Genomic DNA, 144179 nt, shown 5'->3' on the forward strand with positions numbered 1-144179 from the left:
CTTTCTCAGAGCAGCCTCACAGCTCTTCTATCTCTGCTGGCGAGCAAGCTCCTCCTTTAAGCCAAGTAGCCAGCCCTGCTGCATGCCTGATTCATCTCCTTGCTGTTTATTCAGCCTTCCAAGTGACTCCGTGTCCTCCACTCAGACCAATTAATTTAAGTCCAGCTCTGGCTACAACGGACAAACCTTTCATGACTTTCTGAAAACCCTCCTGTTTGGAAGGTTTGAATAATCTGAAAGAAAAAAGTAAGTTATTGCATTAAATTTCACATGAGTTCTTCATTAAAATTAACTCCTGTTGTAGCTCGTTGTCTAGAATATATTTGTAGAACTGCCTTTTGGCATTGAAATAATTTTATATCTGCTGGCTGGGTGACAATGAGTTTTTCAGGTTTTCACCCCTGTTGCTTGGGTATTCTGTTCTGCTGGAGGTAGACACAGGCTGCAGGCAGAAGGTCACAGATGTGGCTTCCACACCCTGCTGAACTATTCAGCTGAAAAACTGGCCACGTTGCAGAACCATTTTGGGTCAAATCCATGGGTGTGGAGACTTCATTTACAAATACCAAAGTCCTTCCCTGAAAGAACTCTAATCCTGATTTATCAGAGCCAAGCCTCCCTTTAGATAGCTATGGCTGCTAGTTTGAGTTTCTCAGAGCTGTGAACTGACATAGTGCTGAAATATCTCTGTAGCCATAGGCACTGAAATTTTGCAAGAAATGCTTTTTTGTGGTACCTGACTTCAATTTCTGCAGCTAATAGAGACATGTAAATGGGAAGGATATAACTTAGCTCCAGAGAAGCAGCTCACAGTCTTCTGTCAAACTAGACAGTCTGGCAGTAATTTAACCAATACTCCTTTGTGTTTAGAAAAATAAATCTGTAGATGTCTTTGCCTTACAACAAGTAAGACCAAGGTGTCACCCACTCCAGTAATAAAAGCCTGAAACAGAGCTGGCGTAACAGCTAGCGTAACAGGTTACAGATGCAACTATGTTTCCTCCTGACCACAGCAGAGGACAAAGAGAGCACATAAGCCAAGCAGGCTTGTAGCAGTGAATCCTGTCAATGCAACAACATCTGTCGGTGCTGTTTAAAGGAAATACACAATTATTTCCCTCCCACGCTCTGCCCCTCTTGCTGCTCTTCTCTCCATTCTGCCCTTACTGGTAACCAAGTCCTTCATCTTGCATATTCCAAGCATCAGCGTGCTGTCTTGTTGATAATAGCAAAAATCTGTTAAAACTGTCCATGGTGTCCCTAGCTGCTACACTTTGGCCAACAGGGTAGTGTTGAGGAATGCACTATTTTGAAGCACAGAACCTGGAATTTCTTTCAGACTAGTTATCGTTCCATCTGCTTCCTTGCCAAGCTTTTCTCAGGCCATAAATTGATCTGATATGGCCTTTGGTAACACAGCAAGCCTGGGTTGTTTTTACCAATCACAGGTTTTCCCAAAAAAAGTACAGACCAGCTAACACCAAAAATAATAATTGTTAATAATTGTTTTAGAAAATTGAATATACTTAAAAGCATGAGTACCACACTGCGGGGTCACCACTATGAATTCCTCTTTGCTTTCTCCAATACAATGCATGGATGAGTGTACAACAAAGGGAAGCCGTATTGCTCCATCAGGAATAAAAGCATGAGGCACAGATGAGAGAAATGGGATTTGTTCCTTAGTATGCATTCGTTTTGTGAAGCCTGCAATGCCTTAGAACTGATACTCAAAAAATTAGAAGATTTCAGCAAAAGATCTACATCTGTTTCTGGTATTTCAAGGCTCATATTCCTATTTGCTGTTTTTTTGCTCCATGTTTATGATGGTCTGTGTCAACATACCTTGAAAATATTTTCTTTCCACTCTTCAGTTACTATAAAGCATTAATAATAAACTGATATATTGAACTTTTAGGTAAGAAAACAGGAGACAAGTTGAGTAGCACCTGCTCCTAATATCTGGGAGAAAGTGAAAAATTCAAGGAATGGTGAAAAAAGTGTTGTTAGGAGCAAGCAGTTCCCAAAGCACAGAAACTTAAGAAGCCAAGTTTTTAATGGGTTTTTGTTGTCACAGATGACCAACTATTAAAAATGAATTATAGAAAAGCTGTGGTGTGAATTCCCTAGGATTAGACATGGAAATGGAGAATGAGTTCAACAACTGAGGATAAAAACCTTCAGCTGGAATTGATGTCTCTTCGTGTAAACCAGAGCATCTACTTTTTGTTTGGGACTAGGGGAGCTCATCTCCCACATGGATCCTCTGACATATCTGCAGAACTGAACTTACGTTGCATTATCTGCTCCCTCCTCCCCAGCTGTCTATCTGCAGTATGTGCAGGAATGTCATGGTTTTAATACCATATCCTCCCTACCATCTAACTCAAATTGGACAAAATCCAAAACGTATTGGGAGTACTGGCAGGACACATGCACTTGCACTTATGCACATATGGTGTGTGTGAAGCGTTCTTGATTCTTTACTAAGACAAGCTAACATCTACAGAAATTTCATGTGAATTAGCACATTATTACTATAATGTAGAGGAAAAAAAAAGCCCCAGCTTTCTGTATAGCTCAGTATAGCCGTGTTTGGTATCACACACTTCATCAGACCTGGAAAACTGCCTGCAGTTCTGGACAATGAACTAAAAGCTTGAATTATCTCTTGTTTTTATTGTACAATAAATTATCTGATAAATGTTCTGTTCTCTACTTATATAGTACAGAGGGAAAGTTGGTGGGTCGACTGAAATCTGTTGTTTAGTTAATTTATAGAGAAAATCCTGCCATGTCAGATTGATTGGACAGGAATTAGTGTAGATTCACGCTTAGAAGACTAGCAAAAATGATTTCCATAGTCTTGAGGAAACATCCTTTTATTGTAGAGAAGTCTGTATACACAGTTGTGATGTATTTACAACCAGTTTTTCTCAAACAGATGACTGTTTAAAATCCTTCACAAATCTGTCAAGTATGAAAGAAAATTAAACTCAGAAGCCCAGCCAACCAGCCCAAACCCCAAATTCAGATTAATTCCCAAAGATAACTGTAATGAAATAATAATACATTGAGTTGTTCTGAAGGAAGCAATAGGACTGTGACAGAGATCAATGTATGGACTTCAGTCAAAAGCATTGTTTAGTTTGATCTCAGAGTAGATGAATCCCAACATGGGGGACCTGCCTTTTCCCAGGGGTGTGGAAGGGACAGGCAGAAAGACCCTGGCCCTTCCTTCCTTGGCCTCTGCAAGGACAGGTCACAGTGGCAACCTCCATGAAAAGAAATTGTGGGTCCTGTGTTCCCCTGGAAAGCTCATTTCCAGAAATAAAGCAGGAAAACCTCTGCGCTTCTTTGGTCTGCGGAATGGAGTTAGTGCACTGAGGGTGAGAATGGGTGTCCCCCTTAGGAAGGGTGTGGACTACCATGGCACCCCAGTGACAGGACAGATGGTACCTTGGTTTCTTCTGGTGCCCCTCCAAACTGTGCCTCAGCTCTCACTGCTCTGTACCCGGGGTGGTGTGCAGTGGCATCAGTCTAGTGTCAACCTGTTCAACCACCGCAAATGCAGAGTAGACAACACAGGGGGCAATGATGAGAGGTAGAGACACACATGATATTCCCTTTTCCTTTTCTTTTTCAATTAAAAGTAGAACCTTCATCAGCAACAAAAGTTACATGTGCAGGAGGCACTTCTCTATGGAAGAAATAAATACCTCAAGCGTTCATGGATGAATGAGTCCCATGAGAAATATTCTCAGCACAACCAGTTCAGTCATAAAAGGAATCTAAAATCCCCACATTGATGTATATGAGAAACATGAAACCATACCTGCTAATGCTTGAGGAAGATACATGCATAGGTTTCCCATAGGGTGGGAACATATATCTTAGAATCTACATAATTTGATTCATACTTAGCAGAACATTGCGATATTTACAGGCACATTCCAATGGGAAAACATGTGCATACAGAGTGCAGAAGACACAGCTTTATCACCTAACCGTGGGATTTCATAAGCAGGGATTTTGTGACCTCAAAGTACTATTTGTGAAGCTAGTGGAGAGGAAAAAGGTCTGTAGGCAGGAGAAGAAAATCACCAGAAGTTGGTAAGAGCTCTTTTTTTGAGTATTAGAATGGTTGCAGGCTGGGACAAAGTAAGTTCACGTAGAACACAGGTTCTGACTTGTTACACATCACAGAGTGCTTTTCCTACTCTCTTTTCCCATACTTATTCTTTCCAATTAAATTTGTTCCCTGTTAGCCAGGCTGATGAGAATAGTGTGTAAGACTCATTCCTCTTCTTGCAAACATCATCTTTTATAGCATAATAACTTAATAAATTCTTGCAGAAAATGGATGAAGTGGAATGTCACTTTTTTGGACTTGGTCTGTATTCTGAGGGTGAAAGTGGGCATCTGAGAAACACATTTGTAATGCCTTGGAAGTTTTACAAATTAAAAAAAAAATAAATTAAAAAAAAAAGTTACACTCTGAACCTGATTGAGAATACGAAGCACTGTTCTCTAGCACTGCATGTCAGGCATGGTGGAAAAATCTATTTGGTGACTACCTTAAGCTTAGCACTACCCAGAATTGTTCTGAAACTAGTTCACTAGTTTCTGAAACACTACTGTAGTTGCAGCAAGTTATTAAAACTATCTACAGAATTTAAATCATACAATTTAGGTTTCAATATGTCAGCAAAACAGCAACGTATAACCCATAGAGGTTATATTCTGGAAGTGAAATTATCAAACTATTGCTCCATTGTTGGAAAAGTAAAACTATCCTCCCTAGGTACACAGCACTCTCTCACTTATGCTGACACATAAGGTGGTGGTGGGTCTTTAGCAGCTCCGTTCACGGGATCATCGTATGGTGGCAACAAGACCTGCAGAAAAGGAAAAAAAGGTTATATTTTTAAAAAATAAGCCAGCTGAAAATATTTACAAAAAAGAAAACCCTCAAGGTCTTGTCCTAAAGAATAATTTAAAAAAGAGTAAATTAGTGAGCAAGAGCAGAATTGTTAGGAAATGAAACAGTGTTAGCTTGAAGTTCCTCCATTTCAATTTGTGTGCCTGTTTTCATTATGATGGAAAATATGATTTCTTCCCACTTCTTATTGACTCCAATGACAGTTTGATTTCAGCCCAATATTATTCATTGCTGGTACCTGAATTTGTTCAATGTAGCTGTGGCAATAGCTGCTTATTCTGCAGCTCTCCTCAGTCAAGAGCACTGAAGCGATGCCTCCTGGAGGATTGCACAAACTGCTAAGCCAGAGTGAGAAAAGTCCCCAAAATCTCTCTTTCTGAGGTCCCCCTGGAAAGCTAATAATTATTTTGGTGTGGGGAGAAAGAAAGCAAATGGAGAACAAATTACTCTAGATCTAAATAAATCTTTGGTTTTGTGCTTCTGGGGCACTCAGCCATGAGAAGGAAGACCTACATTCCCATAAGCCTTTCAGTCAATACTTAAACATCTGATAGAAATTAGGACAGCTTTAATCATATATCATCCGCAGTCATAGGAGACTTGGAACCTTCCTAGGACATGGGAGACGCAGATTCAGACCACAGTGGGCAGAGGAGGGATTTGAACCCAAATTTCTACTGCTTTAAGCAAGCATGCTAGCTATCATGCAATTTTTTAATTGTGCCAGCACTGGCATTGCTTTGCTTGCATGTGAAAAGGCAAAGGAGCACTTGGTCTGTGAATCCCAGCAGGGAATGAGGATAAAATAGATGTCTGAATGAAGAACGAGGTACATGCCCTAAAAATCTCAATATTGTGTAAGAGTATCAGTTGTAGTGCACTGGCAGATATACTTTATGCAGCTGAAGATCAATTATACATGATGGAATTTCCAGATTTATCAACCTCACTTCTTGGTCATTAAAGGGCACAAAAAGCTGATTATCTAAACATACATAGGTAAAATCTTGATCTCAATAAAGTCAGTGGAAGTTTTTCCATGAGGGGATTTCACAGTTCTTAAAGAAGTTGATAACCTGCCTTCTGAAAAGAAACATCCATAATGATCCCTTTTGGAACTCATCCACAATGTAACAATATCAATGGGAATCTTTCTATAGTTTTAAATAGACTTTGGATCAGGCTTATGTGGGATAGCTCCAAGAGTGATTCATGTTATACTTATGTAAGTTTACAGACATGCATTGATCACCATATGTTCAAGTACATCTGTGCACATGTTTGTTAGATTACAGAATGGCTACCTTGGCATCTTCATCCCTTAATCAAGGAAGTTTCATTATTTAGAAAAGGAAATTGTCAGCGCCATCACTCTTTATTAATACCATATGTTTGAGTTTGTAAATGCAATATGCTATGCACACATTCACTACAAAATCTAAAAAGCCTTGTATTGAAAAGCATTTAATAAATTAAAGGGTGTAAACAGCTTATGGCAGACTGCTTACCTGGTGAAATTAGGACAACATATAGAACTTCAAATAAATACTGTCATAAAAATCATAAATATATTTTGCAATATAACTTCAGTAAGTCACATCACTAAAGCATGTAAACTGTGAAAAACACTACAGCTGAGATCCTCTCCCTAGCGTGGATCAATAGCTTAATAACAGGGTTTCTAGTAAAATCCTTGTGTTACTAAAAAAGGCACTTGTTTCTCAAAGGTATCAAAACATGTTCATTAATTGATGATGAAGCAATATAATTAAATCTGATCTACAGATGACTCTGAAAATGAATCAAGTTCACTTTGTGAAGATTTAGCCATCTTGCTGCACTCTAATACTGCTAAGCCACAAACTGTGGTCCATTCCTTTCAGGTTCAGAGTCCATTTCATCAGGCGTGATAAGAAAAGACAGCAGACTCAATCTGAAAAGCTGTCTATCTTCCAGGTCTACGAGCTTCTTAATAAAGGACAATACCTCTCCCTGTGCTCTGATCCTCTTTTAGATCAATGTGTCCTAATACTACTGTAGTTACATCGATATTATTACTTCATCATTAAGGTCATTGTCATTTGCAGTAGGTCTCCTGGAGGATTTACGGAGATGAGTGAGCTTCTTCATTCCCTTTACTCTTGTATGAAACCAAACATGCCTGTTCTTCTGAACAGCCTCCTGGTGAGGCTTTTTCCTCTTGAGAGGTGGACACCCTGCCTTGCTATATGGATTCAAACCTCATACATGGGTCAATGGACCCCAAGGACTCTCCGAAGACACTTTCTAACTTATCAACAGTTCAACAAGAAGTGAGGGGAGATAGGAGTATTTTAGAGAAGTCACTGGCTAAATCCTAAGACATATGGATTTCTATAGGAATATTCGAGGTATGTGGGGTATGAACTGGGGAGACCACTAAAAACGTTCAGAAGTTTCACAAGAAAATGTATACAGCGGAAAGCTGGAGGGTGTTTGGAAAATGTCTGTAGGTTTATGGTCACTTTATTGCTGGCAAAGGTTATTTGTCTGAACAGTTCTATCAGTGATGACTTTACAGTCTTACTCCCCACACATATTTGTGTTGAAATATTTACATATCCTGATCTTGCATTTCCCTGACATGAACAGAATAGTGATAAAAAATAATGCGTGCAGAATAAGCAGAATTCAAAGTTACTACCTTTGCCTAGTAGTGTTTGAGTGAGACAAAGAAAATACGGACAGGATCATAAACAAAGGTTAAGATGAATCAATGTGACAGGCAACACCTGGAAGAAAGCACTTGGAGTTAGTGGAATACATGGCACCGTCTGGGACCCTAAGCATCTCACATCGTTAGTGTAGTAAAAGTCCTTTAAACTAATGTAACTGTTTTACTTTCAGACAATGTGGTTTTGTTACTGTCACTTAATTTTCTGTCAACTGTAAGTCTAAATAATCATCCTTCAGCTTCCACAACGCTTTGAATAACTCTTCACTACTCTATAATTACAAATCTCGCAACTCTGCCTGTGTAAGACTACCTTTTAATTACTTTTTACAAGAAAAATTTCAGACCATTACTTTCTGTTTATAGTTTTTCCATCTTTTCTCAATTATGTCTGTTTTGGTGAAAGGGAAAAACATGATAAAACCTGGATTATCTTAGTTTTTAACTGTTTATTGTTGGAATGGTTAACAGTTTATAAAAACCTCAAGGAAGAGAGAATTCCATTAGAAATTTAATCACTAAATTTATACCAAACTAACTGAAATGAAAATCTGGATCAGGGTGGTTTTCCCTTGTCTTATGTTAATTTTAAATTCTAAAATGGTTTAATGGAAACAGGACATAAAACAGCAGAATTATTCAGGCACTATGTTGTGCTCTCCAGAGACATAAAATGGAAGACAATCACTGAGCCAAAGGGTGAATTCAGAAACTGGAAGAATAGACAGAAACTCACTATTCAGTCTTATCCGAGAACATAATTAGAATGGATGTAGTCTAAAATAATTCAGGAAGGGCAAAAATATATGCATACTTTAGGTCTGTGGTATCCCCAAGGCAGAATATCCACTAGGGCACAGATGTATTTTGCTTCCTAGACACTGCACTTGAGCATTTCCTTCCTTGTTTGTTGTGAATTGAGAAAAATGTATCTTAGTTCCCCTGGGTGCTCCAAAACTAATGTTTACAGAGTGTTTGAGATTGCCACTCACAAGTTACTATAAAAAGTAAGTACAAAGGACCCCCATTTTTTGGAACCCTCTCATCTTTGTGAGAAGACGTTTCGGTTTTTGATTGGTAGACCAGCAAGCAAGTCTGGGACATTAGAAGCTTGCAGGGTTCAGTTCTATAGGATGCCTAAAATCCAAAGGACAGAAGATCCTAGCTTCTTTTACAAGTCCTATAACTGTGTTGAAGAAGCATGTAGCATTTTAACATCATCCTTTAACATACGGCCGGAGGAGGAGGTGACATTTCTCACTGTATAGTTGTCTGGTGACAAAAACTTTGCACAGACACTCTGAGATCAGAGCTCTAGGGGCTCCCAAAACAAAAGGGATCAAACCCACAGTCCTACCCACCATATGAATGCTCCAGACACAATGTTTTCAGTTAGGTTGGAAGGACCATTTTCCACCCTCCTATTGCCACAGTGAAGCCAAGTGTGCAAGAATCCGGGGAAGGAAGGAAAATAGGAGGAAGTGTGGCTCTGTAGCCCCATGGTTGGGGTGCTTAAGGGGGACAGGGAGTCCTGGGTGCTTGCTTTGCTCCCAGTTCCATTTAAGCATTTTGTGATAAGCAGTCTTGTTATGTAATGCGCAGAAATAATCCAGAACTGACCCATAAGAAATCCTGGTCCTTACTTAGCTGGTGTCATCCAAGTGGTTCGGATAATTGTGTTACATAAGCATCTCTCTATTATAAAGCACATGATACAGGATGACCTTCTCTAGAAGAAATAATTACCATACAAGTTTGCCAATGGCTATAACATATTCAGTTAAATAAGCATATGTCATTTCTTATTTTTCACATTCTAGTTAATCTGGGTTTAGAGAAGAACTTTTTAAAGACATCATTTAGAAATATGCCTAAGAAGAAACACAGGCAAATATTTGTATATTCAGTTTGGAGTTAATCTTGGACCAAAAACATTTGGGGGGGGGGAGGGGGGATTACATAATTTCAATAATCCCTTAGTATTTTTGCAGCTGATTCCACATTTACATGAACTTCCAGTAGAAAATTTTCTTTCTTCAGCATACATACAAATTTTCTCATATTGCTGCAGTTACTCCTGTTTGAACTCAAGCTCTTAGGTCTGTTTGGTATTTAGTACATTTCTAGATGAGAAAATGTGTGTAGTCTGGTATGAGTAAACTTAAATATTTGATTAATTGATAATTTCTGCATTCTTAAGGGTCTCACCCTAAACTCACTGGACTCAACAGACAGCTTTTTGTGTCACCAGAGACCTTTGGATTGCTTTTTCCCACAGCCATTTGTGTTCTACACTGTGTGGAATGGTACCATTGTCACAGAAGAGTTTTGAGTTTGAACAACATCTTGTCTGGCAGCCATATGAAACTTTTATGAGTTCCCATGGCAAAATACCTTTGTTGATGTCTTGTTAGAAAAAAAATATTGTTAGAGATAGCTCTAAAATACTTTTCTCTAACGCTTCTAGAACAAAAATGCACTTGATGATGCCAAAAAAAATGTTAGAGGTTAAAAATTTCTATAAGTGCTGATGATTGTGGTGAGCATTCAGGATATTTTCTCATTCTTTACCTTCCAGATGCATCAGTTCATCAATCTCTTGTCTATAAATTCAGGTTTATTGTATAAGTAATGGGATACATTTGGGGAAAAAAACCTTCTATCTATCAATCAGATTAAATAAAAAATCATCACAAACACAAACTTACTGTCAAAGAATTAAAAATCTTATTTTTAATATATGAAATTAAGTGGACTGAGCTGCTGCTTAGTGCTGGAGAATTCTGCCTGCCACCATGAACAGGACTTATCTCTACTCGTGGTGACTGGTGTGTTCTGGCACTGGCCTTTCGAAATCTCTGCTCTTCAACAGCTGTGCTGGGAAGCACAGGGTAGCACTTGGAGAATTTGGGAGGAATACATGCTTGGGCCCTATCACTTCTTAAGCAATTGATCATCTTTGTACTCTTTATCACTTGGGGGAACATTTCTGTAGTGGATCAACTTCTGATTTTACTGTTAAAGAGTCCATGGAGCAAGGTGAAGGGAGTCACAGCAAACAACAACTAAGAGCTTTTTGATAAAAACTCCAGACCTTTACATTAAAAGACTTCCTATTGCATCAACACACAATGTCATTTTTGACAAGGACAGGTGACAATGAATAGTTGAGTGGAATTAGAGTCATCGCTACTGCAATTTAATCCTGGTCCTGTCACTGATCTTTTGAGTTTTGACAAATTGTTTGATTTTGTCTTAGGAAGATTTCCCATTTATAAACCAGGCATATTATTTGAAAGATCTTAAAAGGTGTTGGAAACCTTAAGATGGAGTTAAATCTCTTTTGGATGAAACTTGCATTTGACTGTATGAGACAGGGACTGAATTGTGGAAATATTTACAAACTAAATACATATTTGCAGAAATTCCAGCCTATCCCTGGAACCATTTGCCCCAACCTCTTCCCCGCAGCTTCATGTGCATTATGTTGCATTCATCTGCAGAAGTGACCTTTACATTTCAGACACCCTCGCCACTACCAGGAACCCTTATGGGAGGCCCATGTGAATACAGACCTCAAATGGAGGGAGGGCAAAAGGAGCTTTGTCTTTCACACAGCTCACATACAAACTGTCAGTGGCTTCAGGCCTATTCTCTGTTTACTTAGAAAGGGAGGGAGAGTAACCACAAAGTGAATAGTGTTAGCCAGATGGTGAGAGTATGCCAGAGCTAGTGCTGGACTGCTTCACAGGCAAGAGTGCCGAACCGCAGGAATTTCCTCATCCAGGAGCTTCTGTCCAATGTGCAACCCCGGGTCTGGTGATGGAACGAACACTGACACAGCTGCAGGCTGAAATTAAGAGTTCCTGCATGCCTTGCCTTTCCTAATTCAGGATTAAATTTCTCGTTGATGTAACACAGGGCTGATGTATCAGATTCAGGGACAATGGAATTGAAAGACGGCGTTTTAAGCAGCACATGCTTATTTGCACCAGTCCTCTAGTCTGGGTTCATTTCATCTCCATGGTTCCAGCCTGAGACCAACCACCTACTTCTACCTATCTGATACCATTGTGCAGTTTGGAGAGGGTTAAATGGTGTGCAGTCACATTTATTAATTTTGTGTTTACTTCCCTGCTCTCCTGTCATCCACCCAGCCAGGAGGAGTGGAATTTCCTCCCACAGCTGTGATGCTTTGAGGAGCCATTAGCTGCAACCTAAGCCATGCTCAGCTGCAGTGCAGCCAGCAGAGCTCACAAATAGCCCTAGGGGGAAGGCTGATGGCGTGACCACCTGTCCAGTTCAAGACAGTCCCACCAGCCCTCATGTACTGTTGGGTTCTTGACTACACAAATATTATGAAGATCACCTGGGGAAAACTGTAGATTTCTATGTGCATAAACAGCTATAACTGGCTGATTGTTTCACTCTGTATGCAGGAAAGGCTGAGAATAATTATCTCTTTGCAATGTTTTCCTGTCAAGTTTGACAATGTGCTTTTCTTCTGAGAAGTCTGAGATTACAGAGGAAAATGTAAAATTAAGATGGGGTAACAAGATGCCTTAGAGTGATTATTAGTATACCAAATAGAGTTAGCAGAAAATACAATTTTTGACATACAAAATATTTGGAAAGAAACTGTCTGAAATATTTGGTAAGAAACGCTATCAGTATTTTTTGCTTAAAATTTTCAGAAATCCAGATCTGCTCAGTAGAGCCCTGTTTTGGAGACTCAAGGCACCAGATGGCAAATATTTCCTTCAGTACTATGTATGAAAATGAGCACTGGACTATTTCTAAATGTCAAAAATTATATAATTCATTTTGTATTTTACTTAAAAGGAAATAAGCATATTAATGTAGCACATGTTTTATTTGCTGTACAAAATTCACTGTAAGTTACTGTATATACTGATTTTATTGAGGCAGACTCTTCAAAAGTTTCTAAAGTTTCTGTATGCAGGGTGGGAAGAAGCAGAGTTTCTCATGAGTTTCTGAAGGAATGTGTTTTTTTCTCCAATGGGTGCACAAGAGTTTTTAAGCTCCAGGCTTTTCAGGCATCTCAGAAGTGAGATTTGGTTCATACTGCAGGTGCAAACTGCATCTTTGGGTCATTTGATCTGGTCATGTCTGAGGTAACTTCAGAAAAGTAGGTAATATTTGGCCTTGAAGAACAGCAGATCATGCGCACTCATTATCAAGGGAGAGAGATTGACTGAAATACATAGAAAATATTAAAACTAAATCCATTGAGAATCCAGAGTTTCCTCTTTAACCCCTTCACTTGAAGACACACATTACACAGACTGCATGAAAAGACTGACAGCCTTCAGGAGAAGAGGGAGCTTTTTTCTAGTAGTAAAGAAACAGGAATAGTTAAAAATTCGGTGGTGAGAAGCAGTCAAATGTTGCGTACAAGATAAGCACTGGAGAAAGAAGTAGGGATAGCTTTCATCACACTGCAGCTACGCACATGCATGTAGGAACAGCTCTGCTGAGTAAGGTGAAAGGTCTATCTAAATCACAGCAATTACTGATGGATGATGAAGAAACTAGTGCAAGACAGCACAATAAAAAAGAAAGAACAGTGCAAATATATATATTCATGACTCACCCAGAATATTCTCCAAACTGACAGAAATTTGAATGTCAAGGACTTACTGAATTACTGGTCATGTTTTATAGAAATTTTTCTTCCACTGATTTTTCTAGTCTGCATTTGAACCCGTGTCGACTTTCAGCACCTGCAACGTCCTGTGGTAAGCAGTCACACAGCTAATCTAGGTGTTACCTAATTAGTTTTGCCATGAAACCTGCCACTAGCTATTTCACAAAATGTCCCTTAGTTCTTTTGCTAAGACAGTCAGCAGATTTTCCCCCTTTACCTCCTCTGCCATTCATGATTTTAAAAATCTCTATCAAGTTCTCTCTTGTTCTGTCCCTCTTTCATGCCACTAAGGATCCTTGCCCCCCTGCAGCACAGTCCACAGTTAATTTCTTCATACTAAGGAAATCACTTGACAGTTTTGGATGCAATCTGAGGGCTGCAAGTCCAGGCCTGTGGAGAAGCATTTTCAGCAGGAGGGCACTGACCTCTGTCTGGATGACGCTTTCTCCATGCTCAGGAGAGCAGCAGGCATTTTCACCCATCTGACCTATGTTACATATGTTCTTCCAGATGTAATCAAAGCAATGCTTATTCTCTGACACTTATAAATATCTGCTTCGGAGAGGGCTGATTACAATGTAAATGGCTGCTCTGGTCAAATGAGTCCAATCAAAGCAACTGTTTCTGAGGAGGTTAGAGAGCAATGTTTAAAAAAAAAAAAAAAAACCCTTTCATGTTTTTCTCCTTCCCTGTCCCTAGATGAAAATCCCCTGGTATAGTGCCAAAATTTCCTATCCAAGCCAAAGCATATTTGATATTGAATGAGAAATGTTGTACTTTGCTTTATTCAGAGACACATTTGCTCAAAAACTTTGTCTAAAAAGTCTTAGTTAATTACTATTTAAAGGTTTCGTGATATGTCGTCTATCAAATCCCCAAAACCTATCTCTCAACGTGGACAGGAAGTATTTTCATGTTTATTTGTATGTATTTCCATTAGAAACCACACTAGAATGGTTACAGATTGAGTAAGTGGAAGCAGAATAGCTCATGGATGATTTATAACCCTCATTCACTGAAGCAGGCCTCATGCCGCAAAATAATCTGTGCAAAGTTAGAGTTGGTACATTTTATTTTCCTTTGACAAAACTGCTTGTTTATTCCAAGCCACCAGCTCTCCAAGACACTATTTAAGAAACTTTACGTGAGTTTATGGGTTTCTGTAATGAAGCAGCACAATGTTTTCAGCAGCCCAGATAGATAGTGGAATAAATGTATATATTACTTGGACACAGCAATATTTAGGGACAGACTGTGATTGCCCTTGCATGGGGAGAAAATTGGATTCAGGAAGCTATTTCTATCATGTGCAATCTCATAAAAGTCATCCAGAATAATGGTGTAATTACCCTCTCCATTCTCAGACATGGAGGGATAGTCCACTCCAGGCCACAGAAGTCTTTCCTACATCGTGGCCAACCTTCCGCTGCTGCATCTCTAGTTGCGCATTATTATTCTGTGTAGGTAGATCATTGTTCATTTTTTCAATTTTTCTGTTATTTTTTTCAGAAGGATCATTTGCTGGATGACCACATGCTTTCTCAGAGAGTACTTGCCTGCATGTCATCAGTACTGAAAAACTGGAGAAGTATAATTTGGTAACAAATATTTATTGTGTTGTCCTGAGTGCAGTGACTGTGATAGAGCACTTCTTTTTAACTGCTAACTTTAATTACTCTTTCTACCCTTATCTCCTCTTACAATTACATTGTTAACAAGACAGGAACCTAGGAATAGCTCACATGGGGCAGCCAAATTGTTTAACAGGCCTGTTCATCTTCCTGAAGTGTGGTTATCACAGATGTGATTGCATTACAGTCACTGCTGGAAAGGCTGCTGTCTTCATCTCATCAGCTGGACCATTTTTCTCTAATCTATATACCTAGGGACATGGGATGACCCAATGTCAGTCTTTGGGCACCACAACAGAGAAATGGGCCAATTGTAAAGTCTGGAGGTAGATTTTGAAGTCTTGTTGTAACATTTGACAGCAGTAAGATCTGGGATTTTGAGATGACCAATCTCTAGTTTTGTCTTTCGTACATATTTTTATTTTTATACGAACACATTATTTCAGTATCACTATTAAAAAGTAAGGCACAATATATCCATATAAAATACAATTTTTCTTGCACAGTGCACTTAAGCATTTCCTAGTGAGTGCTGAAGGAAAACCTTTATTTATAACCAAGTTATTATAATACTGTGTTTAAACTACAAAGTACTAGTGTCATGAAAGGTGATGAACTGACAGCTTGAGGGAAAAATCTTGTGTTTATATAAAATCTGTTAATGTTGGTAAATCACATCTGTAAAACACCTGTCAACTAGAAACTCCCACAAACTTTTGCAGATCTTCTAAATTTGGTAAATGAAGGCCCACTTGGCCTTTTTCTCTCTGAAGGTAACAAGTGTTTGTCACAGAGTTCATGTAAAGCAGACCTCACTTTCTTCACTGCTCATAAGACAGAGGAGCAAAAGCACAAGTTCAGGACAGACCACAGCGCACAGTCTTGCGTCCATAAAGAGTCCTGAGGGAGGCTTGGGAAAAGCACAATTGCCCTATGGGATCCATTAGAGCAGGTTGAAATCAGATTGAAAGAATGGTCCAGAAATCACCAGAAGCCATTAATAACCACAGGAAGCCAGACCTCTCTATTGTTATCACACCCGCAACAAAACAATGGCAGTTGGGTGCTTGTCTCTGGTCTGGAGCTGAGCTTTGCTCTCCTGCAGTGTCTAAGAGGACAATGTCACCTGCTGAACCACCGGCTGCTGCTGCTTCCTCCCACCTAACCGATGGCTGATGTTCTCTCTGCATCTGCATGGTTTGTGCTATTGGTAAGTTTTGGCAGAGAGGTTTGGGGCTGGAGGAACTGGGACATACGATGAGTTCCTGCTCATCTTGGCAAAGGCCAGGCTTGTGCCGTGTGAGGGGATGAGATGCAAAGAGGAGCCCGTGTTGGAGCAGAAGGCAGGACGGCCTCTGGGAAGAGGAGTTCTGCAGAAGGGCAAGGCTTCTAGTGTGGGCAACTGTATGGTTATAAAACCACAGTGTGGCTCACTGCAGTTGGGACTTGGCCTCTGGCCCCCTGCTGCATTCCCCTGTTTGAACAATACCTATGCAGGTGAATTCAGGCCTTCCTCATCCTTCATTGAGCAGTATAACTGTGACTTGAACTTGACCTGGAAAATCAGCTTATAAACCCATATATCCTTGGAAACAGGGATTTAAATTGTCATTGGCTTTGGCCGCACTGATACATATCCTTGGAATTACACTGAATGCTGCAACTCATTTTTTGAAACCCACAAAACAGCAGCTGTCAGATGGTAACGTATCAACCCTGTTAGAAAAAAAGGGTCTGTAAAGCAATGCTGCAAATTTATAAACACTCTGTTTTTTCCTACATTGCAACACTCCCAGTTAGTGAATCTAAAAAGATTTGGAAGATTTAATTATACATCCCCATTTCACGTCTTATTTTTAATCTTATTATGAACACTGAGAACAGATTTGTCTATTTCTATTGCAAATCTCTTACAAATTGTCACGTATTAGAATAATTCCAGTATTTGAGCTGCAAGCATAACTACAGTTTTTGGTTTTAAAATGAAAATCTACTGGGGAAGATAGATCAACATGTATATTTTGATCTTGTAATTTAACATGTGAGTAAATGTAATTACTGTAATGATAAGTGAAAGTGTTCTGGAAGTCTTATTTTTAAACTTGAGGGTATTTGCCCCAAAAGACAGCACTAATAGCCTGTTCCAAACAACACAGCTGGCTTCTGACAGCAGCCACCTAGTAACAGGTGAAACCTGTAACAAGAAATGTGATTAGCAAATAGCACTGAGCAACAGAGCAAACAGGCAGCGCGAGGCAATTCAGACCACAGGGAATGCTGGATTTAAGGACAAAATCCTTGCATAAACAAGGAAGCAGTGGGAGAGAGAGCTGACTCTAGATGATAAGACAGGAAAGTTAAAAACATGGAAGAAAAAATAATCTCTTTACTAAGACTGGAACAACTGCCAAGGGATGGGACTTCACTGCAGGTAGAATATGAAATGCTGGAGCAGCTGAATAGCAGTTTGTTGGCAGACACAGACTGTCATGATACTTTTGTGCAACTTAAAATCTAACAGAAGAGGAGGAAGGGCACACATTGCACATGCACACTAGCAAGATGTGAATGCAGGTATCCATGTGAAACCTGAGCCATTTGAAGATTCTCTGATTAAAGACTTTGCTCTGAGAATGTTTATAAGCGCAATTCTGCAGAAAAACAGATCCAGCATTTAAGCCACACTTCCAGGTCTCGTGTAGACTATTACATGAGGTTACTAACTAGTCACCTTCTTACTTTAAGCACTGGATAGTTCTGCTTTTATCCTTTTTTTTTTTTAATTTTTCTTTGCCCCTGCTGCTTCTTCCTCTTTTCTGTCTCCCATTTTACCTGCTTTACCTCTTGTAGGTATTAATTTGTGGTGTTCGCTCACTTTAAAGAATGTTCATGGAAAAAGATGCCTCTGCTCTAGGGGCCCAGTAATAGTGTTATGCATACAAACTGCCACACAAGACCGGCCACGTGGTGAACGTTGCCAAGTTTGTAAGATTTTTATGTCACATTCTAGAAAATACCTTTAAAGCAGATTTTTTCTCTAAGTTGTCTTCTATTCTGACATGTACCACCCCAAAACTGGCTCAGTAGTTGGAAATCGCAAGTCCCAAAGCAGCTGTCAGAAACAAGAGCTCTTGTGCATGGTTCATCCGCCTCCAGGTTCCATCTCACACTTCAGCCTGTTTAACTGACATGAGTCTAAGGGTCCGTGTCTCCATCTATTGCCAAACTAATCACCTTTCATACATCTAGAATAACACAAAGAATGGCTCTTCCAATCTTACCAAAGAACATTCCTCCTCTGTTCAGAGGAATCATCCAGCAGGAACAAAAGACCTAACTCTGCATTTCTCGAACAGATCTCCTACCGCTTTGAGAAAGGGAGAGCAAACACAAGTGTGGACAGATTAATTACAGGCTACTTAGTTGATGTCATATCCACAGAAGGAATGCATCTGCACTGAAAAAACCAAATAACTTATTAACCGTTGTGGATAAATGTATGTCAGATAGGGTCCACTGGAGTGATTTGGTCAAGTACATAAGGATGTAAATCCCGCTTTGAAGATAGATTTACGGCTTTACATTTTATCCCCACTGGCAGCATGACCAGAGATGAAACTTCCATTGATTTACTTCAGTGAGAGTTAAAAATAAACAAAATTAAAATCCCTGGCTGTACAAGGGCACAAATGAGCTGTTCCTGCCCCAGAGAACAAAATGTCTAACTTCGGTTTATCTCCTACGCTCGTATGCTGGCAATTTTTCCAAATTGGACAAACATTTCCATGGTACTGCTATCACAGTTTAAATTAGTGTAAAAAATCATTCTTCATCCATGGTGTGCTTGAGCAGTTGGCAGGAAAAAACAATCCCAGGCTGGGAAAGTATCAAAAATAATCCTCAGGTTACTATGATTCACTGCGGTGGAGCCACCTTACTGCCATGTCAAAATGTCCTACAGCTACCTCCAAAAACTGAGGGGAGAGAGGTACTGCAAAAAAGTTCAGAGCAGGGAGATTATACCAGCTCCTAAGTGACTTTTCTGCAGCTGGATCCCCAGGTCCTGAAATTATCAGCCCCTGGAGCATAAGGGGGACATGTCTTCCCACCAGCTGGAGTCCAGGCCATTCCCCAGCCCAGCACCAGCTGGTTCCCCCACCTTATAATGCGACCTGATCACAGAGCCGACCCAGGTGCCTTCCTGTGGTGCCAAACTTCCATCAAGGGTGGCAGGAGGAGGACCTCTCGCCTAACAGGAGTGGTGGGAATATCCTCTTCACAGCCTGCAGTGGGGTGGATGTCTGTCCCAGATGGCACACTTGCAAAAAGGATGGCTTAAATCACTTACACTGAGTGACAAAAATCAGATTACCTGGAGCAAATAATATTGGGAGGGATACAGTTCAGATCTATGAGTATTATTTATAAGAACCAGTTTGAGCGGCAAGGACTAACTGGAAATTTCTGTGCTGGGAATTTCTGCCCCAGAGCAGTCCACACTTAAGCTGTTCTCATGTCTTTTAGCGGTATGAAAGTTGGACAGTTGGTAGGAAGGCAGACAGGCAGCTGAACATTTTTTAAAAGCGAAGTATTACTAAACTGGGAACTGGTAACAGAAAGCGGTCTATAGAGAGGGCCTCTCGAGGCATGTGAGAGAAGGTATGACAGATGCAAGATAGTGCCAGTGACCGGTGTTGGCAGAGCAGCCCTGTATGGGGACAGAAACACAAAAGCTCATCTCTTGGAAGGATGGACCAGTAGATTTCCACCATGTATCCAGCCAAGAAGATGTCAAATGAATACTGCTGTTGAGATCTGTACACTCTCAACATGTATTTACATGTATTTGCATGTATTTACATGTAGGAATAGTTACATTTAGACAGTCCTAAAATTACATTCTGCCCTTTGAAGGCAACCATGAGGCTGATGTGGGCCCCGGTGAAAAATGAGTTTGACACCCCTGCCTTAGGTTTTGGAAGTATTGGGATATATTTAAAACTTCCTATTGTAGCTATTATGCCCAGTCCCATATTTAAGCTTAGATTTTCACTTCCATTTGTATGGATTGGTATTTTTTCAGCTAACACTGATGAGAAGTATATTTTTAAAAAAATCCCTGAAGACAAAAATATGCCTTGCAGATATGACTTGTAGCTCTGTTGAAATTCAGGTAGCAGGTTTGATTCTAAAAATTACACATTTCTTTCAAAGCAGAGGGCAGAGATTAACCCATATCTTTTAAGAAACTTGTAATTTATAATTTAAAGGCATGTTGGAGTGAAGGAGCCTTGTCAAAAGAAGTTTCCCAGCATCAAAAACAATCAACCCATCATTTTAATACAAAAGTACACTTGAGTGTTAGGGGAATATTGTACAATTCAAGAGACAGCAGTGACCTATCACAGCATTTCAAAGTTTTATGAGGTTTCTTCAAGAGTCCTAAACCCTCGAAGGTCCTCAGCAATCAACTTTCAAAGCCCTATTCTTCCACATATCACTTTGAAACAATTTTTTTCCAGTCATGTTGAGCTTACATTTTAAAAATAATGTGCACGGGGATTTTTTATGACCTCCCTCAATGTAGGCATATGAAAAAATATGTTTTTCAGTCTGTGATTTGAGGGGAAAGTAAGAGCAGTCTTCTGATTCACAGTGGCGAATGACAAGGATTTAACTCTACAAACTGTTGTTCCTTGCTGAAGGTCAGCAATGAGCAGAAGAAAGGGGCTGCTCAGGAGCACATCAGCTCCCCCATCACATTGCTGAGTGCACTGCACTGGCATGTGTCCATGGAGCTTGTCAGGGAAGAATGTGCAGGAGATGTACACCAACTGTATCACCTAGGGAGGAAGGAGCTCATCCTGACTGGAGAGAAGCAGTCAGACAGGGGTTTGAATGAAGCTAGTCTCCATCCCAAGTGAATAATTAAAAAGCCAGGCTGTTAGTGACTCTCTCTCCTCCTGTCTCTGGCTGGACCTGTGAAACTCTTCCCCCAATGCATTGCTCCTGACCCTTTCTGTACTCCTGAAAAAGAATTTCTGGGTGAACTTTTCAGTCAGCTGTTAAATTCCTGAACAGATCTTTCTATAGAACCTGATCTAACATCATCTCATTGAACTTACTTAGAAAGAATGAACAAAAACAAACGTGTCATGCCTGAAAGCAAGAGATTCTGACCATAATCAAATTAAGGAGATGTAATTATTGAGGAAAGAAGAAGATTCCAATGGTCAGGGCATTAGCTAGGAATGCACAGCCTTTCTCAAAACCTGCCTCTGTCATAGCTGTCTTGTAAAATCAAGATAAGCAAAGGTATATTAAGCTATCAGTGCAAGAATTTCATCTGTAAATGGGATAAAAGGGTTTCATTTCTTCACAGAAACACAAGTGCTTTAAAGATGAGGCAGCTCAGAGCACTTTGGCAATTAGTAAATATAGAAGTATCGAGAGGAGTTTTGGTAACTAGGCATCTCCAAACACCAAAGTCTTCTGCTTTGGCAGCAGTGGAGCAGGTAGGTCTGATGCAGCTTTTAAAAAGACTGGGTAAATTTAGTTTCCCAGATAATCCAGCTGACATTCTCCCACCGCTGAGTCTGCCAGTTCTGTGGGTTGTGTAGCTGGCAATGTTTGAAGCTGAGTTACAACCACCTACAGGCTGAACAAAAGAGCTATCAAAATTATTTCACATAAACCTCCTGGTTTTACTCACAGCAGATTCCCATCAAGGAAGTAGTAATACTTCTTAGCTTCCAATAATCCCATATTTTTATATTCAAATGTCCTGGTTGCCAGCTCTGATCATAGTCTGTAAAACTTCTTATGCTTTTCTTAAAGCTCCAGATATTGGAAACAAACAACTATGCAAGATTTACAACTTTCTTGTAAAAACAGTAGTTTTCCAGCCCTTGTGGCTGCACAGGAATCCCTCCTCCCAGTGGTTTAAAGTTGATCATCTAATACCTCAGCATGCGGAGACCACCCATGCTTTTGGAAAACCTGAGGAAGGCAATCCTGAATTTTTACGCAGATGATCCGAAGGACCGAGTTCATGCCGCTCTCATTCTGTTATGCAGATCATGTAAAGACCCTTGTTACATAAAACAGTGGAGTCACCCCAGGGACAGATTTGGCAGAGTGCCCTCAGTGTGTGGTTTGGGCGGAACCAAGCAGCTCCTTGGAGATACCACTGCAAACAGAACTTTCCAGGGACGTTCTGCTTGTATTCCTCCAGTGCCTTCTGCAGCAAGCAAGATGGTGCTCAGCAGTTATACCCTGCTCATATGCATGTCAGCACTAAATTAATATAAAGTTAACTGGCACCTTCCATTCTTTGAGGTTAAAATCTGTTTATTCATTTATTTCGTGCCGACCTTTGTTTCATTCTGTCTCCTTACTATGCAAAACCCATCACGGACTGGGAAAGATGAATCACTGAACTTGTGTTGCCTTTTAGCTCCTCTCTGTGAGTGTGTAAAGCACTACACCAAATGCTGAGTGCCCTTAATCACAGTTTCTATTGCTAAATCCACATTTCACAGCAGGTGTAGACCACGGCAGCCCTGGGTCCTAATCAGTCCCAGCCACTATCCAGATCATCACACAGCTGGAGAGCTCAGAGCTGGGGCTCATTCCTGGAGCCACGAGGTAAGCTGTAGTGCTTATGTACATGCATAAAATAAAACCAGTATTTTAGTAATGGATGTGATTTGTAACCGTAGCACACCAGTCTGTTTAATCTCAAGTCTAAACGTAACAAGCAGATGAGGACTCTTGAAAGAATTAAGATGGTTAACTAAGGAGTCAGAAATTAATATAAAATAAAGCTATTAAATGCATAATATTAGACACGTTTGCTCTGTGATTTAACATCCTTACCGCAGTGTCATTGGTGGTAATGTACACCAACACATCCGAGTTGTTTCTCCCATTAATGTATCGGTAACAGTTCCACACGCAGCTTATCAAGTAACCCTGCAAGGGAAAGGGATTGTTATTCTATATCACATACATTTTTCTCTTAGAGCATTTCTATTCTTATGTAGCTAACAATATGAGCCTGATAGATGCAGGGGACAGTGGCTTTGCTGGCTGCAGTGACTGTAAGTATGTATAGGGGCTCTGTGAGTAAACTGACACTGTTCTTCATACAAGAGAGAGTTGGTGTTGTTCAGCCTGCAGAAGAGATGGCTCTGGGAAGACCTTATTGCGGCCTTTTAATACACAAAGGGGGCTTATAAGAAAGATGGAGAGAGACTTTTTAATCAAGGCTTGTAGTGACAGGACAAGGGGAAACGGTTTTAAACTGAAAGACGGTAGATTTAGACTGGACATAAGGAAGAAAATTTTTATGATGAGAGTGGGGAAACACTGAACCAGCTTGCCCAGAGCAGCTGTGGATACCCCATTATTGGCAGTATTCAAGGGCAGGTTAGATGGGGCTTTGAGCAACCTGACCTATTGAAAGATGTTCCTGTCCACGGGAGGGGGGTTAGACCAGATGTTCTTCAAAGGTCCCTTCCAACCCAAACCATTCTATAGTTACATGGTTCTGTGATTATGGAGACTTGTGTCACACTAAGAACTGCTTCATCTAGGGAAAGATACTGCAATCCAGACATAGCTGAATTAAGTTTATTATTCTGGTATTTGATATTACAGCAGTAAATGTAGACTTGTTTTGAAAAGAAACTGTTTCTTTGGGTCTGAATATAAGTAAAGTATATAAGCTCCATTTTACTTAAAAATGAGCAGGTTACATATGCTGTCTGTCTTTCTTATACCTCTCTAGAAATATGGTGAGATGTTAGTTCAGTCACACACCTCGTTACTGTGCAGAATGTCTCAGGGACAGTAAATAGACAGTAAATAGAAGCCAGTTTTAGATTCCTCCATGATAAGAATGTTTAAACATTGTCAGCTGGGTGTTAGTAGTATTAGCAAGCGGAGCACGAGCACACTGAGAACTGAAGAATCATAAAGCAAATTACGGGAAACCCTCCTTGTCTTGTGAGTGGAAGTCTGGCCAATGATTATGTGATGATTCTATATGTCATGCGTTTTTCAGTACTCTATTTCACTTAATCTGTCATTATAGCAATGTATTCCATTTGGTTGGAGTGGTTTGGGATCTTCCTGACTAGGGAAAACTGCCAGACTAGAAGCTTTACTTGAAATCTGAAATTATTTCTGACTTTTTAACTGTTATTATTACAAATACATAATTTTTTTTCAGTATAAAGCAAAAAAAAAAAAGTTATTGCAGAAATAATCCTACTGCAGGATCGTAAACTTAACTGTTTTGTTCTTGGAGCTCACTTGACTCTGGGAAGGGCTGCTGCCTGGTAAACAACTAGTTGCCTCCGCTTTTTTTTTTAGTTGATTGGACAAAGTGCTCACATCCATTATCTCCTTCACCAGCAGAAGAGATTCCAGTCTGGCCAGCAGAGATGAGCAAAAGGAAGATAGGAAGGAATAACACATGCAGAGGAGCAGGAGCCAGATCCTCAGAATGCCAGGGACCAGACAGTTCCCTCTGAATCTTTCTGTTTCCCACATAGTCACACACAACAGTGATGAGGAAAACATGTTTTGGTCGTGCCCAACTTATATTTTTACTTAGTAGTTTCTGCATAGCTGTTCTTCCACAAACCTAATGCGTGCAAATTACACTGCCACTGCTGTTGGATTTGCATGTGTGTCTCACTCCGAGTGAGTCATATTTTCGTGACTCACTTGCACTGATGACCTTCCAAAAGCCTCTGATCCTTTTGAGCTGCGCTGTGCTTCCTCCCTCTCCAGAACTGTCACACATGAGCTATGTTTTTCAGGATGCCACATGACTCACTTGCAGATCAGGAAGAGTTTTTTTCCACCAAGGCTGAGCTGGCTGAAATCCCATAAGTTTACTTCCTCTTATTTACAGCATCTTACAGACCCTGGATGACTTGGAGGTGTTGCAGATTTTGACCATCAAATGAGGAGAGCAAAAGGTTTCTGGAGTGAGCTGGGTCCCAAAGGGAAGGTTAGGCTGGCTCTAAAGCCTGAACTGTGGGCTATGCCAACCTGCACCACACTACTCAAACAAGTGGTGTAAAGCATATACATGGAGAACCACATCTTTTCCAGAAGTAAATAAAAACGCCACTGTTACTAACTGTAAATAGCAATAAGTAGTTCAGTAGCTTTCAATGCTCAGATACCATGTGCTGAGAAAGGCATAAGAGAGAGTACGGAACAGAGACTGAATACAGTACACTTCTGTGGGGACACAGCCCATATTTAAAATAAACCCTTTACATTAAGCCTACCTATCTGCCAATAAATTTCTACTCTTCTTCTGTTAAACTCCAAACTGGTGAAAGCCCTGTTTCAGGTAATACAGTCTTATCTGGGAGAAGCTAGTGGGAGATTTACTTTTGAATGCTCTTATTCCATTACATGTGGTGAATAAAACATATTTAACCCTACAAAGAAGCCCTACAGCTCTCCCAGCTCCAAGCCCCAGCTCTAACCAGCCCTGCTCCTGCATGCACGGGCTGTTTCTCAGTGGGTGACGTCTGTTCCAGCCCTTGAATTAAAGAGGTCATCAGCCAGCACACACCAGGTATTGGCCCCAATACACTGACCCACACATGGCTGAGAGCAGTGGCAGCTTGGGCCATGTCCTTGTCCAGGTGCTTTGGACATGTGCTGCTGGCCTGCGAGCTGTGAGTCATGGAAACTTGTTTTCCTCAATGTGTAGCTTCTTCTTTAATCTTGTTTCTAATCACTGATTTATACAGATGCTGCCGCATTGTTAAATGCGATTGGTACCGATTTTTTCCCTGAAAAACCTGGCTCAGGTTACAAATACTGCTTTAAAATGTGTGGCTGGACACACAGTACTTATTATAAATACACCAGTTTTTCTCTCAGGAGACCAATGTTCACATTTGGAATGGCCATATGTAAAAGGCATTAAATCACGTTAGCCTAATCCACCCCTGGTGGTATTCCCGTATACCACAGCACAGGCTGCTGACAGACGTGTTTGGGGGGGGCGGGCAGCCCTAATAGCCCCCATGTGAAAGGACAGGTGTAAAAGAGGAGCAGAGTGTGGAAACCATGCCTACTCCTACCAGCTTTCAGTCTTCCTATCTGAATGGTGGGAAATGACTTGAGCCCTTGAGGAACCGAAACCCACAAAACTTTATAACTCTGCCTTTCAATATTGCTATTGCATATGCACTCGTTAAGCTGCGTAACAACAGTAATGTACTGCATGACTTCTGCTCATCAGACACACGCCAGACCAGCTGATTGATGGGCATGTTTGTGGAAATTAGAAGTTGCTGTATCCTGCCATTTCTTGTAATGCAGCAAGGAAAAGTCTATGCCAATCTGGGTCACTTGCAGCAGACCTCTGGGCAGCTCCCTTGCTGGCAGCAAGTGCAGGGTGAACACTGCAGACCCAACAGAGTACCCACAGGAGCCATTTGCACTGTGTCCCATTTTATTCTCCAGCTGCTTTGAATTTTCTATTTACAGAGCTGGGCTGGTCTTCAATAACTGGTAAAAATTAGATAAAGATTTCTACACAAATTCAAATTTATATGAAGATTTCAGAAGGATGCTAATGTCAGACCAGTTAGCCATGTGTACCCTGCCACCAGCAAGTCCAATGCTGGGACCTGCCCCGGGCTTTGATGGAGCAGGTGGCAATGCTGTGGCTCTGTGCTGGCCATTCCTGGGACTGGGAGTCAGAGTGTGGCTGCTGGAGATGTGTTCATGGTCCTGACTGCAACTCCATCACCCCCGTGGGAAAGCAACAGACTCTGGGGTGATGCTCTGCAGGTCAGGGTTAGCCTTGCCAGGAAGCATTTCCATGGGCTGAGACACAAAATCTCTCAATGTGATAAAACTTCTCTCAGGTTCACAAAACTTCATTCTGCATAACCCTTTCCATCTGCTGAGGACACCAGCACATGCAGAGTGGTCTAATTCTCAAGCTCAACACCTCATACGTGGTGATTATGGGCATATTACTGAGATCAGGGTTGATATTCAGTTTGCTGAAGATCAGTCTGTCTCACTGAGCTGGAATAGCTTTCAACGGCCTCATTGGCAACTGTGTTACGTTCCTAACTACCTTCCAGAAAGAGAAAGGCCAAAAAAGAAGAGGAGGCCGTACTCTGCTCCTGCAGAGTGCTCAGGGCAGCTTGGGAGAAGGGTTTATTCTGGTTGTACTTGTGTTCACCTGAGCCTAGATCATTTGGGTCTTGGGGCTTTGAGCATGGCGGGGCATGAGCATGAAGTCTCAGTGGGGCCAGCCAGAGGAAACCGAGGCCTGTTCCCCAAACCAGCTGCAGAAGAGAGCACGATTCAAAAGCCACCATGTTGGCTGTATGCCATTTAAAGTCCTGTACAGGTGTATATAAATACATTTATGCTGCTAGATGTCCTTCCTTAGCTAGACAGGAAGCACCTACATTTCACGGTGTGTAACTCTGGCTCAGATTCTAGACAAACATAGTAAATGGAATAACACATTTTGGTCTATTCTCAAAAAGATTGTGTGAAAGAACCTGAAATATCCATTAGCTGCTTCACATCCAAGTAAATCCTAAGGACTAAAAAGACAAGTGCTTGTGTGTGGTTAGCTGGCTTGCTTTCTTACTATGCTCTCTTGTCCCCCCCTTCCCTTTCTCCAACCCCATGACTGTAAAAGAACAAAACCACCATTTAATGCTATTCTATCTTGATTTCTGCTCATCTGTGTTTTCCTTTGGATGTAGCTTCACCCAAAAAAACACTGTCATGATGCCAAATGGTTCTGAGGAATTATGTGATTCTGTTTCGTATTTCCCACCAGCTGAAGGCAGGTTTTCCTACTGCAGCTTTTCCTAGGTTGCCATGTTTGGTTTCTCTCCCTATTTCTAGTCGAACTCCAGAGGAAGAGGGAGCTCAAGTGTATTTTTATGCACAGTACATTTTCAGTTTCAGTATATAAATGTGATACCATCTGTTAAGTCTATCAGCGATAAAGTGTGATGCATCTGATAGTGTTCAGCTTTCTTCTCATGGAGCAGATTCCATAAATCTGCATAGCAGCTCTTCTGGAAACACAAGAAATGCAAATGAAAATGCTAACTAGAATTTAGTGTGTGTTTCTGTGTGAGTCATATTTTTGGTGACTCATTCGCACGATAATGTGTTGCTAGAATGAGCATTATATGAACCACATATACTCTTGAAAAAAACATGTGTTAGCTACTTTAAAATAGAACGACTCTTTTGCACTATTAATTTCTTCGTTTTCTTTTTTCTTTATTAAGTATTTTTGCCACTCCAATTTTAGTTGCATTTCTTTCATAAGCTGGAGACTTCCTTGCCATACTTAGTCAACGAAACACCAGACCCACCTGGGGTAAAAGCAAGTTAATATTTGCAACTGGTAATTTTAAAAAGCATATCTTTTGTGTTGCCTGACAGATCTATGTGTTTAATACATTCATACATATTTATTAAAGGTGCAAGTAAAATCAACTGTATGACTGTGAACATACATATAGACAAAGGTAGAAGGCTAAGTTGTATTTCTAAATCACAAAAGGAAAGTGATTATAACTTCCAACACCTTAAAATACTCTTCTATCTGGTTTTTGTTGTTGTTGTTGTGTTTGTTGGTTTTCTTTGGTTGTTTTTTCTTTTGTTTTGTTTTTAAATTTTGAAGTCGCTTCAATAATCTAATCCATCTCTTTTGTCACAGTAACTTTCTCTGTTCATGTTGCCAAGTGTGTATTCTGTAGCTCTTTGGGAGTTCTCTAGTCTAATGTGTAATTACTCTCCACAGAAAGAGCAAGAACTATTCCGAAACAAAACCCAACAAGAGAAATACAAGTATGGCAGCACTGTGCTGTGAGAAACTTGCAGAAGGGCACAAGAAAAGGGCAAACATACTTTCCAAGAGGTCTCAGGTGACTAGCTGAGCCACAGGTGGTTGTTTTTCACACATTGATTTGTCTGATCTTATTCTGAGCTGCTTTTGGACTTCTGCCCCACACCATAGGTGGGGACCAACCTCGCTGGACCATCAACCTGGGTGTGGTGGTTTCACATGAGCCCTTTCCAGCTGTGTTAGGGGATGCTACACCTCTACTTCATCTGGTACTTGCGACCTCCAGCCCTCCCACCCACAAGGTCTGCATAACAACAAATAAATAATCACTCCCTGTGCCCTTTTGCTGTCTGGTGTGACAATCCTTTACATTGTCTCCTCCAGGAGGGATTGTTTGGATCTATTTGCCTGTTCTACAACATCCTTTTTGAGATAGGTCAGCAGAATTGAATGCATGCTTCCAGAGGCAGTAGACATCAAAACTGACAAAGAAATCTTTAGATTTCTGTTTTTGTCTATTCCTTTCTTAATATTCTTAGCATTTAATTTACTTGTTTTGCCAGTACTGAGCAGTAAGCTAATATTTTCACAGGTTTATCTATCACAGCTACAAGATCTCTTTTTCAGGTAGTCACTCTTAGTTCAGAGTCCACCGCAGTGTCTGTGAAACAAGATTGTGCTTCCTCTGTGCCCACTATGTAGCATTTATCACCACTGACCTTCTCTGCTATTTCATTACTCAGTCACCCGGTACCATGAGATCTTTCTGCAAAGCTTTCTTCGCTGATTGTTTTCCCTATTTTGAATTACATTGCAAAAAATGTTGTTGTTAGATTTCCTTTCCCTTCCCAGATCTTTTATGACTGTACTGAACAGCACGGTTCTCACTGTTGTCAAGACTGATCATTTATCCTCATTCTGTATTTCCTAGCTGCAGTCTGTGAGATGACCTTTTCTCTTGTCCTTACACATCTTGGGGTGTTTTTCAAAGCCTTTGATAAGAGACTCTGCCAAACACCTTTAGGAGAACCAAGAAGTGTGTATCAACAGGCTCTTCCTTGTCCACTGGCTGACCTGCTCCTTCAAGGCATTTGTATCATGAGCTCCTCCCACAAGCATCTTGTTCCCTGTTGTGGCCCATATGTTGATGTGTTTGTCTATGAGATTTTCTGCTTTTTTCTTCCAGAATGCCTATCACTTTGTATAGCTGTCAGGCTGCCTGGTCTGTAGTTCTCTAGATCTCTCCTGAAGTTAGTCCTCCCAGCAAGGGACTTTCCACCCATGACCAGAAGCAGACTTAATACACAGTAATGCACTTACCTTAAATGCCAAAATGATACTTAGGAAAAGGAGGATAATCACAACCAGACACGTAGGGTTCACAGACATAATCTCTTCCTTGTAGGGAAAATTGCTGGGCTGTATAAGCAAAAATAAGCAAAACACTGTAAGTTAATCTCCTGAGTCATTTAAGAGCCATTCAATTACTGCACTCTATAATTAACAGCTTACAAAACTTGCTGTGATCTACTAAATCGGGAGCAGTCTGCACCAGTAACCAATTTTCCGAAAGCTTGGCTGGAACTGGCACTGCAAAGACTCAGCTGCCAAAACTTCACTGGACAGCGGAGGGGCTTGAGTTTTGCTTTGTGTGTGGTGTGGGCTCTTTTCTTCTGTGCACATGGGTTTTGTATCTGGCACAATCTGGCAAAGGACACCTCTCTGGGAGCTTTGCAGCAGGAAATCTGCCATGTTGGGCAAAGGGAGACAAGTCCTCTACTTATCAACTTATCCTTACCTTGTACTGGTATTGGTTGCCAAAGACCAGTGGCAGCTCCTTCCAGAAAGTTTAAGTAGGAAAAGGTCCTTTAACTTAAATATTTGATCAAAAGATATTTGGTCTCTTCTTCTCTATCTTATTTTGGCTAAACTAGGACTACTTCTCCAGGAGCACTTGTTAGTACTGTTGAGTGCATGCCCCGTGGAGGCATGGGTGCTACAGGGGGGCAATGTCATGATTCCAAATTGAAATATGCTCCAGGTCCCTCTGTTGTCTCACATATGAAATGGAGGTGACAAAATTAATCTTCCTACTTTGTGTAGGCTCTCATGATTTACAGCTGTGAAACACTAGGATCACTGGCTGAAAAACAACCTCTAGAAGTGTTTTGTTGTATTTGTTATTGCTTAAAGAAAGCACACCCTTTAAAAAGATTGTTCAAATTTGTTTTGAAATATTGCAAGGCACAATTTCCTGTTTCAGTTAGAATGAACCATTGTTCACAGACAGAACTGTTCTCCACAAAAGATAGCACTGCTGCAACAGTAGCTCATTATAGCTGAATGCATTATCTCCTTCCACACACAACCCCCTTTTCCCTTACAGGTCTAATTACTTAACCAGGCCAGCTCTGCACTCTTGTCGGGACAATTAACTAGACCGAGCTATAACTGTGTTCTTGTCAATGATGGTGTAAATCCAGAGTAACCCCTTAATACCCCTCATAACAGCACTCAGCCCAGTGTATCAGGAAACTTTTTTTCTTTTTCTTTTTTTTTTTTTGGACAGCTGCTAGTGAGAATAGCTCTTTATTTAGCGCTTCCATGAACTGTTCAGACTGGTTAACATCAACAGCAGCTGTAACCATTTGCAGATAAATGTTACATAAGCACATTTTCCGCTTCTTGACAGCAATGTTTCTGTTCCTGTACTGAATTTCATGGCTGAAGTTTTTATCATGCTATCTTCTTTGTCAAGGTCCAGCTTTTGTAGGAAACTAGCTTGCTATAATTCAATGAGTTCCTTCTTTCTTTTTTTTTTTCTTTTTCCACACAAAGTTATTGCTAAATATAGTGGAGGCAGTCACCCGGAGACCAAGCAAGCCAAAGTGTGTGCCAATAAAAGATGCACTAAAAAATAAACACAAACCTTATATGTAGAAAATTTAAGTATTAATGCCACAGTCTGCCCTCCTGCAAGCAGGAGAAAGGCCATGCGTGTGGTTATAAAGTCCAGTCGGGTAAGGACAGTTACAGTAAAACTGCCCCAGAACAATTTTTTAGTACTGACCTACCATTAAAAACTAGTCAAACTAGTTTGTGAATGTAATAAAAAACTCCTAGTGAGGTTTTGGTCGTCCCACAGTCTGGTGTTTGGGGCACAGTCACTGATCAAAGATTGGATGACTGCTTGCTGGGGTCTGGCCACAATCTAATGGCCTGTTCCCAGACATCAACCTAACTGGGATTTGCACAAGGGCAAGAGGAGGGTGGGAAAATGATCAAGGAAGGTCCCACTACCTTGAAAAACAGGAACATCTGCCAGAGCCATGAGCACCATGCAAGTCTGGGAGCAGCTCAGCTTTCTGGGTCTGTGTCCTGAAGAAATGTGAGGGGTAAGCAAGCCCTAGCAGGGCAGCAGGTGCTGCACCCATGTCATGGCTGCATCACCAACAGATGCCCAGGAGATCCTAGTGTGGGGAGTGAAAACTGAAGCCAGCCCCTCCTGGGGCTTCCCAGCTTGCTGTGTGGGAGAGAAAGCTTTCAGGGCTGCCAGGAATAGCATGGAAGAAGCTCCCTTTGTTTGCTGACTGGTGGCACCTGCTGACCAGAAGACGTTTAACGCTGGCTTGCCCAGGCTGGCCTACAAGTCAAGTCTGACCTTGACTCACAACTACAAATCCCTTCAGCGCAGTAGGAAAAGAAAGTTATAAAACCTGCAGCTCTTGGCAAAGAAGCAGGAAAGCTGGTGGGAAGCATGTTGGCTGACTCCAGGCTCACCTGGTACAGGCACCATCATGGAGCTGGTGCCATCAGGAGGCTCTTGGGATCCTCCCATGGCTGCAACCACTCCCCAAATCTTTCATTTCTATGGAAAACAGGTACCAACAGTGGTTCAGGTGAATCAAAGACCCATTGCCTTCCGCTGACTGCAGTGATAAGCTTAAACACTGATGGGAGTGTTTGAGGTGGGAAGAGAAATGCTGCTTCTGTGCTGGGGGTTTGCTCTATGGTGGGGAGACCAGCAGTTGTAATCCTGCTGCTGGGAAGGTCCTGGGCACCAGGCTCAGTGCTGCAACTTCTGGGAAAAGCTCAGTGTCAAATGTTGTGTGAGTTTTGGTGAAGCTGAGACTGAAATATTGCTGGGTGGGAAAAATCAAGCCTGTCACTGGAAATACAGGAGTGATTTTGCAGCAGGACATGATGAAATCTTCTATACAAAAAGAGGTAGTTGTAGTGGTGTGGCACAGGCATGCTAAAGCCGTAATTAAAGTGCTATTTATAACCTTGTCATGGACATAAGGAAGGCAACATGCATACTAATATACCTGGTAAATTTTCAATGAAAAAAAAATACTGCTTATACATAGCAATGCTCTATCAAACACTTTAAAATAATCTAAAACTTGTATGGAAAGTATATTTCTACTGTATGAATATTGCACAAAGAATAAAAAGTCCAGGGCTGAAGCTCTTTCTCATTCCCTCAGCCTGCTTGCATAACCTTTCATGTTTTCTTTGCCCTTAGACCACAAAAAATCCAATTTAAAAGGTGGTGCAGATTCTCATTCAACAGTTGCCATCTTTTGAGTATCAGAATCTTACAAAATTGAAAGCAAACAGTAATGCGTCTGTAGAATTTTTAAAGCTCTGCTATGAAGTTAGTAGTAGTACTTTGGAATTACATGTAAAATGGCATCAAAGGTGTCAAAAGGTTATTCGGTTTTAAAGCTTTAGTTTATAGCAAGTATTTCTTTAGATTTATTTTATTTTATGTTCTCCAGATGTTTCCCCTAGGATTTAAAGGCATGACTGATACCACGTGAGTTGTTAGACAGCAGCATTGCAGGTAGTCCCATAGTAAAGCTATCTAATATACTTTTTGAAATTTTCTTTAGATGAACTGTAATAGCCCTGTACTTTAATAAAAAAACAAGTTTGCATAACTCAGTTGGCAGACTAGTCTGTTCCGCCCTTCTGCTTTAATTCATTTCATATACTGATATCTGATGACAGAAGATGAAGTGTTTAATTTGAAGGCTTTAGAAAGCCCATATATCAAAGATTCAGTGGGGCTAAAGAAATGTGCTTTAGGTCAAACTGCTTTAGATCACTACTGCTCCGAGAACTGAAATGATTTTTATTTTATGCATGCTGAATTTACTGTATGTGAAGGTTTTTGTTTTTCTAGTGGCTGTGATAATGACCAAGATGTCCAATATAACCTTTAGAAAGCCTTATCACATGTGATTGCCATACAACATTTCAAGTGCTAGATTCGTAACATCTACTTATTCTACATGACACTTCATGCTGAGATGCTCTTGCAAGTTATGGGATGTAAGTGGCACACCCATGAGCAACTGGGTATTAAAAGGCGACAAAAAGGTTCCAAAGACACTTGTGCCTCTGAAAGAAGTAGCCAGTACAGGCTGACATTAACAAACAGGCTGTGAACACAATGTTCTGTATTTTACAATTGCAACACTGTCAGCTAGGGCTCTGCCTAGTCTATTGATAGGTACCTATTTATCATCTTGCTAAAAGCACGTGGAAGGTTTCACAGTAGCTTGCATCTCATCACTGATAGACTGAAATCTGACAGAAGTGCACCAAAGTAAATAGATAACGTAATTCCAGATATTAGCATAGGGAAGTATAAATGGTTAAAAACATGGAGGTTTCACCTTAGAGCAAGAAAAAAATGTTATTTTGAGACTGCCAAATATATTCCATTACCTAATGCATACCTTCTCCAGATATTCATTAATGGAGTTGAAGAATGATTGGGATTTTTCATTTCCCTTATGGAGCTGCGCTCCCTAAAATGTCATTCCCCACATTCAGAGCAGTTTTAGAGGACCAAAAACTGTAAGAATGCCAGGAAGGAACACAACACTTGCTTTCTGCCTACCTTGGCAGACCTCTGCAAAGGTAGTGAGGGCAAGATGATTCTAAGGCTTATTTATAAATCATCAGGAGGGATCACACCCAACTGGCATGACTCAGGTGTCACCTATGGGGACAAGGGTATTTACTGCAGTCTTGTTCTAAATGCAGTGTTTGAGATTACAATCCTATCTACCATGAGTATTATTACAGGGTAGGGAAACAAGTCCATGGGTACTGCTTAATAATATTTAAGTGCTAGCGCTGCATTGATGGCAATACTACTAAAAAAACTGAAAATCTTGGTTTTAGTTTCATCTCATTTTGTGTCTGAGCATCTGATACCAGTGGATGTGAGCTTCACCTCTCCCTTTCACTCTTGCTCACTCAGAGAGAGTGTTTTTGCTCTGAGCCAAATCCAAGACGCTTTTGCCAACTGATGTAGCCCTTCCAGGTAAGGGTACAAGGGGTTCCTGCTGAGCTGCTTGAGCTTGGGACCACAGCTAAGACACTAGAGGCATAAACAGCTTCAAAGTGGATGCAGAACAGCTTTGAAATAACTTCAAAATGTTGTTGAACAAGTGACATTAACTGTACAAAATTAATCACGGCTCTTGGTATTTTTGGCCAATCACTAATCTCTACTGTGAATGACAAAATAGAAATGACTCCTTGTTTCTAAATGAACTTAATTTGGACTAGCTTTTAAATATATATTATCATTATGCCTCTCATCTAATTTAATCAGCCTTTTAACACCTCATTATTCTGCATATGAAAACTCTAAGAACAACACCTCTTGGTCTCCTTTTTTGGTAAATGAATCAGGAAAAGCTGATTGTCTCTCATCATACTACAATGTATCCAGCTTTTACATAGTTTTTGGAGGAACTTTTCTGCATGTTTTTGACTTTTAAGCATTGCTCTTTACAACCAGACACCATAGACAGATGAAGCCTCTGTCACCAACAGAGATGGGAAGTCTCTCCGTTACTATTCATTGGTGAGGTTTTTGTTGTTGCTATTGTTTAGGTTGTTTGTTGTTTTGATTGGGGGCGGAGGTGTGTGTGTTTGTTTGTTTGTTTTTTTCTGTCCAAAAATACCATGAGAAGTTTTTGCAAACAGCAAAAAAACCTGTAACTCTTATTTTGGCACTTAGTTCCCTAGATGGCTTATGGGATCACTGCATCCCAGGTACGGCTGCCGTACTGTATGCCCATCTGTATTCCTCATGTTTTTACATTTCTTTTCATTTAGCAATGTGGCACACATTAATGACTGAACTCAAGTTCTCAGCCAGTCTAGCTCACTCTGATTAATGGCTCCATCCTTAGTGTTATTTACTTCTTCATTAATCTCTGTGTTAGGCATGGGTTCTATTAGAAGTGATTTTGCTGGGAAATGTCACAAGTGCTGCCTCTGGGAAATGTAGAGATGTGCTCACTTTGGATGATGCAGGGAGAGGGTCTTTCAGAGAACTATACAGAACAGCTAGATTAGGCTCAGGCTCACAACCTCCCTCCAGACAGTGAGCCTGGATAAGCTCTCCCAAGGCTGACGTTAGGCTTGTGAATGGCCTCTTGGGTACCAGGGTTATTAATGGGAGTCAGGAAGAGCATGAAATCTACTGCTGATTCCTGGAGAGCTTCCTTTACCGAAAATAGAAACTCATTGGCAGATGGTTGGCTTGACCACGACCCTTCGCAGTCTGCCAGCTAACCTCTCCTAATCCATTTGATACATCCTTTATCGATCTAGTGCTTTGTTGTTGCTCTGATTATCATGCTGGGAAGTCAAATGTCTCATGGAAGTCTATTATGCCCTTGCCCATCTTTATTGACGAAGCCAGTAATCTTGTCAGTGAAAGAAAATGAGTCTGCCTCCAGGACTGATATTCCGTGAAACCGTACTGACAGTCATTAATCATATTCCTCTAGTCTAATCCTTTATCAATTGACTCTCCTCTCAGCCCTTCTGTCATTATTCTGCTTGGTAGCAATGTCAGGCTAATCAGCCTATAATTATCCCGGAAATCCCCCTTGCCCTTTTGAGTACTGACAGTTTAGCACTCCTGAAGTCTTGCAGCATTTCATTAGCAGTCAAGAAAATTATTTACAACAGCAAGACAAAGATGTGTGCAACCAGAGGTTTTAATGCTCCACAGCAGCAATGCAACTCACAAAGTGCTCTGCTGCACCATTCCAAATACCTTCCAAGGCCTGCTCCTTGTATTTCTGCCATGGAGGGGGTTATTTTTTTATGTGCACGAATGACAGTGACATTTTAGCAGACTGTTTGAGAGAATCAGCTGCTCTTTGCCCTTCTGTTGGGCTGGCTACAGATGTAGCACCAGGTTTTCAGCAGAAGAGCAGGGGCTTTTTTGTGTACAGCTCCCAGCCTACTCCTCTGCCCCTCACATTCTCACACAGTGACCAAGATGGAGTAAAACCTGTTTACGACTCATGCTGTGGGAAGATGGGGCAGTTCTTGCATCCCACAGAGGCTTGTGCTGCCACAAGAGCAGGGCTGGCCCCACTGCAGAAGCCCGTGGCTGCAGGTGGAGGATGGGCAGGAGGGCTCAGCCAGCGGCAGTGCCAGCTTCAAGCACTCGCTAAGCTATGGCCTTAATTAGCTCCTTTCCACTTGTATCTTGAGAACCTTTTGAATTATTAGTCTGCTTCTGTTCCAGTGTACCATCAGCTGTGAATGCAGGAGGGTGTTAAATTCGGCAAAGGATAATAGGCCCCTGATGCATCCCAGCTCCTGCTGGCTTGACACGTTGCCTCTTCCCACAGATTTGTGTGACTACTTATCTGCCTGCTGTTTCTCATTACTTGTTATTTATACTGCCCTACCTAGTTTTCCATCCACATAACAAAGTTTACAGCCAAACTAATCTGTATTCAAGTTCTCAGGGCAGATTTTCAGAGACAGCAGAAATGTTGGCTTCTCCAGAGCTCTGCAACTCCATCTGAACACTGACAGACATGGCACATTATCCTGTGATGGGACTGAGCCTGGTGGGCTTTTGTCTTTACTTTAGGTGGTTTCAGTCAGATCTTGTAAGCTTATGCAATACCGGTTGTGGATGTTTGGCTAAAGTAGCCTATGGCAAGAAGGGAGCCTTGAATTGTCCCTAAGAAAGAATAAAAAAAAATTTCTAGCAAAAATAAACCTACATTGAATCAAACTCCTGCCTAATGAAACCCATCACGTAAAGTAGAAGAAGCAACAAAACATCCTTGAAATAGCACCAAAAATAAGCCACTGGATATGAACACAGTAATTCTGAATCCAAAAGCAATTACCTACTACCCATGCATTGCAATATGAGTCTCCTTCTAAATGAAGTGGTGCTGAGAGTTTCCACAACACTGCGAAACTCCAGAGCTCTGCACAAGTATTGTATATAAGTTAATAGCGTGACCTTGCAAGGAGGTTGAATACAGACTAGCGAGGACTGAGAAGAGTTTTCAAGGACTGCACAGGAAGTCAACAGGAAAACATTGTTGGGAAATACAGGACAAACAGTGCACCTTGCACAGCTTTTTTCCCCTCAAAGCTCCCAAAGGCTTGTGAACATCAAATGATTTACCAGCTGGCGGAGGTAGTCCTGAATTGTGCTGGGATAGACGAGGACACTGATGGCAACCAGCGTGTTGAGAGCAAAGTCAAAGATCTGGTAACAGAAGAAAGGGATGATCCAAGCCGCATGTTGCTAAAAGGAAACACAAGGTCATCAGCCACAAGCTAAAATGGAAGAATATATGTCTTCCTGCACTAAAATCTAAGGAATACTTGACAGAATACAGTGTTACATTTCATGAAGCCATAGGAGAAAATAACTTGTTAAATCAGCTAAAAGAAGTATGACTTTCAGCCAAAACAGTTGGCCAAGCCAGTTTGGCTGCTGAACTGCAGTAATATGTGCAGTATGATCCCCACAACTCATTATACTGGCACATTTAGAAACCACACAACACTTCCCCCCTGCCTCATTAATAGCATTAATATTAGGACAAACCACAGACTTGGTTGGTGAATGGGAAAAAAATTCCCTTAACTTCGGTAGGAATAAGATTCAGTTCTCTGAATTTGCAGTTTGCCCAGAGCTTACGTGTATTTGAAACTGCAGACAGTCAACACCAGTGGGCAGCCTCCCTGCCTGCAATGTGGGGCCCTGGCATAACACTGATCTACACAAGCAGTTCTGCTTGTCTCTAATTCTTTTTTCTCTCAGTTTTCAGCTAAACAACTAAACAACAGATTGTTAGAAAGTAATTTTCTTAATTTTGTTTCTACAGAGTTGTATCTTCACTGAACATAATAAATTACCTTGTATGCACCATACGTAGCCATTGCACAGATCAGAATCATAAGAAGAGAAATTGCTGTGGCAATGCACATATCTGGAAGAGAAACACATCAAAACGATTGCAGACAAATTCAGAGCTTGATTTGGTTATTTTGCCATCTGCCTTGTGCAGAGCATCACGAAGGGCAGAGTGGGATGTGAGGTGGAGATGGGGTAGATACATCATTCAGCCATTGCTGGAGGAAATCTCTGGCTCTTCTGGGAAACCTCCTAAATATGAGAAGCACAGACAGTGATAACACTGCACAAGCCTCTGCAGCACCTATGAGGCTGTGGAGATGCCATGAATGGTTTAATTTTTCTGAGGATTTAAAAACATCAGGAGAAGACTTAACTAGAAGACTATTTTGCTGGTGATGACATCTTTAGTTTAAAAGCATCTGCTTTTCTGCCCTACAGGTTGTTTTAGTACTGACAGCTTCTGTATAACATTGGTCACATATCTCCAAAAACTTTGGAAAAGGAGAAATGAATTTTTAAAAACAACACTGGCAGGTAGAGGCATCTTAGAGCAGAAATAACATATTCAAAATTTTTATTTCAACCAAGAATACTACAGAGATATACAGTTTATTAATGAAGACGTGGAACTGTCAAGAAAGGTGAGCTAGTAAAGGAAGGAGAATATTCTTTAAGGTTTTGATAGGAGTAATTACAGAACTCTTCATATTTTTCTTCTATTACCACTCAGCTTTCAATTAAATTTTCATTAGTTTTAAGAAGTTCCTAAGCCACAAAGAGCTGAAAGGAGATCCTGGAAGAAAAAAAATACATACGTTTGGTCTTTGCCTACATGTCTCCTTTGATAGTATCACAGGATACGAGAAGCGTATTTCTGAACCCAACCTATAGTGAATTTGGGAGTTCAAGTGAACATTGCTACTTCTTTTCCAAGGCTAAGCCAGTGCTCCAAGAGGAGAGAGGATGTGATGTGTATAGGACGTGTTTAGAGGACCCAGCTCTGCTGTTCACATTGCTGCCACCAGGTGCGTGCCTTGGTGAGACATTTGGTGGCACTGAGACACAAATACATGGCAGAGTTCAGGCTGTTCACTACCCATCACTGCTTGACTTTGGAGGCATTCAAAGTGTGAAAACGCCTCCATTTGATCACAGAGTTGCCACAATATATAACTGCAGCACATGATGAGGAGCATCCTGCAGCAAGGGACAGTTCTTCCAGCCCCTTCGCTGCATCAAAATGAGGTTCAGGGTAGGTGCCCTGGAGCCTGCATCAAAGTCCCTGAAAGTTCCTGAGCTGGTAGCTGTGGATAGGTCTCACCTAATGCTACCAAGCAACAGTACCAGTTCACCCAGGTCACAGCTGAGGAGGAAGGACAGACACTAAGTCTTGTCTGTCATTTTTTCCAGCCTACCAGTCTGATTATCCATGTAGAAGACAAAGGACCCAGTTCTTCACCCTTCTCTGGCTGAGGGAACACAAACTTTGCACTAGTGCAGAGCTCTTGCCAGCACTGCTCCAGATTTCTGCTGGCCCTTGATGCTGACAGGAATCTGAGACTTGTGAAGCTGGCCAAAAAATGAGCAAGAGGAGTTTGTCACTGGCTGGTGAGGATGTCTATGGAAAGTGCTAATGTACATTGGGGTACAGGCTCCTTGGACACCGTGCCTACCAACAGCAGGATTAAGGATTTAGGAGTGCAGGTCTCCCCTTTTCCAGGACACTGCCGGTGTCCTCGATTTCAGGACACTTGCTCTCTCACTCTTGCCCCTGAATTTTGCCCTTGTGATTGCATAGGGACTCAAATGCAACAGAAGAATCCCTATTGCCAGCTACTTCTTAATTTAGTGGATGGGACGCCTCTCCTGGGCACTTGAAGGAGCACATTTAAACCACTGTAGTATGTTGAGGGCCTGGAGATCAGTTGTCTGGAGACGAGACAGTGCAAACGCTTGAATCTTTTTCATATTGTCCAAATAAGCAAGTCTGACCCAGGAGAGGCAGCAGCGCTCAGCACTGAGGTTAGCTGCACCCCTTCTCTCACTGCTTCCTACCTGGTGGTTTTACACAGCTCAGCTTGTGGTGCTTGGAAATGCCATCGGGAGGCAGCTGAGCTCCCTGCCTGTAATTCAGAAGGGGTTGCCATCTCAGTCCATCCCAAATTGCTCTTCAGAGGCACCTACTTCACTTACTTGACTGTGCAGAGAATCTGAGCATCCAGCACAGGTATCCAAGCTGTGTTGCCATGGCCAGTCTCCAGTTTTTTAGGAGCTGTAAGGCTGTGCTCTGCATGTTAGAGGTGATAAAAATTCTGCCCTCAAGAGGAAGAAGAACCCACAAAACTACTCCATACTAAGAAAAAGTACTGCAGCCTCTCCAGCCACTCTTATTTGTGTGGTCTTTTACTCTAGTTGCCCACATACATCCTGTGAAAATGCTTTTGAATAGAACACGTACAATCAAGGTGATGAAGGAAAAGAAGTGAAAACAGCTGCCTATAGGCACTAACCTCAATTGAACCTCTTCTAAAAGAGGCTTTTTTGATCAATATTTTATTTTAACTATCAATTTGAAGCCACTGCTCACTTATTTGTTGTGTCCATTCTCAATCCCAGTCACCTATTTGCTACATCCAAGGGGAAGCTGCTGTCATTTTCACCTGCAGCAGAGGCAGCAGTCACAAGCATTGCTTTGCTCATGACCACCACAGTACTAGAGCCAGAGCCTAGGGAACTGCGATAAACTTGACATTGAAGCTCTGGTCTGACACATTCACGATACTTGTCTTCAGTGTCTCTATAGCTGTGCTCTGCCGTGCCAAGTCCTAGTTGGCTCAAGCTGTTTTTTTCTCATTTAAGGCTTCATTGGGGTTTTTGAGCTGTGTCGGCTTCAATTAATGAGAATGAAACTAGATACGTAGCACATTAAACGAGAAGCTAACAGGGTTGTGTGGATATTTTTCCAGTCATGTGTGTACTTTATGTGGCTAGAAGGGCTGTACTTGGTCTACTGAGGTGGTTATACAGCCTATTATCCTAGGCAGCTTTTTGAGTTTTCTGCTTGGTTTTAAAGAAACCAGTTTAATTTTTTTATCTTCTTACTCCTTGCAGTGAGATCCTACCTTCCTGCTGCAATGGGGAGAAGATGCTGGTGCAGCTGGGCAGAGCTCCTGCCAGAAGGTGCTTGCTGGCACAGCAAGCTCCGCAGCTGGAGCTCCCCGTTGCCCATCTCACAAGCTTTTCCTTGCCATCCCCTCTTCTCTTGCAGAGAAGGCTGGTGGCAGGTGCTGAGGGGACAGGGAAGAGCAGCCAGTGCGGCCAGTCCCTGAGCCAGGACCTGTGTAGAGTCATGGAGACCTCAGACCCTCCAGCTCATCAGCTGCCCCAGCCCTGGAGCTAATCACTGGCTCATGGCTCCGACAGAAGGGGCCAGAAAGCCGCTGATCAGCAACCTACAATCCTCAGGCAGTTTTGCCCACCCTCCTGGCCTTATTTATCAAGCAGTCTGGCCTCCTTACTACCAGGTAAGGATTGCTGCCTGGCTCTCTCCTCCAAGCTGCCTGTGTGAGCTCAGTGTCTCCACTGCCGGCCATCAAGCAGCCTCCTGGGGCACAGCCCATGTGGTGGAGGCATTTTCTCCCTACCAAAGGAGAGGGGCCAACGAGAAGGAAAGAGCTTTCTGTAGCTTTGAGCCCAGATCATTTGCTCCAGAGGATAAGGCTAAAGGGAAAGTTGTATCCCTGAATGTGCTGCACCAAGGCAAGGATCTATTTTTTTCCCCTCCCTGTGACATGGGGCTCATGCTACATGGGTTTTGATGATGGGTTGGGGCAGGAAGGGTATGTGCTCTGCCACTTCCCTTTACCCCACAACAGAAGTCTAAGCCTGCTGTTTGTGGGTTTCTTTATTAACATTTTTCTATTTGAATTAATCTTTTTAAGCCCTGGATGCATGTCATGTTTGGCAGAGAGACCATCACATTACCCTGTCCTGCCCAGAGACCTCTGCTTATCTCACCCACCCATCCCAAAGCAGGGACACAGGTGGATTTTGGCTTGAGTTGCTGACGCTGGTGTCAAAGTTCCCCTCATCTCCTATACGGCACACAGAGGATTCCAGTCCTAGTTGTGGCTTATGAAATATCACATGCATCTGGGACACTCTGAAGGCAGTGAATAAATCCAAGCAACACTCACTGCTTGTTCGGGCTGTTGACATGGCCGGACTGTGGCCTGTGTGCCTAGAGAAGCAGAGCAGGAGGCTCAGGTGAAACCCTCTGGGAAGTCAAAATTATTTATAAGGCTTTTCCAGCTCCTGCCCAGAGATTATTAGCCTCTTAACAGCAGCAGTATTACATGGGGCAGCTCACACATTTCTAATTTTTCCTAGTCCAGCTTCTAGTCCCTAAAATCCCTCAGGCCCTAAGGAAATAATAAAAAGAAAGATGAGACTAAATGGGCTCGGCTGAATATCCAGCACAGGAGGAAGCCCAGCATTTTCCTCTGCTCCCAGATGTACGTCAGCCAAACCACACACGCTGGTGTCTTCCAGTACATCCATCTGCCGCATGGCAAGCCTTGGCAGACTATTTTCCCCCTTGTTTCCTTTTCTAGAATAGAAGGGGAGAGTTATAACCTACAGGTTTTTTTCTAAGTGCTTAGGTAAATCCTTTCTCTGCTTAATCAAACAGGCATTTTGGAGCCTCTGGTAATACCCTGGGAACCACGCTAAATCCTGAAATTAAGGCTGAGCAGCAATTTGCAGAAGAATTGATGCTGCATAGGCATTTTCAAGCAGTTTGCACTGTCCTGGCTCTGGCTCTGCACGTGGCAGGACTTTTTCCCACAGCTAGAACAGAAAATCAAAAATTCTCCATAAACCGGGCCTGAGCACATCCAGAAATAAATAAGAACACAAATATTGGGGGAATCCTGGTTTCTTGGAAGTCAAGGGAAACCTGTCATTAACTTCAGGTTAGTCAGAATTCTACTACTGTGACTCAGCTGATCAGTTTATTTCCAACTGATATTTTCAGATCTTGTATGAAGGAGACTATATGAGGAGGGAGGGAAAGGGTGTGACAGTTTTACATGTAAACTTCATGACTGCACATTTTTGTTTGCTATCAATATAAACATCAAAAGTAGTAATGGGAAAAATAGCTACTAATATTTCCATCATTATTATTTGTCAACACAAGTACATGCAAATAACAACTTTAGGACCTTCATTAGAATAAAAATTGATGCATCTTCCTGTATTTTATACACCTGGTTTCACACCAAAGCATCTTAGCATCTACAGCTAACCTGGGAAACATTTCTTCAAAAAAGACAAAAGTAGGACAAGAGAAGAGCATGTGGAAGTTTGTCTGATGCTTTATGTCATAAGAAAACATTTCCTCAGATTTGAACAAATACAGTCATACTTCAAGAAAAAAGAAAGAAAAAAGTTCTCTCCTGCTAGCTATTTCCAATAACTCTAAAAGCCAGTGGCTTGATTCAGCTGCCTTTACTCAGTAAGGCATTAAACCAGAGGGACTCAAAGAATAAAAGGAGACATTAATTCAAATGTTCATTCGTAATTTAAGTGCTTGTGAAATGTTCCCTTTATCGAATAGAAATGAGGTCACTTGGCGCACAAGCCATTCTTTTACAGTCTTGCAGGGTTTACTTCAGAAGCCTTGATAAAAAAATACAGAAAATACAATTTTCAAGTGTAGATGGAAATCCCCAATGTACTTGATCTGACAGCTATTGCATTACAAAACAGAATTACTATTTTAAAGCCTTGGGCACTGGCAGGCCTCTGATGTCGGCTATATAAAACCACACTGACAGACAGTCATTACCAAGGTTAATCTCTGAGAATTAGGACAAGGCAGTCAGTTTTAATATGTCAGAATCAGCTGGGAGCCCATCTGTATCTACTATGGTCCTTACTTTCTTAAATCCAGTTATATAAAAAGGACTTTTAGTTGAAAGTTGTAGGTGGTTTTTCAATGAAGACACAATAAAGTAGCAATTGCCCCTTATTATTAATTAAATGTAGGCTCTCAAGGTGTATCTGCGCTACAGAACTTGTGGAAATAAGCATCTCTTAACTGATACCCACACCATGGATGCACCTGTTTTGCTTACATGTGAGGTTATTCCATTTCCTACTGATCTTTCTACTGACTTCAGTGGGAATGGTGAAAGGACATGGAGCATTATGCTGTAGATAAGTGTGATTCTGAGCAGCAAGACACCACTGTAACTAGTAGGAGATCTTGTTTCAGATTACAACAGTCTTGGGAAAAGAAATTAAAATAATCAGACATTTTAATCAAAACCACTTTGAAGCAAAAGTTTTCTAGATACAACTTAAACTGTTAAAGTAGATCAAGAAATCAAACATAATCAAAAAATCTGAAACATTCTTGGAAGAAAGAAATATTTGCAAAGGATAGGAGGTTTTTGCAGGAGATATAAATGGCCTGGCTCACCCTTCCCTGAAACTGTATTGAAGATTGATTATCATGCCTTTTGGTGAGAGAAAGAAGCAGCATTGTGTTATCATTAACATACCTATGACTATACAGTTAATTGTATGTTTGCATCTATCACAACAGGTCATACCATGTGTATTTGGGGGTGTGCATAAATATGTACAACACAAATGAACACATTCAACGAGTTACATAAATAGCAGTGAGGGTTCTCATGCATGTGCAAGCACTGTGGGACATGGTGTTGGGAGGTGCAGAGGGTCCACATCCCCCTGCAACTTGCAAAATCCTCCTGGGACTTTCAGCATCATGCTCAGGGATAACATCTCCATGTCAAGGGTTGACTCTGCCTCTGCCAAGGCAGGACACAGCAGAGCAGATGGATTACTAATAGGTAACAGATAAAGTCACTAATCAGTAACCAGTTTGAGCTGTGCCATGAATACACCTTTCATAATAAAAAGGCATCTGTAAGATACTAAGGTGAAGCAATAATCAAAGAACAGTAATTACTGAAATGATGGGATAGTTACATAAACACTGGAGCAATGAGTGTTAGTTATTTCAATAGTTTCTACTTACTGGCATCATCCATAAATTCAAATTCACCCCCTAATTCAGCACTGGTTAGGTGGTACTGGTCAGGATCGGTCAGGGCGCTCAGTAGAATCAGTAATACCACCGAATTGATAATCTACAGAGAGAAAAAAAGGAAGAGGGTCAGACTGAAAGTAATCAGTGAAAAACCTCTGGGCAGGATATTCCCACCACAGTCCGTGCCAACTATAACAGAGGCTGTTTTCTAACTGTACAACTGTAGTATTTAACTAACATTACAATTAGTTTATTTGGGTTTGTGTAAAGACGACCTATTTCTTCCTCAGGTGGCAGCAGGAAAATGAAATACGAATTACCTCTTTTCATTCCAACTCCCTCCCACATCATCAGACAAGTTATTGTTGCTCTTTCAAATTACAGAACATGCTGGTACATCCACTTCAGTTTGTTCTGCTGCAAAAACTAAAATCAATTAAAACCAATCATTTTGAGATTATTACAAATGAGTGCTGCGGTCAAGGATTATTAGCATTGCAGAGCTGAAACTGGGGACAGGCCCTCTAAAATTGCTGGATGATCAAAGAGGAGCTGATTCGCTGGAAGAGGCTGAATTTTAAGAGGCCATGAGTGACAAGTTGATGCACATGAGCTGCTAAAGCAAGGGGCATTGAGGGGATGGGAGTAAGTGGCAACGTGAGCCCAATGTCTGATGCACATGTTCCTGTGTCATATGACACAGAGAGACATTCATGTACACTAAGGCTTTGACTATGAAATGCAATAATTGACTTAAATGCAAGGATATAGCACTGAGTGATTCAGCAGAAGCGGATTGTCAAGTATCAGCTACGAGAGGAATGCAGAAGTAGCCAAGATTTATATTTTAAAACAAATCTGAACAAAATGCTCACATCACTGTGAAGTGAAGAGGGCTAATTGCAGAAAAGAAGATTGCTCAGCATGAAATAACACAGCCTGACTAAAAGATTATTCTACAGAACTAGGAAGATAACTGATAAACAGGGAAATGGAGAAAAGAAAGCTGATAATAAGAGTATGCTGGGAAAACGTGAATTTTATTGCTTTGGTTCTCACTTCGAAGTCATCCTAATCTTATCGCAGGTTACTAACAGCAACAAAAAGGTGTAGGAACACAGGATATAATAAGACATGAACAGTCTAGCAAGTTTATGGGGTAAGATAAATGCTTTCTGATAGGCAAATTACATCAAATTTAGCTGATACCAGATCTGTTAGCAATGATTCTTGAAAAACTGTTGAGAATAGACTGAGTTCACAAAATGGAAAGGGCAAGAGTTTACAAGCATTCCTTTACAAACTAGGAAGGCCATATAAAGAATTTCTGGCTAGATTGTGAGATTTAGAATAAAATAAACCCAGGAACAGATAATCAAACTTTCTCCCCATTTCAGATTTGCACAGACATAATCAACAATCACTACAGACTTGTCAAGGACAAACTGTAATTAATTAATCTTATTTTCCTTCCCTGACAGGCTAAGAGGCCTTATAGAGAGGGCAAAAGCAGTAGGTTTTACCTCTTTGCTCTTAGCAAGACTTTTGACATTATGAGGTTTTCATAAATGAGCCAGGAAGACTTGATTCAGTTGAGAGTGTAGGAAGATGAGTGCAAAAACAGCTGGATAGTTGTAATGAAAGAATAGTTGTCAAGGAATTCACAACCAGCATGGAAAACATATTGATTTGGGTTTTCAGCATCACTGAAAGATTTGGTATTTCAGGCAAATTGTGACTTGTATCCTTCTTTAATTTGTAGACAAGGACAAGCCATAGGCACTTCAGGAGACAAGATTTAAAAAGTTTTGACCAACTATGGAAGAATTCAGACAACAGAGCACAGTTCAGTACGAATAAGCATAGAACATCACATCTGTGACAAAACTGCAGACGAATGAAGAGAAACAACTGAGTAGGTAACAGTTCTTAAAAAGGACTCTGGGTATGACAAGGATAAACTGAACATGACTCAGTGCCACCCCATGAGTTCCTCCGTGCAGCAGCACAGTGGTGGGCAGCACTGCAGGAACCTGGGTAATAGACACACAAGTCATCCTCCACAGGGCCTCTCCTGTTCGAAGCCCGTCTCAAACATACCAAGAAATACCCCAGGGAGGATCCTGCAACAGAACAGGGGATGTTCAGACATCTGGAAAATGTGGCTGACCAGGACAAAAATGGAGTTCAGTGAGGAGAAGGTAGAGGGAGAGGTCTCAGTCTTCTATAAGCAGAAAGGCGAGGAAAAGAAGGAGACAAAAGATTTTTCTCCAGATCTACTGGGAGATGAGTAAAGTAAAATATTCAAATTACAGCAAAAGGAAATTTAGGTTAGGCAGCTTGCTGAACAATAAGAATGATCAGATAGCAGAAGAGATTGTCTGGAGGGGTTTGAGATCTTCATTACAGCATATTTTCATAGAACAGTTAAATAGCCTTGTATTGGGAGTGCTGTAGCCATAGATGCTCTTGCCTTGACTTTGAAGACAGATGACTCAAGATTCAAAGTTATATTCTATAAATCCTTTTAATTTTAAAAATTACGTATAACTTATTGTTACAATCCAGTTCTTGCTTTGTACTCTTTTCTGGAAAGTTAGAGGACATATGCCAGTAATAGATATATGTTACTTAAGAAGAGTACTCAAAACAACCAAACAATCAGAAGCTATAAACATATACAGTGTTGCTATTTTAAAAGCATACAAATTTAATCTTCCATACAGATATAGTCAGGAAGATTCATAAAATACCAACCTAGGCACTCTACTTTCTCCATATAGATACGTCCAGATTCAGATTATGTATTTGTCAGCATTGCCTTTAAGTCTCTGTATAAGACAGAGATTGTGTTTGCCTGATCTGAAGTCTGCTGCGGTCAGTAGGAATCTCTCTAATGCTCTTTAGTGCATCACTTTTCTGTTCTATCAGGTTGTTCTCTTGAGATTCTCATAATCTCTGAGCACCTTCCAACTGTGCTGTCAGCAGCAGAAGTGAAATCCACCACATGTTTATTTGCTCACCCTCTCTCTGAGAAGAAATGTGTGCACAGTAGGGTGTATTGTATTTGTTAGGGTTTTTAATCTTGTTTTGAAAGTGATGTGATTGTTGAATTTTGAAAAATGCTTTAACGCATAAATTTAATGTGCCTAAAAACTTACTGATGTAGCATCTTCCAAGGTCACATAATCAAGGACAAGAGCATTAAGTGATTCCCTGTTGCTACATGCAGTTGGCATGAGACTTGAAATCTCTGTTCTAGGAAAAAAGTATTTTTCTGCTCTCTCAACAGGGCAAAGATTTCCTTCCTTCCTTACATTCCTCCAGCAACAAATAATGTAACAATTAACAATGCTTAGAAAGCATTTTCATTATTCGAAGTTTCAGTAAGTACCTAGGCCCTACACTTTCCCAATGAGACACCAACCTGCTTTTGTGAATGGAGACACAGAAACATGTTCATGCAGCAGGGTGGTGTTCAGCAGTAAGAATAAATGGCACGATTTTCCACTATCAAGTCAGAACTGTGACCACTGGGACCTGCTGCTGGTTACAGCCATCATGCTACCCAGAGTTATAGGGGAGGAGCCCGGGGAGCACTAACAGGTCTTACTGGCCCTGGTCAGCTCCTCCCCCGACCACAGCCCATGGCCCAAGTCTCCATATGAGCTCAGGCTGGGGTCATCACCCCACCCGTGTGTCACCACAGGGTGCCAGTCTCCAGCCATGCTTCCTGGGTGGACTCCTTGAATGTATGTTACAGCTCGTCTGCAGTTGTGTCCCTGGTCATGTCCCCTTTTGCTCCTGGTTGGGCTCCCTCGATGGCCCCTGGCCCTGATTTATTATCTGCCCCATTACCAGCCCCCAGTTCTGCACCTGGGCTAAGCACCTCCAGGACGGTGCCCAGAGTGGTCTAATAAGGGACTAGACAGAGATCTCACAGAAAGTCCTAGAAATGCCCAACTGTCCTCTTATCCTGATTCAGAAATAAAACAATAATTTAAAAAATCCCCAAATCTTGCTTCTCTGGGAAGCAGGTGGAATACATCCAGCTTCTTGTCAATGTAGAGGAAAATAACTCTGCTTTGCAGAGACCTCAGAATATGTCATGAAAAGGGGAAAACAGGACATATTATGGAGGATACAGCTAGTCCAAATATTGGAGCATTACTTGGATTTTCTGATCTGGGCTTACAAAACAGCTTCAGATTTGGGTAGAAGATATTTTAAACAGCAACAACTGCATGAGAGAAGGTGCATGCAGGCACTAGGGAGAAAGGCAAGAATGTGCTGAGGACTGGCATCGCCAGCTGCTGCTGCTGCTTCCATCTGTACTGTGATAAAGAGCCAGCAGCTTATGTGTGATGTGAGGCAGCTCTGCTAGAGGGAACGTGCAGTGTTTAGGATGCAAGGAAGCAACAGCAGACAGCATCCAGCATTTAGAAACTGTATAATGCACTAACATTTCAGACCTCTGCCACAAATGAGCGTGCTGTTTTATTTTCCATATCATTTGTTCCAGAGATCAGCAGTGAACTGTGGTGACCCACGGAGATAAAAGGCAGGGGCGGGAAGGTGTCAGGAATCACTGTATCAACAGGTGATGAGAAAATGAGTACCACTATAATTTCAGACCCTTCACAGATATGCAGCTGCATCATATCTATCCCAGCTTACCTGAAATAAAATTAGCTCCGGTAGCTCCTAAGAGCATGCCATTAACATAGATCTTTTTGCTGATCCCTAAGACAAGCAGAGAAATGCTCAAGCCAGTGACTTCTATAGATGTCCATAAATACGAAAAGATGTGTCAGTGCTTACAATGGCATAATTTGTCCCTGCCTCCTCCAGCTTACAGTTAAGAACTGAAATAAATGTTCTAATAAATGAGTTTAGAAGAGGAAATATTAAGCTTACTTTAACTCGACACACTGTATCAAAAGTGCATCAATGTTTCTGTTACAGTCCACAGGGTGCCCCCTACAAATATTCTACTGCAGTTCTCCCAAGACTTCCCAGTGTAGGGAAGAGAGTTCCTTATATTTATGGGAAAAAGTAAGAAAACTGCCTAGCTTTATTCATATTGAGGGTTCAATTTATAACTGAATCCATGAATGTAACTGTCTGGATGCTGTCTATGCGGTGAAATATGTATATACACTGTTAAGTCTGGGTCTGTTTTCAGCCTCACTGAACTCAAGAGAGATTCACTTAAGCACACTACTTAAATCTCTGAACTGGTAGAGCACTAATTCACCTCCTGTGCTCCCTGTCAGGGTTCTAGGGAGCTGGTTTAATGACAGTGAACAACCCATTTGAGTATAAAACCCCCATACTCCTAGATAAGGGGGGAAAACTAAAAGAACTGTAAAGATAAACTTTGCTTTTATGATATAGAAAATAATGAAAAAAGATTTAATGAAAAACGCTGTCATTCTGGGTTAACCCCCAATTTTCTGTAGTCTATATTTTTGAATTAGCTAGTCACCAAAAACATCACTGTAGTTTACTCTACAGTCCTGTATCTGAGAGCTACCAGATGAAAACAGAGATGATGTTTCTGAACAAAAATGGTTGTGACTGAGCATTAAATAACAGCAGATTTCTCTGAGAACTTTGGACAGTGAGCCATCTGCGGGTGCTGCTGACCAAGGCTCCTAAACTTTGGCCAGGTTTCGAACTGGCACACACAATTCTGGCATATTAAAAACCAAACCAAAACAAAAACACACACAAAAAACCCACCACCACCACAACAACAAAAAACGACCAACCAACCAACCCACATAAAACTGACAGGGTTTAGTTTGTTGCTCTCTGTAGAGATATTATTGAAGCAAATCACCAATGACATTAATTTTACTAGAAAGAATTCCTAAATGTTTTTAATAAAACTGAAGAGAGTCTCAAACAAAACCCCATGCCCTCCATCCCCCTTCAAAAAACTCAAGGTAAGTTTATGACTCTGGGTGTTCATTCTTATAGAAACAAAACTCTAATCTTAAAATATTTTGCTCCTTGAAACAAATTTAACAACAGAAGTTTGTAAACATTTTAGAATACTTGGATATTTGAAGTCAGTACTACTGTTAGAAAAAGTAAGAATGCATGAAAAACATATACTTAAGTCAACATCCTTAATTGTCCCTGTCTACTTTTGCCTTTCCATTCAGCACGCTTTGTTTCACTGAAAGGGTTGTCAGGCATTGGAACAGGCTGCTCAGGGAAGTGGTTGAATCACCATCCCTGGAGATGTTTATAAAAGACATGTAGATGTGTTACTTAGGGACATGGTTAGTGGTGGACTTGGCAATGATAGGTTGAAGTTATTTTCCAATGTAAATGATTCTATGATTCTATGTTCTTTGCATTTTTCTTGCTTTTTTCTTCCAGCATTGAAGACATTAATAAAAGCAATAACAATTTAATTCATCAAGAGGACAAAAGAACCCTACAAAAGGGGAGGGGGGGAAATCAAATCAGGGTTTCATGCAGCAGTTCAGTGTTGATTTGCACTATCTGGGGCACCTTTCCCAAAATTCTTTGTTAGCACTGATGATGAGTTAATGTTTATGATGTATTGTTGAGTATAAGAAGCTTTTTCTGCCTGTTCTCTCTCCCTGCTAGACACAGTATATATATATATATATTTTTTTTTTTTTCTGAATTCTGATTAAAGAGGTAACAAAGAGGCAGTTTAGAAGTAAAGTTTTTACAGCTGTCAGACTGCCACAGACAATGTGAGAAGGAATTAGGTGTTCCTCCCGTGTGCCCAAGTTTCTTTACAGATCTCATGGCAGCAGTTCAGTCCCCTTCTCCATCAGGGTACCCAGGAGCTACATCTGAGCACACATCCTTGAGTGGCTTGAACTCCTAGGAAATGCAGAGCAAGAGAATCCTGGCTGTCAGAGTAGATACCTCTCATTCTTTTTTTCCACTGTGCCTTCTGCCTTGTGCTAATGAAAATGTTTGAGCTCTCCAGTGCTAGGGAACAAGCTGCAGATGTGTTAGTTATACACAAAATAATGAATGGTCCAAGGAAGGAAACTCATCCACACTGGAGTCATAGAATGCCCTGAGTTGGAAAGGACCCACAACGAACATCGAGTCCAACTCCTGTCCCTGCATATCACAACCCCACAGTTCACACCATGTGTCTGAGGCTGTTGTCCAGTCTCTTCTTGAACACTGTCTGGCTCACCCAATGAAACATAGCGGTCTGAAAGCAAACAGAATGATGGCTACATAGAGCTGTGTTAAAGGAAATCCTTCACCCCTTTCATGAGTAAAAGTCATTACCAGCCATTATTACTGAAGCCAAAAGGCTGGAGGAATACAGAAAAGGATGAGCTGTTCATTCACGTGCTTGGTCTTATTACAAAGCATCTTATAAACAGAATATAAGCCTTTGTGCTTCAGGCTGTTGCCCAAACTTAAACTAACAGTAGAATTAAAAAAAAAAAAATCTTCTCTGCACAGATTGTTCCTTCTTACCTCCCTGTGTAGTTTCTCAAAATGTATGTTTCTGGCTGTTACATGAAATACTGCGCTGAAATAGGGAGAGCATTAGTCAGATCAAAAGTAGCAATTAAATTTTTATGTCCTTTAATCTGGAGAAGACAGGGCAAAGCCTGTAATTCTTGATGCTTATTTTTCCAGATTACTTGTGAGAAATCAAAGAATGATCCAAGCAGGCTCAGACTAGCATTTTACAGAGTGCATATTATAGAGAGCACATAATAAAAAGCTGTGCAAAATATTTTAATTGCTTTATATAAAAACTCAAGTTTGATTATTATAATGACACTAAGCATTGAAATTCAAAGGCTATGTTGATTAAATTGATATAGGAAGTCCAGCATAATTTATCAGCACTCTTCTATACAAATGATTCAACTACTGCCTATTGCCAGCCTTTTAATGGTCCTAAAACCAAAACCACAAGAGGTCTGTTACTAATGAAATATGGTAATGACTAAATTTATAAAGGAAAAATTAGATGGATAGACTGTGCAGGATGCACACTGGAGGTTTCTGCTTCCCTGGAGATAGAGTTTAATTTGTTATATACTTAATCTTAGTCCTGTCAGGTTTAAGGAAAGAGGATATTTGTATGTAAATTAGTTGGTGGTTTCTTTGTTACTTTTACATTGTATTTAAAGGAAGTCGAAACTGTTTCTGAGAAAGGTCTTGAAAATTATTACTGAGGTCTTCTGCCCAGCCTTGGGAAATAAAATCATATATCCACGTTCAAATCATAACGTTGCCAGACCGACTCACAATTTCTACTAAAGCACATCTCGGTTCAGGATGCTGCGGAGAGATAGCAAAAAATTGGTATGCATAAAAACCTTATTAGAGAAAGAGTTGTTCAACTGGTCAGTTGGGATATGTCTTTGACTACAGAAATTAATTTTTGAGTTGTGCAGGTGACTCTTAAAGGTTGAGGGCAGACCTGTGACAGACTCGTTATTGATGTGATTTATGGCAGCTCCCAGGGGTCAGAACCTTAGTGTGGACCTCTGACAGAGGATGGGACAGCGCAGCTGTAACAGAGCAGCTGAGTACCTGGGCTGGACTGACCAAGGCAGCTGGCCCCGGCCAGCAGCTCACATGTCTCACCCACACCAGCCCATGATGCTGTCCGTGCTCAGACTGACTTCTAGTCACTGCGCTGGTGAGACGAGTGTGCCCCAGCTTTTGACAGCAAGCCACATATGTCCACTTAATTTAAACAAACAAATAAATAAATAAATAAATGATAATGAAAACCCACACCAAACGCTCGATCGACTATTCTTATGTAGTGCCCACAGGCAACATCCACAGATGCCATGCAAGGGACCAGGGCTGTCAGTAGTAAACTGCATCTTTGCATCACTCCGCAACCCAGGGCAGTTATTTAGTTATGCAAGGAAGAAGTGGGCATAGCAAAAAAAGGATGGTATGGTACAGATAATTATTGCAATAGTAAACAACATGATCACATGCATCTGATCTACCTGGGCACAGCTGCTTCACATGTGGAAAATGCACCTCTACAAGGTGAAAATCTCCCACAAACCTGTGTTTCTGCCAAAAGCATTTGTCCTCTCTTTTTGAAGTAGATTAATATATCTCCTGACAGAACAAGACCCTGCTCAGCACAAGCCAGGAATGAAATTAAAAACAGCCACAGCACTTTAAAAAGCTCTCTAAAGGCTGAAGACCAGGATGAGGGTAGTCAGTGCTGACTGCAGACATCTGAAAGAGAGCAGACCCATGGAGGACCAGGAACAGTGCGTTAGGCTCAAGTCCAGATTATTTCCTCTGTGATGCCTTCCTGGCATATTCACTACCTCAGACTGACCAGAGGCACTCCCTTGCACCTTCAGCAGTGAGTGTGTGTTTTCTCTTCCTACTCTACTGTTCGGAAATTTGAGGCTTTAAACCTCCAGCCCAGATGCAGAACAGCACAGAAACTCCCCTGCACATTTTCACTTTAAACTTACAGAGTTTTACAGTCAAACCATGAGCCTCACAATAAAGCCGGAGAAGAAGAAAGCAATCAAGGAAATTAATTCCTGGCTATTTTGCAACATCCGTTCCATATGTCCAGGAATATATAAGACTAATTGCATTTTCACTGACGTCAGTCTAATCAACCATCAGTTTACGAAGCTTAATGTGTTCTCTTCTGGCTCACTAGGAGATACATATTAACCTTCAACAGAACTTCTAAACACATTTTACTTGATTAATGTAATACCTCCTCTCCTTTTTATAAATACATTCATGATTTTTGTATAAAAAACCCAAATGTAATTATATCATACTGGACTTTTAATGGGTTTCTTACCTTCAACAAGCATTTATGTAAACTTTGCTCCTCTAACAACCAACTATCTGTTTTCTCACTGGAGGAAGACAACAGCTCCTTGTAATCTCAGAGAATTTATTATCCAGTTGAAGGCATTACTAAGAAAAAGAAAGGTATTCTATGAAGTTTTGTATTTTCTGAATTGATAACTCTGTTGATTAGAAGAGACAACTATGTCATTATCCTGGAGAACTGTTGCAGATTATCAGCTATGATTGCAATGATTCATATAGTCTGTGAAAAATCCTACTGTAGTATTTGGGAATATAAGAAAATATGCATATTTAAGGGGATTAGAGCCTAAAGGCATTTTTAGAAAATTATTGTGCTGTGTTACAGACTAATAAACAATTTAGTAAATACATGGACTGTCCAAAAGATGCTTACAAGAAATTTTAGCCCTCTAATGACTTTAAAAGTTGTTAAAACAAAATCATCAATAAACACACGGATGTATGACAGAGTTTGGGGAGGACTGACAAAACGCTCTTTCTGCTCCTCTCTGCAACACAGTGAACACACAAACCTGGCTATTTTCACTCAGAACAGAAAGCACAGGCGACTTGGGATATGGTGTACTGATTTATCCATCTTTTGTTCAGATCATCTTTCTGGCCTGCTCATAGATTGATTCTGTCACCCAGAGGTGAGTGATTACAGTCTTTGCAAGCTGTCTTATTGACTGTGTGATTTAAATTCATCACATACGGTACTTCATTTTGTAATTTAACTGAAGAGGGCCTGAAAAGTTAATTGGAGAAAGCAAGTGGGATAAGGTCCTGCACTGCAGAAACCAGCCTGGGTTTGTGCGTGGTGGAAGGAGTTCCTTAAGGTGTTCTCCAGAAGCCATTCTCAAAGCAATTACCTGTTACGTTATTTAATACTGTCTCTCTAGAGAAGTTACAATCAGAATGTAGTTATCGAGAAGGTCCTTCAGACAAGACACATTTTGTTCACACTAACAATCATTGCTGGCCTTTATTTTTTGCTCTGTCATGTCTAAAATGCACACATATGTCTTCAGTTTCTTAAGAAAATACCATGCAGGCCCTGAGCAGATATTTGCGTGCAGGATCTGTCATTTATTTCCCACTGGTCCTGAAGAAGATAATGAAAAGGAGGCGAACCACTCCAAGAGCAAATACCCTGAACCTCCTCTGATTCCGGTCTCAGTAGAATATTCAACCTGTGCATCAATCATACAGGGAAGCCTTTGAAAGTAGAATCCATAATTGTTTTTATTCATAATGAACTCCAAGTTTTCTTTCCACTCTCCTTAAGAGCAAGTATATATACAGGAAATGTCCAATGAGTTACTTGAAAAAGTTACTGGTTTTTTCAAGATCTCAGCTTTCATTTTATGACAGGAAGCACAGACAACAGAAAAGCCAATGATAATTTTATAGACACAGCACTTGGGACATAAATACTGCAGCCATTTCCACTACAAGAATTGGAATTCTCATGTCATTTCAGATTGTAGCACAACTCCTTTACCTGCCAGTGGAGGAATCTCACCTGCTGCTGACACTACATCTCCTACCAAGGGACAGGAATTAGCTATGTCGTTGACACCATCCAGCTTTTCCTCCTGAACATACTGTCCAGGTCTGAGCCACAAAGGGGCAATTACCTGGTAGACTCCTAGTGAGCCCCATTCTGCAAGGCTTCTCTCCCCAGTGCCACCAGCATTGAACTGTTAGTGGAGGCGGTAAAGGCAGAAGTGCCTGCAGGGTGACCCAGCCCAACATCCCAGCTGTATCACGCTGCCACGACACAGGCAGCAACATCCTTGGCTAATACAAAGGAACAGAGTCTTCAATGAGCTGGCTTATGTACTATGACCATTCATATCTAGATAAAGTTGGAGATCCTTTATTTGTTAGCCAATTTCATTCCAGATAAAAACAAAGCAAGCTGATTTTCTAAGTAAAACACAAGGCCTCATACTTTTGTTCATCCAAATTCCCACAACCTTGTGCTGGGATTGCAAAGTTTCCAATTCCCTGTAATATCAGGCTTTCTAAGGTTGCAGTTTCCCCCCTTTCACAGCTTCAGGGTTTTTTTTCAGTTTTCAAAATCTCGCAACTCTCACAGGTTTGAAGATAATTAATAACATAATATTTTCTTAGAATTTCTTTTATTTTCCCTGAAAGGGCCTTTTCATCATCTTCAAGGGACCCACACTTACAATCCCTTGCTGATGTGGGTCTCAAACAGTGTTATGTTTGCAGGAGTTAACAGAGCACCTTGGAAGGACCTCCCTGTAGGTATATTTTGTTTACGTGTGCAGTCAGTGCTGACCTCCATTCCCTGCCAAGTAAGCCAAGATTTCAGTAATCTTCTAACTGGTATTTAAGCACATTGCCATACATGCTGTTTTGCATGGACCTTGGAAAAGACAAGGAAATAAGTGTGGCTCGGTTGTAAAATATATACCTTGATTCTCTTTTTGACATTAGGTCAAGTGCACTCTACTGATCTCAGCAGGGTGTTCAGCCTGTAAATCAATGAGCCCATAGCAACCAGGGTTTTCCTTTCACTATAAAAAGACCACTACCAGTACATGTTTTATCCATATGGATTCAATCCTTTTATTAAAAAATGACTGAGGTGCAGACAGAAATTATGCATTTTTGCAACTGTATATTCAGAAAAGTCTGGAACTGAAATGTCACGACTAGCAATTCATGCTGATCTTTCCACAAATAGCAGCTCAAACGTTGAAGCCACCCTGGTTAAAAACTTCGCCTTGCTCTATTTATGTTCTTACTGCACGTCCTTCAGCCGCACAACCCGATAACTCCCGGTTACGAAAGGTTCTCGGTCTTCCATGCGTTTTTATTTTTAGCCCCTCTCTGCTGGGCCCCGGGGAGCAGTGGGGGGCAGCGCGGTGCTGCGCGCAGATCGGCGGCGCTGGACAGCTCTGCAGGACTGGGGTAAACCAGGGGAAGGAGCAGCCCGTGCCCAGGGCACTGCTGCAGCGGCGCAGGTAGCAAGCGGCCACTGGGCAACCATCACCCAAAAATGAAAGTTCCCACTTTTAACATTAGGTTTATTTATTTATTTTTATTTTTTTTCTGAACGGATGCCTTAAGGTTTCATCTTCCCCCCTCCCAAGTCACTGGGAAATAATTCCCTTTGTCCCAGTTGGTGCCAACAGAGCCTCAGGGTGTGCATAAACCCCACTGCTGTGTGTCAGGAGAGTGGGAAATCCTTCCGTGGCACTGTCAACACATGTGACATTGTTCCTTCTTTGTGTTTCGCATAAAGAAAGTGTAGTCGATTTACCCAGGAAGAAGATAAGCTGTGTTTATAAATGCTCTTATCAATGGGGATGTTATTCTGACTCACCAGAACCAATTGGGTCACTTGGAACTGACACAAGTGCCAGCCTTGCCCTGGACTCCAGCACCCCAGGGAGATCAGAACTGAAGCTGACTCCTTCCAGCAGTGTCACTGCTTTGAACAGCATGCTGATAAAGCTGCCTACAACAAAACTGAGCTGCTGAAAGTGACTTTCTCATGTTCCTTTTTTTTTTTCCAAATATGACACTTGTGAGACATTCGTGCCCCAAATGTTCCTGCATTATTAATTTGTGATCTCTGACTTCATGTTTGATACAATGCAGAGAAGTGTATAGTCTATGCCAGTGGGACAAAACCCAAAGATTAATAACCATCTGAGCCAAAATGGTCCTTAGGTTTTGAAATAAATATTAACTCTAGCCAGCCCTATTACTGCCCTTTTAATCTCCAGCATAATGTTTGTATTCAACATTGCAGCACCCCCTGTTAAGCTTTTCTACCCAAGGCAGCACACTGATTCTTGAAGTGCAGACTATTTTGCAACCCAATTAGATATTATTTTCAGGAAATTTCCTCTGGTTGATACTTGGCTGCTCCGCCCTTTACAAGTTACTTTTTACATTGAAGGACTTGCTGTATGGTAGAATATATAATGTATTGTGTATACTATATTGCAATATAATGTAACGCTGGTTTATATCATATTATTCTAGATGCAGTACCTATGGCTGTACTAGGAAGAAACAACTGCAACACAACAGCTATATAAACATTAGCTTTCTGAGATCCATTATGTTCTAAAATAGAGCAAAGTTAAATATTTATTTCCCAGCTATTGATACTTTATAAGATGGTTGTAAGGGTCCATGGCTGCTGGGCATGCGTTGGAAATGGACACAGTGTTCCTTCCCCTTGCCTGTGGGGGAAAGTGTTATCATTATTCAGCCCTCATGACTCCACCTGCACTCAGCTCCCCACTCTCTCCACTATTTGTAGTATTTCAAGCATCCAATTAAAACATAAAGACAAAAGAGCTAAAACATCATCCCAGACAAATGCACTATTTTTCCCACATTTACTCAGACATGAAATTCTGCCTCCTGAAACTGTACTAACTCAAAACTGGTTCAACATGTCAAAATTTTAAAAGCCTATCAAAACTTTCAAGCTACTATTTTCTTTCCTTCTTCAGGAGTGCAGCATCTGCTACTGACTCATTGTATTCATAGTCATAGAATTAATAAAACTTACATTTCACAGTAGAGAGATATGAAAAAGCAACAAGAAAGCCATTCTCTAGGGGGGTGCTTTTTTTTTTCCTCAGGTAATTTCCTGTAAAACATAATGGCAAACAGTATACAGAATACACACAGGTGTGGTGAAAAAAATCATAGGCGTTTTTGTTTGAACTTTATTTGAGGTAATACTCATAGCTCATGTGTGGTTTGGAATAATGTAACCACCCAAAAAGCATGCGGAGAAAAAAATTGCCACTAGGACAGCATCTATTTTTATGTAAATTCTCAATGGTGCGTGGTATGTGCCGAGATAAAACAACACCTGAGATAAAACAGCATTTTTGTATAGGGCTTTGTAAACGAGGCCTTTCAACCAGGGTATTTACTCAAGGAGCTACTCTTTCCTTCCTTACTGCTTCCTAACTTTGTAAGCAAGCAAAAAGCTTTAGTGTTTATTATCAATGTGCATCTAAATTTCTATTTTTAATAGCTACCCTTAAAAATCAAAATATTTGCAATAAAGGAGAAAGAAGAGAAAAAACTTTGCACCCTGACATGTTATGAATGATTGTCTGTTTGAAGTCATTCAGAAATCTGCCCTGAAAAAGATCTATGAAATCAAAAGAAGAAAAGTAGGAAGAAGTGTAAATCAGGAAATAACTGCTAGTTAGAAAAGAAAACTTACAAACAGATTTTGCAGAAAAATACTATGTGAAATTGGTGCACTGATATTTAAATGTTATCAACATAATAGGTAACAAAGTCTAAAAGGCTGTCAGGCTTCTTTGTGTCTAAGGCTAGCTGTTGTACTTTCCTCTTGGTCAAATATCTTTAGGTCCACTGAACAGCTAAAATATCTGTATCCTTGTCTTTGTGGAGCCAATGTGAAAAGGCTTCATTCAGCTCAAGGCAGAAAGAAATAACAAGCATGCTGGAAGAAATGTTCAAAAGCTTTCAGGCATTATTACAACTTACTGAAAACTTCATTGCAGCTAGACAAAGAGAGGTGTCTTTTTCTTTACTGTCAATATTCCAAATACCACAGAGTGTGGATGTTGCATTTTATTAAACCAGGAGCAAGAAATAGTTCAACTAAAGCACCATTTTCTCAGTGGTGAAATATGTATTTTATAGGACATAGAACATTTCCTATGATTTCTAGGACATAAATGTCAACCTAGCCTTTTTATTACACTGATTGAATTTACTTAATGAGCTGTCCTACAATGGAATCTAGCCCTGCATTTTTCACTTGCTTCTGAAGGGAATTTCAGTAGTTAGCAAATAAGCTTGAGTCTAATCTGCTTCCGTCTGCAATCATTTTAAAAATGATGCTTGGCAAACAGCTCTGCATGGCTCTGGCTTCAGACAGAGACTGATTTCTCACACCGAGAGACAGGGAGGACTGAGAAGGCTGAGGAGCACATCTACATAACCCAAAGCAACGAACCAGCTCTTTTTATTGTCATGACACATTTGCAAACTCCCCGACGATGGCAGGGCCGGCTCCGGGAAAGCCGATTTTCCTGCATTGCCACCCAAGGGATTGAGAAAAGATTGTCAAAGGCAGGAGAGGAACTGAGGTCTTAATGTGCCTCCTCTTCACCGAGTCTTTTCCCTGGCTGAATAACAATGTGTCAAACAACCTCTGGGACTGATGGTAACCCATTAAAGCTGTGCTTTGAGGGTCAGTTGCTCACTCTTATGTCCTATAACACTGACAGAAGAAAGAAGTCTTTCTAGTATCTGATAGCAGCTGCCTGAAAGGTTTCAATCCTCTGCCAGACAGCCACTGGTAATACTGACAGTTATCTGACAAACAAGGAACAGCACTGATGAGGACACCTGACTTCTTCACGAAGCAGCAACCAGAGATAATAAAACAAGATTTTCTGTGCAGAGTGGTCGGAATCCGGGCAGCCTTGCCCGAGTTAATGCAGCAGTGGGGCCTCGGGGCTGCAGTCAGCCCTGGCCTGAGAAACACCCTTCCAAAGTTTGGGGGAGCCAGGAAAACCCCTCATACCAGGGATCTTCACTCGTTACATTTTCATCCTCAAAACAGCTTTTCTCTGGAGACACTGGCGAGCCTGCCCGTGCTCTGTGTCTGCTGTTCCCATACCCCCTGACCCTTAAACAAACGCATGCTACATTTCCCAATTTAGACAGTCTAAATACCAGCCTCCGCCTTGCCAGGGAGAGATAACCCGTGGGTTAGCAGCGGGGCAGCGCTGGAGCTCACCGAGCACTACACTGCTAATAATAACATGACTCCTCGGAGGGTTATCTCCAAAAAAACGCCCGGGCTGCGGTGGGCAGCCCCCTCTGCCGAGCAGCAGCCAAGGCTGCCCCTGCGGCCGGTACGCACCGACCCAGGCCGGGGGGGACACCCCCGGGGAAACGGGGCCTGTAGGGGGCTCTTACCAGGTACCAGACGCCGAGGATGATGGTGCCGGTGCGGACATGGCAGCAGAGGCAACAGCTGTTGGAGTAGAAGCGGGTCCAGGGCGAGCTCAGCATCTCCGCGGCTCCTCCGGGCTCCGCTCCGCGCCTCTGACCGCGCCGCTCCGCGGAGGCGGGACCGGGGCCGGGCTGGGGCCGCCCCTCCCGGCGGGCGGGACCGAGTGCGGGGGGAGCCGGCCCGGGCGGCGGCGGGCGGGACGAATCCCCGCCAGTTCCGCGGGTGGTGGCGGCACCTCTGCAACCGCGGTGCTGCATCCGACCCCCCCGCGCCCCTAGAAGCACTAACGCCGGCCACCCCACCCAAAAACCCCAGGGCACCGGAGCAATCAGGGCAAGGCACTGAAGGATTTCAAAATACAAAGTGGAGGGAGTTCCGTAAGGTGGCAGTTCGGCATGCGTGTCCCCGGCACGTCAGGGGTAGTGGAAAAGTGCCATTCAAGTGCCGTTCTCCCGGCGGTGCCCCCCACCCCTCCCCAGGCTGTGCCTGGAACCGGTGTGATGAGAGGGAGCCCATGACCATGTTGCCTGAGCAGAGCTTATAGCGATTCTTGACTGGCAAACCGATAGAAATAAAAATCCGTTTCGCTGTTAAAAAAAAAAAAAGAAAGAAAGTTAACATCGGCGGAGATCATGGAATGCTTTGGATTTGCCCCTACCTGTAGTTAACGCCCTGATGGTGTTGAGGGAAGCAGCATTGGGAGGAAGGGCCCAAAGCTGCATATTCGAGTACGGATGCAAGCAGAACCTAGACGTCCTACCAAGCAGCTTTTCCATATTTTATTATTTGATACTTGTATCATTCTGTAGAGGAAATAACAAAATTCTAACAGGAGGCTTGTATGCCTAGCCTGACCCTGATTTACTGCCACCAGTCTTGGCTTACTACCAAATCCCACAATTTATCATTAAGGTATAACATCGAAAATTACTCAAATATTTCCCTATATGGTTGCTTTTGGGCTCTTCTTTATTTCATACATCTACACAGAACAGGAACTCCAAGATAAAAGCTGACTTGGCATGAAGGAACACTTCTAACTATGCCTTATCCCTACTTGTAAAGCCACTACAGTAAATTATATTTAAAGTACTTTAAGTAGGAACTTCTGTAACCTCTGTTCTTAGCTTGTCGTTAAAAAACTTTCCAGGTTGGTTTGTTTGGGATTTTGCTGTTGCTGTTTTGAGTGGGGTTTTTTGTTTGTTTGGTTGGTTTGGTTTTTTGTGTGCTGCCACTTGACACTGAATTTATAACTTCTACTAGATTATGTGCATAAGACAAATACTGTATTTTCAAGATTCATATTCAAAAATTACACTAAAATTATGGTAAAATGTAACATCCATGTTGACAAAACAAACATTCCAGAGATCAAAGGAAAATCCCAAATAACATGATCCAGACTATCTCACCAATAACCTTGAGAGACCTCAGTTTTAATAGCAGAATGTAAGCATGTTAGAAAAACTAAACACTGTATGTACACCTTGCAAGGGTGTGTGGAAGGTAAAAGCATCTGCTTCATTAAGGTTATCTGATCAACGACCTGATATTTTCAAAGAAAAGGAGATAAGAAGGGGAAGTGATAAACAAAGACACAGACCTGGTGGACAAGGGACAATGGAGACAATGCCAAAGACCAAAAGTCTGCAGTTACTGATTGATGAGTCATTGAAGAGCTTCAGACGCAGCTTTGGAGACGGTCATCTGGACTTCGTAACTGATAAGAAGCGGCAAACAAGAGGAACATGAGGATTTTGGATATTCAAGGGGGACTTGTGGAACTCTGCAAAATGTAAGAAGGAATGATTAGGGGAAGGGGATCGGGAAGGACCAAAGGGGGATCAGACAGAAAGGGGTATAAAAGGGGTCAATGGTGTGCAAAGTACACTTGCCTGACTCCGCCCTGTGCCTAATCACCATTTCTTCTTTAATCCTTTTGTAACTATTTCTCTGTGTACTCTCGCTCTTCACACAACACATGTGGGGGCTGCAAGGAGTAAGTGCCAGCTACTGGGGGAACCAGCACGGGTGAGGCAGGCAAGGGGCTCAGCTCTGGTGGCTGGAGTGGGACTGTGGCTCACAGCCTGTGTGCCTGGGACTGACTGCTGGGAGGGGGGTTAAGAGTCTCTATCTGCCCCAAACTGTGCATGCATATATTATCTGCTTGCAAAGGTCAAGCAGAATGAGCTGGTCTCTACCTAGATCTTCTGTGAGTCCTACATGCAGGAAACACTGCTGAAGACAGCACCTTGTCTATGGCCATCTGTGTAGCCATCCCCATTGTGTCTTGTACCTGCAAATGGGAAAGCAGCAGCCACATCCATCAGCCTGGAGTGGGCACAACAAGGTGGGCTCCAGCAGCCAAGAGGAAGAAACCTCACGTCCTGGAGCTTCTGGAGGCAGCAGCCATGTATAACAGCCCCCAGCACAGCTCTCATCTCTGCAAGGAGAAATTAACTGTGTGTCTTCATTTGCTTATAGTTTCCCAGCAAGGGCTTGAATCTGGGTATCCTCAGAAGAAAAAGGAAGGAAGAAGGTGAACACTAATTACTTCAGAGCAGTTTCCTGTATACTTACTAATTTCAATTCAAAAAGCCTGATGGGGAAGATCAGGAAGCATCAGGCTTCATATCACACTCCTGATTTATAACCAACTCTGCAAGTTCAGAGAAGTATAACTCACAGGCAGAGTTTAGAGAAACTATGAAGTCCAATCTTCTCCTTTCTATTTTTGTTTCTGTGGCATACTACTTACTTTGCAGATGGAAGACTTAGTCCCTGCCTTGCAGCATTTGTAGTCTTCAGCTCTCATCATCAGCTGACGGCGCACAATCACAAGCACCGTGCACTTGCATGGGGACCCACCAGCTCTGGGTGTTAGCATTCAAGGACACATAACCACGGGCGTAGTTATATGCGGTGCTTTATTTCAGCGCTGGGAAACCAGGGGTTCGCACCCAAAGCTGGCTTCGACCACTGATTTGAACTTTACTACATTTATACAGTTTGGTTACATCCATATTCATTAGAGTTACAACGTGTATACTGCATATTCATAAGGTTACACAGTTATTTCACAATATCAGTTGCAACACCTTGGAACTACCCTAAGCATGCGCAGTGTCCTCTGGTGGTCGTTTTGGGGGTCTTCAGGATGAAGTAAGTAGTCTTCATCACTAGTGTACTTTTCACCTTTCATCACAGCACATGCGCACTCTTCACAAAATTATATAAATTCTTGGATGATAGTAAATGTACCTTCTCAGCACATCCTATCTTCGCGAGATAAGATAAGTACTAACTTTTAGTTCTCTAAAATATGAAACTCATATACAACCTGCATAGTTTTTAAGATAAGGTAAGAATCTTGGATACAGTTTGCGAAGCAAAGTGCAGCTAACTGTAACATGGGGAGACCCATCCACTGATCCCATCTCAGTCCCCTTGCTACAAGTTGTAGAGGCAAAGACATAGCCCCAAACTGAATTAAGACAAAGATATGCAAGGGGCAGTAAAAGTGGGGATGGTCACTACATAGATTACAAGCATGAGGGTCCCTGGGCTCCAATGCACAGAAGTCCATTTTTCTTGAAGAGACTTTGGCTGCTGCAAGTCAAGTGTGCAGCTTTCTCTGCAAAACCTGATCTGGAGAAGACTTGGCTTTCCTTCCTTGGCTTTGGCTTCTGAGCAAGCTCTTTGAAAGGAGGGTTGGCTGGTGGGACTTCGGCACCAGGCAGCAGTTTCGGCTGAAGACAGTTGCTGGCACCATCTTGGTCTCCTCCTTCCAGGCCTGATCCCAAACACAGCACCCCCACTCTGCTGCTGTGTGCCCCTCCACTGACAGCTATGCTGAATGGCCTTCACCAGCCACCACTTAGCAGAAGAGAATCCACTCAATGGAGCTATTACATGAACGTTTAAAGGCCTTAGAAGTATGCTGTTGAGTATGCATCAAGTGAGCAATTCAACAGAAATGAAGTCGTCACAAATATACAAAAATCAGTGCTTACTAATTTGTTTCAGAGCTGAGTGTTACCCTAGCTACAGAACCATAACCACAGCCTCCACAGTTCAAGCCTCCGTGCCATTCACTTTGCCTTATAAAGCAAACACTTCTTACAGAGATGGCTGTGAATCCATCATATCTGATCTTAACACCCAGAAGCAACCAGAATGGTGGAAGAACATTTAAGATGCATCAGTGACAGCTTCTAAACTGGAAGACACCTGAGTTTTGTCCAGGCTAATAATGGTACAGGACACACTTCGGAATATCATCTTTATACATCAGACTTGGAAAGGACCAATATTGCTGTCTTGCTCAGAAAGTTATATAAACTCAAGCGAATAAACAGCCTACACAGAAACACTTGTTTTGGTTGTGTTGAGGAAACAGATAATCTTTCCAGTGGGATCCATGATATGGTAAGACATTTTCCCAAGAAAACATCTGATTCTGAAATTAAACACAGCACAGGGTCAAAACTTGGCATACCCTTGCTCAGCCACAGGTCAGTGTGTAGGCTGTAAGATGTATCCAGAAGAGAAACGCAGACTGATGTCTCCCACCTTCCCCTCCTTACCACAGCAGAGCTGTAAATCACTGCAATAGTTTTGTACAGCCACTCCTTCCCCACAGGTCACCCTGAGGGCTCTGCTGGCCAGCTGGGGAAGGACCCAGCCCAGCTTCAGGTCATTGCTGCTAAAAAAATCCAGTATATTCTGTGTCCTGCTTCTGCTCTCAGCTACCCCATGTGCCCCTGTGATCTTCTCACTCCAGCGAGCAACTACTCCTGCCAGAAGATGCTCTGATCTGTTTGGCATTTTCTTGTGCTTTCTAGTGCTCACTAAAATGGGTTGCTGGTACTCCTCATCTCAACCTTTTCAATACCTATCTGAACAAGATTGCTTGAAGAGGACAGATGGCTCTGTACTCAGCATAGTTCAATTAGCCTTTAATAATTCAATTACACTATTGCCCAGCATTGCCTACAGAGCACATGCACAAAAGGCAACCACATCTTACGTTTATAGGATTAGGCACATGCTCCAGAGTGAGCAAAGAAGTTGATAATTGTTTTGTATTTGGCCAGGTTAAGACAAGATAAGAAAAGGGTTAAACATTGTCCAGAAACCAAGGTCTGCGTATTGTCCTTGGGCACACGGTGGTAACATTTGTAAATTGACTGTGATTGTAGTAGAGTGATTTTATGAGTCCAGGTTGTTGTTCAGCTTGCTTCAGAGCCTGTGTTTCAGAATGGCTGGAAATGACTCAGGTATTCAGGGCTACAGAAATATTTAATGCAACAAAGTTTAAAAACCACAGATACTTTCTAAAAAAAGTAACACTCCAATAAATGTCTGACGCTCTCTCTCTGCCACAAAGACCAGCCAGCATGCAATAAAATAGGACTGCTGCCACAGTTCGGAATGGGTTCAAGAGGTCATTCATTCTCCTGGTTTGTGTAAAAAAAATCAATGTGAGAACAGCCTTTTTCTCCAGCTTGTTACAACTCAGAATACATCTTAGCAGCCTATAAGAGAGTCATCTCAATGACACAGCCTGGTGTGCAACCACTTGCACAGAGATAGTAAAGTTCTCATGTCTCAGTACCAAACAATGGACAACATTTTTTTTTCTTTTGTTTTCGTTACTTTGTTTTTAAGTTCTCTTTTGACCTTCAAAAAATTGCCGAGAGAAATGTCTGGATCTTTTTAGCTCACTTCTGGGATATTTTGTCTTGCTTTGTGTTACAGAAGATAGTGATTCTAATCTCTTAGACAGCTGATATACTTACACATTTTCTTTATGGTAAACTGCTTTTGGAACTCTAGCTCTCTTGGGACACAGCTTCATAATTCTGTTTTAAAGTTGCTGATTAAAAAAAAAATCATTAAAATATTTGGATACATTGCCCTTGTAAATCAGAAAAGCCAAGAGCTCAAATGTTCTCCAAGAAAAACCTCACCTTCTTGCCTCCTTCCTTTTCCCCTTTTCTGACTGGAAAGCCTCTCAGTTTTGCTGTGAAGAGACAGGACTCACAAGAAAGCTGGTGAGCTCTGGAGTACATTGAGATCCAGCTAGCCCTTTTTTCTTCTGGCCTTGCCATTCATGCTGGCCTCACAGATTAACATTTTAGATGAGGAGAAACCATCTGTGCTACATTCACTGGAATTAGCTTAAACAATTACCTGATTATTTGACTGGCAGCAGATTTTCAATTTGGTAACATACTGGAAGTCTATCTTCAGTGTCAGAAACAATATGCTATCCGTGGGCTGCAGTCTCCTCAGAGGAGTACCTGTTCCAGCATAGAGTGCCTCCTTCCAAAAGTATGTGCACCATCATGTCCCTAACAATGCCTCCTTCCAAGCGTCTCTTCCATTTCTTCTCAGATGGCTCTTTCATGTCCCCTCTGTTTCTCTTCTCCCTTGTCCCTGCTGTTCTTTCTTAAGCACATTTGCACAGGCTCCCTTCACTGAAGTTTTAGTATGAAGAAGATATTTATACTGGTACTGGCTATTTTCTGGATATTTAACCTGGTACTGGCTGCGACCAGCACAGGGCACAGTGCCTTCACACACAGGGCCCCCTGCCACCAAAACCCTGCAGTTTATGCCCCATACATTTCACCCCTAGAACTAGAGGAAGGGGTCAGCACTATTACAAACTGAACATATGCTTACCACAGAGTCCATCCCTACTCCCTGCTGACCAGGCTACAGGGGTTAACGCCCCAGCACACTGAACAAGTATCTCCTACAGACTCCAACTCCTGGCCCTGCCAGATACAAAATCAAGAATATAATGGCTAAGCCATTTACTATATTTTAGAAAACAAACAAATTATTCATATGGTATGAGCGACAATCAAAACCACTGCTGAAAGTACCAATAGGCTCATGAACATTGTAGCAGCAGGGCTTCATCCAGACCTGAAGAGAGCAGTAAACAGTGGTCACCTGGTGCAGAATGGGCATTTCCTTCTTTGGGGAGTAAAATTACACATCAGACAGATTTGATCTCTTGCTCCAGTTTTGTTACAGAAGCAGGTTGGACCAATCTAGATATTGATTAAAATAATGTGTTTGTTAATTTTGAGCATTTGGATTGCTCAATAGAATAATGTTTGTTTAGTTTGCAAGTTCAGTGGATTTTTTTTTTTAAAGTACTAATGCAAGTTTGACTGAAGAGAACTCCAGTTAGTAAAAATGCTTATGAGACAAATACATGAAAGTAAAGTATATAAAGTCAAACAGAGTCTGAAAAGTACATGTAAAGATGGAGTATGATGTGTTAAAACAATGTTTATTCTTTGAAACTTTCTCACCTGTAGCGTTTCTATGACACTTACAAGTACCTTAGCAATAAATATTCTTTCTCCTTTTGCCTTGGGAAGTCTGTGAATTTCCATAACAAGTTTAGTTCTCCCAGCTAAACAGAGCTACTGAACTTTGGGCCTCACCTTATGCCCAGGGGGGTGGAAGAGCTTTGGCTTTTCCTGTCCTCTGGCTCAATGTGCCTGAAGACACTGAGAAGTAGAGACACCACTACTGATCTTGGCAGCTTGGTTCCAAATGTTATCAACCAAACTGGTAAGCGCAGGTGTCTTGTATCCAACTCAAACTCATCTCTTCCTCCATCAGGCTAATGAGCCCTTTAGCATCTCATATCCTAGTAAGTTCTACTCTACAATGAAGTCTTTTCCAAGTCTTTTTGGTAAATTAATTCTCTACTCATCAGATATTGCTTCCAGTCCATTAAGGATGTTTACTGCTTCTCTCACTATTGTGGAGGTCTAGAGAGTTTTGTGAAAGCCTTTAAAACTGCAGGCATCAGACAACAGTATTTATTTAATTGAAGGGCACAGTATCAGGATTGTAGCCCCCATTCCTCTTCACTACTCAGGTTCAAACATCCCAGGATTTACTCTTGGCTTTTTACTACAGAGACCCAGTGGAAGGTCATGCTTGGAGTTTTTTTGGTCTTTTGTCCTGAATGCAAACTGACTGGTACATTTTATCCATAGTCTGTAGCCAATTATAGAGCATGAAATACAGCATACGAGGATGAGATGGAGCTGTTGGATAAATAGGTTGTTGTGTTGCCAGCAGTGTCTCACTGCTTGCCAGATTGCTTCAGCAAAGGAAATGTCAGTGACTGTGTTTAATACTGTGTTGAGTTTGCGGTCAGAGAGGTCACAGGTCTTTGATTGATAGGAGAGACAGACCTTCTAAGAAAAGCTAATATATATCAAACAGTATTTACTTCCTTTTAGTTCCATTAGTTAGATTAGTTAATGTTTAATTTATGGATTCACTTGAGTATGGCTCAACACTGGGAACATTGCCAGATTTTATTCCCTTTTTCATTATGCAATTATGGGGTTTTTTTCCCTCTTCTTTTAAAAGCTCACTTTTTTTAAATATAGAAGAATATAGATATTCACCCCAGTTTTGGTCATCAAGCATGTTCTGTTTACATACTAGTTTGGATTTTTTTTTTTACTTATATCTTAGAAGTCATTATCATCTTGTCTTTTATTAACAATTTCAGTCTAGTGATAAATCATTTTCTTCCAACCTATTGAGAACCAACACTGATTTTTAAGTACAGTCAAGAGGAATTAAAACAACGCATCCTCCATAATTGTAATTTATTGCTGCCTGTAAGTTACACAGCAAGCACTTCTCAGTTTCAGATTTTTAGATGCTAGTCATGTTTACTGCTAGTCAAGCAGTAACTCACCACTTTACATGGGAGCATCCTTAGACTTTCCCCCAAATGCATTTTTTTAATTGTTTAGCACATTAAGCACCAAAAGCCTGAGCTTTGAGCTATCATCAAATTTCAAGCAACCGATTTACATTACCATAATTACTTTGAATACCTATGGAGTTATTCCTCTTCTCCTGCTCTCTTCCAAATTTGCTGGAGTCTTGAGCAAACTCCAGGGCATGGCACTCAGTTCTTCCCACTGGTGTTCACCACAGGCAGAGGTTTACCTTGGAGCTTTACTGAAACTTTTGGTCTCAACCATATTATTTTTTTCTATGCTAAGAAAAGCACTCGACTTTGTCGTAGTGTCACACCCTCTGCCAGTTTACCCATCTACTGCTTAGTTTGGAGTCACCAGTGGAGATCACTTGCTTGCCAGCTAAGCCTGGAGAACAGACCACAGGAGCTGGTGTCTTTATACTGTGAAAATGTCAACTGGGTTTGGCCTTTCAGCAGTCTGTCCTGAATCCCCTTGATGGCTGACTTGCTGAGCACACGATAGCAATTCCAACACACCCAATACTTGCCTTTTTCTGCAGCCCATGCAGAGGCAAACTGCAAATACTGTACATGCACTGTAACACCTTTTGTATACACTGTCTATAACCACAGGTCCATAGTATGTCCTTCATGAAGTGCAGAGATACAGCATAGATGGATTTGTTACTTCAAGAGCAAGGAAAACAATTCTTTATGGTGCTGATGGTGCAGAAAGTTTAATTGGATTAAGTTTGTTCCAATTTATGTATCTTTTGTGTGTATTGGGGAATGCAGCTAGGAAATCTAGATTAAAAGCTACATGAGACTGAAGCTCTCTAGTACTGTATATTTTATATTATCTCTTCTAAAGAGAGATGGATCAAGGCTGCTAATGTTCTTCTAATTATAGAAACCAAAGATACTCTTGGCTTCTTTTCATCACAGGCTCCTCCAAATGTAAAAAATGTCCTCTTAGGATCCCTCATGCCAGAAGTAACACTGATAGTTTAAACCAGACGACTAATTTTTCATCCTCCACTTTGTATAGGAAATGGCATTACTTTGTAGAATTTACCAGTAGAATTTTACTGAAATAGCATAATTTGGCAACTGATCCTCAAGTGCAGTATAAATATAACTTCAAAAGCATGTGTCTTGCTGCTTTCTGCTGTGTGTCCCGATATAGGTTATCAATGTATATTACTGTAGTATGACTGTAAAGCATTTTATAGGCATGCACATCTGAAAACGTTTGATTATAGTCTGAAGAAACTTTGGGAAATGCTGATTGAGCCAACATTGCAGACATCTCCCAACTCACACTAGTATTCAGTAATTGGCAGATAAAAGCACAGAGAATGTTTAATTGCAATAACACAGAATTCTAACTCATTATCTCTGTTGCAACTCATTTAGTGTCAAACACCTCTGTACAAATCTTTGGAATGCAAGTGGCTTAGGCACAGCATACAGAAACCCCATCTCTGCAGACCAGAATGATACACATTTGTCACTTTGGAGAGCAGTACCTCCCATTTTATACTAACTCAGCATCTCATTCAGTCAATGTTCAAAGTGATTCTGACAGTGCCCCGAAATTAAGTCAGACTTGGTGGGGCCAGTCAGTTGGTATGTAACAGTACAGTGCCTTTACTATACATCCTGCAGCTTCCCTATTGCACACGTTTGTAGTGCAGTACCTAACACTGTTTGCTCAGCTTCTTGGCATCTGACATTTTTTTCAGTTCTAACATAAAAATAACTAACTACCAACATGACGTTCTCTAAAATCAAGTGTACTTTGAAAACGCAAATCTGTGTATTTTTCCTCTTCCCCTTTGATGTTTAGTCTATATAAGCCCTTAAAACACTTAACTGCCACATAGGACACCTTCATATTTGCAAGACAGTCAGCACCCCACGCTGAGTTTTTTTACCCTGCTGATGAAGACATCCTTAAAGCCCTGGCAGAACACCCTGCTGATAGCTCACTTCATTTGGAGCAGGGCTGAGCCACTGGTTGGCCATAAATAAAGAACAAAATTTGCAGTTTTCTCTGCCCGTTTAACTTGACAAAATATAATCTTTGAGGGGGACCACTCAGGAAATATTTGGAACGATTAAGTCTAAAGAGTTTAAAGTCTCAAACTGTATAATGTCCTCCATACAACTGCAACACAAAGTAGAAATAAAGCACTATGTGAAAGACAATGTGTGGTGCTCTCAAGAGATGTTAGCGTTACATTAAGTCTTCACATAAGAAAATGTGTTCCAGCACGATGTTCTCTGGCAGCACAGAGTGATGAATCCCAGCGGCATAGTGCCATTAAGTCAAGATTTGTACTGATGAAATTATTAATGCAAAGTGAAGCACTTGTGATCCTGCTTCCACATGTTGACCTTGTGCTGCATGACAGACATTCTACCTGAAAGTGAAGAGGTAAAAAGCTATTTTCCAATGTGACACACACAACTTCTGACCAAGTTTGCCATAGCCTTGCATAGTATTTGCATGATGTGGCTGCAGAAATCCAAAACACACAACAATCCCTGGGTAAGTAAAATCCCCCTCTCAGTCACCAACATACCAGGCTTTAGAACCCTTCAGTTATGCATCTCTGTCTCAGCCTACAAAGTATTTTTTATATTCAAGGTGGTACAAGTGTTTTATCATTACAAAAACAAATCTGTTGTTCTGCATGCCTACTAAGAACTCACAGTAAAAGACATTCTCTTAAAACATCATAAAGAAGTTCCGTGGTTAACAGCATAACAGCAGGCTGCATGACTTGGATGACTTTGAACTGCATCTCCGTAGTATACGAATATAAAATAGCACAGTATTGATTTCCCAGCTCAGTTCTACCAAGTGCTGAGCATCCTGAGCGCATTCCAGAAAAGCACTTAGATGTGTTTTACTACTACTGTTCAAAAGTGCTCAGTCCCTAGGTCCAATCTGAGTAACATTATTTTTGTTTATGAAAAAGACAGGCTTTCCTTTTTTTTTTTTTTTTTTTTTTTAAATTAAGTCATCACATTAGTTCAGAGCAAGCAGCTCTTTGAATGTTTCTCCCTGGAAACTGCAGAAAAGAATTTCAGCAAAAAGGGAGAAAACATTTCAAAGCTCTGCTATAAAAATTGAGAATTTTTTTAAGTTTTAAAAATAATTAGCCAGGCATGACTGTGACAGGGAAGGGGGGGAAGTTATGTATGCAAAAGGGAAAAAAAAAGTTAAAATAAAGTGTGAAAGTCTCATATTAATGTACATATTAACCCCACTCTACCTAGCGCACAGACATGACTTGGAAATGCTGGAGAGGCAGCTGCTGCAGCTGTTGCAGAGTGTCGGGCGGTTGGGCTGCATGAGCGCACGAGTCACCGCACAGTCTCAGTTTTGGTTCTTCTTGAAGAGGCTACTCAGACCGTGCTGGCAAGAACAGAGAAAGAGATTGACCTGGAAGTGTTTCAAAGAACTCGAAAGATTCCAGCTTTACAGCCAAACTAAAGGCCAGCACAACTAAGAGACAAAAATGCAACAAAATAATTCAGGAGTCAAATGAAAGGTGATGCTAGCACGGCAGGGTTACTTGTAACAGATCATTTGAAACAGTCACCTGAAGTAGCTGCCCCATCCTAAACTTTCCCTGGTAAACCCAGTTGGGCCAAGACTACAGTCTTCGTTTCACCAAATTTACAGGTTGTGTTCCACTCCCCCCCCACCGCTATCAAGAAACTAATACCGATGGATTACATTCTTCTGTAATTCAGAAGCACCTAGACAGTCTGGGTGGTTATGAAAAGGACACTCTTTAACACTGCATTGCTCTAAAGCAGTACAGTCTTTGAAGGAGAACACATGGACCTCCCAAAGTCTCAAAAAAACCTCAGGAGAAAGCCACCTTCATAAGCACATGCAGGATTTGATTGACACAAGACACAACCGTTGAGATATGTTTTATGCATACCATAGAAAAAGCCCGGGTAGCAGTCGTATGGAATTCTATAGAATTCTGTGTTTTCTGATGGTAATTTTCCTGCATTCAAACAATATGGAAGCATAACTGGCCAGCTAAAGTACGGCTTTTGTTTTTGCTTTTTCTTAAAAAGGAAACCCTATTTCATTCAAATGTAAACCCATTTTTTATGCTTAGTCTGAGATATCTCCTAGAGAGTTAAGGCACAACATATAGCTCCAAACTCACTGGGCACAGAGGGGGACTCATCACTGTGTTACCTGGCAAAAGAGGTGTCTGTATGAGGAACATTTGCATCTTTCAACTTGCGTGGATGAGAGCTCCACAAAGTTATCTTAAAAGCTTTTTTGTTTGTTTGTTTCTGAGATTGGATAAAGATCTGAAAGGGAAGCTCTAAGGAAAGCATTCTGGCTGCAAAAATAGGCTTGCCAATTATGTTTTGACACTGGTATATGTTAAGGGAGTTTATTTTCCCTAGGTTTTCCAATGCAGAAACTCAGGCACGGATTCCAGAAATTCTTCTAAAATAAATAATTTATTTGCAAGGTACCGCACAGAGCAACTTGAGCTGGGTGCCTCCTGAAGAGGGACCCTCAGCAAAGGAAAACTTGGGCAAGTATACTTCCACAATCCAAGCCTTCACCCCCCACATGTCACTCCAGGCCAGTCGCAAAATTAGAGTCTGGGGTCTCCCTGTTCTTCATTGGATCTCTTAATTTTCACCAGATGGGCCATCAATCAAAGTCCTGACCTTCAGCTTGCAGAAATTATGTTAAGCAAACTTATGCTAAGTGAATGCTACATAAGCAGTTCCTAAACAAGTTCTATAAGAAGCAGTATACCAAATAATTCGATAAGGCAGTCTATTCCCTAACCAGATACTTCAAGCTTACAGTCAGGAAGAGATTACATTGCCAGTCACAGCTTAATTGTCAGTTTTGAATAAGCAAGATGATGGATGGAGAATGAAGAAAACAAGAGTTCCATCATGTGCTAGGTCCCTGAAATACCTCAGCTCCCAAGGCATGGATTATTATGGATACAAGCAGTATCACTTATTTCAAGCAGCCTTGCTTTTCCCAGACAAGCACGAAGCAATAGTGGTTGACATCAGCACAACAACATTTGGGAGCCTTTCAGGAGTTGCATGTGTGCAGATCAAATGACAAAAATGGTGAGGGGGCTCAGAGGAAGGGAGAATGAACTAAACAGCCTGAGTTCCTCTCAGCCTTTTGTAAGGTAATTCTTTTACTTTTCAAGGCAATGAAGAAAAGTTAAATGAAATACCTAATCACAGTGTATACAAATAGGGAATTCATATGGGGAATAGCTGTTCATTAGCAAACTAATTAATTTTCCACTTTTAGTTACTTAGTTAGTTTGAGCTATAAATAAGGTAACTTTAAATCAAGATTATTTAACTCTTGGAACCAATCCAGTCTGTAGCTTTTCAGAAATTGTAATGTCAGCTTCAGCATTGTCTCTCCCCTGTTCAGAAAGATGCTGCCTCGCTTCCAGTAACCAGATCACAGAATACCAGATTGGAAGGGACCTCAAGAATCATCTGGTTCATCTTTTCTTGGCAAAAGCATGGTCTAGACATGATGGCCCAGCACCCTGTCCAGCTAAATCTTGAAAGTGCCCAGTGTTGGGGAATCCACCACTTCCCTGGGGAGATTATTCCGACGGTTGATTGTTTTCATTGTGAAAAATTGTCCTGAAATCTCCTCAAGAGTAACTTGTATTCATTACCGCTCGTCTTTACTGTGTGACTCCATCTTCTTTGTAGCCACCCTTTAAATGGTGATAAGGTCTCCATAAACCTTCTTTTCTCAAGGCTGAACAAGCCCAGTTCTCTCAGCCGTTCCTCATATGGTGGGTTCCCAGCCCTTTGATCATCTTTGTGGCCCTTCTCTTGACACCCCTCCAGCCTGTCCACATCTTTTTTGTATAACAGGGTCCGAAACCAGACACAGTATTCCAGGTGTGGCCTGATAAGTTCTGAGCAGAGTGGGATGACTTATGTCTCTGTTGTCCCTTGTCGATGCAGCCCAGCATCCTGTTGGCTTTCTTTGCTGCAGCAGCACACTGTTCACTCCTATTGATCTTGTTGTCTACCAGGACGCCTAGATTCTTTTTCCACAGAGCTGCTCCCCAGCCAGGTAGATCCCAGCCTGTGCTGCACTCCTGGATTATGTTATTCCATCTGTAAGACCCTACATCTGTCCTTGTTGAAGTGCATAAGGTTCTTGCTATCCCAGTCTTACAGCCTATCCAGGTCATCCAGCAGGGTGGCTCTCCCTTCCAAAGTGTCCACTTCCCCACTCAGTTTGGTATTACCAGCAAACTTCATCAGGGCACGCTTGATCCCATCATCCAGATCACTTCTGAAGATGTTAAACAGCATTGGGCGCAACATCAATCCCTGGGGCACCCCACTCATGACAGCTTGCCGGTTTGAAAAGGAGGCACTTACCACCACCCTCTGGGTGTGGCCTACCAGCCAGTTCCACACCCACTGCAGAGACCACTCATCTAGACCATAATGCATCTTTAGGAGGAACACGTGGAAAACCATATCTAAAGCACTGGAGAAAGAGGTAAACAAGGTCCACTGCTCACCCCACATCAACTGAGCATGTTACTTCATCACAGAAGGTGATCAGGTTTGTCAAGCACAACTTGACCCTGGTGGCTCCTTGCTGGCTTTTCCTAATCACGCGCTTCATTTGACCTATGATAGCCCCCAGGAGGATTTTTTCTGTAAGTTTCCCGGGGACTGAAGTAAGACTCACAGGCCTACAATTTCCTGGATCCTCTATTAAGCCCTTCTTCTACTCTTCTGGGACATCCCCAGATTTCCATGACTTCTCAAAGACTATGGAGAGCAGCCTCACAACATCAGCCACCTTTCTTAACGCCATGGAGTGGATAGTGTCAGAGCCCACCCATTTGTAGCAGTCGAGTTCCTGTCATAGTTCCTTTACCAACTCTTCCTTCACCGATGCCAGGTCTGTGCTTGTGTCAGCCTGGATTTCTGTCCCCACAGCCTGGGGCCCAACAGTGCTGGTAGGCAACAGTGACAGAAGACTTGAGAACCTCTGCCTTTTTAGGGTTGTTGGTGACTAATTCACCTGTGCTGTTTAGCAGCAGGCCAGCTTCTGTTTCTGCTTCTTGTCTGTGTACCCGGAAAACCCTTTCTTGTAGTCTTGACATCTATGGCCCATTTCAATTCAAGCTGAGCTTTAGCTTCTCTATCTCCGCAGTCCCTGGCACTGCCCTTGCAGTTCTCAACAGGTATTTGTCTGGTTTTTAATCTGTGGTACACTTCTGTTTTGGTTTTGCAGACTCAGAAGCTTGCAGTTAAGCCAAGGGAGGGTCTCTTGCTCTGCCTACTTCCCTTACCTTTAAAGGGGATGAACTGTTTTTGTGCTTCCAGAAGGCTTTTGAAAAGCTCCCAGCACTCAATAGCTCCTTTATCCCCCCTGGAAGCTTCTCACAGAATCCCACTCCTCTCAAGAAAACTCATTCTGTAGTAATTTCAGACATGGCTGCAGGTATTTTCCACACACAATAGCTACCTCTGTGTACGGGAGTAAAATGAAGGTTACCAATCTTTCATAACGCCTTTGTAGACTTCTGAGAGCAGAAGCAAAGCTTGTACATCCCTTTGGATGTACACTCAGCCCTCAAAAGCAGAGGGACCATCAGCTGATACAGCTCCTATTCTTTTGGCTAACTGGCTAAGGCCTGGCCCCGTCCAGGGTGCCTCTTCAAAAGACACATGCAGGCCTGGCTGTCCAAGAGTGAATCCAAGCTACAGTGTCACATCAGATAGAAGTTATTTCCAAGCCAGAGCTTCACTTACATGACTTTATTCTTTAGCTCCGTAGGTATGGATTGTCGAGGACATAGCATAGCCACAAAGAACAAGCTGTGGAAGCCTTAGTCAGAATGACCTCTGAAAACAAAGATCTCAGTAACAAAGTATTTGTTTTATATTTCATCAGATACTTGAAATAAAGAACCGCTTAACTCCAGGTTGGAGCAGCTAAGTGGAAACACTCTGCTTGTGAAAGACACAGGGAACCCTCTCAAACTAGTTAGTGTTAGGAGCTCATTGTGGTGATCCAGTTCCAAGTGGTCCATGACATACCTTCTGCCATGGCCTGAATTAGAAATACTGACCCAAGTTAAGACGTTGCTTGATGCTACAATCAGGATAGAAAATGCACTTCATTTGAGCTGCAGATGTTCCTAAGCATTTTTTTTTTAAGAGCACTGTATGAAACCAAGAGTTTCATGTTAAGAATTTCTGGAAAATTGCATTTAAATACACCAAAATTAAAGACATCATAATCTCAGAAAAGCAACTGATTTTCAGTGAACCAGAAACCTTCAGCTTAGTACAACCAACCAGATGTTTAAAAGAAGTTTGATAGTTTCTCAAACTGAAGGGACCCACTATAGAGACCATTTTAGCAATTCAACTAAGTTTCAATAGGAACAGTGATACAGGAAACAAGAATCCTCTCCTCCCTGACAAAATACAACTTCTCCCATGTCATTCCCAACTAACAGTAGCTCTGTCAGTCCTGCAGGGAATAAAACCCATGGTGATACTGTACCACTTTAGGTTAGGAACTATTGGCCATGCAACTCCTTCCCAGTCCTTCTCCCACCCAAATTCACTCAACTGATGCTCTTAGTTCTTAAAGCAACTCACCCAGCATTTTATCAGTAAAACGATTTTAGCAGTGTCTTTTAAGAAGTGTATTTTTTTCCTTCTTCCATTTACAACAGAACAATGAAGGAATCTTTCAGTGCTCACCCACAAGAGCACTCTGTCCTTCATGGGTAGTTGGTGGTTGCCAGAAGGAGACTTGCAGGTACAAGTGGCTGCAAGAGACCTGCAGTTTTTTAACAACTGAAATCTTGGCTGGCAACCAACCCGAGTCACTTAAAGGCAAAGCAACTGTGATTAATAACAGCTGAAAGTCTACTTACACTAGGTACTCTGGTGGCTGCACCTCTCAAAAGCCTTACTCACAGGACAATCCCATGGCTAGGAACTATTAATAAGGCTGTTTCCAATGAGATACAATCCAGTTACAACACAACAGTACTAGAAGTATTTCTATAAAGTTTGAAATGTTTTTAATATGTACATTCTTAGTAAATATTAGAGTAGTGCTTTTCTCTTGCACTTCTTTAGGCTTCTAAAAGGGCATCAGAAATACAGTTTTCACCCCCCAAACCAATGCACAGTTGTTACCTTTGTAACAAGCACATATGAACTCTGTACACCTTCCCCTCCCCACAAAAGAAATAAAAATATGCCATGAATATCCAATTATACATCATCACACGTTTAAATTACGCATACAAATAATTCCAGAGTATTTAGAAAAACCCAATATATTTGATTTATGAAACCATTCCATGCATTCAACAACAACAAAAACAAAACAAAAAAAAAAAAAAAGAAAAAATGATTAACCTTCTTCAAATGGTATTTTCTCTTTCTATCCAAGTACCAAAGTCTGGATTCAGTGTATCATTAAGACTAACAACTGCTTGAGTCATAGAAACATGATACATAGATAACCAAGTTTCTATTTATAGACAATATGCTATACAGTTACTGCCTCTTTAATGAGTGTCAAATAAAGCAAGTTTTGCTTTCTAGGACATTGAAACTGTACATTAAGAAAACACTAATGGTGCTGCTAAATAAGTAACAACACTTGGAAAGGAAGGCTATGTATTTAGATGGTTCTGCTTAGCAGTAGCAGTTATTAGGAGGGTTCCTATGTTGTTTAATAGTTTGTTTCCTTTTTTTTAATTTTTTTTTTTTTTCCAGGATGACAAGCCATTTAAAAGCTACAGCTCACTAACCCAGCAATATCACCAATTTTATCTTCAAGAGGAAAAAAAAATTATGCAGCAGCAAAAGCTCTTGGGGTCAGGCTCTCATTACCAAAAAATCTTAATATTTTCTACACAAGAGGCTCATAGCACAACATACAGATTGGAAACAGACATTTCAGACACACATTATAAACCTGAATTCAAAGGGTATTCTTTTAAATCTTTACTATGAAGATGACAAATGATAATATTATTTACATGCAAAGGACTCTGCATGGTTTGGTAATATCCTACTTTTGTGTTTGCCTTAAGATACTCCTTGAAAAACTACACTTCAGTTCTAAATTTATTTTACATAAATCTTGGCAGGTATCAATCTCAGGCATTACTCCCCTCCCAGTAAATAAATCAGTACTGTCAATATGCTCAATTTATTTTAACAAATCAATTTAGAGTGTCACATGTTCCTGATACACAGGGGTTAATACCTGTGTTTAACATCCATTTATTAGGAAAGCTCTCCATTAGCAAGGTGCATTTTCAGTACAATTAAAACCAGCTTGAGGCATTAACTATTGTTGCCTTGCAATACTGTCAAACTGCAGTCCAGTACAGTAAGAGTACAAGGTTGTTGATCAGTACCATGTGTTACAGCTGTTAACAGTTCTGTTTGTGCCACAAAACCAGAAATCAATCCTTTAAAAAAAACAAAAAAACAAAAACCAGAAAACTTGGCTCTTCTTTAACTGAATTTACCAGGTGATGTTAATTACCATCCTTATCAAACAAAGTTTTGTAAAGGTTATTTACAGTGTACATGGCTGAGCATGCACCTTACAGACACAAACACATCTGCCAGTTTGATACCATGTAGTTACACAGTGCCTGAAAATGACAACACATCTGAAACACCACTTTAATTAACGGTTTCAAGTGGGAAATGGTCTTTATTTTACAACAGCTATACTTGCATGAATTTTATTTTTTTTATATAAAAACACTAACTCCTGTCCAGAAGTCTAGACACATTCTACATACTACAGGTTAAGGCAGTAAAAAAATGTGTTCCTGATAACTGGTCTTGACAATGTCAATTAAAGCTGTCTGAAGCCACTCCAGTTCTCCAACAGATCTTTGAAACCCCAAATAACTGGTGAGGGAAAAAAAAAATCACTTTGCTTTCTTCAGAGTTTTAGTAACAGAGAATAGAACAGAAGTGGGTATGGTAAGTTTAAAAGCGTTAAAGGAAGGGAACATTTGATTTCAATTCATTCCGTAAGTTTAAAAGCTGAAAGAATACAGTTTTAGATGCGAGTCTGAATCAACCGAGAACCGTAGGGAATTAAGGAGAAAACCGATTTTATGCACATTACTGCATTCTTAAAAATATACTGTTATCTTCAATAATTCAAGTAAGGTAATAGACATTATCAAAAATAACTTCATGAACCATACTCAAGTTTCAAACCACATTCTCAAACTTTTAACCCAAAGCAGTTTTGTTAACTTCATATAATAAACCATGAAGGTCTGACTGTACAAATGGTTAATGATTTGCACTTGTGATTCCTGCAATAGCTAGCAGACTTGCTAACCAAGTTACTGTAAAGATATGGCAGATTATGTATTTAATCAAAGCACTTTGATTTAGGCATGAAACAAATTCGAATGATTGACATTCTGTGCTTCTAATGCATCACTCATAAGAGAGGCAAGAAACACCCACTATTTGTACAGACAACTGTTTTTACAGAAAATCCTTCCTCGAAATCAATCTTATCCGCAGCTGTAGATGAGAGTATAATCTGTTGTAAACAGGGCACTGTGTTGTAAAACCAGTTCGTTTGTTTAATTAAGATCTCTCTCCAAAAGTTGGAAAAACAGACTCTTCAGAGTGTCTTTCAAATGTAGGATGTTCTGTTTGCTATACAATACTTTCCTTTGATTCCTTTTTAAAGATGGTTGTGTTCACAGCAGTTCTGTTTTTAAAAATTGTTTGAAATTTATATAAAATTCTGTACATGTTCACAAATTATTGCATAAACAGCATAATCTTCATGACAATATTCAGTAACACACGTCCATCTCAGGAAGTTCACGTTTCCCTTCTTGCTTTTTTCTTCTTTTTAACTTGTTTGGGCGATTCCCAGCTTTCTTCAGACTTCGCTAAAAACAAAACATAACTACAGTGTTAGGACTGAGAAAGTTTACACAGAATTGACTTCAAAAATACACCTCATATTATTATAAAGTAATTCAGGAAAACCTACTAATGGGATTTTTGAAGCAGAGTTATATTTACCTGCATCTACCACGTAGTCTAATTAGAAGCGCGTCTAAAGCAACACCTGCTAATTTCAACCTACCTTTTTATACCACAAATACACAGAATGATACACACGAAGGTCATTCATTTTGTAAATGTATTATTTACAATAGAGTCATTATTTTTTGACTAACTGGAAATCATGCACATGTACAAAACTGACACTAAATATTCACTCTTCTAAGATTACACTGTTTCTAACCACTAAATAAGTTACGATTTATTATTAAAAAAAACCAATCAACCATGTAAATATGCGGTTACATGGAATTCGTAAATAAAGAAGCACTATTTTATTAAAACAGATTGCCATAAAACATGCTGGCTGCAAAAAGTGGTAAATCGAGTAAAATATTTGATATGCTGAATATAAGAGATGTTCTTTCAATTGCTGAGGCATCAATCAGTTACAAAAGCCTTCATATTTTAGAGGCAGAACAAAAAGTTGTAAGTTGATACATAGACTTGAAAGATTCTGCTGTTTAATATATTCCAAACTAGTAAGTTAATTAACACAGTTCAGTGAGACTAATACTATGAAATCATATAGTTTCCAGTGCAGTCATTAAAAACTGCTTCAGTACTTCAACACTTAGTCAGGAACTTTTAACATAATGTCAGTATTTATTAAGCTCATTAAAGAGTGTAATTCAGACAACTCTTTTGCCTTTCACATCCCAACTTCCCTTCTAATTTTTCTGTTTTACTGGGTGAATACTTCAATATAAGCACTTTTGATGAGTACAGGAGAAGGTATGTCTGACATCTCTGGGCACAGCATATTTTTAAAAAGCAGCATACCTGGAGCAGTTCAGCCTGAGGTACGTGCTGTTAGGCTACAACAAAAGCACATCACCCAATAGCTTTCTGCTCCTATATTAGCAACTGTTTTCCTCCATGATTACTACATTTCATGGAAGCATATGGGAAAAATATGCTAATGAGCTAAGCTGAAAGGTCAAAAAACCCCAGTAGGTTGAAAACTGTGTTGCTTGGATTTTTTTTCCAAATTTCTGGTAGCTAAACATCCTGTCAACTGCTATGTTGGTACCCATCCACTGAAGAATGGCAAGCCAGCCTTTGAAACACTGTTGGCAGAACTACTTAGTCGCAGCATAGAGCTCCAGTCCTGATGGTGAAGAGTACATCCAGATGTCTGTCAAGGACTGGACAAGGCCAACAGACATTTTCAGCCATTCAAGCATTACAAAGCCAGTTTTTCCTCACAGTGAAAACACATCTGCCCAAGTATTTAAATGAAAGCAAAAATATGGCAAGATATATAAATGAAATACATATGTACGTGATTACGGCACTCTAAACCTAACCTCAGGGCAAAGCATTCTGACTATATACGCTCTATGGGAAGAAAAAAAAAAAATACACCCTGAATTCAGATGGATGAATTGTACTGAGAGGTACTTACTCTGTGGAGGAGGCACACTGTTTTGCTTAACATTGGAGCTAGATACATCTGTCTCTTGCAGCATCTGTGGCACTTGGGAAGCGATCTTGTCAGACTCGCTCTCTGATACAATTACAGATGGCTCAGTAGAAACAGCAAGCGAAGGAGCCTCCTCAGGCTATTTGAAAAACAGAAAAGAAGTTTCCAAAAGTTAGTAAGTCATACAACAGTAAAACACTCTTACACAGTGTTATTTTGGGAGTATACTTAGCAGATGCTGGAAAGAGGGCATTGAAAAATTCAGCCAATATTAAAATCCTTCAAAATTTAAAATCAAGGCTACAAGACTATGACTGCCATCTAGTGCCAAAACTCCTAGTTGCGTACAAGCAAAGATAAACCACACAAATTAATTATTCTTAAAATACATGCATGGCATGCAAAGAAAGCGATAACAATCTAAAAATCACTAAGATCCTAAGAAGATTATAGGATACATATTCAGAAGAGATGCAAGATAGTGACATGTTTGCATTTGGTTGCAAAGCAAATAGGTCCAAATATGCAACTCAAACAACAAATTTAACTTTTATAATATTTAGAAAGCACTCGTAGTCATTTGTATCAGGTGCTTAAAACACTCTGTATGCTTATGAGAATAACAGATACTTGTGAGAGCAAAGTATTTCAGTGGAAACTACTGTAGGAACAACTACCAAGTGAAAGATACTGCTGGTATTTTCCAATTATCCAGTCTGTTTTGAATGTTCCCACTACAGAGACAAGATGTAACTGTAGCTTACTGTGTAGCACTTACTGGAATTAATGTACAGAAGTCAAAATGCAAAAAACATTTTGGCATTCCAATAGGAGAGCCAGAACATAAAAAAAACCCATATGATGCCACAGCAGGTAAACTACTGACAAAAGGCTTCGAATTAGAAAATAGTGTCTTGGTCTAGCAAAAAAACCCCCAACTTCAGGATGTTATTAAGAAGTCATTGCTGCAGTTGTGTCACAACAGCCAGGACCTGGAACCATCACAACAAAACAGTGAAATCTACATCCAGTCCTTGACGTGGACATACACATACCCTACATTATAGTCACCAGTTTGTACTGTTTCCATAAGCATCTCAAAAATTCAGTCAGAACACACAAAAGAACAAAATTATATACTTTAACTTCTCTTACTAATCATATTATACTGAGCAAGAAGTTAAGCATCTTTTATTAAAAAAAAACCACCAACACATCAAAAAACAAAACAGCAAAAAAACCCAAGGCGTGAATTTAGAGGGTAGCAGTTCTCTAAGCTTTCATGAATAGAGGAGTTTGCTGTGCTGTTACACATCAACTGAAAAAAAAGTTTCTTTAATAACTAGAATGGCAATATTTCTCTTAATCTACTGCAAATATAGTAATCTTGACTTTTTTTTTTAATTAGCAACCATGCTTATAAAATGAACTCCCATCCTATAGGATTTTCAAGCCTAGCCAATTGTAATGTCTAATGGTTAGCTAGCATTACCTTCATAAATACATGACAATACATAAGTACGCTAACAAGATGGATGTGGCCTCTCAAACAGAAGCACTTCAGGCTCCTAGTTGTGCAAGGTAACTGATTCAGGTCACTGGTATCACAGTTTTGTTAGCACAGAGTCACTCTCTACCTGCAGGTAAAGCAACTCAAGATTTACGTGGCATACAACTGTCTCAGATTGAGTAACAAACGTAGCAGCTTGAATGTTAAAGCACACAGTGCTACTCCAAAGATAACAGCACAGGTACATCTGGACATTTTTCCAAATAACATACTTATGTCTGAATTTTGGATGAAAGGGGATACAGATACCAAACATTAAGAACTGGGAACTACTCTTTGCTAGGGTATTCTGTATTAACCAATCAGTTCAGAAAGGAAACCTGAAACAACAAATAAAGTCTATTTGATAATACAAATAGCTATATACATGATGCTACTATTTATTAATGAAGTAGTGACTTGTAAAACTGTTACAAATGAAGGATTTTCAACCTGTGCCTCCTGATAAAATGTCACAGATTTCCACACAGCCCAATGTATAATATGGGAAAAATATTATCACCAGATGAAATCCAGAAGTGTTCAACATGCAGCTGTTTCTGATCTTTATGAGGACGTTCTGGATAATAACTTATTTGTACTCTAACACCAGTTTATTTTTCTTCATATTGCGTTCTCATGTTTTAGAGCATTTGCTCAACACCAGCTTACCTACCTTGGAAACTTAAGTCAACCATTTCACACATGGGTCACAGACTGCAGAACTTTTTGGAACAGCCAAGTCAAACAACATCAAAATGCACATTCGCACGTGTGGAATTACAATAAAGCTAAATCTGATGGCAAGGAGCCTTGGATAAAGACTGACAGACCATCTGCATTGTCAGATACAACAATTCACTAATTGTCCTTTTTCAAGTCCAACTAACTTCCAGTGAATGTTGTTAATAATAGTTTTGTTTGTCCTTTGCCCCCACACCAAGTTTAACAATGACTATGTCCTGTTTCACAGAACACAGCTATATAGGCACATATGAACAGATTAAATTTAAGACTCAAGAGGAACAGGAGCACTCAAGCCTCCATATTTTAGTGCCCAGCACAGGTCTACATCTGAGTCGATGCCATCAAATCACCAAGGAAGTTTGGTATGGTTTTAAAAACTAAACAGTTGAGCAAAGTCCACTGAAACTGGGCTGATATTTTGGCAGTGCTGACAACTTGTGAGAAAAAAATAAAATATCTAACTGCAGATCAAAAGAATCATTATATGTACCTGAAAAGTGTTTCTCAAATAGATTTAGATTTCTAAGCAGCAAACAGGATGCACCAGTACACCTCTTTCTGGACGTCAAATAAACCACCTTGATGTTACAATCCAAATGTGAGTTTTCTGTCTAAACATTTTCAACTATGGCTTCCAACACAAAATAATGTATTTGCTTTAAAGCTTTTTTTTTTTTTTTTTTTTTTTTTTTTTTTAAAGTACACACTTCCCAGAATAAAGCCACTTGCATACATGGCTAGATACCTCTTTTTTTCAGATACAGCTTAAACAAACCATCCAACCAACCAACCCACAAACAGACAAAAAAACCTTTGCACTAGTCAAAATAGGTGGCTGTTGCTAACCTTGAATAAAGGTTGAACTGAACCTAAACTAAATAATTATAGTAAAAGCTTTACTTCAATGTAGGATATTCAGAATAAGCTGGGAGTATGTCTTCATGTGCTTTTCAAAGCACATGTTCTCAGTGAACACTTTCTGTACTTTTCCTTTGGTGATCTGCAGCCTCTCATAAAAGATACCACTCTAATATTTTCATGTGAATCTTAAGGCGTCATTATCTTTATAAAAAAATGCTTAGCAATTAAAAAGTTCAACTCAATATCCTGACAGATACTCTGCAGTACCAAACTGCTGTCTCACTGGTATTGTTCACTCTTCATGGAACACAAAACCAACAGCACTAGAAACATTAAATACTTCTTCCTACAATGTGACTCTTGTAGGATAACAGTATCTAAAAAGGTTGCTAGTTGGAGAAAGATTTAAGAGAGTTCGTATTCTCTAGAATATTTGTTTCAAAGGTGAGCTGAAGCAAATGCTCAATTAGTGAATTGGTTCGAATAAAAACTGTACTTATTCAGTCATTAAGCTCAGCACAGCCACTAAAAATCAAATTTTAGACATTTAAGTCAGAATATAATTAGTTAGTAAAACTTCATTCTGTTGCAATGAAACATTAAAAAGTGCTATTAGTTCTCACCCGGGCCTATTAGTTCTTATTTCCAAATTTCAGTGTTGTAAACTACTACTTGAATATTCAAACAATAAAATAACTTGACAGTCATGGAAGTGATTACTGATTTCAAAATACTGCTTTTCAGAGAACACATCCTTTTTAAAACTCCTAAGTGACCCACACCTAAAATTCAGCCTCTCAATCACCTTTTTATTCATAAATGTATAACCTGAAGTAGTATTCTTACTATCATCTTACCTACACAAATTAAAGTTTTAATGGGCTTTAAGCACTTCCAAATCAAAAATTTGTTAACATAAACCCAACTTTATATCCCTACCTTGGCCGGTTCACTAGTACTCTTGGTCTTCAGAGAAAAAGCTATTTCCTGCTGTGGTTGAACTTTTGAGGTATCCTCCTGAAATTCCTCTCCAGCTTCTCTATCCAGTTCTTCAGTGTCCTACAAAAGGCAGTGGGGGAGGGAAAAGGAGGGCGGGGGGGCACGGGGAGGAAACAAAAAGCCCGTGTTTACAGCAAAGTTCTGACTCTTCTTCCCAGCACATCAGTTCTGCTGCCACAATCAGCTTCCATTACTAACAAAATCTACCAAAAATATTAAAGCAGTGGGCTAATATTATTCTACGTGAACAATCAAAATTTATTAACACAAAAATACCCATAGAACCCAATAAAGCCCAGGAAGCAGCACTCTTCATGCATTACTAACAAAAATCCCCATCTCTGAATGAACAGCACTTCACACTCCTGTGAAATTACAAGGCTGTGAAATTAAACTGACATTACTCTGAAATCTTTGCAAAAGTATCATTATGAGACCTGTCTATTCTCAATTCTACACTTTGTTACAAGTAAAATGCTTTTAAATATAAGCTCTGCATATTAACCTGCACAGTTTTCTATCATATATTAAGCTTTAATAATATTTTTTAAACCCAATTTAGTCTGCCGGGATGCCTGTAAAACAAACCTCTTGGTACAGAAACTGAAAATATATTCAAAGTAACCAATAGTCTTAAGCGTTATTCCTTAAACACTCTAAAGGCAGAAAATTTTCATTTTACATGAGGAATTAGAGTAGTAACATTTGTTTATAGCAGCAGAAGAATCTCATGGTACTGAACAGTAAATAGAACACAGGCCTCCAGTTTTAAGCTGAAAGTGCCTTCTTGAAACACTGTTTCTTCACTTATTTCCCCTGGAACCTTATGAAAACACAGTCACAGTCTAAGTCTGTTGTTTCTTGACAGGAAAGAATATATACTGCCTTATATCTATCTCTGAAGGTAGCTTCCATTGCCTTAGCAAACACTGAAGTCAACAAATATGAGTGTGAACACTTAATGTGAACAATCAACGAGAAAGATGATGTTGTTTAAATGAACATGTTCAGTTTTCAAAGGATAAATACAAAAATTTCAAGTCAGTTTGAAGCAGAACTGACAAGTTAAGTTACTAAAGTGTTATAACGAGGATAACTTATCTGTGACGTATCAGCAGCTCTGTCTGCTCCTATCAAGCAACAACCCCCTGAATTTTCCAGAAAAAATAAATACAGAGAAATTCTCATCTTTAAACTGATGATGTCATAGACTGATAGATTGAAAGAAAAAGTAACAAAATCAGAATGCCTGGAGACTGATGGGTAGAATAAATGCATCTGATTATATTAATACAGACAGCAGGATTCCCTTTGATGTATACAACTGAAAAGGCAGCCCACAGGTAACAGAGAAAAAAAAAAAATACAGAATGCACTCACTAACCTGCAGATCCATATAAGACATCCATGAACACCTGCTAACCACAACCTACTATTCTTCACTTATACCTAGAGCCATTGCAGATAGCAGAACATGACAGATTTAAGTTACAAAAAGCTGCAGTTCTATTACCCTCAATTTGAATTTGTGTTGAAAGAAACACTGCAAATTGACACAAGCATCCATCTCCACAGAGGCAAGGTTAAAAGAAATCTATGTGATATCAATTTAATATTTCAAAATTGTTTTAATAAAATCTCAGACTGAAGACATGGTAATCATAAAAGGCAAATCCAAAGCAAGAATGACTGAAGTAATGCTTTCTCTCTCTCCAATGCACCTAGTCAGATTCAAGGGAGCATTTAAGACTTTGTGAAGAACATAAACTAGGAATGGCTGTCACTACAAGCAGAAGCAGGATGTATTCTGAGCATGAGCTATTAAAAGCTGTTTCCTATCAGTAAAGTACTTGTTTTCATCTGTCCAAACATGATTCAATTGTCAAATGAAGTGCAGTCTGCTTTTGCTATTTTTACAACAAATCTGTTTCAATGTAATTCTTCAAAAGCTGTTTAAGTAACACAGAAAACTCCAATCATCCTCGGTTTGCTGGAAGCACCTCTACTGTACAGAATCCTAATTTGATAGAAAATAAATAATTAACGATAAATACTTTCCACATATTTCATGCTTTCCATAAATCCAGCAAAACTACATGGTATTCAAAAGTCAAACACTCAAATCAAAGGGAATACTAATAAAAGAAGGATTGTTTTAATTCTTGAGGAACAATAGTAGACAATCCAATACCATAAGGAAATAAATTTCCCCAAAATAATTTTTGCTTAAGTCACTAATACACAAAAATAATGTGATTGTGTGAATTCCTCAGACTATCCAGATGTTGTTCCATCTACCTGTGCAGGAGAGTTAGCTTCTTCACCCTGCTTCTTCTTTTTCTTCTTCTTTTTCTTGGATTTTCCACTTGTAGAACTCTGAAGAACTGGCTCTGCTTTTTCTCTTTCATTATCTGAACCCTTCATATGGGAATATAAGGTATGTAACATGAAAAAAGTACAATGAAACATTATTTCTATAGACTAAATAAACAATACAAATCAATAGCTATAAGGAATTTAACTGCATATAAAAGTATCAATGAACACAATCTTATTTATTCAGTACATTTTAGGAAGACCACATTCTTTAGATGCTATCTGGAAATATACGTACAGGAGTTGGGAATGAAAAAGGCAATGGAGCACCATATACTGTTGGCATGGAAATGTTTTTTATACAGAGACTTAAGTAGTTATTAAAAAAGGATCAAAATCCTCTCTTAATCTACAATGATAAGTTAATCCTTGTATTATGGTGAGACAGTAAGATCTGACATGGAGCTAAGTAGCTTCTATTTTCTCCATAACAACATTCAGCATTTTCCTTCTCTGTGTACACATTAAACACAATTGTGCTACTCCTACCAGTGTAGAAGAGATGAGAGATTACGTTTATCATCGCCCTTAAGTTACTTTAAGAAATAGTAGTGGTAAGGGCAAAGTCTTGGAGCTAAAGAGAAAATATCACCTTCTGAACATCAGGTATGCCTTCAGGTTGAGGAACAGAAGCAACTTTTTCATCTACCCAGTTTCCCCACTCCTCTGCTGGTGCATTCCAATCAGAGCTGGGATCAGCTGATGAAAGTCCATCTACAAAAATTAAAAACAACTTCAGGAACATCTCCTCACTTCACAGGTGCTCTTAGTTTAAAAGTGAAAAAACAACCAACTTATAAAACCACTTATTGATATGAAGATATAAATACCCATTTCCTGTATTTCTGAAAAAAAAATTGCATGACAAGGTAGAAGACTTTTGTAAGTAATGTGTAAGACTCAGTTATTTTACAGAGAAGTGAGATTACAAACTAGTCACAGTATCAGCTAGCTAGATGCCATCACTTTGATATACTTTTCTAGACTATGTGAAGAGGAACAAATTTAAGAGTTATTCTCCATATTAAAACTTCTTCCTAGTTTGTGAAAAAATTAAGATGAACTTAACACTGATCAATCTTTACTAAGAATCCTTTAAAAGTGATATATCTGAAAGGGCACATCTGAGCCAAAAGTCATCTTGTAACACCGAGATTTTTTTAATAATCTCCTTTCTTCTAAGTCTCTAAGTCCCTGCTCCATTTTTCTATCTCTCATTTACAATGGCACATATTTATGTTGTCACATGGGAATGACAGATTTAAAGGGTAAGTTATAAAAAAAATAAAAATATCTGAATGGAAGAACTAAGCCTTAGGCTGTCTGTTTAACAGAAAGTCACAGCAAGTCGATTTTAAAACAGAAGACCTTGTGCAATATATTTTATTTTATATTTATATTAACATCACAAGTATATCTCACCCTCAGTCTATATCAAATTGAAGGAGATGAGACAAACTTGGTCTGGCAACTACAGCGGAATTCGGTTTAAACATTTGAAAATTAAGTTAGAATGAAAAGCAGTAATAAATCAAATTAAATTTACTGATGAACATTATGAAACTGAAATATAATAAAGATCTTAAGATTACTTACCGTACTCTTCCACCTTTCATATAAAAATATTACCTCGATTACATTTACTTTTGACACTGAAGTTTACTGATTTGAAAAAACAATTCCTGCCTAACACAACACAACACTACACTTTATGGTTTATCTATTGCCCTCTCACTAGTTGCTTAAAGTCCATTACTTTTTATTAATAATAAAAATTAGTAGTATTTGTACCTACTGTTAATTTCCTTGTCTTGAGCCTAATTAAAGCAGTAAACTGTATCTGTGTATCACACTGGCCTCAACTTCCATTATTTCCACACTTCTATTAGCGTACACTTCAATTTGTTGACAGACATCTGTGACCAAATTACTCTATTACCAGAAGCTATAGCCATAAACATTCTATGCTCAGAAATGTGACTAAATTATGCTTTTGATGATATATTGAACTGATCACTTTCAAATGATCAACTGAAATGTGGTTTCCCTATCCTTAAATCAGATAAAAGACAGAAGTTTCAAAATGATCCAGTGTCAAAGCAGTCTTGCCAAAACTGGCAGAATCAAGAATTGCATCAATCCACCCTACTCTTGCAGTCATTAAACAAGAGATTGTTTTCACACAGATGGTAACAAGCAACACAGCTTTTCTGGTCAACTTCTTGACCAATTTTTCACGTCAATGACCTAATGAGAGGCACCACACTGTTTTCTTTCTCTTCTGAGTTTCAATATCCAAATATTTTTTTTAAAATTAATAATTTTCTATTATCATTCAAAATACTTCTTCCTACTTTCTTCAAACTGTCGATTAGCCTTAAAGAAGTGAAACATCTCAGGTTTTTCTCCAGACGCTCACAACTGGCTCACAGAAGTTGCTAAACACAAGTAACTACACTTTAAAGTAACAGTAGTTACAAAATTGGTTGATGAACATTTTAGAGGAACATACTTAACCCAGACCATTCGTCATCAACAGGAGGTTGAGCATGACTTAAATCCCACTGAAAATCAGAAGTACCAGTCTGAGAAACTGACTCACTGTTGGATCCTGAAAGGGAATAAATAAAATTGTACTTGTAAGTTAACAAGCTTCCTGAGTTTTCTTAGGTAAATAAATTCCAATCCAAGTAGGAAAGGCAGATTGTTAGGTCAAGGAATAATGTCTGATTCTAAGGACTGTGCAGGACAGGAAAACTACAAGGCTCTTGAAAATGGGATACATTCAGAAAACGAGAAAACTGAAGGAGGAAAACAAAATTAAGTCAGGAGGAGAATATGCAATGAATGAAAATAGTCATACCAAGCTCCTTCAATAATGGGAGTAAACAAGCAAGAGCAGAAAACCTGACATATGATCCCTTTATTGTATAGTAAATCACTCCAACACTTATAGCCAGTAGCTTAACACAAGACTTGTTATGAGGCCAGGGTTTGTATTCCATAGCAATTTCACCCTTCAAAACAAGAAAACTCCAGAGCTCAGCTTCCCCCCTCCATCATACAGATAAAAGATTCAAGACTTCAAATTCTTCCTACGGAACATATTTTGGAAGTAGAGCTTCAGTTTTTTGAAGGGAAAAAACCCTACCATCAAATAACAATAGTCCCAGAAGATCAGGGTAAACAGACTTTCCTAGAAAGCAATCTTCAGATCTCCAACTTGAGACACAACAACAGTGAGCTATCCCTTATGCCCACTATTTAGACTTAACACACAAACAGGAAGGCTAAATAAGAAATATCACCTTATTGATCTAGCTTTTGATTATCAATTTAAAACAGTTAACAAAAAGAGCATTCTATGCTTTCATAAAACATGTCTTCCACCTGCTTACAGTTACCAGTACTACTTTCAAAGAAGGATGCATATTAGTAACACGTGGCAAATTCTATTTCCACCTGCTGCTGCAGAAAAGAGTTGAAAAACCTTTGGAAGGGCATACATACCAGAAACTCCAGGAGTTAATCCAAATGAAGAGAAAGTAGTAGAATTCTGTTCAGAGGTATTAATCCTTCCATCCACATTCCAAGCAGCTGTGGGGGGAAGGAAAAAAAAAAGAAGACAAACAGAACTTCACACTGCTGGCAATGTTGAAAAAGTTACCTATTTAACTATGAACAGGGTCAGAAAAAACAACAGAAGATCCAGACATCTTAATGTTTCACACAGCTGACAGCATTATTTTTCTTATTACATGAGACGATGAGTTCTGATAGAGGTGCAACTGTATGAACATTCAGCTTGACACAACTTTCAAGCTATGATCTTCCCTCTAAAACATTTTCTACACATAAACTTCTTATAAAGGAAAAGTAAATTGTGTTTTGAGACACATACTATTACTCTTCTTCTTACTATTCCAACCATCTAAGTTATTGAAAAGCGTATTTATGGACTCTGTAGATGAAACCTAGCTTTAAAGAAGTTGTATATATGTTAAGGAACAGAATTGACTTCAGAACAATTTGACAAATAGGAGAAACCATTTAAAATTAATGTATGTTTGACTCTGTTAAGTGTGAGGTAGAAAATAAGCAGAAATAATCAGTGGCACTAATGTGATAAAAGAAACATCTGGTTAGAAGTATACTTAATTGGGGGGTGGGGACTCAAAACTGGACAGAGTATTCCACATGTAGTCCAAGAAGTGGATAATCACTGTCTCCAATCTACTAACTCCTGTTCACACAGCCCAAAATACTCTTGCTGTCCTTTGCTGCTGGGGCCTATGGCTGGTTCATGTTCAGCTTGGTGCTCACCAAGACCCCATATCCACAGAGCTGCTCTCCAGACAGTCAGTCCCCAGCCAAGGATGCATGCTAGCCAGGTACAGCACTTCACATTTGTCCTCAAACTTCCTTGAGTTCCCACAAAACTAGGTGTTTTACCAGAAGCACATCAGCCTGGTCAGGCACAATGTATTCCTCAGAAAAATAACACCGACAAGCTGGTCACAGTGACTAAAGAATACCTTATTAGAATATAAAGCAGAACACAGCTAATGGGAATATGAAAAAGCCCCTTGCCTCTACTTGGCAACAGTAAAGCCTCCAACAGTGTAGCAGTTCCAACCTCAGGCATTGCATTTCAAGATATGCGAGACAAAAGAGGTCTAAAGCAAGGCTGCTGACTGCAAAGGAACACTGCTTTGCAGAAAGAGACTAGGATCACAGACCAAAGGACCATATAGCAGCATCTACTAGTAAGCAAAAAGTTGATGCACAGAGAGAAATGAAGAATTCTTTCCTCTATTATTAGAATGGGCAGTACAAGTGACAAAGGCTAAAAAATGTACCAGAGAAGACTAAAACAATTTTCTAATGAGAAAACAGTGTAGTGTCACAAGAGTTGAACAATCTTCATGCCTGAAGCCTAAACAAACATCTGCCAAAACCAAACACAGTTGATTTGATCATGTTGGATCAATAGAACAGACTTATTACCTAGGTTCTAAGATATTCTTTATAAAGAGAAGTTATATTTCAAAGTTACTTAGTAATCACTTTAAGAACTTTAGAAGAGTGATATAAAAAAGTTGATTCATTCACAATGACAATTTTGTTTCAGATAAACTCCAAAACCTCAGCTAAACTGTAAATAGAGACATAGATGTTAAGCCAGTAAACAGAAACTGCTTAGTTCACATTTCACTGGACAGCTCCCTGATGTTTTTTTAACATATAAACATAAAGCTACTTAAGAGATTCACTACTAAAGATATGTAAAACTGTTTAAGTGAAGAAAGTTTTTCTTGGAATAGCTCACCAATAGGAGTGAACAAAGAACGCTCTTTCCAGGGCCTGCCTACCAGGGATACGCCCCAGTCCTTTCCATTTCCATTAGCATCTCCAGTGTCCTGGCCCCAAGCCGATGTCTCAGGCTTCCTTTTCCCAGCTGCAGCTGAGTGAACAGATGTCCATTTCTCCTCCCCTACACCAATCTGTGAGGAGATTTTTACAGACTTCTCATTCCAGCTTCCTCCATTTACTGTATGGCTTTCACTCAATCCTGGAGAAACTTAAACACAAGGACAATGAAAGCTTTATATAAAATAAGAACTGGATGAAGAATTAAAATATTACTTACGCGCACATATACTTAACAACAAAAAAAGAAGTACAAATAAACAGCAGCTTTGCTACACCAGTGTGATACAGAAGAGCGGCTGCTCTGTCTCAGCTGATTTTCCAGTTCAGATGATACTAACCATCTGTCTACTAACTTGAAGAGTGAGGAAAAAAACAGCAAACTGCACTCTCCTTCCTGTGTCCCTTTCTTTATAGGGCTGGTATCTTGGTGAACCAGTGCCTCCAGATTAAAAAAAAAAAAAGTGGGCATGCTTCCAACACTGCCAGATAATTTCTCTTACAGGGTTACGGTGGTTATTTGTGAAAAGCCCAATGCACTAAACGGAGGATAATATATAATATATTTTATGTTACATTGAGGTAAAAGACCACAAGTATATCTGCAACAGTCTACCCTGCTGAGGAATTACTATTCATAGCAAGTTTAATTTATACTTTTGAGAGGAGTCAGTAGTATGCTGAAAGACCATTATAGTTTTAATTATTTTTAATTTATGTCTTGATAAAACATAATGGCTAATGGTTACCTGGTGCACCCAGCCTGTCTTTCTATATATCACAAATATTTTTCCAAGGGCTCTATATCAAATCCTCTCTCTCTTTATATATGCAATGTGAACAACAGAAAGAATTCTGATTTACAAGTGATTAAGAAATGTCTGCATATTGCAAGTGTAACACTTAAATAGTCAGCCCAAACCTGATGCACAATTAAATCAATATTATCTGCCAACAAAAACTATAGACTAGATATTTCATTCCTCAAATGAACTCACAGCTCAGGCAGCATGAACTTGCCACGCTCAAGGCGACCTTGCTGGCAAGGAATTGATTAGGTGAGCTATGCCTAGATTTTCTTAGAGAAATCACTTCCAAACACAAACATCTGTAAGGTCATCATTGCGGTGCCTAAAAACCACTGCCCTTTCTCTATACAATTCCATAGCACTAGTATTGTTTGTGGAAGTCAATGTCCTCTAATGGTAAAAGGACATCTTGGAGGAAGGCAACAACAAAAAGCAAAGAAACAGAAACTAAAGTACAGATGGTAGAAAACTCTTGCAACCTTGCAAAAAGACAACTGAAGTCCTGAAGCAGGGGCTTGATTATTCTGTGTTTATCATAAAACTCTCCCATCACAAACAGTTACCTTCTATATAACCATCAAGCTTTAACAGATTCACAGAAAATTTAAGATGGTACGGGATCTCTGGAAGTCACCCAGTTCCACCTTCCACTCAAAGCACAGTTAACTTCAAGATCATACAACTTTATTCAAGTTCTGGAAATCATAGAGGTTGATAGTTCAAGGCACCTCTGGGAAATCTTATGAAGAGCTTTTTTTTTTTTTTACCTCATGGCCAGTCAGAATTTCCCTTACTGAATCTTGATTATTGCCTCTTGCTCTCCCATTTTGCTTCTCTGAAGAATACAGCTCCTTCCTTCTGTGCTATGGTTCAGGAAGTTTGCATATTAAGTAAAACTCTCAAGAACTAGCAGAAGGTCGCTCACTTTCTAGACCTGGGTGCTTTTAATGACTCATTAATGATTCCTGGAGAAGCTGGCAGCTCATGGCTTGGATTGCCATGCTCTTCACTGGGTAAAGTACTGGCTGGATGGCCAGGTCCAAACAGTTGTGGTCAACATAGTCAAATCCAGTTGTCAGCCAGTAATAAGTGGTGCTCCCGGGGGTGCAGTATTTGGGCCAGTTCTGTTTAATCTCTTTATCAGTCATCTGGACAAGGGATCTGAGTGCACCCTCAGTAAGTTTGCAGACCAAAACACGTTAAGTGGGAGTGTTAATCTGCTTGAGGGTAGGAAGGTTCACACAGAGGGATCTGGACCAATGGGCTGAGGCAAATTGTATGAGGTTCTACAAGGCCAAGTGCAGTGTCCTGCACTTGGGTCACAACAACGCTACAGGCTCAGGGAAGAGTGGCTGGAAAGCCACCCAGTGGAAAAGGATCTGGGGGTATTGATTGACAGCCAGCTGAACATGAGCCAGCAGTGTGCTCAGGTGGCCAAAATGGCCAACAGCATCCTGGCTTGTACCAAGAAGAGTGTGGCCAGCAGAACCAGGGAAGTGATCGACTCCTTGTACTCAGAGCTGGTGAGGCCCCACCTCTAATACTGTGTTCAGTTTTGGGCCCCTCACTACAAGACACTGAGGTGCTGGAGAGAGTTCAGAGAAGGGCAGCAAAGCTGGTGAAGGGTCTGGAGCACAGGTCTGATGAGGAGCAGCTGAGGGAGCTGGGGCTGTTCAGCCTGGAGAAAAGGAGGCTGAGAGGAGACCTTATCACTGTCTACAACTACCTGAAAGGAGGTGGTAGAATGGAAGGTGTTGGTCTCTTCTCCCAAGTAACAAGTGATAGGGCAAGAGGGAGTGGCCTCAAGTTGCAACAGGTAAGGTTCAGATTGTGTTAGGCTAATGGTTGGACTCAATGATCTTCAGGGTCTTTTCCACTCAAAAGGATTCTGTGATACTATTTGTTGCCTTGCTTAATTGCACCAACTACCTTCCATCAAAGCAACACCACTAATGTCGGCTATGGGTAGGAAAAAGCATCTCGACTTTATAATGCCAGACTAATTCACTTCCAATATTACTACAGCAGTATCTCTTAATTAGAAAACTGCTAAGATTCACTTGTCAATCACAGTCTAAAAATGGCCAAATGTTAACAATTATGTGTATGACATATATAGTGTCATACCTATTTATTTAGAAATATACATTTATGTTTACATATTTTTAAAATGAATGTATTTAAAGTATGTCTTTCAAATAACCAATTAACTCAAGTATACAATCTGAATCAAGTGCAAACTTTACAATTATCAGGACTGGTATCTTTGAGCTCTTTGCCATTATCTATAATAAGTTTTTCTTTGAGCAAATAATCAATTCCTTAACACAAAATGTTTGAAAAGCTAGCATAAAGAACTTTGAAGTGGAGTGCAAGAATAAGCTTCACTGCTCTGTAAGTAACAAGTTGTATAATAGGTAAACTGGATGAAAATTCTAGATGCCAAATCCTTTTTCTACACATATCAGTGCAGCAGTGTGCTTCCCCTGACCCCTGCCCTGACCTCTTTCTGTAATCTTGCTCAAGTGATAACCACCAATGGTGGCTGCGATGGATGTATCCGCCTCAAAGTGGATTCAGGGGAGACCGGTAACACCACAATAGTCAAGGGCTATTTCATGGTAACACACCCACCCAACCACAGCACTGGTCAATGTCCAACTCAAGCCACATTTGGAAGAAGGTAACATCTGCAGTCAGTACCCAAATATGACTGAATCAATCATCTTACTCCATAAATAGCGGACATCCCAGAGCATTTTGGGCTCTCCTGCACAGCAGTGGCCTGTATGCCATGACTTCCCCTTGAGTAGGGACGCCTCTCAAGGTTACTCAAGGCTGAGAGATTCCTTGCTGCATCAGATCCTTGGTGACCAATGGCATGCTAAACTTTGAAACTGCAGATAAGCAATATAGAGGATTGAGTGCCTATATGTATCCTTTAGATGTAAACTGTTGACTGAATCTAAGTCTGGATCCAGCTGCACCTATACTCCTCTCTGAGGAGTTTAGAAAGCAAGAGCTTACATTCTGAATCCCATGACTCAACAGGAAGGTGTCCCTGACAGTTTTGTTCAGTAAATAACAAGGTATACTTTGCCATCAAATCTATTAAACCACTGTCGCATTTATCATTGAACTTCATTACCTCACTGTTTTATATCAATAAAGTTTATTGTTGCTTCTCTTTTACGAGTGAAGTGCATCCCTCTCACACCACCCGTGACAATCAGACTGTTTTCAACCTCTAAGAAGTAACTGCAACTTAGAAGTGTAACATTTGCATAGCCAAAAAAGCCAGCTGCATAATAAAGTTTCAGATCAGTGATTGCGCAAAATCCTGCAGCAACCATTTCTGTTTTCAGTTTTGTAAAACACTCTTCCAGTTAATTACGATGCCTAATAATTAAAGCATTTTACCTTGTGAAATTGATGACTCCCCCTTTGCAGGTTTCGAGCTGCTAACTTGAGCATTCAGAAGTGCATCTCCTGATTAAAAAGAAACAGGGAATAGAGCTAGAATAAGTTTTTTTTTCAAATAGCAACACCTGTAAAAATCTTGGTATTTAAAAATATCTAATAGTTAAATTAATATTTAAAACTAAAGAGTATCCATTACTGACATTTTAAGAAAAAAACACCATCAGCACCTCAAAGTAAATTAAGACATTTCCAGAAAACTTAAGAATTTAAATGCTCTAGTTTTTATTACTTGTGTTTGTTTGGTAAACAGTATGAACTCAAAATTTATTTAGGGCCTATAAACCAAGTAACTGCAGATTTCAAAGAACTCTAGCTAGTTTGCCCCCAAATGGCAAGCAGAAATCTAAAGCAGAGGCAGCCCTAAGTATTTCAGAAATGCATAGCTATTTATAATCTCCACCTTACCATGAAAACACTAGATATGGCTGAATTATTTTCAGGTTAGTGTGATACAAGATGATATGCTAGCCACAGAGTATATAGACATTTGGAATTAACACTGTTTGAAGCTGTTTGTGTGTAAATAGACAGAAAAAATAAAACAGGAACCAACTGATCTAGTCCTCATGGATAAGAACCATGCACTCAGTCAATATGCAAACAAGTGTCAATAAAGCAAGTGTCAATGTATTGTTACAAGGTACCAGGTAGTTGCTAGGCTCGGTCTTTTTGCCATTTCAGTAGAACATCAAGTGTATCAGTAGGTTAAAAATCTGTCAGAAAGCTAAACTGTTTGTGTCTTCAGATTCTTTGAGCTGCTTAAACTCTTTCTCAGTTGCAGCCAAATATGAATTCCTGTGCCTACACACAGTTTGAACCAGCCCATGCAACCTTTTTCTTAAACAGTAGCAGCCATAGAAGCTGAAGCCTACATTTCCTTATTGAATCTTTAGCTATAATAATTGATTACTAAATCTCAGCCAGTTGTGCCCCACCATTATGAAGAGCTTTAGTACAGATACTACTAAATCAATGTTGAAAAAAAATGTCTACGTGTTAAGCAGTGAATGATCTGTAAAGAGAACTCATGGGCATAACCTTCCCATCAAGGAAGTCTTCAAAAAGTTAAGGAGTTGGTGTTGCCTGCAGCAGTACTGAGGGTGCCTTGGAAGTTTCCAGAAACAAAGGGCAGAGTCAGCAGAGCACAAGTTGGAATGGGGACATATACCTACGCAACTGTGCAGCTATTAACAGAGCACCAGCGTGGAGGCCAGCATCTCAGCCATTTACTCCAGAAGATTCTCTGTTGAACTCCTTTGAAAGCATGGCTCAAAAAAAGGGGACTTTTGCACAGTCAAAAGTACCTTTATACAGCTTGAAATATTCTCCTGAAGAATTAAACCTCCAAAGATACCTAGCATACATCCAAAACAGAGTAACCATTTAAGCACTCAAGCAAAGTTATCTTTCTAGAACATGTTCATAGACCCATCTACCATCATACCTTTATTTTTTCTGAGAACAACCGGAAGCGATGGTGTAGGCATCAGCTGTTCAATGGATGCAGTAACTGTATTTTCCACTCCTTGGAGATTTGATTCTCCTGAGCCACTGTCGGTCAGCACCTTGTCTCGCTTACGCTGCTGTCGCTTCTCTCTGTTACTAATTTTCGTTTCCCAGGTTCCTAAAACATCCCCCAAATGAAAATATGACTAAGTAAGTCAGAGAGCTGAAAGAGTTTTAGCTTGTTTCATATTGAGGTTAAGTCTGACTACAGGTTCAGCTTAAATCACAGACATGGAAGTCAACTTCGACATTAGTTTGAAAACATGAATAACTGGCCAAAGGTAACTTTTTCTGGATTCAATGCAGTAATTAATACTTTCCTTCATAGAACAAAACATGTACAACATGAGAACCTTACTATTCTTGACTTCTCTCGTTTTTCTAAGTTCAACTTAAAAAAAAAAATTAATCAGTTGATTTTATTAAAGATCAGATTGTTGTTTCAAAGATCAGATTTCCAGATACAGTATGCGACTGTGAAATTATAATAAAATGAGTTTGTTTTTCTCTATGAAGCACGACAAAGTAAATCTTAAACAGCATTTAAGCCAAAATATGTCTATTTGCATCTTTTTTGTGTTTGTGTTCAGTACCTTCATCAACTTCCTTTCCATCTAGACGTGATGTATCCTGAATCGTTTTAGCATCTCCCTTTGATTTCTTTTTTTTCTTTGACTAGAATAAAAAAACCACAACAAACTCTTAATAATTAATTAGTAATCACATGCCATAGTGATTTAGAATACCCTCCCATTGAAATACAAGAATAAATTTAAGACAGATTTTCCTGAACAACCTTGTGCATGGGCAGTTCCTTGAAAGGAGTACAAAACAATACTAATTCCTAATGATAAGCTCAGACTATTGAGGTAGCATGAAAGACTTATGTAGTACACAAATGGCAGGTGAAGGGAATGATTACTCATGCCACAGAACACAAAGGCTGGTGGAAGCAGCTATGCTGATGGCATCACAGTCACAGAGGAGTATGAACTGTTTGGCAGGCAGACCCCACTCTGGCATAATTTGTTTTGCATAGAAGTATGCATAAATTTATACATGGAGAAATAAAGAATGCCAGTGACTTTAAAAAAAGGTAGATAAGAAAATTCTACCTTTGAAAATGACTTCAAAACAAACTGTGATTAGAGTCTATACAACAGACACACAGGGAGTTTTTGTTGTTGTTTTAGTTTTGTGGTTTTTTGTTTGTTTGTTTTGTTGTTGTTGTTGTTTTGTTTTTCCTTCCCTCCCCCCCCGCCCAGGTTTCACTAGTTGTGGCTTCTTGACTATACAAGCAGAGATAAATCAAGAGAAACACAGACAACCCCTTCTGCAAGCAGTTTTGGTGCACCAGGTAGCAATACAAAGTGCTAAAAAGATAATATAGAGAAAAAGAAAGATGAAAAATGACCTAAGATACTGGGCAAGTATACTGCAGAAAGCTTTGGAGTGTAATCTTTTGATAAGCTAAAGAGATGGCAAATTGACTCTTTCTTAGAAAGCGAATACAGTACTGAAAAACTTTTCAATCTAGTGAAGAAAAGTGTAAGAACTACCAGACAAAACTGAATAAAAAAAACCAAACAGAGACTCTTTAAAGAAAGATGGTTATCCACTCAAATGTTATAAGGGGAAACTATTCACTGATTCACTGTCTCTGGAATATTCAAATAAGGATATTCTAATCATGCAGGATGTCTTTCTGGAATACATGCCTCCACCAGAGTAAGATGAGTAATTGCCAGCTTGATACTTGAGTTCAAACCACATGATTTTCTAGTTTAAGATGTCCAAGAAGAACAACCTCTCTAGAATTCGGAACTGATAACAGCTAAATTATCACCACAGCTGTAGCAGATAGCCTATGGAACCACAGTAGCATGCAGTTTGAGTTAGCAAGCCCAAGAATTATCATGTAGCTTCAACAGAGGTACTGAAAGCAGTATAGCCTGTTAGTGTAGCAGCAGAAATAATAAAAATTTCACTTCGCTGTTTATATGTAATGCTATGTCAACACACCTATGACACTTAGGGAGCTGACTTCAGTAGTTAACTCATGATTTACTGCATTAGGGGACCCACAATCTGGATGTACCCAAAGTGAATTATCTCACATATTTGCTCAGTAGACTACCTTTACACACACCCAGCTATTCAACTTCTGAAAATTATCCAAAAGAGACGGGCCAGTTTCAAAAGCAACCTGAGAAGAATTGGTTCTGAGAATATGAACAAGCCAAATTATTTGCCAAAGCACCTTCTAATGAAAGAATTAAAAAGGAAAGTGGACAGCACAAAAAACAGTTAATGAGTTGCTTCTTGGAACTCAAGCAGAGGAAAATTTGGTATGTTTGTATCTCCCATTTTCAGCTAAGTTGAGAATGGAAGCTGAGGTCTTAGCATCTCCCACACACAAAGCCATAACTACCCAACTGTCCTCTGGCACTAGAAGAACACCTGAAATGAGTTCAGAAGTCTCCCAGACAGCAGTTTAAGATGACTGCTCTTCCTTTCTTAAATAACTAGCTCCTACAGAGATACTGACATAAAATTTTACACTTCTCATGAAAACATCAAAGTTTAACAGTTTTAAAATAAGTTTGTGTCTAACAAACACGGTTTCTAAAAAAAGATCAAGAATTCATATTTTGAAAATACATTTACTTTCCTAATCTGAGTTACTAGAACCTGACCTGAGAAACCAGAACTATAATTAGTTACCCAATTTACTCATCACCTACCACACTTAGTGCTCTAACAGTCACGATCTTGGTAGCAAACTGACTGAAACAGCAAGAGACATCAAAGGTTACTGAACAAGCTAGCCATCATTTTTCAGAAACCTATTCATTCAAAGTATTCACCTTCTGCAACACAGAAAGCCTCCAGCTTCCAGTGTTGGCTTTGCCACCAACCAGCGAGCACATGAGGAACTTAGCAGGCCCACCAAAATGTTTAAATCTTTAAGATGCATTGGTCCCCATGCAAGAACAACAGAAAAATAAACATTTCTTCCTCATCCCTAATATTCTGTTTGTACCTAATATTCAAGACAAGCCAGTAATGTGTTTACAAACAGAATGAGCAATGAAGTTTCAACATTCTGCAATCTCATCCATGGAGTCACTTCCTAGATGCAGTCTTTTACACTAAAAACAAAACCCCTGTACGCTGCAAGTCACTAAAATTGAAAAAAAAAAGGGAAGAAACTATGCAAAGTGTCAACAGACTCAAGCCCCACAAACAGCCACAAATCCAGACATTAAGTTGTATCCTCTTGTTCTGCTTTGCGTAAATATCTACCCTGAAAAAACATGCAGGAAATTCACAACCCTGACACAGCTAAGAAACACAGAAACACAAAAATATCCTTCAGGTCATGAATTATATATATTTTCATATATCTACACATGTGCACACAGTACTTAAATCCTACTCATTGACTTATACCATCCATTCCAAGCTATATAAAGACACATACACAGGACCTACAATCTTTTCAGCAGGTTTATAATGTTACAAATGCAACAGATGCCTTGAGAGGCTTAAATAATTAGATGCCTATAAAGTTACCTGTAGTTTAAAGAAAGTTCTTGGGTATGTTTTTAATATAAATGTAACAATCAACTTCTAAGACAATCATGCTTTGCTCAGGGTTCCCCAAAGTGATACAAAACCATCATTTGAGTAAGCCTGCACATCCAGGTAGTGGTACTGATTTCCTGGAACTGCAGCTTCAACTTAGCTTTTCAAAATTCAGATCACTACGTTTGAAATTTTAAGGAAAGCTTGACTTCAGCATTTAAACACCTTACCTACTAGGAAACTTGCTTGAGACAAAGTGAAAGTTGAGAAGAAAAATACAGCTATTCCTTCAGGATCAAATTTGATTATGTTCTTGAAAAAAAATAAAACAAACCAGAAAGCCAATCTGATAGGTGACACATGGAGATGAGAAAGAAGTGTGTGGCACAAAATGTTAAGGCAAACCCATTTCACAAAAAGAGTCTTTCTATTTGCCAATGCTAAAAACATTTAGAGCCCTATAGCCAACTAACAGGACACAGTCCTTTAGCCAACATACCAACTGCAAAAGAAGTTATTATAGAATAGTCAAGTAAGTTAGTTAAAGCTTGAACGAGCTACACAAATTACAACAATCAACTACTGGTTTCTGCCTGTTTATGCATAATAATTTATTTTTCTTATACTCCTCAGTATAATTAGAACAAATGCATTTAGTTAAAGAAAATAAATCAGAAATCCATGAGAGTAGGAAAATTTCATGCACAACGCTAGCAAAAGAACCAAGCCAAAATTATTGTCAAAGGCCTATCATAAATAATCCATGTTGCCTAGAAGTGATAGCATCTGTGATAAGGCTAGAAGATATTAGTCTTCATAGTGCAAAAACCAGCATTGTCATTAGTATGGTTACCTTTTAGATGAAGCTACAGACCAAGTTTTAAAAATATGTTTTTAATGTAGCCATTCAATTTGCATAACAAAAAGCTCACACCAGAATTCAAAGCCCATATTTGTCACCAGAAATTAAGAACTCTAATCACTAATGGATACATCTGACAACAGAAATAAGCAGGCACATGGTCTTAATCCTTTGAATAGCAGTCTCCCAATTGTTAGATCATTTACAAGCCACTTAACAATACTATCATTATGTTGCATCTCCATGGAAGCCAGCAAAGATGAAACACAAACTCAATTTCTGGAGGCTTAACATTTTCAGCTGGTGAAGAGAGATATCAGTGTTTAGTGGGGAGGAGGGTTTGCTGGATGTAAACATTCCATGATAAGACATGATCTCAGAAGTTAAGAAAATACTACTTTAGCTCTTTCCAACACCAGATTAGATTAGTACTCTTCATAGTAAGAAATACACCTCTCTACTCATGTAATAGGATTTCAAATCACAAATAGACTTCTTAGATATTAAAATAACATGCACTAAACTTTGACTTTGTCATTTCATATCCATAACTGACCTTTTCATTCTTCTTTTCTGTGTCCACAGGTTGCTTTACATTTTCTTTCCGGACAGTTTGTATTACTTCATCCTCAGACACATCAAGAAAAGACCGTCCATTAGGCTGTGTAAACAATAAGTGTGAATAACAAAACAATTTGAGAAAGCAGACGAAGCAAAGCTCAAATTACACTTATACTGAAATGAAACTATTTGTTGACTGATAAATGCTCAGAAAATTATTAAGTACAGCAGGACAGAATCATGGATTGGTGTTCAAAATATCTACTGCAATTCTACATTTACCAAATATAGAAATAAGAAAGAAAACAGGTCTCCTCATTTCATCTCAATTCTACTCAACACAGGAATTGCTTCTCAAAAGGTAAATTTCTGAAAGTCACCAGCTTTCAAAACAGCCACAGTTCTCTGTAGCTGTCCTGAAAACTGGCTTAGAACAGCTACCAGTTGCATGTGCCATAACTTATCTAATTAAATGAACACCTTTACCATTTTGTAGCAGTTACGCAACAGGCTGAAGTTTAAAATAATTTCTACCTTGACCAAATTTCTACCTATGCATAACCCTCACAGCTCATTCCCTTCACAAGTTAAACTTCCTAGTAGAGCAGAAATCAGAAGTCAAACACGAAGCATGACTAAGCATGACATCCCATTGTTCTTTTCAGACAGACTTGATTACAGTTGTTACCTTAGTCTACCATTTTCCGCTCACATAATAAAGGAAAGAAAATTAGCATGTATTATTTAACATATAAAGTTAAAACTCCGGACAGTCATTTAAGTAGTCTTATCATCGCCTTTGGCAGCAAAGGCACACACCTTAGCCTATATATTCCCTATGTAAAAATGTAATAATTTTAAAAGTCATGTTTATTGTTAACAAAAAGCTATGACTGAAGTTACTGTGCTTAGCTCCAGATGAAAATAAGCAAAGCATTATACTACCATTGCCACTAATTTCACTGAGTGAAAAACAATTATCAACAGTAGTAATTGATACTGAGTCTGCACAAGTTTCATATTGATTCACATTCATAACAATTCAGATAAAGACTGAAAATTAAATGACGTTAAGCATAAGTAACTACTTCATACTTGTTATAATTACTGCAATTGCTTTTTAAATAAACACTAGATTTATTTTTGTTATTACAAAAGGCTATTTTAACTCTGCATCACATGCACCTGATTGCTTTAAACAAAGGCCGTGTTACAACTTAGTGTGACCTGTTCCTTCAGATATCAAATCTGATCCTCAATTTAACTGGTACAGGTATTTAAGTCTTGCCATGTTATATTATGCTTACAAATCACCCTTGGCATGCTTTCACCAGTGCATAACATAATATTGCTTACTGTAGTTAACCAGCATGCCAACTTCTTATTTTGTAACTATTAATAGAAATTGAAAGATCAGGTCACCTAACCCCTCTTCTCTTGCAACAACCAGCTTCATATCCAAAATGCCGTACAATTCCCTCAGCATTCTGAAAATGAAATATATTTTAAATATCTGTGTCTCAAAACTCTCTAAAAGTCCCTCTCAAACCTCATAGTACTCAATTCCACAGACATACCAAAGACCTAATATACAATCTTGAAAATAACCCGTTGGCAAAAATCAGTTCATGAACCTCCCTCTTTTCTCCAGATTTCACACAGCCATGTTATTAGTGGTGTGATGTCTTTCAATTCATGTCAGTACCTGTGATGTCCAAGGTCTTAACCTGGAAAAAGAATGACTATTTCTAAGTTATGTAGCAGAAGAGTTAGGTAAAGGATTTGCTGCATGTATTATTGAACTTGTGTCAAAAATGTTTACTACCAACTAACTTCTTTAATTCTATAACTTGCTTTGCTTCTTTGCTATTACATACATACCTTAAATTGAAAAACACTTTCTTTACCCCTCTCAAAAATCCAATAGATAAAAGTTTAAATTTTTAATTAAAAAAAACCAAATCAGCTATTTCTCTGAAGTAATAAACTAAATCACATCCATTAAGAACCCTCTGGAAAAATTCACCCACATGACTGTTTAAAATGCTGTCTGATCATCTGATCATGTAAAGAATGACCACTAGAAATACATTTCAAAAACCGTTACTTTGATGTATTTCTCCCTCAATGTATCCCTGAATTGTAACAGTCTCCTTTTTACTGGAAGCTTTCCACATTTATTTTCTGCCCACAGATGAATCATAGAATTTTAACCAAAATTCATGTGATCATTTTTGGACATACCAAAGATAGTAACAGAAGTGGGAAAGAAAAAAAGCTTTTCTATAGTATTCAGAAATGCTTATTTTAAAAGACAACTACAGCGAAAAAGATTAAGTTAAATGTTTATGGTAATATATTCAGCATCCACATTCACTTGAATTGTGCAATTATATGCCATCTTTTATTCCTTACCCTAAAAGCTATAGGGAAGATGTAACAAGGCAGAAATACTCCTGTCAATAACACTACTAACTCCTGAACACATCTTGCTTGCTGACCTTAAAATCCCCATATTTAAATAAACCTTTTTTTCGCGTACATTTAAGAGCATTAAGATAATCCAAAAGTTGAATAAAGGTTTTGCTAAGACTGCTAAAATGAAAAATATTGCACTGCATTTAAAAAACAATGGATAACTCAGTTTCACACTTCAAATGGCAGTAATGAAATAGCTACATTATTTGAGTCTTACAAGGCCATATTTGCCAAAGTCCTTAGTTTCGTATTATAAAGATATGTCTACTTAGAATATCTTTGGCCAGTGAAAGAATCTGTTTACCCACATTATTTTCTGTAAGCTTCTCTTAAGGAAGAAACTATGTAATTTTCTCTCTGAGCACTGGAGAATCCTACAGCCCTACTTCTGCAATTTAACAATTAACATATACACAAAACAAACATGTGAGTATCAGTTGCAAGTATGAAAAAGTCTTTATGGAGTCTATTTCTAAGTGCAATAAGCATAAACCAGTCATAGCCTGAAAAGTTATTTCAAACAGATCAAGTAGGAAACTCTCTCAAATGAATGCAAATGCTTTTACTAAAATGTGTAGCTTTTACTGTCCAGGTGTACTTCAAATAATAGGAAGTGCACAGTCAATTCATTATTTTCCACATCTACAAACAGATGGTATGAATGGCTTTCTACAGCTGTAGCAGAGTACAGTTGATGGTTACTCTCAAGTTTCTAGGGTATTTTGCAGATTGTACAGAAATCATGTATGAACAGTTTCACCTTCTTCTGCTGAAAGTTTAAAAAGTACAAGAGAGGCACAGCAGTTATTCGAAATGGAAAGGAATTAAAATTAGAGATCAAGGGATTTTTTGAAAGAAAAAAAAAAATTAACAGGGGCCAAAAAATTCTCTGACAGGAGACAAAGAGCTCTGCCCCTGCCAGGAGCTAAAAACCAAACCAACCAAGTAAAAAGAGAGAAAGAGGCCTCAGGTTTACTGCAGAGAATCTAAAGTAGGATACCATGATACCACCTTGCTCCAAGCAGCTGGAAAAAGCCAGAATTGGCTCTGTAAACTAGTGTTAATGAATGCAAAACTATTTCAGCTTAATTTTTTCCCCTCAGTCTGCCCACAGCAAGTAAATAAAACAGAATCTCATAGTTGCTACTGTATCCAGTCAACAAAGTGCTATTCAACAAAACTGAAACTTTCAGTAAAATAATTTAAGTTGTACCCTACCTATACAAGAACCAAATAAAACCACATGCAAGAAAAAAACAATAATACTATTCTTCAGAAAGGGTACAGCGAAGAACTTTTCTGATCCTGACTGATGAAGAGTTACTCATCACTGCTATACGATGAGCTTGGTAATTCCATATTAAAGTGACCCTACAGCTTTTAATTAGACATCTGTAGTGTGCTCTTTAATGCTACAGACCAGTTGCTCTAAGCTTTCTGAAATGCCCACAGTGGAAATCTAGACCCTGGCATAGCAAACCCTGTAGTAAATCTACCGATAATAGGCTTACTCTTTTTTCCTTCACAGACCTTAGTATTAACATCACAGCATACAAAAACAGAAGATGGAAATGACTAGGCAGCAGTCAGGAAGATTTTTTTTGTTGCATCTTTAAATTTCCAATGTTATTTTCAGAATTTTTCATGTGAAAGTCAGAAAATATTGTGACATGCTAATACAGGTCTTTATGAACTGATCTTGGAAAGTGAGCATGAGACAGGGCTATTAAACTTTGCCATTGGTATAAACTTATTTGAACTACAGCTAATGATTCAGTTTGTGGATTTTGTTTTTTTGGAGAAGGTGGGTTTTTGTTTTGTTTTTCACCTCTGCATGTAAATAATGAATACCAAGTACTATAAAAATAACTTTAAAAATCTTAAGAATACGGAATGACAACTTGACATACGAAAAACTATTTTATGCTTTTGATTATGAAAATACTTGTTCTTACACAGCCTCAACTTGCATTATTTTGTGTGTGAATAAATGAAACTTGAAACAATACAAGTATTTATATTCACCAATAAGTCAGTTAGTTAAGTTTTATATAAAATTAATAAAAAGTTTGCTTTTATGGAGCCCTACACTACAGATCACTGCCAAGTTAACAGTGTCTCCACTTTATCTTCTGTTGAGGCATTCATTATTGTCTTCAATGATGACTTGCAAGAGTTTACGCTTTGTTTTTATACTGGAGGTTAAGGAAAATAAAACAAGCAAAACCTAAATTATTTCTAGGTTAGTATTTCTTTTCAAGAAGGCATAACAGATCTACTAAATCTCAAAGTATTTGCTGCTCTAGATGACAAAAAAAAAAAAAAAAATTCACCTTTAACATGCTTTCTCCAAAATGGAGACCTAGCCATACTGGAAAGATTCTAAATCACAATGCTTCCTCTTCTCAGTGCTCAGTGTTCAGCCTCTTGCAACTTCCAGAATCAACTTCAGTAGCTCACTGCTCAAAGGTAGGCTGGTGGCGTATGCAGACTTTTTTTTTTTTTTCCTTTTAAGATAGTCTAGCCTTAACTTCTCATTAAAGAAAAAAAACCAAACTTCTCGAGTCTTAATACTGCCACAGATTCAAACAAAGATACAATCCCATTTTCTTTCCTTTTTCTGGTCATTAGGTAAACATTTCAGATTTTATAGAGCAAGACATAATTAAAAGACACAGTTCTAAGAGGCAGGGGACATCTGCTGCACTTTCATTCCTATAAGCCATTTGGACATAAATAGGATTACAAACATACTAACAATATAAAAACTATAGAAGCAATTCCTTCAAGCCCAAAATTATGATAACTGGAAGCTTAAAAGGGATAGTTGATAATTTCTGCATTCTACTGATTTTCTCATGAAGTGAACACATACTGACAAAGATGGAAGGTTCCCACAGCACATACTGAGGATTAAAAAAACAAACAAAAAAAAGAACAGGAACGAACTCTTTTTAAGGGGCTGCTAAGACAGATTTCCTTATTAAAGGAGATGATCCTTACTGTAACAACTAAGTCAGACATATTCCAACTGAGGCAAGCTCACCACAAGACTGATGTTAACATCTCCTGTCGAAACGACACTGCAAAAAGCCTTACTCAAGTTTGAAACATCACAGCATTTATGGGCCTTACAATGCCGTTTCAAATAGCCTGTACCTGCCTGACAGCAACTCCTGGCTTGAAAACCCAAGCCATACTAAGGTGTCCACTACTGGTTCCCAACCTTGCGAGCATTCGATTAATAATAATTTAAAAAAATAGTGCTTTCATATAGCTGTTTACACTTAAAAGCTTATAAAAAGAAACAAGCGTTTTCATCACCCAGGATTATTAACGTATAACGTCCGCGTGTGCACACTGCTCCTCCAGGTTTTCAAAGCAGCCGAGTAGCCCAGATGCCACAAGAGAGCTCCAGACAGCCAGGACCCCCATCCCTTCCATAGACACACACCGCCCAGGTGAATCGCACGGCGCAGCTCTATGGCCTCCCGACCCTGCGGGCGGTCCTCCCCCTTCTCACCGGTGCCTAATCAACCGCCCCGGGCCTTGTCCCCGGTGCCCCCTGCTCGGTAAAACGCTTGCAACGCTTGCCCCCCGAGCAGCGGTCACCGGGGACAAGGCCCGGGGAGAGATGGCCGCGCTGCGGGCCGCTCGCCACACGCGACCTCACCCCCCCACTCGCCCCTTTCCGCAGGGGACTCGCCGCGCCCGCCCGGGCGCCGCGGCAAACCCGGCCGCCGCCGTCCCCATCCCGCCGCTGTCAATGAGCCTTTCCTCCCCCCTCCCCCGCCCCGCCGCGTCCTCACTCCTTCCCTCCCCAGCGGCGCGGCCCTCGCAGCCCCCTCACCCGCGCCGTTTTCTCCGGAAGCTTCTTCTTGTTTCGCTTCTTCTGCTCGTCGCCTTTCAGGTGTAGTTGCCCGGGGCCCGGGCCCGCCGCCTTACCCTGGCCCCCACCGGCTGTCAGGCCCGCGCTGACCGTCTCATCGCCCTTCCGCTCCGCTGCGCTCCGCGTTGGCTTCTTACGGAGGCCGCCTCCGCAGGCCACGGCCAGCAGCAGCCCCAGCAGCGCCAGCCCCAGCGCGGCCGGTACTACCAGGGCGAGCCAGGTGGGCAGGCCCTGCGGGTCGAGGCCCAGCTCGAGGCCCAGCTCGGCACGCAGCAGGCCCAGGCCGCCCGACAGGACGTCCCGCACCCGGGCCGCCGCCTCCTCGGCCTGCTGGGCCGCTGTCTCCTGCCAGCTCCCCGCAGCCATCGCGGCCCCCTGCCCCGCAAAGGCCCAAACCGGGCGGGGCGGCGAGAGAGCGCTCAAGCCGAGCGCATCGCGGCCTCGGGAGAACCGCGCTCGCCTGCCCGAGCGGAGCCGCCGCGGGTGTGTGGGTGAGGACGGGACACGAGCGAAGCCTCGGCGGGACGCGGCTGCCTCGGTCCCGGAGGCGCCCGGGTCTCCTCCTCTTCCTCCTCCCCGCCCTCCGCCTCGCGCGCAACGTCACCGCCCCGCCGAGCGCCCGGCGCTGCCGCAGCGCGCTGCCATCAGCGCCGCGCGCGGGGCGGAGGGTGACGCCTGACAGGCGGGAGCGGAGCTCCCCGCCCCTCAGCGGCCGCCGGGCGCCCTCCTCCTGCCCCGCCCCGCCCCGCCCTACCCAGGGTGGTGCCGGCGGCGGGGCGGTGCGGAGAGCAACCTCGACGTGGCAGCCAGCGAGCGCGGTGGGGGCGGGCGGAGGCCGAGGGGCCGCTTGGCACCGCCCGGTGGTGGGGCCGCGTTGCCCCTGCGGCCGGGGCGGGAGACCCCGCGGCGCTTCACACGGGGCCAAGGCGAGCGGCTTTGCTGGGGGCTAGCGGCTTGAGGTGGCCGCTTGTCGGCCTCTGCAGCCGCTCTGGCCGGCCTGGGTCCTTCTCCTGTGGGCACCCCGCCAGACACACGTCCCTGCTGCGGTGCGGCCGCTACCGCCCGCCCGGCGCGGTGCTGAGGCGGCGAGTGAGGAACGGCCTCGGTGTGGTGCCTGTGCCACAGCAGGGCCCGCCCAGACCCGCGGTAACCTGGGTCCATTTCCACGGCAACGGTCACTCGTCAGCTCTATTTTAGTTCGCGGTTGCCCCAGAGGGACGGCGCAGCTCTGGTGCGGGCACGTTAGCTGCCGGTTTGTGGGTGCTGGTGCCACCGGTGCGACTCCAGAAGCAGCCCCGGAGCCACGTCAGGGCTGTGTGGGACTTGCAGGTCGATGTTGTTGGCTGTCGGGCTTCAGAGGCCATGGTGAGGGCCCCCCAGAGGTCGTCTCTTCAGCAGAGAAGGCATTTGAAAAGGTTGTCAAAAGAAGAATCAGTGTACTTTTTGTTACTTCTGAATACACTAGACAAGGTCATATAACAACAGAGATATTTTCTAAAAGCTGTATTTTCTAACAACATCCACAAACTGGCACTGCTTTGTGAAAAATACAGCTGTGTATATCACAGTGGGAGCTGTTTTGTCAGTAGGAACTCCAAACCTGTGTTCCTTCATGAATGTTAAAAATGAACCCTTAAAAATTTGACCCCAAATGCATGTCTTGGTCTTTAAAATATCTGGTCTTACAGCATCCAGCATTCATGCAGAATTTAGGCTGTCAGAACCTCAGAGCTGGCATTGATGAGTGGCTTTACAGAGACTATAGTCTTATGCAGTGGTGCGTCACTGGAAAGTAATGCTGTGTCCCACTCGTTCTATTTGCAATTCTGCTTACAAAAGCGTTCCTCTCTCATAGCCTGCTAGAAAAACATCTGGGTTTAGTGCATTGAAATTTGCACAGGATACTGTCAATTCAAAATGTAAAATAAAATTTGTTTAAACAGCACAGTGATAGTTTATGCTGGTTTCATATACTCATAACTTTGCTTCTTTTTGTTAATGTGTTTTTCACATACAAGTATTTATATGTTTTTAATGTTCTCATTTTTGTTTAGTAAACTACTCCTAAGTTGCTTTTAAGTCCTAGTTTTTTTTTGGTTCACTTTTTGTTGGTTTTGTTTTTGTTTTAATACCACCAGGCTGTCAATTTCTGCTTTTCTAATTGACTTCAGTTGGAACAAAGGATATCGCTGAAAGTAGGGGTAACAACAATCTTAGGTAGAGCATTTTACTGGTAGACATTTATATACTTTTAGAAGGTTAGCTTTATTTTCATTCAAAGTCATAATACTTTGTTTTTTCCATAAGGCTTTTATGCTTTGATGTAGACCATGCACATTTATTGGAAAATATTAGCTATCATTATACTGTTTTTTGCACAACTCAGCCACTTTAACATGTTAGATAACCTATTTTATAAGTAATTGCTTTGTTTAAGATGTTGCCCTACATAGATAGAGGTGATGGAACAGTGATCACATAGTTTTAGTTCAAAATACATTATCTGAAAAAAATATGCCTAACAAATTTGAAAGCATCATTCAGCTAAAATGGATTATTTTATTTTATTTTTTAAACAGAGGCCACAGAACAGTCGATATTGTTCATTTTAAAGAAAACAGTGCAAGAGGATGGTGGGGCTGAATTTCACAATGCAAGTGATTAAATTTAAGACCTGGGGAAGGTTTTTAAATGCAGCAGCGTGGCACCACCGAGTGGCAGCATCGTGAATAACCGAGCAGTCGTAGGAAACAGATTGACGTAAAGAAAAAAGAGGTAGCAGATCCTCGCTTGAAAATAGCCACTTTCGATTTGATTCGATTGGTAAAGCAAGTTAGTCTGAAACTAATAAATATCTTTATATTATGAATTAACGAGATACAGCCATAAATAAGCATACAATTTGTAGCAAGTTGAAACAGTTTGAAGGAAGTTTGTGTGAGTCATTAAAATGGCAGGAACATACATTCTATTCTGACAGTACTCATAAAATAAAGCAAATGTTCTATTTCTTGCTAATTTTAATACTAATATTAGTTTGATATTAATCTTCAAATGTCTTAATAGGTTTGACCCAAACTACCCCAAGGACTCTTTCTGGTGCTGAATATAGCCATCATTCTCAACTGTCTTTCTGATATTATTCTCCAAAGGGACACAACAGAAGGTTGAATGACAGTTTACAAAAGAGAAAATAATGACAAAACCAGAACAAATGAAGAGAAAGCTTAATATTTTTAACGTAATTTCATCCCTGCAAACATTCCTTGTTTTACCACACCTGCTATTAGACATACCCTATATAATACCTTTCCACAACCGTATTTAAAACTCAGCACCTGCCATTTGGTGTGGCATGAGGGAAAAGGAGCTATTACTTCACAGATGTCAAAATACCTATTCCATACAGCTTTTCTGATTATCTCAAATAATATTGAAGCCATGTGGCTTGCAGCTCTAGATATTCTTTAGACTAGAAGTCGGATACAGCAGAAGTGAATTAAGCCTCTCAGCACTTAAATAAAGTAAGCAGAATTCCAATGAAACACATTCAAGGTTTCTCTTGTGTGAGGAAGTTGAACAAATCTTAAACAACAGGCAATCTATCTCACATAGATCTTGACTCCAAATTGAATTAGGGAGAACTCAGTACATGACTTACTGAAAATACAAAGGCAGATACTAATTTTTTTATCCTGAAGGAAGGAACAACAATAAAAAATCCCCGATCCAATAATCGCCACCCTTGGCAATGTTAACAAATAGCCAGAAATGGTTTGAGCAGTCTGCAGACAGAGTTTTTCTTGATAAATGACTCATCCAGGTCATGGTTGGGTGCCTTGGGCTCAGCCCAGGCTGTGGATTTGGGTTAGAGATAAGGACTGGATTAGGAGCAGGAGAGTAATCACACCTGGAGATGCACTTGGAATGCAGCAAAGAAGAGTGGCCAAAGAGGAGTAGGAGATGAAAATAATTCTTCCCTGAGACATTTTTCATCCAGGCTGTGGCTGGGCATATTGGTTTAGCTGATGGCTGGGGCTAGGGTTAGCGTTAACATTTCATGCGTGGTTGGGAGAGAGATAAAGCCTAGGCCTACAGTTGGTGCAGGACAGAAAAGGAGCATCCAGAGTAAGAGGGAGGCTGCAAAAATAGTTCTTAGCCGAGGTCTTTTAATCTGGCTGCTAGCTCAGGGTCTGGAGCTGAGGCTCAGCCCATCCTTTGCATTCAGACTGTGGGGCAGAGCCTAGAGCTCCACTTGGAGTCAGCCTGAGATAGGGTGTTGAAGGAATTATCTTCTGAGAACTTGATCATATTGGCTACAGCTTGGGGGTTTGGGGCAATCTCTGTTGAGATTATGCTCTGAGAAATTTCTCTGGTTTCATCTGATTGATGATGAGGGGCCTTGAGCTAAGTCCCAGCCCACACCTATGGATCTGCTTTTGTTTAGACTTCGGAGAAGAGAGAAAATCTAGAGCTGTACTTGGACTGGTGTTGGAAAGAGACTGCCAAAGGAAGGGGCAAGGGACAAAAAGAATTGTCACCTGAGGACGTAGTCACATGGGTTGTGGCTGAGGATGTTGGGCTAGGGCTCATCTGACACTTAGGTTTGGGGTAAGGGTTAGAGGAGACACAAGGAATGAGAACTCCAATTTAGTGGTCTGTAAAGGGGCTTCCAAATGGAAGCATAGTGTGTCAAAAGGATTCTCTCCTGAGATGTTTCCCACCTGGGCTGTGTCTGCAATCTTGTGCTGAGCTTCATCTGACGTGAGAACATATTCATCTGAGTCATGACTAGGATATTTTGGTCTTAAGTCTCATCAAACACAATGTCTGGGGTATTTGAGGCCATGTCTCCACCAACACACAGGTTTAGGGTTGGGAGAGAGACAAAGCACAGAGCTCCATTTGGAGAGTGTCTTGAAAGGGGCCACTGAAGGAATGTGTCAGTTGCAAAAACATTTTGTGTCCTGAGAACTTGTTTACCTGGGCTATGGCTGGTGTACCTGGGTTAACTCTTAACGACCTTCTGTTGTCAGAGTAGGTGAATGATTTCAGCAAGTCTTTGAACAATTTCATTTTTTCTGACACAATGCTTCAGGAAGGATTTCTTTCCCACCTAAGGGGAGAGGGAGAGGACAGTTCAGTTAGAAGATGAGTAATCCATGTCCCACTTTGACTTGAAAGTTCACCTTTTTCATGTTGACACAAACAGCTTTTTGAGCTGACATAGAATCTTAAGTCAAAATTCACTGTTAAGGAGTACTGTGTTCTTCAAAGTATTTATTAATTTTATGTTGTTTGTTTGTTTTTTATTATAGTTCACATTCTTGTGAAAAAACATATTATTCAAATATAGAAACATTCTGACAAAAATCATAAACTTTATTCCCTGTACGAAGGGTAAGTCTGTTCTCATTAAACCTTTGACATAAATAGTGTTTAGTCATCAAAGCTAAAGTATCGTTATGACTGATAGAGCTCAGGAGTGTCTTGGGAGGTGAAGAACACTTTGGCAGACTGTTCGCGTTCGAATTTCTATCAGACCTAAGCGCTGAGAAAAATAATTATGCAAAGACTTGCTATCCAGCTGGGAAAAAAACCCTTTGAATTAACAGAAAGCAAACACCGAATTATAGGCCTATTAGCTCATGTCACTGATTATACAAAATTGTTTTCTGTATTTTGTCAAGTGTACGTTAAATATCTCCTGTAATAGGTCTTCTAACATTTATCTTTGGAGAGTTTTCACAGCTTTATTTTATAGGCAAGACAGTTTTCCTAATGCAGCATTTTAATCAAGAGGTGGTTGCTGTTCATACAGATGGCACCAAGTTATCTTGAAACCCCATGGTTAATTTATTAACAATATAATTACAGAATCCAAGCATGCAGGCTCTTTTATGCATTTAGCCTTTTGCACTGTAGTCTATGTTGCTGAGTCTCCTGTGCTCTCAGTACCTGAGCCAGCTAGTGGCAGAAGCGGCAGGGACATCAGCGTAGACGTGTTCAAGCGCTTTTGGTTATTCCTCTATGTTCTACTCTAAGTGATTTTGTTATAGGCTTGAGCTGGTTTCTGTTATTCTCACCTAGAGGTAGGTGGAAATATTCCAGAATACCAAAAGTTATCAGAAAACTCCAGTTCAGGGAAACATCTCTGTTTCAGTGAGCTTTTGATGCAGCACACCTGGGGCTCCCACAGGAAGCCTACTCTGGTCCTGTTCTACTCATGGCTCATATAGCAGAGTGCTGTGAAGCCTGGGCACCCTTGGCTGTGAAGCCTACTGCAGAGAAGACATGTTCTGGGCAACTGTACTCTTGGAAACCCAGAAAACGCAAACTCTTGCCTAAGTTAGATGGTATCATTTTTTTTCAGTTCCTTTTTTAGTAGATGAAAAGCTGTGTAGCCCCATGGGAGGAGAAAAACCCACAACAGTCAGTCATTAAACTATGAATAATACATAGTGCATACATGTGAATTCAATCCACACCATCAGTGCTAGATCTGGCATTTTCATAACTTTTGGGCACTTGATTTAGCATTCATAGTTATGCTTAATGTGAGAATTTACATAACAGTTAGACTTTTTTTTCCTATTTGATTTTCTAAAAGGTTGTCTTCCTGATTTTACAATCTACTTCAGATTGAAATTATTCCTGTGCAGAGTAAAAACTTCAGTCTTGTGTAAAACTAACTGAAAGTTGACTTCCTGAAAGATTGCACTGTCTGTAGTATGTATGTCTATAGTGCTTAGTAAAATAATTGCAGGGATCATTTAGGTTCCTGGCCCTGGGCTGGCACATGCTGGCTCACATCCACACTGCATGAGACTCTCCTGTAGCTGACGGGCTGTGTCCATACTCAATAGGTTGAGCCTCTGGGGTTCATTTAGGTACCATGTGATATTCCTATGATGCTAAGAGATAACTGCTATTTTCTGAAGGGTTTTTGTAGGTCAAACTGTCTGAAACAATGTGAGGGCTGTGCAGCAGCTAGTCAGTGTGAGGTTTTTATAGACTGCAATTGAAGATTATATGCCTTTCTGTCTGCCACAAGAATCTGTGAAGATGTTTCAACAAATGAAGACTGTGTAGGTCAGACAAAGCCAAACCTTGTCAACAGTGCTCACAGCAAACTATCCTGAGCACGCTGCCTGAATTTTGGTTGGAAAGTTAGCTGGAGTGGTCCAAAACAAATCCAGGATGCAAACTGATGGTTAAAGACTGTGAATACTCAGAGTAAATGATTCAGATTTACTCTTTGTCCTCTTTTATTTATATAAATAGACCTAGCTAAAATGTCTAAAATAGTTACTGAAAAGAAGTGTTCACTTTACAAAAATTCCTTCTAGACGTTAGCCACGTTTAGCCTGAAAGTGTAAAGTAGAACATGAAAGACCACCTAGATTTCTACAAAGTTTTGTGCATTAGCTGCCTGGTCTGGCAGCTTTTTGATAATCACATAATTGTTACTCAATCATTCCATGTATGGTATTGATCTAAACCAGCGCACTACTGTGCAACATAGTCACATCTGAAATTACAGCATAAATTAGGTTGGAGGGACCCATCTGTTTCCATCACCTGCACAAATCAGGGCTAACTATGAAGTTTGATCAGGATGCCTTGTACCATCAGGTTTTGAAAGACTCCAAGAAAGGAGATTTTTCAGGTTCTCTAGTTTCAAGTTTCAGTGCTTGGCCACACTCTTGTTGTGAAAAATATTGTCTTTACATCCAACTGGAATTTCCTGTGATGCAGCTTGCAGCCATTGTGTCTTGTCTTCTTACTGTGCACATCTGAGAAGGGTCTGGCCCTGTTTTCTCTATAACTCTTCTTGAGTTAGCCAAAGGCAGTAATTAATTTTCTCCTAGCCTTGTCTTCTGCAGGCTAACCAAAACCAACTCTTTTATGTCGTATGCTCCATCCATCTAAGTGTTGAAAAAATACTTAGAAAACTCTGAATTTTACACTGAGAAAGTACACTTGTAGAGCCTGAAAGTCAGTATGTAAATAAAAAGAAAGCTGGGAAGTGAACAAATATTTTGGGCTGAAAGCTAAACCAGAACAATGAGGACAATGGCAAAAATTCCTTTCTGAAAAGGCAGAAACAATTTTGGCCAATCTAAATGTGAAACATGCCTTCTCCCACTTTCATTCAGGGTTTTGTCTTTTTCTTAGTATTTTTCTTGTTTTAACTTAGACTATTTTTAAAATGAGACAATATTATTTTGAAACAAAAAATTGTATTTTAAAGCTTTTGGCATTTCTGAACAAAAATATTTTACTGCAAAGAAGTTGAACTGTTTCAACCTGTATGCATTTTTCACTCTGTCTTCTAGCTAAAACTGCTAGTCAGCAGTTTGACTCAAATTCATGAACACTTCCCTTTCGTTCCATTTCACTGTATTCTCTATTCATTGATTCTTCTGTTTGTTGAACTTTAAGAAGCATTTCTTAGGTTCCAAAAGGTGAATAGGCTCAAGTGTTGCATTAAAAAAATGAAGATCTAAAAAGTCCCGGGTGTTGAATTCCACATATTTTTCAAAGCATGTTCATGGTCCTGAACCAACACGATGCAAACACTGCAGACTGTACACTGAATTTCTGAGCAGGATCCCAGCTTTCTACTTGCAGCTGTATTCTCTCTGGGCTATCAGCACGTCTTACTGGCCTATGGCCTGTGACTTTAAGAAAATTCTGCATGTCCCCTTGTTGTCTTTTTTTCCATTTCATTTGTAAAGCCCTTTTGAAGAAAAAAACAAAACAAAACAACAAACAAACAAACAAACCACAAAAAACCAAACAGTTCTCTAACCTAAAAACTAACTTTAATGATACTTAGGTTTATTACATGTCATTTATGGAGACTATTCAAACTATTCAACAATTGCTGCTCCATTTTTATTATGTCTAAAATAGACATTCTATTTCCTGTATTATAATCGTACTCTCAAATCCTGTCATGAATGGTGGGATATTCTTTGGGGAATTATAGTGAACAATAATAAGAAAATACTCTCAGGATATCAGCAGTCTGTGTGTATTAGGGAAGAAATAACAGATGCTTAAAAATCCTTACAAGACAATGGACTCCTATTAAAATCCAAGGTGATACAATCATGCAGATACCAAAGTGCCTCCAACAGTTACACGCAATTCCTAATGATGGTGTCTGGATAATCTTTTCAAGTATTTCTATTTATGGTGACCATTTCTCCAAAAGTTCTCTGGAATAACTCTGAAATACTGGATTTCTTGCAGTAGCATTCAAACAGTAATGAAGAGAGGAGATTTTAGAAAATGATTCATTTGTTCAATGGGGCACATAAGACATACTGTGTGGTCCAGAGTGGCTCCTAGGTGCTTTACCATTCTTGTTGGTCCTGTTTCTTTTACTGTCATTTCTGCAGCCTCATCTATTTGTCCTCTGACTTACCTTCCTACTGGCCCTTCCTGTTCCCTTGGATAATGATTTTTTTTTCTTTGTTAAACATATGCAAATATAATATATAACATAACTGAACAAGAGACAGGAACTGAAATATATTATAGTTTAAAGGTTTTCCAGCCTTTACTCCAGTTGCTCCATGTGTATGTTATATTTTGCTTTCATCCTGTGTTATAGTGCAAACTGTTCAGGGCAAAACAATACCTTTTTTGATACATCATTATCATTTTTTTTTGTATGCTGGTGTCCCCTTCATGATGTGCCTTGGAGCACCTCTGCAACGTTGCTTTTAGTTACTGCTGTAAGGACCCAAATGCTTGAATGGATCTGTCTGGCTGGGAAAAGTAAAAAAGAAGCTCCATCTGGTACATATGCTAGAGAAGAATAACATCCTGAAATAAAGAGAGTTTGACTTATTGTGCTCAATTTTTGTCTCTTCCTTAGAGATCTCATATCTGCCTTAGCTGCTAGGGAGCACCTGGCACATTTCCAGCCTGGCTAAATTGTCTGACCAGGCTAGATAACTATCCAAGCTTAAAAAAATTACAGCAGAAATCAAATCAGCTTTTGGAACTGTCTGCTCCTAAAGAAGGGGAGAACTAGAGTAGTTTAATTCTCAGGAAAGAGGAGGAGATGCTGTGGTGCTGGAGAAGGGCAGATCAGGAGTATTAAGGGTAGTCAGAGACTTGTAGTGTCAGGAAAATGGGATGGCTTAAAAGAAACCTTTCACCTGGTCCCCTGTGCTACCTTCAGTTTCATCAGCCATAGCAGCAACTACTTGCAGTCTATTAGAGTACAAATGGAAAGAGACCTGCATTAATAGTAATTATGACACTAAAAATGTCTTCTTTCCTTATATTATCAGTATTCCTAATCAGTATGTAACATTTTAACAAGAAGTCAATGACTAGGAACACTAGGTATGGTTGTTAAGATGCTGCAGTAATACATTAGAAAACAGGATTTCCAAACTTGCACCCATTTAATGAATTTTGTCTGCTGTAAGACTGTCAACAGCTGTATCCAGTGCTGAAAAATGACGCAGATCACCTAGAGAGCTCTGCGCTGTCATGTCAAGTAGAATAACCAGGCAAGAAGCATCTGGAGAAAAATGCCAAGATCAAAGTGTTGGACAAGCATAGTCCTCCATGCCTGGCATTTATCGCCTCAGCCAGAAGCCACCAAAAAGAATGGCAGGACTTCACACTACATTCTGCTTTCTGAGGAGCATGCTGATCATGCTTGTGCTTTTACTCAGTATGAACAATTCTGACAGTGTTGAAAACATGTAGTCTTTTCCATTCAGCTTGTCTTTAGATAAAATTAATGCTAGACTTGCACATCTTGAACATTAGGTGTTACTGAACACTCCTTGCAGGTGCAGAAGTAAAAAAGGAACAAAAAGTGGGCTAGGATTTAATTGCTTAAGTGATCCTTGTATCATCCTAGTTCTTTACCTGCTTATTATTGGTATTGTTCAGTGAGTTCTCTTGAGGAACTCACCAAGATGTGCAGTGCAGGAACAGAACAAAAAGACAGTTCCTGTCCCTGAGACCTTACTTTATGATAAATCTTGGTAGCTATGTCCTATCCCCTTGTGCTGTTTTGGCTGAATCAAGGTAGTCAATTTTCTTCTTAGTAGCTAGCACAGTATTTTGTTTTGGATTTAGTTTGAGAATAGTAAGATGGGATAAAGTTAATGTTTTCTTCCAGTAGCTTTCCAGTGTTTGGAATTTGGTATAAAAACAATGTGAGAACTCACTGATACCTTGGATGTTGCCAAGGGCACGAAGGACTTTTCAACTGTCTAGCTGCAGGTTCCCTCCCAGAGGGAGGGAACATAAAGAAGCAGCACTTCAGACTGTCATCCAGGTTATTCAAGAAAGTATTCCATACCATGAACGTCACACTCCATATATAAGTGTGAGGTTGCTGGGGTTGGCCCTTCTTTGATGACCGCTGTCAGTGAAGGGTCCCTCTCCTGTGGCTTCCCTACACCTGCTGTTGATCTCTGCATTTTTTTGGACTCACTGTGCTCTCAGTGTCCACCTTCTGGTGTTCATTGCTGGGAGCACGCATTCCAGGGCGTAAGTATTGCTCTGTATTATTTTATTAAATCTGTTTCTATTTCAACACATGAGTCTTTCCTCCTTTTCCTTTCCTTCCCCTGGGGAAGGAAAGGTGAGAGAAAGTGTGACTGTTTACTGTTTCAGCCACTGCTCAGAGTTAAACAGTAACACCCCTCTACTTGGTTCAAAAGTATTTATTAATACTGACCATATAATCCTTGGTCATGTTATCCTTGGTCACAGGCACAGCATGCAGAAAGCTTGGATCCTGTGCACATGCAGTCAGTCCTTCACAGAGGTACTTCTGTGCCTCTCTCCCAGCTTTAGTACTTCTGCAGCTTTAGAAATTTGGCCTTATGATAACAAGGGGGAAGAGTTTAAAACAAAAATAAACCACCCAGAGACCAAGGAATCGAAATACTTAGTGGAGAGGTGTAAAGACATGCCAAAACCATGAAATCATGTCAAGAAGAAAAGTGTCACAAATGACCCCACTGAGTTCAGTAGGGGGCTTTGTATTGGCATGTGCCTGTGAATTGAAACTCAAGCATCCAGAAACTGGGCTACAGAGAGGCAGCAGCAAGTTCCAAGTGAGTCTCAAAAGAGGGTTTTTTTTTTAAGCTCTGCCTCAATGTTGCCAGCTAAGAGGGGGAGGGAGAAATTTTGTGCATGGGGAATAAAAACACATCACCCCACATTTCGAGTGTATTTACATGATTTGGATGCTGTCATCCTGACACCAGCTCATGGGAGTGAAATAATTTTTTGATCTTAAAAAATAGAATATTTTCAAGATGTCATTTTTTTTTCCTTTCTAATTTTGTTCGTCCTGACACTAATTAGCTGCAGCACATAAGACAGAGCAGCTATTGCGCAGCACAGCTTTTTCTGGGCACTGGGCAGCAATACCACAGGACTCTCTTTGCACTCGCATGAACCCAAGACAGGAACAGGCAAGGGCTGACGGAGAAAGATGAAAGAAAATAGCTTAGAATTTAGAGGAGGTTGAAAAAGTGTGGTTTTGACCACTCAGGAAAGGTTTGGTGCCTGGGAACCTTTGCCACCAGAGAGCAATGGAAGCCTTTAAGTACACACATAACCCACTTAGTTTAAAAGACTTCCTTGTCTGTCACTGAATAACATGGAACGTTCTTTCATATTTGTTCTAAATCCAGTCTAAAGAGACTAAAGATCAGTTGTGGAAACTTTAGTAAGGCTCTTTGAAAGTTATATTCCAGGTACATGTGAAATATTTTAAATATTTGAATCCTTTTTTTTTTTCTAGTTAGGCAAACACACAGGATGTTAGAGACTTTATATACAGTTTTTCAGGGAGCAATGAGTCAGTAGGTAATCTAAACCCACTCATCCATTACTTTATACACATGGCTAAGTTTCTTCTAGTGTCATATGTATATTTCCTTTTGCTCTCCTAAAAATGAGCATTTTTACTACAGTCTTCAGTGGATGGGGGCAAAGCTTCTGTTTGTCTCTGCATTACTTCCTCCCCCTGATCCTTAGTCACATGAGAAGATGACATCCTGTTTACTGCTGAAGTCACAAATAACTTCTGTTCTAACCATGGTTATGAAAATCCCAAAATAATTGATTACTAACTGTCTACTAGTAGAATGCCCCCGAGACCAATGTGGTCTTCAAAAATTATGAGTAAACCGGTAGGGAATTCTTGAGATTAGGTTTCTCAACAAAATTAGTGTATGGCTGGGGACACAGTGGGATCTTTGCATGACTCAGTGTGAGAAATGCAGCAACTTCCAGTCAGCTGTTGGTGCTCACTGCCAGCTGCACACAGCTCTGCCTGCACATCTTCACCTCTCCAGCCTGTGGTTCTCGATGTGCTGACTCTCTGAACATGCACTTAACGCTTTTCAGTTCTCTTCATACCAGAAGAAGCATGAAAATACTTAAGGTTCATTTTTAAAGCAGCATGCAAGAATGAGGGAGGCATCTCTACAATAAGCTGAGGTGGTAGATCAGCATCTTCTCCTTCATACCTCCCTCCCACACTGTGAAGAAACAGTGACCTAAGATAAATGGATGCATACACACATGCACAACCTTTCTGAGGGAGATGATGAAACCAAGTTAAAACATGTTGTCTTTAACAGGTGGTTTGTTTACTGAAACAAAAGACTTAATCCACCTTTGTTCACAGTGCATCCTGGCCAGTGAAGAACACAGTTTTATTTACTACACTAGTAGCAAACACATCATCAGAGCAGATCAAGGAATGAAACAGGAGGAAAAGATAGTGTGGATTGACATCATTTGGGGATGCCCACCCTACAGCCCATGCCTTGGACATAGTCCACTGAGACATATGTCCCATATTGCTCAAGGAGTCTCAAAGTAAGTGACAGCTGGGAATACTCAGTCTGACAGACTTCTCAAGCCAGTATTAATCTCTCATCCAACTAAATCCCAGCTTTACCCCCACCCTATCTCCTTGACTGGCCACTTTGCATTCCTTGGCTCATGTTTCCACACTTGCCTTATCCATACTGTATCTTCTCTCGTAACTCCTTATCTTTCTTCCTCAGCTTCCCCATTTACAATGATTTCAAATCTACTCCTTTAGATTTGTCATCTTATCTCAGCTTCTTGTTCAAATGTATTTTCTTAGACATTCCCCACCATTTCCACTATGTCTAATCACCAATGAAACTCATCTCCCTTTCATAGCTCCTTCCTACCAACCTATTTGTTCACTCCCAGTCTCCTCTAGATCTTCATCTCAAACTAGATTCTAACCTACCCACCCCAGCCTTTTCTTTCCTCTCAATTGTTCCCATCCCACTGTTCCCAACACCTTGGCAGCCCATTCCAGATTTCCTCTCTCATGCTGCAGCTTCCATACCATACCATACCATACCATACCATACCATACCATACCATACCATACCATACCATACCATACCATACCATACCATACCATACCATACCATACCATACCATACCACCCACACCACAGCATTCCTGTCCTGATTAGCTCTCCTTCTCCATTCTGTACCACCAAGACCCAGTGTTGTGACTGTTGGAAGTGCATCCTTGCTCTCAGGTGACATGCCCAAACTCCATCCAGTAGTGACAACAGCTCAGAGCAAGAAATGTGGGAAAAGTCATGCAGAGCCTGGGGCCGACGCCTGATCAGGTGGATGGACTCTGGGTGAGCTTAATTAAAAACTGATGCCTCTACTGAAAACATCTGTTATGTAAAGGCCTCCAAGGTCTGTAGCATGGCCAAACTTTGCTAAAATTTCATGGGGATAGCAAGAAGTTAATCTTTGATAAATAGGCCACCCAGCTTGCAAATAGCGAGTCCCTGCACCAAAGGATTAATGTACTAAAGCTATTCAAAGAAAAGCTTGCCAGCATTTTTTAGCTTGCTCAAAACAATGTATTATTTTTCTTACTTGTGTTTTCAGAAGCAGCTGAAAGCTTTTGACTGAAGTTTTCTAGAAAATTGTCCAGAGCCAAACATGCAGCATGGAAAATTCCAGACTGAGCAATTAATGTGTGGCAAAATTATATGCAGCTGATAACAGGGCTGTGGTTTTGGAAGTGATGGATAATTGTCATAATAGCACTACCAGTCTGACTACAACACACTAATGTATTTACCAAATCAGGTAGCTTACTACTGCTCACTGAAGAGTAGCAAAGGCAGTGTGCAATTTCTTTTAGCTCAAAAGTGATTATAGCATTTTACCCCATTCATTCACATAATGGAAATACAAATTTGAAGCCTAATGGAATACTTTTAAAGGCATTATGAACCACAGCCAAATAACAGTGTTCTGTCAAAGTCCCAAAGATATTTAATGTCAAAGTCTATCTGTACGCAACATATGTGTGTGTAACAGTAGCCATCTATATCAATAATACCTTTAGAAGAACACTAGATTTGATTCCTTTTTTGAAAATGTTTTAAAATATTAACTTAAATGATTCTCATGTGAAGTAAGAATAGAAGACCAAGGCTCTTTCCTGTTTGAATGTGCAGTGTTGCTGTATTTGATGTTTCTGGCAAACAATTGTGGAGTGGATAGAGGAAGATTGTTCTGTTGAAATGCTGTGAATATAGAAATGTTTTTAGTGGGGTTTATGAGCAAAAAATGGGAGTAGTGTGGGATACCATACAGAAAGTGGATTATGACTTAGATCAATTCTCTAGTCCTCTTCCATTAGGTTGCTCTGTATATAATTTTTCTCCTGTGACTGATTTCTCCACTGGTAAAGAGCCTGTGAATGTCTTTAAGTTTCAATTTCTCACCTTCTCCTAGAATGCTATTAGCTCACTTTTCCTATATTTGGCCACCTAACCAAATAATGCCAGCCTCATCAGTGCTAGAAAATCTCCTTCCAGCAGATGGCAGATATTGCTTATCCAATGTAATCCTGTCATTCACAACAGTACCGCCGCTCTGGGACCAGGAACATCAAAAAAAGCAGGAGCCAAAATCTGAAACTCATCCTCAAGATACACAAGTTTCAAAAATATCTTGTGTAGTATGATTAAAGTTGGCCTTAATTCTTATGTGTTTAGTTAATACAGAATTCCTAGATGTGTGCTTTTCTATCATTATTCTTTCTTTACTAAAGCATTTTTGGAAAAAAAGATATTTAACTGAAGTAATGCTTGGCAACTGAAGTGTCACGAGGATGGAGCCAGCTCTAGCTGTTCAAAAATAAGGGAAACTGTTCTCATCTGGGCATGTGTTTACGGTGTTTTAGTAATAATATTTGCTGTTACTGAATTACATGAATTGCCACCAATAATGTAAATTATGAAAGAATTCTTTCAGATTTGAAGTCAATTCAGCATTTAGGAGCAGAAGCAACTCATACAAGTCAGGCCAATGTATAGCAGATTTAAAACCCTGATATACTTCGCAGTAAATCTTTAAATCAGCTCTGTATTTGCTGCCATTCATCCTACTGTACTCATTAGTTCCCTCTATCCTTTATATAAGTTGACTGAGTCAGAGAAGTTACAGTAAAGTTCACCTCATTATGTAAGAAGCATAAAATACAGCAACTGATGGAGAACTCTAGTTTCCCATCCCTGGGAAAGTAATGGAATGACTTATCCTTGGTGTCATCTCAAGGCATATCAAGGATAAGAGGGTCATTAGGGGCAGTCAACATGGCTTCACCAAGGGGAAGTCGTGCTTGACCAACCTCATAGCCTTTTATGAAGATATAACGAGGTGGATAGATGATGGCAGGGCGGTGGATGTGGTCTACCTTGACTTCAGTAAAGCATTTGGCACAGTCTCCCACAGCATTCTCATCGCTAAACTGAGGAAGTGTGGTCTGGACGATCGGGTAGTGAGGTGGACTGCGAACTGGCTGAAGGAAAGAAGCCAGAGAGTCGTGGTCAATGGGACAGAGTCCAGTTGGAGGCCTGTATCTAGTGGAGTGCCTCAGGGTCAGTGCTGGGGCCAGTACTGTTCAATATATTCATCAATGTCTTGAATGAGGGACTAGAGTGTACTATCAGCAAGCTTGCTGATGACACCAAGCTGGGAGCAGTGGCTGACATGCCAGAGGGCTGTACTGCCATCTAGTGTGACCTGGACAGGCTAGAGAGCTGGGCGGGGAGAAATTTAATGAAATATAACAAGGGCAAATGTAGAGTATTGCATCTGGGCAGGAACAACCCAAGGTTCCAGTATAAGTTGGGGAATGATCCATTAGAGAGCAGTGTAGGGGAAAGGGATCTGGGGATCCTGGTGGACAGCAGGATGACCATGAGCCAGCACTGTGCCCTTGTGGCCAAGAGGGCCAATGGCATCCTGGGGTGTATTAGAAGGGGGGTGGTTAGTAGGTCGAGAGAGGTTCTTCTTCCCCTCTACTCTGGCCTGGTGAGACCACACCTGGAATATTGTGTCCAGTTCTGGGCCCCTCAGTTCAAGAAGGACAGGGAACTGCTGGAGAGAGTCCAGCACAGGGCAACCAAGATGATTAAGGGAGTGGAGCACCTCCCTTATGAGGAAAGACTGAGTGAGCTGGGTCTCTTTATTTGGAGAAGAGGAGACTGAGGGGTGACCTTATTAATGTTTATAAATATGTAAAGGGTGAGTGTCACGAGGATGGAGCCAGGCTCTTCTCAGTGACAAACAATGGTAGGACAAGGGGTAATGGGTTTAAACTGGAACATAAGAGGTTCCACTTAAACTTGAGAAGAAACTTCTTCTCAGTGAGGGTGACAGAGCACTGGAACAGGCTGCCCAGGGGGTTGTGGAGTCTCCTACTCTGGAGACATTCAAAACCCACCTGGACGCGTTCCTGTGTAGCCTCATCTAGGTGTTCCTGCGTCGGCAGGGGGATTGGACTGGATGATCTTTCGAGGTCCCTTCCAATCCCTAGCATTCTATGATTCTATGATTCTATGATGTGCTTCATTCTATTATTATTTGTCTACTGCTTAAGAAAAATGTTCCAACCAGGGAAATAGTAAGAAATAGCTTGATATTTGCAAACAGTCACAATTTAGTGACCTCTCTTGCAGACCCTGAATTATTTTTCATATCTGAACTGCGGTATGCACCATCTTCTATATGAATTATAGAAAATTTGCTTTCCATACTATTTTTTCTTTGGTACTTTCTGAATCAATGTTATAGCATCTGGGCTTTTATTCATTAGCCATTCAGCTGAGAAGACAAAAACTATTCTTCCTTAGTATCCTTTAAATGTTATGCAAAGGAAAGTAATGAGTTTTGCAACATTTTTTTGCTTGGGAGTTGGGTTTCTTTTCTTACTAGATGGCTGGGTTATTTTGGCTATATGGTACTCTAGGAGGCCATTTCTTTCCAGTATTTTATTTTAAGTTTTCTTCAGTCCTGTTTCTGATCTTCAGTCAGCAAAACACTCTTTAGTGAATGGTGCTAGGACAAGGATCATTCTCAGGCAGCATCTTCACTCTTGATGGGAAATGTTATATAGCTGCTTAATATGGTTCTGTCAATATAAATTTAAATTCTCCATAAACACATAGAAATAAACAGGTCTTTACTTTCTTTATTATTATAGCAAGTCTCTTGGCAAAACTAGATAATACCAGATGATGCTTTATTGATATTCTTGCTATGTGGGTAGGAGTTTTACCCACACTTAATGTTGAAGGCATTCCATGCAGCAGAAGGCATCACAAAGAGATTATAAGGCCATTTTTCCATTGCTTATCCAGCATAAACCTGAGTGACACACCAGCTATTTGTGTTAATCTGTATAAGAGGTTTTTTTTTATGAATTAAGGGAATTTCTATGAGGTGTATGGCAAAGGCTAAGTAGTGAAATTGTCCACTAGTAAGTCTTCTTGTCTCCTGCTTCAAAACTAACAGGTATCAGTATGTCTAGGAGAAAATGTAACACGTTGCCAAGTCTAGCTTTCATGCCAGTGTGAAATACAGCATGAAGTGTTTAGTAGCACCTACATCAGTATGTAACTGTTAGACTTCAAATATGAATAAGAAGAACTTAGTATGTAGAATTTAGTATTTCTAAATTATCTGTGCAGTCAGATGGGGGACATAAGTGGCATTGAATGCATTGTAGGTCTTCTTGCATGATATGATTTTTTGTATGATACAATTTCTATGAAGAATAGGAAGCAAATGACACTCGGTCATAAATAGGTATCTCAGGAGCGTGTATACTTATTTGCAAAATATTATCATTCATTCTTGTAAACATACTGTGCTCCTGTGCTGTTGCCCTGATAAGGATCAGGAGATTTGCCTGGGTTTTATTCTGGTTTGTTAAGAGCTAACCATTGTGTGCTCTTTCCCTTTCACTTATCTGAAAGGAGAGGAAGATGAAAATAGGGAAAAAGATAAAGGCTGACTGACTAAACACTTCTGCTTATCTTTCCTTCTGCCCTGTTCATTGCTGGGGGTGCTGGGAGACTGAAACATAAATGTGTTTATGTTTTAAGTGAAACAACAGTCCTCTCAATCTTAGGAAGCATAATTTTTCTTTCTTCTTGAATCAAAACATATAAGCTAGATGTGATATAAATAGTGGTGTATCTAGCACATGTGTCATTTCACCTCTATGCATCTGTACAGACCAAAGCGTGAAGGAATATAGCAGGAAAACAGCAGTAAGTAAGAGGAACTGTTGAAGTTTAAGTCTGATTTAGCATTGCTGGCAGTTTTACTGTGGGATTTTTATCAGCAATACTTTACATAAAGTTGTTTATACTATCTGATATATAAAATTAAGTTGGAATTTGGTCAACAATTTATTTAACCATGGGATCTCTAAAGCATGAAGTTCCTATATCCCCACATTGCTGGAACTTAATGCACAATATTTCTTACGTGGGGTGTACATGGAAGCAAGGAAGGATGGCAAAAGGACAGTCTGAACCCTCTTGGGACTCAACACATAGTATGAACAATGCAATTTGAATCTAGTTGAGTGCTTGCAGGAGGAATGCCACTCTTGTTGGAATACCTGGGGTTGCAAAGAGGCAAACTCAGTCTTCTCCACCACAAAGCAAGGCGCTTTGGTCATCAGACATCCAAGTTCCCTTTCACTGGGAACTCCCATGGGAGATTGGTACCTCAAAACTTTAAAGGTCTATCTATCAGTAACACAGTTTTTAATGATACTGAAGTTAACAGCGTTTTCTTAATTAACAGGGCTGTGAGTATAACTGTGAAACACTCAGAGTTCACAGTACAGAAGGTTATTTAAAGAATAGAGATGGATACTTGTAATTCATTGTGGTCGTTCTTTTAATAAATCAAAATAGAACAGTTGGAACCAAACTGTGAATGAATTTGTACTACAACTGCTATAATTGAAATAAATGCTTAAATCAGCCCTAAATATAAATGCAGAGCATGAAAACAGATTTGAAAAACTTGTTATGTTTCAGTGCCTGTAAATATTCTGTGACAGCACTTTATAACTGAGTTTCTTGTAACACTACTCTTCCTTCAGCCATCTACTCTGCTGTGGCTGCCTGTTTGCTGCGTGGCCTTAAAGGTGCCTCTTATCTTTTCTGTATTGATTTGCAAGAAACTACTCTTCTCTTTTACACTCTCTTTGAAGGAGAATCTCAGATATGAAATCTGTGGAACAGCTGGGAATGATACAAATCTGCAGAATCATGGAACTGCATGAAACACTATTCCTCTCCAATCTCCAGATTGTCCATACCTTTGTAAAGTGTTTTTAATGTTTAATCTTGTTTGAATCTTTAAGACTTTAACTGCTTGTATTTACTATATAAGTACTTGCTCTCATTGTTTAATGTTTCCCTTTCTCTCTTTCCATTTGGTCTTCTCCCAAATTGGATAGTAAGTCTCTTAGGGCAGGGGCAGCATCTAGTTGTGTTCCTGCAGGACCTGCTACAACCAGATTCATAAGTTTCTATAGCTGTGTGTACATGACTTAAGACTTAAATGTCTGGCCCCACAACATTTACCCTGGTGAGCAGTTGGTGCCCTCACACTTTTTCTCTGCAAAAACTTGTAACTAAGAGTCATCTCAGCACCCTGTGCAGTGAGGAGAGAGACCCTTCAGAAGGATCCTGGGTCACAAGCACAAAAGCACCTTTACTCAGTTTATGGTACAACTCAGGTTATTATAGAGTGAAAATGCTTGTGTAGTGAGGTTAAATGTCTGTGTTTTGTCCTGAACCTTCATAAAGGTGGCTTTCATCTTCACTTGACCCACCAAAGATCCACATTTCTGTCACAGCAGAAAAGCCTGACACTGCTGTTGGGAAGTCCTTCATGATCCTGCCAGATTAGCTGGGAGAGAGCTAGGGCCTCTTCCTATTTCCATAACCCTCTGCATCTTAGAAACAGAGGTGTTTCATTTTACTGCCTGAGAAGGACAAATAGAGGAAGGAGAAAGACTGGACACAAGAACTAAGAAAACCTGTGGAAGGCCTGAGCAACTGCACAGCCCCCCAAAATCTGTGACTTCATGGCACACTGATGAGGGTTTCTGGTGTGGACTGAGGACACTCCAGGGATTCTGGTGTAGGAGGACTTGCTGGTGGAAATGAGCTACTCTCCATCATAGAATCAGAATCATTTTGGTTGGAAGAGACCCTTAAGATCATCGAGTCCAACCATAACCTAAATCTAGCACTTAAACCATGTCCCTAAAAGCCTTAACTGCATGTCTTTTAAACACCTCCAGGGATGGTGATTCAACTGCCTCTCTGGGCAGCTGGTTCTAGTGCTTTACAAACCTTTCTGTGAAGAAGTTTTTCCTAATATCCAGTGTGAACTTTCCCTGGCACAACTTGAGGCCGTTGCCTCTCATCCTATCACTTGTTACTTGGGAGAAGAGACCAACACCCTCCATGCTACAACCTCCCCATTGGGTAGTTGTAGACAGCGATAAGGTCTACCCTCAGCTTCCTTTTCTCCAGGCTAAACAGCCCCAGTTCCCGCAGCTGCTCCTCATTAGACTTGTGCTCCAGACCCTTCACCAGCTTTGTTGCCCTTCTCTGAACTCACTACAGCACCTCAGTGTCTTTCTTACGATGAGGGGCCCAAAACCAAACACAGGATTTGAGGTAGGGCCTCACCAGCGCCAAGTACAGGGGGACGATCACTTCCCTGGTCCTGCTGGCCACACAAGTCAGGATACAAGTCTGATACAAGTCAGGATGCTGTTGGCCTTTTTGGCCACCTGGGCACACTGCTGGCTCATCTTCAGCCAGCAATCAACAACCCCCAGATCCTTTTCCACTGGGTGGCTTTCCAGCCACTCTTCCCTGAGCCTATAGTGCTGCCTGGGGTTGTTGTGACCCAAGTGCAGGACGCTGCACTTGGCCTTGTTGAACTTCATACAATTGGCCTCAACCCATTGATCCAGCTGGTCCAGATCCCTCTGTAGAGCCTTCCTGCCCTTGAGCAGATTAACACTCCCACCTAACTTGATGTCATCTGCAAACTTACTGGGAGTGTACTCAATCCCCTTGTCCAGATGATTGATAAAGATATTAAACAGAACTGGCTCCAATACTGAAGAATCATAACATAAAGAAACCTGAATAAACCTCGAATCTGCCGGAAACACATTTGCTGCTCCCCAACTTGGACTTTTTCCAATGCATACAGAACCACTTAGAGACTCAGGATCTCTCCCCTTCTGTGCCACCAGCATCTAGAGGAGCTTTCTAATGTCCCAGCTCTCTGGAGCTAGTGCTGGAGCTGATGCCCTCTCATGGTCTCCAACAGCAGCCTGCCTGCACCTTTGGAGCCAGATGCCACTCTCCTGATGCCTGCAACTCTGATTACATTACTGAGGGAATACATGGAACTGTGTTTGGTATTCAGTATTTCTGTATTAAGTTGCCCAGATGGCCACAAATCTGTACACCTGTACTATTACTGCTTCACCTTCTTAACCTACTGATATTACTCATTCTCTCATTCGTTTCCAAGATCCTCCCACTACAATTCCTGTGTCATTTATCATCTTCTTGTCCCTTTCTACCTTTCATTTTCTTGGTCTTAATACTCCCGCTTCTCTTTATGTAATTGACAACAAAGTAATAAAATTAAGACATTTGGTTTTATGTAAACTCAAATCTAGTGATAATATTAATTGCACTAGTGTAAGAAAATCTTTAATACTGTAAACTGTTAAGCCTTTTCAAATACTCCAATGCTAACAGTGAATTCACCTTCATCTAAACTTGGGATGTATGTAGGGGGGAGGAAGTGTGTTCTGGTACACAGTATTTGTAATGTAAACAAAGAGAAGCCAACACCAGCAGGACAAACACAAGCCATGTTACAGTCCAAAGCAACTCCACTTTGTACTCCATTTTGTACTCTAACTTTGTTATCTTTCATCTTGTTTCTAAATTCCCTTATTTGATCTGCAAGCACTTACACTTTTCATAGCTTTCCACATGGAAGGCAGGATCCTGTGATCTTAAATACAGTACGATTGCTTTTTGAGAGGCCCTGGTCCTTTGAGATGTTACACATGCATACTTAGCATTGGGTATTGCAAGAGGTCCCCATAATCTTGAAAAGTGCAAACTGTTACAGGATCATGACCCTAAAATGTAAGAGCTTTATAACAGGGCACATGTGCTCCATTTGTTTTGAAAATGCTATGGTGTTGTGCAGCTAAATAGACGTGATCTCTGATAGTGGTCATAGCATTGCTATTCGTGAAGTAATCACGATCATGTTTTCCTTATAAAGCTATATTTAACAAAAATCCCTCATTAAGTTATGCCATAATTTCTGGTTATGTTTTGAAAATCTTATTCCACATCAGAAGCGTTCAGTGCCTCTTTCTCATTCCTCACAAGGTGGCAGTGAACTTGGGTGACAGGGTAAAGGGTAGAACCGATATCTAGAAAGTGTCAGAAAGCCCAGTGCTACCTACATAAATATGCTGCTACATGAAGGCCTGGGTTGTCTTTGTTCTGCAAGTTATGAGCTCATACATCAACACGGGAAAACAGATGTTTAGATGAAAAAAATAACGAAAAGGCAGAATGAGGAACATGTCCAAGTTCCTTTGGCTTTTATTCAGGTGTTCCATGGACTGAGCTAATGGAGATCATGTGGAGTGGCTAATTGTCATTGGAGTCAGATGGTCTTTTTGTAACTGTACAAAGGAAAGAAACAATTTTACTCTGTATACACACATCTTTGATTTAATGCTGGGCTTATTTAAAATAGTCTTTCACTGCTTATTATGAAAAGGGTAGAAGTTAATTGACAGAATGCACTTAATCTTCTTCTGTGGAAGAAAAAATTTGTATCATGACACTAGTAGGAGTTAATCACATCTTTCTGTTCCTGTCTATAACTATCAAGATGAAATACCTGACTGTCTCAGACTTTGCTCCTCAGGTAGTCATCTGTGCAAAAAGACAGGACTTTTTGCACATTTTAGTACAGACATAAGATTCTGCTCAATGTGCGAAACTCTGGAAATAATTTCCTATATTGTCCATTCATTAATCCCTTCCACGCTCAATTCTTATTTAGCCTTGATTGAAGTGCTGCCATGCTCTTTTGCTTCAAGAGATGTGTCCTATCCTTTTTTGCCTTCATTTCCTCCTTATGATGCTGTGGGCTGGCTAGTTACTTCACAGCCTGTGGTGTGATTTGTCTTGCCGTGTGTCTGGCTAGGAAACCCACACACTCCTAAGGAATATTGTTTTTATAGGGACGCTGTTTTCTTCTTCCCGTGAAATATTTTTATTTTTTCTTTTTTTTTTTATTAGTTGCCTCATGCTGCTCTCTTGCAGGATGATTCACATACTTGCTTTCTCTGATCGAAGTGTAAAATGCTGCACCTGTTCCAGTTGGTTAGATACCAGATATTATTTTTCTTCTCTTGCTCTCAGCTTCGAAGAGTAAACAGAACTTCCTATCGCAGGGAATCATTTTTATTATGACTTTGGGACCCCATTTTCTTCAGTCGCCATAGAGTCTTGAATCCTGGTCCTCCTACACCTCTCCCAGGCAACCACTTTCAGATGCTTTCTCAGGGCACAATGTTCCATGGAACATTCTGCTAGGAACTTATATTAAAGCAGTCAGTTATATCACAGTCTTTTGACTGGAGAGTTTCATGCAGCAAACCTTGCCAAGTTTTTTGAAAGATATGAATCCACAGCCTACAAGGGATTGCTGAGTGCCTGTGCTGTCTGAAAGTTTATGCTGGGGAATGGCTTAGATATATTTATAAAAAGAAATTATAGAATAATCTGATCTAAGGCCCTCTCTTGCTGGACTGGTTGCCAAAAGATGTGTTTGTAGTATTACTTGAACACTTTTTCATTTTGTTAATTTCATTATTAAGTCATTTTTGCCCAAGACAATTCACACTGACCTTAAAATGAAATGGAAACAAATGGTGCCAGAAGTAAAAGTCAACAAGGGATGATACATGGCTGTCATCCGTTTATCCAGAGAAACAAGATTAAAGGCTAGGTTGCCAGCTGTGCTAAGGCAGAGCTTGGCCCAGCTGTGGGAGGGTGGGGGAGCAGGACTGTGAGCTGCCTTCCCTGTTCTTGTTCCTGGGAAAAAAATGGTTTCCAGATTAGCTGGGAGTTAACATCTACCAGCCCTGCACCTCCCCACACCTCCATGCTACTTCCTTGGCCTCTGGGGATCATGTTCTCCTGTTCAAACCAGTTTCAAGAGGAGTGGACGGTCTCTCCATTTCTTGCCTGAAGTTTGCCAGTTCTTCCTTCTCTTGCTCCTCTCTCTGTTGGACTAAATGAATTAACTTGCTAGTCTTCCAAACTTTCCAGTTCCTGTTTTGTGTCCCCAACTCAAAAGCATCCCTTTCCCTTTTGCTACCACCTCCTGACCCCATCTGGCCCCAGCTCCTGGCAGCTGTCAGTTTGTCTCCACAAGACCTCAGGCAGAAGGCCAGAAGCCAGCAAAGACATACTTGGTCTAAAATGAGTGTAACAGTATCTGATTTCTCACCAGCTACACCCAAAATGTCTTCACGCCCATCTCCACATGTTCTCTTTATTTCTCTGGCTGCACAAAGCCTCCTAGAGCAGTTGGCTCCAGCCAGTATGCAAGTGTTTGAAAACTCAGTTCTTGTTTCCTGGAGCATTTGATGCTTGTCATCAGTATTCATGACAAACTGCCCAATGGCACCACCCAGAAAGCAGCTAAAGCCACATTTGAAGAGGTGGCAGCATTAGAAACCCAACTGGTGCTTGACAGTCTTGCAAGTTTTGGGATGTGTGCTGGAAGGAAACTTGCTTTTGGTTCAAAACCAGAGTGTAGTTGCTTCAGGATATCAGGAATGGCAGAATTATTAAAAGCCAAAGTTGCAAGAAATCTCTGCTTCACCTTTCTACCAGGGAGTAAAGACCATCCAGCAGCGTGATCCAGCCTGCCAGGAGAGAAGTTCTTCCTTTCCCACTGCCATGGATCATCCAGCGCATAAAACTGTATATTGGGAATGGGGTTAGTTCTCAAGTGCTCTGCAGTGTAAAGCTGAAAAGCTACTCAGATGCTGGTGTAGAAGTATTTATATTCACTGATGGCAGAGAACAAATCTAAGGATGATCTCAAGAAGAAAGAGGAAGGCACTTTGGTGGGGTATACTTCTAAGATTAAACCTTTTCCCTCCTACCCAAAAGGCAACTGTGTGCTGACTTACAGCATAGTCAGAGTACATGCTTATAGAAAATCCTCCATGTGACATGGCTATAGGATTCAAAAGGACGCTGTGGATTTCTCTATGCTACTTTACTGTTCTTCAGCTCCTCCCTCTTCAAAGTGGAATTGTACAATTTCTGCCACTCCTGGAGACTCTCTGGCCACAGGATGAATGTGGGTTGTGTTTCAACCTAAATTATCTCATATAATAAACTACTAAAAGCTGGTTTTAATAAAAGAATTAGAGAGAATGAGACTACTGACAGACAGCTTGATGAACCTTCTCAGATTCCTTCTACAATATTGATTTGATTCCAGTTTCTCATTTACAACATTTGCTTACTGTATACATAAACTATTTCTGCAACAGTTGAAGTCTTCCAGTGAACCACACACAATCCAAATGTAAATTCCAGAGCTCAGTTTTCAGCAAGACCATTGTCTTGGATAGAAACTCCAGTGATGTCAGAGATTTAATGTGTTGAAGCAGGAACAACACACAGACATAAAACTGGAGGAAATTTGGAAAGACCGTTTAGTAATACTACCAAAGCAGTCAGCCCTGCTCAGGAAAGTGAAGCAGTCAATGATTACCTGCTATTGACACTAGATTATTGGCACTAGGATTATGTGCCACTGATGAGTATAAATATAAAGAACTGGTTAGTCCAAAGCAAGGCATCCTGTCCCAAACAGATGGACAAGTTATTTAAAGAATATATAAAAATCTTAACATATAAGCACAAAATGTTTTGTTTTGTTTTGTGTTTTTTTTTTTTTTCCCTTGGTAGATGGGTTATTTTCCTTCCAACCTGTAGCAATCAAGATTTGAATCAGCTGCAATCTAAGTGGCAAAGGCACCTGAGGGAGTCTGTCTGTAACAGATGTGGACATCACTAAAGGACCATGTGGCTTTTCTTTCTAGGAAACATTTAATTTTGAATACTGGGATACAGAGAAGAAAAATAAAGAAAATCAGAACTAGTTTAGCTTTCAAGGGAGATTTTTTTTTTTTTTTTAATAACTAATAGTATTTCTTCAAGCACCTGGTAATGGATTTCTGATTGATAATAAAATTGGAGAAATATTCCAATTTTATATGGAGTAGGAAAATGAGAAAGACATCTGAGCATAGATCAGTTTGCAGCTAAAACTTAATTATGACTGGGCTTTGTGTGGTAATTTTAATGTGTTATACTTTAGTGCTAAAATAGAATATTGTTTCCCAAAGATACATCTTGAGGAATTTTCAAATGGAGTGATAGAGAGCTGCAAATGAACTTAGCAATGTTCCTGTGCAATCACATTCAATGATACCTTAGAGATTTCAGGGAGGACACGTGGAGACTCTTTCATTATTTTATAAGTGTTAATTGACCTTTTATTTGCTTAGAAAACTAAATGAAAAACATTGGCTTAGGATAAGAGATCAAATTAACTACTCCTCTGAGAATGATTTTTCCTTAAGAAACTTTATTAAGCCTAGAACAAAGGCGTTTTTGACAAATTAGCAACAAAAAAGACACACACAGGCAGTTCCTAAGGCACAGGAGCATGGAGAGCTGATATGCTAGAGGACCACTCTGGTATCGTATTGGTATCAACAGTATTTTCATCTGAGAGATTCACCAATATTAGAATTTAATAACAGGACCTTTTTTCTTTTTTTTCTTTTTTTTTTTTTCCTGCAAAGACATTAAGATATTATCTCTCCCTTCAAGAAAATACTGCAATATCTGAGTCACATGATAGAGGTAATTTAAAAGTATTAATATTTGGAAACCAAATACTGAAGTGCTAACTACTGCACATTAAGTAGACTGATCAATAGAAGGTTTTTCAAAAGAAGTTAGGAGCCCCCATACTGTACAGTCTAAAGAGATTCCAGTGGTTCTGTTTCTTTAGGTGTCAGTAGCAGCAGTAACTAACAAAATATCATCATCACCGAACTATTTCTGCAGAAAAAATAGCCCTTCATTTCATGGATTTTACAACATCCTATGAGCCAACTTCATTTTACATAAATCTACTGGGGTTCCACCAGGAATGGAGCTTGGCCTCATGTTTTCCACGTTTTTCTGTTGGCTGCAGAGCAGCAGGTAGCAGCCAGTAAACCCTGCAGAACAGACCCTTTCTAATGGAGGGTGGTGGGGCCGGTCCAGCAGCCAGCGCACACGCAGCACTCCCGCGGTTGTTTAACTAGACACCTGACCCGAGTGAGGAACAGAGGGCTGTGTTATTGCACGATGAAACCTCTCCCATCTATGTAAGAGGAATTTTAGCTTTAAATCATATTATAAAGAAAAAAAAAAGCCCCAACAACATAAGAAGAGTAGAGAAAGAAAATGGGGAGTGGTTGCTGGAAAAAAAGAATGATATGCCCACAAGGCACCAAACAAGCTGTTGTATCTACATAGAGTAAGCCATGAAAAGGTACTTTTTGAAGTGCTGAAAGCAGGAGAGACATGTTGGTGTGGCATTACACTTGTGCCAGTTTGTTGATACAACTGTCGTTCTCTGGCTCCAAGCTAGGTCACTGCTGTTGGCCGATGGCATCACACTCCATGGACCAGAGTAGATGTAAACCTGAGAGCACAGAAATACAGCCAGCAGAACTGTTTGCCACATTTTCATGAGCACAGGCTGATGCTTAGCGAAGTACCCTAAAGCAAACTTCGGGTTCGGTTTCAGCAAGGCTGGAGGCAAAGGTTTTGCCTTGCGCCCAAGAGGTGTCTCAGACACACACTCATAAAGCCTCTGCAGCCCCATGAAGAAAATACGAAACAAAGAGCAGGTCAGTATAGTAAATTAACAAAAACAAAACCAAAACCCAACAAAACCAAAACCAATCAACCAAACAAAACCCAAACAAAGTGCAGCTTCGCATTTTGAGTTTATTTTGGGTCTTCATTTTTTTCATTGGTTTCATACATTGATTAAATGAGGTTTAGGAGGTTCTTACTGGAACTGCTGAATAT

At 40.4% G+C, this 144179-nt stretch overlaps 2 protein-coding genes across 2 annotated transcripts; both read right to left on the reverse strand.

Moving 5' to 3' along the window:
* Positions 1–2873: 2873 nt before the first annotated feature.
* On the reverse strand, positions 2874–63091 carry LAPTM4B (lysosomal protein transmembrane 4 beta). The gene is made up of 7 exons (XM_082045585.1): positions 62970–63091; positions 46131–46242; positions 39058–39131; positions 38318–38440; positions 30154–30252; positions 22833–22928; positions 2874–4898 (listed from the first exon to the last, which is right to left on the reverse strand). The coding sequence occupies exons 1-7, from the start codon at positions 63063–63065 to the stop codon at positions 4824–4826; spliced, it is 675 nt and encodes a 224-aa protein (XP_081901711.1). The 5' UTR covers positions 63066–63091; the 3' UTR covers positions 2874–4823.
* Positions 63092–81133: 18042 nt separating this feature from the next.
* MTDH (metadherin) lies at positions 81134–115162 on the reverse strand. Its single transcript, XM_082046910.1, has 13 exons — positions 114482–115162; positions 108149–108253; positions 103736–103817; positions 103081–103260; positions 101574–101642; positions 97244–97495; positions 95425–95511; positions 94427–94525; positions 92507–92628; positions 91837–91956; positions 89479–89598; positions 85365–85521; positions 81134–83778 (listed from the first exon to the last, which is right to left on the reverse strand). The coding sequence occupies exons 1-13, from the start codon at positions 114884–114886 to the stop codon at positions 83708–83710; spliced, it is 1869 nt and encodes a 622-aa protein (XP_081903036.1). The 5' UTR covers positions 114887–115162; the 3' UTR covers positions 81134–83707.
* Between the last annotated feature and the right edge of the window lie 29017 nt (positions 115163–144179).

Source organism: Streptopelia decaocto, assembly GCF_964273445.1.
Source record: "Streptopelia decaocto genome assembly, chromosome: 2".
Classification (NCBI taxonomy): Eukaryota; Metazoa; Chordata; class Aves; order Columbiformes; family Columbidae; genus Streptopelia; species Streptopelia decaocto.

Excerpts from the sequence above, each read along its gene's own strand:
- MTDH (XM_082046910.1), bottom strand. The coding sequence starts at position 114,886 with ATGGCTGCGGGGAGCTGGCAGGAGACAGCGGCCCAGCAGGCCGAGGAG. Across the intron at positions 108,254-114,481 it reads TTCCGGAGAAAACGGCGCGG|CCTAATGGACGGTCTTTTCT; the intron begins GTGAGGGGGCTG and ends TTGTTTACACAG. Across the intron at positions 89,599-91,836 it reads AAGCTAACTCTCCTGCACAG|GACACTGAAGAACTGGATAG; the intron begins GTAGATGGAACA and ends TGCCTTTTGTAG.
- LAPTM4B (XM_082045585.1), bottom strand. The coding sequence starts at position 63,065 with ATGCTGAGCTCGCCCTGGACCCGCTTCTACTCCAACAGCTGTTGCCTC. Across the intron at positions 46,243-62,969 it reads TCCTCGGCGTCTGGTACCTG|ATTATCAATTCGGTGGTATT; the intron begins GTAAGAGCCCCC and ends TTCTCTCTGTAG. Across the intron at positions 22,929-30,153 it reads GTATCATTTTGGCATTTAAG|GGTTACTTGATAAGCTGCGT; the intron begins GTAAGTGCATTA and ends TTTCCCTTGCAG.